Here is a 104,447-nt window from a genome sequence, read left to right on the forward strand (position 1 = left end):
AGACTCATTAAGTTTTTTCTTAGTACACTATTATTGAACCAGAACAATCTATGAAACAAATTACATTAAATTAGATTAATAAAAACGTAGGGAAAAACCTAATAATCCAATAAAAATGAGCAATTATTTCTTTAGATTGATTCACCCCATATACTTGTGGGCAAGTTTGGGTTTTTTGGCATTAATTTGTATCCAGTCAAGGTTCATATTTAGGTTGATCTTCAACCCAACCCAACCCATCTAATTTATACCCCTACTTAATTAGAGAGAGAGTCAAAAGGGATTGAGAAAAGTTTAAGAGGAGAATATAGATTTAATGGGGGAAGGGGAGAAGTTACAAAAGTTGACTAGTAAAGTTAGAAAAAGGGAGAGATTTAAGAATGGCCTTATTAGAGAGTAAAATGGATTTTATGAGAGGCTATGAAGACTCATGAGATTTGAATTTTGAGTTGTTATATTTTTAATTATTTAAAAATAAATAAGTACATGTTTGAGAAAGTAGAGGAGGATATATGTTTGAGCTTTGTGGTGACACCGATTCCTCTAATGAGATTTATTAAAAATATCTATCTTTTGAGATCTTTGATTTCTTAGAAACCAAAGAAATTGATTGTTTGACACCATTGCTATCACGTCAGTCAATTTCTTAGAAATCGATTATAAGTTTGCTTCGTAATGATTTTTGTGTTTATGGGAATTATCTCCCTTATCCATGTCAAATGCCACATCATCCCAAAATAACCACAATCACCTTGAAAAGATGAATCATTAAATTTGTTTATCTCTTTTTTTTTTCAACCCAATTTTAATAGTTATTTTGACCAATTTGCCAATTTCTTAAAAATCAGCCAACAAACACCAAAATAATCAATGATTTTTTAATTGCTAATGTGACCTAGTGTGGTGCCAATTTCTGAAAAATCAGCATCGGTCCCAAACACCACCTTAGTTTATCTCTACTAAAAATGACTTAAATTTGACTAACTCTACCTCTACCATTGGTGCACATGGAATGTAATAGCACGTAATTGTTATAATATTTCAAAAACCCAAATTTATCCATTCTTCTCTTTTACATTGCCTCTAATATCCACCAAAACCCATTTTTTCTATTAGTAAAGCTTGGAAATCCAACAATAAACTTTTTTTTTCTATTTTTTCTTCATTTTATGTATTGAGATTAAAGTCATGTGACATTGAACAAGGTGGATTCTCGGTTGGAAAGCATTTTTCCCTTCAGCGATCAATATGGATTTAGGACAAAAGTATAGAAAGTTAAGGATTTAAATCCTCAAAACAAGAAAAGTTGATAGAAGATCTATGACAGAAGTAAGTTGTTTCCAGAATAATCCCAGCATTGCTGAAGTATTTTTTTCAAGGAGTTAATGGTTTGAAGTGATTTTAAAAAGGAAAAAAAAAAAAAAAAGCAAAAGAAAAATGAATAACTCAAGTTCCACAATAGTTTCAAGTTTGAAGTATAGGTTAACGAACTAACCTCGATGAATAATAAAGCAAGAGAGAGTACTATTTAATCCACGCAGTAAATAAACAAATAGAGAAGCTTGAAAGAGCAAAGAAGAGGATTACAGTTTTGAGCAAAATGTGATTGAAAAAAAATTAAAGAAAATATAGGAGTTAAAAAATAAGATATTCACCGGCAATTCAGATTCTTTTTTTCCCTCATTGAACAAGGTGCTGAGAGATTAACGCTTATTGAAGGTTCAAAATTTTGATATGATATGCCCTATATCAAGCATATCACATTGTATTGAGAGCTGTCTGAAACCCCAAATAAAGGGTGTTTCAGACTTTAACAATGTTCAGTGGATAGGCATGCTTAAAATCGACCCCCTGATGTGATGTTGAAAAAAATAAATTACTAAGCAGTGAAACACCTGATAGACTGATACACGAGCTTGGATTCGGTGGACCCTTTGGTCCACAAGATGCGTGCACCCTCCAATAAGCTTGTACTTTTAACAGGAAAACTAATGGGATTCTTGTCTTAACGGTGAGTTGCATGGTTGAACCAGATATTCAAACAAACAAATTCATCTTCTCCTCTATCATCCGAAATCCTCATTGCTCTATCTCATCTAAACCCTAATCTTTAACCAGACCACTGGTAGTGGTAACCGGCAGCACCAACATCTAACTATAGAATTCAACCAGCAACTACATTTCCCTCTGGAATCATAGGGTTCGACTATGGTATGGAAAAGATTTGATATCCGAAAAACAATTGACCAATAAACTGGAATCATAAACATATTAGCAAATCAGGTGTTGTTCATCAAAATTCATGGGTAGATTTTGATTGGTCAAAACTCTTTCCCGTATTATAGATTTTCCCAAAATTCCAATATGGAGAGTATAAGATTGTCTTTGTGGAACCACTGAGAAGTGTTTTGTTGAACATGGTGACAATAGGCCACCCAAGAGGGACGTGCTATGGAACCTGGAATATGCACTGCAACATTGTTTTTTCATTGTTATAGATTGTAAATACTATTTTGAAAATTTAAAAAATAATGAAGGATAAAATAGACTTTTGGGGTAGTTTATGGGTGTGGTGTGATAGATAAACTCCTCCTCATGAATATGACATAGGTTTTTAACGCATGTTTATATTATATAGGAGGATTGAACAATAAAAACCCCAATAAATAATTTGTACCAATAGAACGGAGGTCACAATTAACATTCTCAACAACTTGCATTTCTATTATACTTCTCCCAAAATATATAATGTAACCTTTAGTTGTTAGAAAATCCAAAAGGAGATAAGTAATAATCTATATCTATATACTATTATAAAAAGTGGGAATTCTCAAGGCTTCTAGGCATTTTTTTTACTAAAATATCCCTCTTTTGAGTTTAGTCCCTTTGTGTTTTAAGGATAGAAAATGTAATTTGAATGTCTCCTTTCATTTCATTTTATCCTTTCTCATTAAGTCCTATATTTAAGGTATTAATTCTCATTTTCTCATTAATTTCTCTATTCAGGGTAGTTTTGTTTTACGTCATTGAATTACATTTATTAAGTCCACACATAATAATTTAAAAGTATATAAACCCATATTTATTTTTTAAAATAACTTTTTTTTCATTAAGTGATTGGTAAGCAATTCAACCATTTGTGTTGAATGGATTAAGCCATGATGCCATAATTAAAAATATATATATACAAAAATATTATAGAAAGGTAGTTTTGTTTATCGTTATTGAATTCTATTAACTAAATCCACATATGATAATTTCAATAGTACAAAAACACATATTTTTAAAACTAACATGAAAATAGAACCATTTTTTCCATTTAGGTGGTGGATAAGCAATTCAACATGGGCCAAATGACTCAACCCATGATGCCATAATTAAGTAATGAGGTTTTGCAATTAATAAAATATAAAAAATAGCAAAAATAAATAAAATTTGTAAAAAAATTTGGGGACATTTCTAATATTATATATTGTTCATGTTATATAAAATATGATAAATAAGAAGTATTTCTACTATGATAGAAATGGAATACAAAATTTAAAACCAACTTGAAAATAAAATTATTTTTCCATCACAATGGTGGGCTAGTAGTTCAAAGATCAAATAGATTAACCCATGATGGCATAGTTAAATAATAAAACTTAAAAAAAAATACATAAAATCACTATAATGCAAAAAGTTACGAAAATTTTGAGCACATCTCACAAACAATAATTTTTTTATTAATGAAGTAAATGACATACAAAATTTAAAATTGACCCAAAAATGAAATTGCTTTCCCATCTAGGTGGCAGGAACAGCCTGGCCTTCTGGATCAAATAGTTCAACTCATGATGTGATAATTAGATAATAAATATCTAAAAAGAAGGAAGACAAAAAAAAACAAAGTACAAAATTTTGTAAAAAAACGTTTGGATACATATCCAATATTATAATGTCATCATATTAACCAAAAATTAGTGTAAAAATAAGAATTGTTTTTGTTAATGATAGAAATGAAATACAAAAATTTAAAACAAACCCAAAATCAAAATATTTTTTTTATCTAGGTGGCATGGTGGATCAACAATTAAGCTATATAGGTCAAATAAGTAAACTTATGATGCCATAATTAAAATAATAATAAAAAAAGATAGAAATACAAAAGGCTATAAAAATTTTAAAATGTAGCAAAATTTGGGTACATCTCTAATATTATATATTCTTCATATTAAAAAACAAGTGTTATAAATAAGAATCATTTTTTATTCTTCATGAAATTGGGGAAAAGAAAACTAATGCTTGACATGTGAGTTGAAGGGGCTACAAGGGGTAGGGGCAAACAACATAACATATGTTTAAATTTATTTTATATATTATGTGTAAATTATATATATATATATATATATATATATATATGATTAGTTTTCTTATACATTGTGTGATATAATTTGCATATTAAATTTATTTTATACATTGTATATATGAATTATATGTCATATTATAATATTCATATATAAAATATACAACATAACACAAAATATTATATTTGCATGTTCACACATTATGTGTAAATTACATATATTAAATATGTGTAGGCTAGGGTGGGCTAAAAATGAGCACCCCTAACGCTAAGTTAGGGAGTGCTTAAAAAAAATGCTTATTCGAATAAGCACTTGTTTTGGGTTGGGATCACACCAATAAGCACTTATTTTCATTTGGGAAATAATCTTTAATAAGATCTTATTCTAGAAGCCCAAATTTGGGGTTATTTTTAAATGCTTATTTCCTTGTTGGCTTGTATTGGCCCACCAGTTAATTTTGAAAATACTTAAACTATTGTAAGCATCAGAGAACGACTCACTTGGGTTAGTATGGAGTTGCTACCCACTAGTCAAGTGAAAAGGAAGTAATGAGCCCTTTTAGAATTGTGCTTCAAATCGTATTGGTCTAATAGTGGCTCCAATCCCAAGGCATCGATCGATCTGGTTTAGGTAAGACTTAGACATCGATGAGAGAGGGAAGGGGTTAGGTAATAGGCACCCCTCTCTCATATTTAATAGATGGGGTCCACATTGGAGGGTTTAGAATGCCATAAGCATACATGAATCAATAGTGATTAAGGTTCAGTTTGGAAAGGGTACAAATAAATACAAAATACAAGTGTTTACACTCTTCATTTTTGTATTTGTACTCCTTCCAAACTGAGCCTAAAAAACATGAACATCATATTATTAGATAACAAAGATCACTTAGCAATAGATAAAGGGGAAAAGGGCAGAGAATAGTGTAAGAGCAAGAAATATTATTAGACTTAAACTAACATGAAAAAAAAAAGAAAATTAGGAGAAACATATAATTATTAGAATAGAAAGAAGATGAGACCAATGCCTATGAAACCAATTATCTAGAAGTACACAAAAAGAAACTTTCTATAGGAGAGAGAATAGGATAGTCGGATGGGTTATGTATCGTGTATGGGCACCAATGGAGATTACCAGAACAAATTGTAGTAGAATGGAATCATAAATGTTCAGCATCATGAAATAGAACAACCTAATAGCATAATGTATATTACTTAAGATTCTAGTGAGATAAGACCTTTAACCAAGGCTATAACAATATAATAAAACCTTTTATTATTCTAACAACAACTAATGAGGTAAAAAAATATTCTTAGAATCTGATTTTTTTTCCATAAAAAAGGATATTCTAGGATTTTTCCACACGACAACATTAGAATTTTGGGATTATTTTACAAATGAGATGTAATGGAAAACAAAGCCTTTTATTCGGATCAAATAAATTGAGTAGAGAGTGGGCTAATGGTGAAATCAATTAACCCATGCATTCAACCATTTTCTTGGCCTCTACCATTTCAAAATACAAACTAATAATAAAAAAAAAAGAATCTGATGGTCATAAATAGGCATTAATGAAAAAGAGAGAAAAGAAGCAATTCCATGGAAGATAGTTTGAACTTAGATCTAGGGGTGGATTCGAGCCGAGCCGAGCCGAGCCGAATAATACGAAGCTCGAGCTCGGTTCGGCTCAAACTCGATTTTGAGAAAAATATTTTATAAAAATAAAAAATTAATAATTAATATATATATATATATTCGAGCTGGCTCGCAAGCCTCATGAGCTGAACTCTAGTAGGCTCAAGCTCGACTCGTATAATAATCAAGCCAATGAATTGGCTCGAGTTTGGTTGAAACCGAGCCGAGCCGAGCTCGAGAAGCTCGGGACTCAACTCTTTGCCACCCCTACTTTGATCATAACAAGGCCAAAATAAGCTTACATTAGGAGAAGCATACTTATAACCTACAACTTGAAAACTGATGCGACTGTATTGATGAGGAACCAAAGATTAGATGGGGGTTGTAGAATGAAAATGGCAAGTCCAATTAGTGATAGCAAGTATAGAGAAATGAGGCAATGCAATTGAAGATAGTTCAAACTTAGATCATAACAAGGTCAAAATAAGCTTACATTAGGAGAAGCATACCTGTAACCTAAGACTTGAGGACTCAGGCGACTATGGTGATGAGGAACCAAAGATCGAATGGGGTCACATAATGAAAACGGTAAGTCCGATTAGTGATAACGAGTATAGAAGCTACCGACAGTGATGTATCAGCCCAAAACTCCAAGAAGCTTGAACCTCATTTTACTTTAGGGGTTCGACTATGATATGGAAAAGATATGATATCTGAAAAACTTATGACCAGTCAATTGGAATCATAAACATGGTAGCCAATTAGGTGTTATTTATCAAAATTCATGGGTGGGTTTTGATTGGTCAAAACTCTTCCCATATCATATCTTTTCTGCATCATAGGGGGCAATGCTTCCTTATAAATCATTGGGTCAAAATGAAGCCTTTGTAGCTGGTTTGTTGTAGCAGTGTGAGATTTTACAATTGACAGTTCGATGGCAGGGGGAAAGAAAACAGATGAAATAAGGAGGATAAGGAAAAAAATGAAGAAAAAATAATAGGAGAAGGAGAAGAGGATAAAAAACAGAGGGAGAACGAAATGGATCACACTAGATTCAAAGTTACGACAACAAGTGGCAGTGGGTGGTCTGGTGGCATAGAAGAAAAAATAGGGATGTAGAAAATGGAAAGTAAGAAAGGAAAGGAAAAAAGAAAGAAAGAAAGAATGGGGGAGGACAATAAAATAGAGGAAGAAAGGAAAAAAATCCAAGAACAAGGAAGGTTTTGCTTGCCGTTGTGATTCATTCACTGACAATGAGCATGGGATGGATAGTGGAGAAACTTCAAATAGTTCAAATGAAGAAATTTAGGGCCTTTAGGCCAAATTTATATTAAGGTATAGAGAGACCTTTTGGTAATTTTCTTGGGGTTTCATGGGTATTTCGGTTATTTTTGGGTAAGTAGTGATCAAATCGGAATTCTAATTAAAGGGCTAGGATTTTTAGAATGACGTGTGAAGGGTGAAGATGGGTCTGAGGGTGGAAGGAGGTCTTAGGTGTATGGACAAATGAGAATTAGACAAAATAGAATCTTGGTTGAGGGGAAATGAAGGTATTTTTTAACACAAATTCATAGGGTATGATTTTTTGGTATTTTGCATTGGTTATTGGGGTTTGATTGGCTTAACTGTGCCTATATCAAGGGGATCTAGAGGGTGAAGTGGATGTCTGATAAGAAACCTCAAAATAGAATCTTTGCCCAATGGTCCTAAAGGGGCTAGCAAGGTTTAATTGGTTTAGAGGTGTTAGGATTAAGGGAATCTAAAGCACAAGCGTTTAGGCTAATGAGAAGGCTCAAAATGAAATCTTTGTATGATGAATGGGGTAAATGAAAGAATTTTGAGTTGAAATTTGGTAGATAAGTGTTATACGATGTTTGGAGTTTATTGGCAATGCTTAATTGGTTCAGAGATGTTGGTATTAAGGGAATCTAGAGTACAGGTGTTTCAACCAGTAAGAATGATTAAAATAAAATCTTTGTGTGATATAGGGGTAAATGGGGGAATTTCAAGTTAAAAAATTGTTGGACAGGTGTTTTAAGATTTCTAAAGTTTGTTTGCAGTGCTTGATTGGTTAAAAGACTTTGGGATTAAGGGAATTTGAAGCACGAGTGTTTCATCTAATGAAAAGGCTTATAATAAAATCTTTGTGTGATAAAGGGCTAGAAAAAGGATTTTTGAGTTGAAATTTGGTGAGAAGGTATTTTAGGATATATGGAGTTTATTGGTAGTGTCTTATGAGTTCAAAGATGTTAGGATCAAGGGAATCCAAAGTACAGGTGTTTAGGCTAATGAAAAGACTTAGAATGGAATATTTGTATGATGAAGGGGTAAATAAGGAAATGTTGAGTTAAAATTTGGTGGAAAGGTGTTTTGGGATGTCTAGAGTTTGACATAAAAAGACAGGTTTTAATCGGATGGGTGGAATAGGAGATCTGATGGCTAGAAGCATCTTAGGTCACATTAAGTTGGCTAATCTAGAGTTTGAAAGTGGAATCTTGGTTTATTTATGGGTCAAATGGGGGAATTTTGTTGTGAAAATTAGTAGGTTGGCTAAGTATGGGGTTTGGGGATTAAAGACGATGTTCAATGTGATTGGGGGAATGTGGCTTGGGAGTTTTAAACTTTAAGGTTATCAACTAACGATGGACATTATGTGAATGGGGGTTCTATTAGGTTTATCGGATTGGGATAATATAGATCCAACAATGGACCTAGGGGCTTCTAGGCTAAGATTTGGCTTCTTTGGGTTTTAAGGGAGATTAGAATGGTCTGATTGGGTGGTAAATAAGTGCTTCTTCACCAAATGCTCATGGGTGCTCATTTGAATAAGCATTTAATTTTCAAATAAGTACTTCCAAACCCCGCCTAATATTGACCAAGTCAATGATTTTTGCAAGCATATTGTTTAGTGGTAAATGGATACAAAATTCTAGTTAAGTGAAAGGTCAATTGGTTTTATTGATTAATTTGACCATGGGATAAAAAAACTAATATTCAAAAATATCAATTGAAACCATATTTTCCTCCTAACTTGACAAGTAGATTTATGATTTCATAGATTAATAATAAAAAATAAAAATAAATGGAAATTTTATAAAATGTATAGAAAAATTGAGCATGTCTTTAATATTATATGTTTGTCATATTAAACAATAATATGTTTGAAAAATATATAAAAAAAAATGATGCCTTACCCATGCATCAATGGCTTGGTCAAATAGGGTAGTGATTTAATCAATAAGGTCATCTAGTTGTTCATTAAGTCAATGGTTTGGATTAAAACATATTCTTTAATGTGTTTGCCTATTCAACTAAAAATAGAAAGCATTGAAATAAACCACAAATAACAAAATAATTAAATAAGAAGACTTGAAGCTTAGGCCATGTTTGGTTAAACTCTCATTCTTTCAAATAATAAAATTCTAGAATGGGCAAAAAATGGCAGAATTTGAAAGAATGAGAAAGTGTTGTTATGAACCAAATACTTTTTCCAAAAAATGAATTATTTTTGTAGCAAGGATGAGAATCAATTTTAAACCCATTTGGTTACAGTTTCCAATTTTTTATTATTTTTTTATAATCCAAAATAATAATATCGGTAAGCATGCAATACTCATTGGCATATATACCAACAAAACATAAACAACCATGTGGACCACACATCAATAACACAAAATATGAAAAAAACAAGAAAATAAGAAATTATAAAAGCTTGCCTAGAGGAAATATAAAAGAAACAATTAACACTTGTTTAAAACTAATTGTTGAATTGAATAGGTAGTTGTGCAAATTGAGAAAAGAGCTTGGCCCTCCCTATTCTAAGTCAGGCTTGGACATGGATTTAGATCCACGTACTCAAGCTCGGGCCAACCTCAACCTGTTATCAAAAAATCCTAACCTGAGCTCGAGTCCAACTTGATAATATATTTATAGCAAAAATGTATTTTATATAATAAAAATGTATATTTAATATGTTCTTTTCTTTGTTTCTCTTATCGCTTTTCAATCCATAGTGAAATCTTTTATTAATTTTGGGTTTCAAGGTATTTTAATATAAATAAATTAGTTTTTATTGAGTAAAAATTTATTTTTTTTCAATTTTCTAGGTGGGCTTTAGGCTTTATATGAGGGTTGGGCTCGCTGGTTCGAGCTTAAGATCTAGGCCTAATGGTCGAGCTAGGCTCGGGCTTGGGCTTGAATGCATTCTGCTAATATAGAGGCAAAGCTCATCCCAACCTGTGAACAAGTCCAATATGTCGGCATAAGATTTTACAATAATCTTATGCTGACAATTTATGACTGTCAAGGCATCGACACAAAGCTTCTTTGAAGAATGAAAATGCGTAGCATGGTACATGATTATTTTTCATGTTGTAGGTTACCACAAATTTTCTACCATGGTCTGATTTTCATTTTGGAGAGAGAGACCCATGACAAGAAATTTGTAACCAAAAGCTCTAATGTTATCATTCTTCCCCATTCTTGCTTAGAATGAGTAAGTTAGAATTCAAAAAATGAGGCTTATATCAACAAACCAAACATGGCCTAAATCACTAGGTTGAAAGGCAACAAGTCTACCAATAAATCATGTTTTGATTATTTATCTTTATTAAATGGTTCTAATAAAAGCACTAAAATAATAATAATAATAATAGTAGTAGTAGTAATAATAATAATAATAATAATAATAATAATAATAATAATAATAATAATAACAATACACTACATTTATTGGTTTACCAAAAAAATACAAATCAAATATAATCTGACTTCATTAATTTGATGTTAACCTATTAATATCCTTGCGTCCATGCCGACTAATTTTTCAATGCTGATTCTTTGATCATTCACTTATTAACATATACCGATTTTCTTATCGGCACCAATTACTTTAATGAAGTGAATGACCCCATATTAAGTACGGGGAATCAGTAATGTTAAATTTACATTATGGAATCAATAATGTTAAACTTATATTTATTAATGTTTTAAATAATTATTAAAATTTCAATAAATATTTATTTTAAATAATAGATTTTCAATAATTATTAGAATATGGATAGTTTTCTTTTATTATGATACATAGATTAACTGAGATTGATAGAATGTAAGCAGAAGTGGTTGTGGATAACCACTTTTGCATTTTTTGCATTTTATTAAGAATTGATTGAAAATGGTGGCACTGGGTTGTGGGTTTTAGCAGCAATTTCTCGTAGATTGCCATGTGTCTAGCCTCCAGAATGGTAGGGTGCTGTTAGGGGTGAGCAAAAAAAACCATACTGACTGAAAAAATTGATCGAAACCGATCGAAAACTCGGTTAACTGAACCAGTCGGTTCGGTTTTGGTTTGATATTCTTAAAAAACCGACAATTCCGGTTCGATTTTGGTTAACCTTTAAAAAAAATTGCAGTTAACCGAACCTACCGTTATATGTATACTAATAGTCTATATTTTTTAAAATCGAATAGGCTTCTTGCAGATTTCTAATATATAATAAAATATATTATATTTTATTTTTAAGTGCAATCCTCTGTTGCTTAAATACAGTCATCTATTGTATAATATATTATATATTATATTTTCTCTTTTAACTTTTAAGTACAATCTTCTCTCTTCTGTCGTTTTCTCTTTTCAATGATTTAGCTTTTCAATTTTCATGATTTATATATTATATTTCCTATTGTAGACTTGCAGATCTAGAGCGACACGCATCCACCTACGACGCGCATCCCCGTGCAATCCGATAGTTCGACAACTTTTCATGATTTCCTCTCTTTGAATCAAATTAACTTAAAAGACTAAACGCCATTCCCTTTCTCTCTCACTCTTAGTTCTCAGTCTCTCATCTCTTTAGTCTTCTTCTTCCCCAAACTAACCGATGGCCTCCGAGTCTTCGATCGACAACCTCCGGGCTTCGATTGACAAGCGACGACCTTCAATTTCTCAATCTCTCATCTCTTAGTTCTCTCTCTCAGACTAAATGTCTTTCCCTTTCTCTCTCACTCTCAGTTCTAAGTCTCTCATCTCTCTAGTCTTCTTCTTTCCTAGATCGACCAACGGCCTCTGAGTCCTCAGTTTCTCATCTCTTAGTTCTCTCTCATCTCTGTCTTTGTCTCTTTTTAATATTTTGAGTGCATAAAAAATCGAAAAACCGAACTGTAGTTAACTGATCGATCGGTTAACCAGTCGACCAGTTAATCGATTGCATTGGTTTGATTTATGTTCAAATATTCAAAAAATCGATCAGGTTGGTTCGGTTAAAAAAATAATCCCACGGTTCGGTTAACTGAACCGTGAGCACCCCTAGATGTTGTAGCCTGTAGCCTGGTTATGGGTTGTGGATTTTAGCGGGAATTTCTCATAAATTGTCACGTGTCTAGCTTTATAGAAAATGAGAAGCCCACTTGTCTAAATGGGGGTAGTGGGCCGTGAGGTTTAACAATAACTTCTTAAAAAATGCATATATCTAAATTTCTAGAAAAATGAAAAGCCACATGTCTAAATGATGGAGGTATAGCTTGAAAACCTTCCTATAAAAATATATTAGATGACCCTCTTTTCTTCAAAAAAGAAAGTCAATCTGTACCACCTTGAGCGAACCAAGTTCAGCATGGTCGATTTATCTGGTTGGATGTTGGAGACCGGACCCCCTTATAACATTGGCTACAATATTCCCAAATAGAAAACGTGGTATTTCCAACAAGGCAAAATTCCCATTTGTTTCTCCCTACATGGGCTATGCTTGGATTTGCAATCCTTGGGTTTGGGGCTGGCCCAAGATTTCAGGTTTTTTCCTTTTAATTTTTGGGCTGGGCCTAGGTCCAGCCAAGTATCTTAAACCCGATTGGGGACTTGGAGCCTGAACTTATCTTATTCTAATTTTAGCTTAATTTGAATTTGACCCAATTATACACAGTTATATGTATAAATATATTTAAAATGGATTCATTAACTGATGGAGGAAGATTTGACCCAACCACTTGGCCATACGACATGTGGAAGCAACCGAAAGTGACCTGGCAGAAACGCCAGCTCGGCATGGCAGCGGGCCCCATAACCCAAGCTCCGAGCAAAAAGTCAGCTCCCCCAAAGGGGAACCTACAACCCGAGCTCCGAGCTGAAGAGTCCTAATCTCCCCAAGGAGGAACCCGAGCTCTCCCTTCAAGGTCCTAGGCCTTACAAAAAGCACAAAAGGCAAAGACCCGAACTGCCCACCCAAGGGCAGTTCGGGCCATACTTCTGTTCGAACTCAAGACTTTACCTCACACACCACTTCGGCCCCAAGTCGCCTGACTGAACCATACCTGACACCCAGGAAGCCCGTACACGAAGGCGGCGCACCTGACTGATTAGGGGTCCGACACATGACAGCCGCCCCCCAACGGCCACCTGCCACTGCCATCTCAGATGTGGCAGGGATGACCCTAACAAGAAATAGTGGAGGTTATGACACTCGAAATGACCCCCGATCTGGCAGAGGTAATGATACCCGAATTGACAGGGGTTCGGAAGTAAGTATACAAGGTGACTATAAAGGCCCCCATCTCATAGGGAAGAAGGTATGTGATATTTTGTGCATTCTAGTCTTGGAATCCATTGTTTCCTCTTGCCTTCTCAAGAGCACTAACTTGAGCTTCAGAGTGTTCCATCTGGGTTCCTCCCCGGAAGTCTCCAGTTCCTTCCTTGTTTCAGGCAACTTCAACTCTGTCGAAGGCGAGATAACTGGTGACTAGGACTTGACCAGATCGCGCATCATCATTTGGCGCCATCTGTGGGAAGACTTCTAAAAGCCTCCCCTAACCTTTAACTCTCTCTCTCTCTCTCTCTCTCTCTCTCTCTCTCTTTCAAAGAAACCTTAGCTTCCATGGCTTCTCCTAGCAGCAGCAGGCACAACGCCAACTTGAGTGCTGTAGGGGAACACCCCCAGCCTGCCATTGTGTGCATAGGACAATTCATCATCCCCCTATCAACGGATGGAATCCCTAGCCTCAACGCATCAAGCATGGTGGCACCTGTGAACATTCCCCTTCCCCTCCCTGTCGAGACAACCTTTGCCGAACCAGCTATTGTCCCTCTAGCGACTAGCCAAAACTAGTTTGATGACTTGATGCAGTGCATGCGGGCGATGCAAGGCCAAATGCAGCAGCTCCAGCAACATCAGCTCCATCAGCAGCAAGTACTGCACCACATTTCTCAGTATCACTATCAACACCAGTTCCCCCAACTGCCTCGGAACCAACCATAGCTCCCACCTCGGCACCCTGCTCTGAAGCTGGCCAAGCCCTCCCCTCAGGGCGGGCATCCTCACCGAGGAGGAGCCTTCCAACTCTAGGACCCCTCCAAGAGCCAGGCCTCATCCCCACGCAGGAGGGAAAGACTAATCACCCCCGCCTAGCAACTCGTCGGCGGATCGGGAACCTCCTTGCCAGTAAAGTCAGCACCTTGACATTCTAAGTTCGAGCTCCCTCTCACAGAGAACCAGTTCGGTGTCTTGGCAGCGGACTACCAGCAATCCGGGCCAATCAACCTCGGCAACACCGAGGCAAGTAGCACCAACACCAGGCCCTCTAAGCAGCAGTGAAGATGCCGGCGAAGTCATCGAACTACCACCTGCATCCTGCTTTAGCTCCGAGGTAAAGAAGAAAGAAGCTCAAACGAGGTGAAAGTTGCCCCTATTCTTTCAGTTTCTTCCCCCCTATCATCAGAACTCCTTGCGGTTCCCATGCCCAAAGATTTCAAACTCCCTCCCCTAGACAAGTATGATGGGTCCTTTGACCCCAATGACCACGTCGATGCTTTCTAGTCCCAAATGCACCTGGCGAGGCCCAACGAGTCCTGCACGTGTGTGGCCTTCACTACAACCTTCAGGGGAGTAGCCCGCACCTAGTACAGGAACTTGGCCCCCAGGTTGATAAGAAGCTGAACTCAGTTCGTGCAGGTCTTCACCGCACACTTTGTTACCAGCAATCCTCAGAATAGTCAAGAAGGAAGGAGAGTCCATCCGGGGCTATATCAAGCGGTTCAATGATTCATGCTTGCAGATACTACGCCTAGACCCCGCAGTACAGCTCACGGCAGCCAAGAGGGGCGTGATACACAAGGAGTTCAGGTGGCACATGATAGTCAACCAGCCCGCGACCGTAGCCGAGTTCCTCAAGCTCACGGACAAATTCATAAGAACACAGGAGAAGATCAACCAAAGGACTGAAGGCGGGATCGAAAAGAGGAAGAGGGAAGGCGAGCCCTCCAACTCAGATGACAGGAGAAAGAGAGACCCAGCTCGGGGGGCCAAAGCCATGCCAGTCGTTCCGGGCTCCCTTAGCAGGTCGGGCGGACTACACGCCCTTAAATGCGAAGCGGGCGGAGATCCTAATGACGATCAAAGATGCCCTGTATGTGAAGTGGCCACCTCGTTTGAAGGGAAACCCGAATGAGAGGAATAAAAACTTGTACTGCAGCTTCCATAGGGACCAAAGTCATAGCACCGAGCATTGTAATAATCTCCGCGATGAGATAGAGGAGCTTATCCGTCGCGGGTATCTACGAAATTTTGTACAACAACATAATAATAATAATAGTAATAAGACAGGTCGGAAGGGAGAGCACAACAAAAATGCTCCCGAGTCTAGCAGCCGACTGACTGAACCACAGAAGCAGCCCCCGAGGAAAGACCAATTCATGGAACAATCCACGTGATGGTTGGAGGATCAATCGTAGCAGGATGCACCTCGGCAGCACCTCAGGCATCAACCCAGGAGGCCGCAAGGGAAGAACAAAATCCCCCAAAGCGGCCTAGGACGGAAGACCCCATGTTCTTCACTGAAGATGATGCATGCGGGGTCCACTACCCCCACGATGACGCACTTGTCATAAAGATGAAGATCAGCGACTTCAAAGTCCGGCGGGTACTCATTGACTCCGGCAGTTCGGCAGACATCCTCTTTAAAGTAGCCTTCGACAAGCTCTAGTTTTGAGAGAGTGGCTTGAAGCCCGCGAACACTCCGCTGGTCGGCTTCAGCGAAGAAGAGGTCAGACCCCTGGGAAAGGTCACAATACCTGTGGAAGTCGGCACGTGGCCTAGCACGGTAAGACGTAGTCACGATTTCTTGGTGGTCGCGACCCTCTCCCCCTACAATGCCATAGTAGGTCAGCCGATCACCCACACTTTAAAAGCAGTGGTGTCCACTTACTATTTGGCCATGAAGTTCCCAACGGGATTCGGCATCGGGATAGTGTGGGGTGACTAGCTCGAGTCCCGCAAGTGCTACATTGCCGCCCTCAAGGGAAAGGCCAAAGTAACCAGCGACCTCGAACTGGAGTGACCTACGGAACAGAACGAGGAGCGAGCTGCACCAACAGAGGAAACTGTTCCCATCTCTGTCTCGGTAGAGGACCCCGCCAGATTACTTCAGGTCGGAGCATCCCTTGAAGAACCCCTGCAATCTGAACTGGTACGCTTCTTACTCAATAACTTAGATGTTTTCGCTTGGTCCACGGCAGAAATGCCTGGCATAGACCCTATGCTCATAACTCACAAGCTCAATACTGACCCTGTAGTCAGACCCATTAGATAAAAGAAACGCAACTTAGCCCCAGAACGCTAAAGGGTGGTCGATGAGGAGGTCGAGAAACTCCTCGCAGCAGACTTCATAAGGGAAGTTCATTACCCGAGTTGGGTAGCCAACCCAGTTCTGGTAAAAAAGGCAAACGGCAAGTGGTGCATGTGCGTCGACTACACCGACCTGAATCGAGCTTGCCCGAAAGATTGCTTCCCCCTCCCCAGGATCGACTGCCTAGTGGACGCGACCTCGGGACACGAGTTGCTAAGCTTCCTGGATGCCTACTCGGGCAACAACCAAATCAGGATGGACCCGTCCGACGAGGAAAAAACCACCTTCATAACCGAGTTTGACCTGTACTGCTACATTCGGACTGCAAAATGCTGGGGTGACCTTCCAAAGGCTCGTGAATAAGCTGTTTCAGCCCTTAATTGGCACGAAGATAGAATGTTATGTAGACGACATGGTCGTTAAGACACAGTTTTCGGATGAAATTTATACAAGACTTGCATTCCGTCTTTCAAATTCTGCGTCAATTTAGCATGAAACTAAACCCAAACAAGTGTGTCTTCGGTGTCACATCGAGTAAGTTCCTAGGGTACATCATCAACTGGCGCGGTATTGAGGCCAACCCGGACAAAATAAAAGCCATCTTAGATATGAGACCACCCCGAAAAGTAAAAAAAGGTTTAGAGGCCAAATAGCAGGATAGCCGCTCTGAGTCGTTTCATGTCTAAATCAACAGACCATTGCCTGCCCTTCTTCAAGGCAATAAAAGGCAAAGGGTTCGAGTGGAACCCAAACTGCCAGCTCGCATTTGACGAGCTCAAGAAATACCTCGCCAGCATCCTGGTGTTGGCCAGGCCCGAAGAGGGCGATGTTTTAGAACTGTACCTCTCGGCAAGCGACGAAGTGGTCAGTTCGGTACTGATAAAGGAAGCAGATCGGGTCCAATGACCCATCTACTATGTTAGTAAGATATTGCAGGGAGCAGAAACAAGGTATCCAGAGATAGAAAAGCTAGCCTATGCACTGGTCATTGCGGCCTGCAAACTCCGCCCATATTTCCAAGCTCATACCATCATCGTCCTCACTGACAAACCCGTGAGATCGCACCCAGTTTGGTATCTCTCCTGGTTAGGCCGAGCGTGAACTGGGATGAAGAGCCCTAGATCCTTCACGTAGATGGCTCCTCAAATCAGTAGGGCAGCGAAGCCAATGTAGTTCTTCGCGGACCAAGTGGCACGAAACTGGAGTACGCGCTACGCTTCGAGTTCGCGGCATCCAACAATGAGGTGGAATACGAGGTGTTAATAGCAGGGCTAGCTCTGGCGCAAGAGGTAAAGGCAAAACACATAGTTATTTGCAGCGATTCCCAGTTTGTGGTCAACCAAGTTACAGGGGAATACGAAGCCTGTGAGCCAGCTATGATCGCCTACTTGGCAAAGGTAAAATAGGCACTGCTTAGCTTCCAGTCACACTTCATCAAGCAAATCCTGAGGTCAGAGAACACTGAGGCCGACGCCCTGTCCCAGCTAGCCAGCACCAGTGACAACACCATGAGTGCTGTGTACATAGAGGAGTTACCTCGGCCTAGCATTCTCCGGGGGGCAGAGGAGGTTGCTCTTGTCGCCCAAGCAGAACTGAGCTGGATTGACCCACTCGTGAGCTTCCTGCTACATGGAACCCTCCCCGCAGAACGCAACGCCGCCAGGAGGGTAGAGCGTTAGATAGCCAAGTATGTCATGATAGACGGATGACTGTACCAAAGATCTTACACGCTCTTCTACTTGTGCCGTTTGCGACCTCCCAAATCCGAGCTCGTATTCCGCAACATTCATGAAGGCCTATGTGGCGGACACTTGGGGGGCAGGGCCGTCGCTCAGAAGGCACTACGGTAGGGGTACTATTGGCCAACAATGAAAGCAGACGCCGTCGGGCTAATTAGGAAGTGCGAGAAGTGCCAAAAGCACGCCAATATTCACCATCGGCCCACCGCCGACCTCAAGTACCTCACCAGCCCATGGCCCTTCGCACAATGGGGAATCGACCTACTCGGGCCATTCCCGCCAGCAACAGAAGGAAGGAAGTTCCTAGTAATGGCAGTAGACTACTTCACCAAGTGGGTTGAAGCTGGAACTCTCGTAACCATCACAACTCGAAACGTCCAGAACTTCTTCTGGAAGAACATAGTGTGCCACTTCGGGCTACCTCGGGTGCTGACCTCCGATAACGGCAAGCAGTTCGAAGACATCAAATTCCAAGAGTGGTGCCAAGGCATGGAGATCTGGCAAAACTTCACGTCGGTTGCGCACCCACAAGCAAACGGTCAGGCAAAGGTCACGAATAGAGCTATCCTCTGTGGACTAAAAGCTAGGCTAGACCGAACTAAAGGGTTATGGGCAGACGAGCTGCCCAGCGTCCTATGGGCATACCGAACTACAGAGAAGACCACCATTGGAGAAACTCCCTTCAACCTCACCTACGGCACGGAGGCAGTCATCCCAGCCGAAATCGAAATCCCCTCACTTCGGTTGGAAGCATACAACGACAATACTAATAACGACGAGCTACGTACCAACCTCAACCTACTTGACGAGGTGAGGGACTTCGGATACATTAGAACCGCAACATACTAGCAAAGGGTAGCTCGGTACTACAACGCTAGAGTTAAGAAACGAAACTTTCGCGTCAACGACCTGGTCCTCCGCAAAATCATGGTACCTGCGCCCAACGTTGGCAAACTCGGGCCGAACTGGGAAGGACCCTACCGAGTGAAGAGAGTACCCGGGGGAGCATACGAGCTCGAGACCCTATAAGGTAAACAGATACCCCGGGCATGGAACATCGTCAACTTGAGACGATTTTACCTAAACATTACCAAACTAAGCAGGCCATGAGCCACTACTAGAGCCTAAGGGCCAGAATGCCGAGCTAGCAAAGACCTCGGCACCCTAAGGCCCAGAATGCCGAGCTAACAAGGACCTCGACACCGAAAGGGGCAGAATACCAAGCTAAAGATGACCTCGACGATTAGGGGATGGAAGGGAAGGCGCAGCCCGACAACAAGCTGCTCCCAGAATATCACGATCTCATCCAGACCGTGCTCCCAAGGAAAGTCACCCGAGGGTACAAAGTAAGTATACTCCCCGGGCAGGTTGTACTGGACAATAAGGGACCAAAGCCTTTCTGACGTCATAGTGGAAGGTCCGAACTTATCTGGCACCCAACCTCGGCGGGAGGTGGATGCCAAACTACTCGAGGCGACTCGGCATACGGGCTCGAACTCGAGCTCTTCCTCGAGCTCTACCTCGGGCCCTGCCTCGGACTCACTAAGGCTGTCGGGGGCAGCAGCTCGGTTCGTAGAACCAGCATTGGACCCCTAGGAGACAACCTAAACTACCCGAGCTAGACATCAAAACAAAAAAGGCTGAGGACTCACCAAGAAAAGCTACCAGACTACGAACAAGTGACGCGAGCTCAAGGAACAAATGCTGAAGGATGACAGAGGAAAGTGACAAGGGCCCCCTCACTATTTATAGCCACTATACCCGTATGTCAACGACCAAGATTGAAACCATCCAACGGCTCCCTGCGAAATCAGCTGTTCACTCCTCGAGGAAGAGACACTTTGGCACACGTTGTTTACGTTCAAAAATTTGAAATCGTTTACGCGCGTGAGCTACACGCAGACCGGGACTGACCCCTAGTCAAACCAAGCCAACCCCGGTTGAGCTAGGAACACAAGCAGGTCAGACCAGAGAAGTCTCAGACCGAGGCCAAAGTATCCCGAGGCAAATCCACCTATCATCCCGTGAACTCCCCACGTCGTGTCAAGACCCCAAGCATGGAGAGTGGGTGGCAATTGATGGAGGAAGATTTGACCCGACCCCTTGGCCATACGACATGTGGAAGCAATCGAGAGTGACCTGGTAGAAACGCCACTCGGCACGACAGCGGGCCCCACAACCCGAGTTCCGAGCAAAAAGTTAGCTCCCCCAAAGGGGAACCTACAATCCGAGCTCCGAGCTGAAGAGTTCCGATCTCCCCAAGGAGGAACCCGAGCTCTCCCTTCAAGGTCCTGAGCCTTACAAAAAGCACAAAAGGCAAAGACCCGAACTGCCCACCCAAGGGCAGCTCGTGCCATACTTCTGTCCGAACTCAAGATTTCACCTCGCACACCACTTCGGCCCCAAGTTGCTTGACTGAATCGTACCTGACGCCCAGGAAGCCCGTACACGGAGGCGGCACACCTGACTGATTAGGGGCCCGACACATGATAGCCGCCCCCAACGGCCACCTGCCACCGCCATCTCAGACGTGGCAGTGACGGCCCTAACAAGGAACAGTGGAGGTTATGACACCCGAACTGGCAACTGGCAACTGGTAGTGGAGGTTATGACACCCGAAATGACCCTCGATCTGGCAGAGGAAGTGACTCGATCTGTTAGAGGAAGTGACCGATCTGGCAGAGGTAATGATACCCGAATTGACAGGGGTTCGGAAGTAAGTATACAAGGTGACTATAAAGGCTCCCATCTCATAGGGAAGAAGGTATGTGATATTTTGTGCATTCTAGTCTTGGAATCCATTGTCTCTTGCCTTCTCAAGAGCACTAACTTGAGATTCAGAATGTTCCATCCGGATTCCTCCCCAAAAGTCTCCAATTCCTTCCTTGTTTCAGGCAACTTCAACTTTGTCGGAGGCGAGATAACCGGCGACTAAGACTTGACCAAATCGCGCATCATCATTAACCAACCTAAACCCAAATCGAAATCTAACCCGAAATCTCAAATATATCACATCTCAAAATTTTAGAATGAATTCATTGACCAACCTAAACCCAAATCGAAACCTAACCCGAAATCTCGAATGTATCAAATCTCAGTACATACTAAATTTCGGTTACGAAGATGAATCTCAAGAACTCAAGCCTTTGGCCAAATCTTAAGAATGGGCCTGGTTGACCATAAACCTGCCCCGACCCGCCCGACTTGCGGCCCTAGATGATACAAGTATACACATCCATGCCTTCGGGGCAGGCTATTTAGGGACTTTTCAGTATACACAACCAGCTGCGTGTTCTCACACGCATAGAGAAAACAACCAGACTGTTCGTAGTGGACAAGAGTCACAAGACCGCAAGGTCCACGACTCAAATGAACACAAATACAACAGCGTTCTCGTGAAATTACCATAACAACCCTCCTGCAAATCGCACTCGGCCGTGTCAGCGGTTATTGTTCTTGAACCGTTTTCGTAGGTCATTCCCGAGGAATCGGAGAGGGAATACAGTCGTGGACTCGTGGTTGGTCTAGTGGGTCCCATTCACCTACCCTACCCTCCTTTCTCTCTCTCCATTGTTGTTGGGGTCGGGGAAACGAAAACCAGATTTTGAATCTTCGATTCTCTTGGTGGGTCCCGCCCATACCTAAGTAGTAAGTACGCAGGGGGCACCGAGTGCACGATTCCATGCTAACTAATATCCGTTTCACCAACTCCAAGGAAACGTCACTCACTCGCTCCTGTAACCTACTCCAAGAATCTTGCCACGTGGATTGCTGACATGGCAACAACTTTAGACCTTCCTTATCTTTCAATTTAAGAGAGAATCAGAGCAGAGGAAGACAAAAAGATACGGATGACTCTCTACTTGGTCAGTCAAGATATGCTACGTCACCCTGATAATGGGACCCACGGATACTATGGTGATTGGCTTGGGTCTAGTACTAGTATTAAGAGTAGAAGAGTATAGCTGTAGCTGTAGACAATTCAAACTAACTACAGAGACTCCTCCTAATGGGCTAGAACCAGGTTGACCCATTCGTTTGCAACCTGAACTTGCCACGTGGAAAATGATTCTATTGTTAGAAATTCAACAATTTTCCCACACTTTCAAATCGTTGGTTGGTGAAGGATTAGGACAATAGGACCGCGACCCGAAAGGCGAGGAGCCGTGGAATGGCGCTCTGTTCGCATATATATTCGTTTCGCGGATTCCGGAGCATTCGCGACCTGCTTCTCCATTACCGCATTTCATCGGTGTTGGTGCTGCTACTGCTTTTGGAGAGAGAAAGATGAAGGTGATAGAGAAGATCCGGACGGGGACGGAGGAAGGTCGGGCGGTGTTCTCGTTCGAGTTCTTCCCGCCCAAGACAGAGGATGGGGTCGACAACCTGTTCGAGCGGATGGATAGAATGGTCGCTCACAACCCTGCCTTCTGCGACATTACTTGGGGTGCCGGGGGGTCAACCGCCGACCTCACCCTCGAGATCGCCAACAAGATGCAGAACATGGTGTGCGTCGAGACCATGATGCATCTCACCTGCACTAACATGCCCGTCGAGAAGATCAACCACGCTCTCGACACTATCAAGGCTAACGGGATTCAGAACGTTCTTGCTCTCCGTGGCGATCCTCCGCATGGACAGTCGAGGTTTATTCAGATTGAGGGTGGTTTCGCTTGTGCATTTGACCTGGTAATTCATTCAATTGCCTGAGTTGTTAGCATTAATGCATCTTTGGAATGTGTTGGATGATAGATAGTTCGGAGTTCATTTAATTGTTCGTTATTGTGCAGGTTAATCACATTCGAGAAAATTACGGAAATTACTTTGGGATAACGGTTGCTGGTTACCCGGGTCTGTTGAGCTTTGAATTCATTGTCAAAATCTGATGCTTTTTTTTTTTCGGTCACAGAATATGAACTTGGCCTTTTGTTTTGTGAAAATTGTTCAGAGGGACATCCTGATGTCATATCAGAGAACGGTACGGTCGGTTTGGAAGCATACCTGAATGAACTTGCTTATTTGAAAAGCAAGGTAGGCTTAAATTTCTCTACCACCACCACCATCATGAATTTGACGTCCAAGGCTTTTTCTCAGATTTACTTTGATTTTTCTTCCATTATTACGAAAAGCATTTCGGTGGCTGCGTGGAGATTCTACTATAAGATCTAAACTAATTCAGTTCCTAAAGATTTCTAACGTAGTAAATTTTTAAGCATGGACCACGAACACAGAATTAAGGTGTGTAACCTTAGTTCTTTCCGATGTGCTCGAATTTAAGCTAATCATTCCATATATAGTTTGTTTCATGTTTACTTAACTACAGTATGGGAGTGCTGTCGGGTGTCTTCTTAGATCTTATATGGATAAGGAAAAACCTCCATTTAAAGGAGTACTCTTAAGTCTTATCCAATATAAAGAGGGAAATGCATAAAAACTGTGTTTTCCAAGACATTAGACACCTCCATAATCTGTATAAGCCAATATGTGTGTAGTTCTCATCTTGGATTCATATTCTGTGCAGAGCTGTTCCGCTTCATAGACCAACTACAACTTTACCCTGTTTCTTTTACTATACTTCCACATGATTTATTCGTCATAGGATTTATACCAAGTGGTTTATTCTCCAAAATTAATTCTTAAACTCTAACTTGCTTGTAGTGGAAATTCATGATTCCAGGAAAACATTCTGAGTAGTGTCTAAGATAATTCATTAGTTAAAATGGTGTTTCAAAGGTCAAAACCTTTTGTTTTGATTTGATAGACATTTCCTTTTGTTATCCACATGTGCAAAATAAGATACTCTTCTAAACTGCATGCAGCATAAAGGGCCATGTTTGTAGGCCAGCGAGGAATTGCATTTACTGCCTCCATAATTGTTTGTTGATTTCTTATTATATTTTGTGGTTATTACCTTCTACTATTTCATTTCCTATCGAGATCTCTAATCCAATAAATATGTTGCATTCTTATTTCTTAAATCAATATTTAAACAAAAATTAAGAAAGAGGGAGTCCACTTCAAGTGGGAAAGTTCTCCTAAGATTGCCTCTTCAAGGGGGCAAAATTCTCCTTTAGAGCAACTACCCATAAATCTAACTTTGTTCCACTTAAATCGTCCATTAGACGATAATATATAAAACCCAAAACATAACCAACTAAAACTGCTAACCTAAAACATACACATGTAAGAGACCCACTGACCCACTAAGGTATAACTACTCAACAACTAAAGAGAAGTTAAAGAAAGACACATATGAAATTCAAATTTCATTTCCCTTAAATTGTCCCTTACAAGATAGTATATAGAGTCCAAAATATAACCATCTAAAACTGCTATCCTAAAACATGCGCATATAAGAGACCCACTAACACACTAACTTATAACTACTCCACAACTAAAAAGAAGTCAGAGAAAGATACAAACCAAAATTTTTGACAGCTTGCAGTTTTTGCTTTCCACTGCACATTTTGTTTGCCTGTATACTAATGACAGTTCCTCTTTCATAGGTTGATGCTGGAGCAGATCTGATTATCACTCAACTATTCTATGATACTGATATTTTTCTGAAGTTTGTAAGTGATTGCCGCCAAACTGGAATAACTTGCCCCATTGTTCCAGGCATTATGCCAATCAATAACTACAAGGGCTTCTTGCGCATGACTGGATTTTGCAAAACAAAGGTATGCTATCTTCCTTGCATCAAATACTTGTAGGCAGGATCTAGGAAGAGGTTCAACATTGCAATAAGAAATAACCATGAAAGAGTATATGTGTCCTGCATTTGACTATTGTGCTTACATACACACATATCGTCATGATTATTAAACAAATTTTTGATACCCTATTTTATCATTTTAATAATTTTCTTCAGTCATTGATTTTTGAAACTTGAACTGTTTCTATTTCCATATAGTGACCAATATTCTGCTGATGCTTTATGGGAATATCTTATTTTTTAAGTTATTCTAAGGCTCTAAGCATGAAGAAAATTGCAAGTAGAAGATGTTAGGCCAAGTTGTGGATGATTCAACCAAGGAGAAATCTATTGGCATGGTGACATTTAAGTTTCCATATAATTTTCATTTCCAGTGGTGTGTGTGTCCCTATTCCAGGATGCAGTTTGGTCCCTAATAAATGGGAGTATGTGGAAACCTAAAGACCATTGTGCAAACTTTTAAAATATCTTTTATTCGTTTTTCTGAGAAGGAAGAAAATTGCAAGTAGAAGGTACTACACCAAGTTGTGGATGATACAACCAAGGAGAAATCTATTGGCATGATGACAATCAAGTTTCCATACTTTTCATTTCCAGTTGTGTGTGTCTCCCTTTTCCAGGGTGCAGTTTGGTCCCCAAGAAATGAGAGTATATGGAAACTTAAGGACCATTGGGCAGACTTTCCAAAACTTCACAAACTTGGGAACCATTTGGGGGCACCACAAGGAAAAGATTTGGCGATCAACGGAAAGGGAAAAGACATCAGAAATCATGATTTATCAAACAGTACATGCACATACATAGTGACATATCTTAGAGTTAGACTTACACTATACAAGTTGATAATGGTTGTAGTATTATCTGACATTATTTATATTATAGAGTACATTTTAAGGTTTATCAGACTCTGGCTGGTAGGATAACACATATAAATGGATATTTCAGGTTACATGATGCAGTTGGAGTCACATTTATGTTTCAAACTTGTCCTTAATGTTAAACGTAATTAATCTCCAATGTTCTAAATTCTAATAGGCGCATCACATCATGTGCCAGTAGTTCTACATCATGTAGCAGTTGTTCTATGATATGGTCCTAGATAAGGCACAATGGAGGCAAATGGATTTGCATATTGCAGTTCGGATTTGAGATAAACAGATGATGTTGATACCTCTTAAGCGCTTATGATATATAATTATATATAAGTTTCATAATTTGCTTAGGATGATTACCTCAAAATTTCTTAGGATGATTGTGGTGATACATTTTATATAATTTTCATGTGGTAAACCAAATTTACTACACTTCTGACCAACTTATATAAAGATATGTGGAAGTTTTAAATCATGGCTATGAGCCAGAGATATGTCATAACCTTACCAACTTGAGGGGTATATTTTTTGTATGTCTGTTGGGTCTGTTTGAAGTCATTGCAGAACTTCATATTTCTTTTTGGTGGGCCTTGTATTCACATCATCTTTTTTACACATCAGTACAATGCTTCACTGTTAACCAAAGAACAGTATATTTCGTGCAGTAGATGTTATTTTCAATTAGTGGTTCTTTCAGGTGATGTTTTCAAATTAAGATGCATTATTTATTTTTAATTTGACTTTGCAGATACCTTCCGAAATTACTGCTGCCTTGGAACCTATCAAGGACAATGATGAGGCTGTTAGGTCCTATGGAGTCCACCTTGGAACTGAAATGTGCAAGAAGATTATAGCTAATGGGATTAATACATTGCACCTTTACACACTGAACATGGAGAAATCAGCATTAGCCATATTAAGGGTTATCCCCTATATCTGATTATAGCCTGGGCACATGTTAAAGTTTTCATGTCATATTTATCTATGGACCTTACTATGAATTTTATTGGCAGAACCTAGGGTTGATTGATGATAACAGAATTTCAAGATCCTTGCCTTGGAGACGCCCTACAAATATATATCGTATTAAAGAAGATGTTCGCCCAATTTTCTGGTATTTGCAATACTCAAAAATCTGAAACCCCAGTGAAATATATACAACTGGTTTGAATCCAAAGTGTTTGAGTAATTAAACTATAAAGAATACCTGTTGTTCTTGCCTAAAAAAAGTGTACCTGATGTTCTCTTGGGGATGATGACAGGGCTAATCGTCCAAAAAGCTATATATCTAGGACTATTGGTTGGGAACAGTACCCAAGTGGGCGATGGGGTGATTCTCATAATGCATCATATGGAGCACTGACTGACTACCAGGTAGATGAGATTTGCCATATTTTCTCCTTTCTCTCTATTATCATGCTTCACTGAAGTTCCAGTTAATACATTTCCTATTCTTTAATTAGACATGGACCATTGGATGGAAATGCTAACCTGGTGATTTGTTTATCTTATCAGTATATAACTCAATTTTTTTTTAAAACTTCTGTGACAGTTTATGCGACCACGCTCACGTGATAAGAAACTTCAAGAGGAATGGGTTGTCCCATTGAAATCCATTGAAGATATTAATGAGGTGCAGTTCTCATCTTCCAACTTCTTGGTTTTTCTCTTTAAACTTCACTTATTTATATGCATAACTTCACCTAACATGAAGATTTTATTTGCATTGTGACATTAGAGGTTCATGAAATTCTGCCTGGGGAAACTAAGAAGCAGTCCATGGTCCGACCTAGATGGGACTCAGCCAGAGACAAAAGTCATAAATGAACAGTTGGGAAATATCAACTCGAAGGGATTCCTTACCATTAATAGCCAACCAGCAGTAAATGGCGAGAAGTCTGACTCTCCAGTTGTTGGTAAGTGAATATTATTTGTGAAAGATGTTCTTTTTCCTGAAATTATGTGTTCTTATGTGTGTTTTAAGACTTTACTCATATATTGCAGATTAATTTTTCATCTGTGTCATATTATTCTGGATTTGAGTCATACCTGTGGTCTAAGTTGGATGCTATTTATGTGAAGCACTCCACATATCAATTTAACAGTGCCTGCCAACTGGCGCAGTTGGTAAGGTCTCTGGTTGGTCGTAGCAGAGACCTGGGATCAAATCCTTCTGTCACTACATATATCTGTGGTCTTCTATTGACAAGGACATGAAGCTCAAATTCTAACATGGATAGATAAAGGGATAATAACTTAGAAACATGCATATGTTGATGCATACATGCCTAAGTACATGCATGACTATAAGATAGGCAGGGCATCTGGTTCACATTTCCAGGGACAGTACAGAAAAGAAGAATTGTAGCACTGGCACGGAAAGTAGAGGGAAATTGTTCTTTATACATAGCTACCAATGTATATTCATTTCTAAGTTAAATGGATTCAACAATGTAGTAGCAATCATCTCTATGCACACCCTAGAAACAAATCAATAGAAGTGCATTACTAAATGCAGTTTAGTAATACACAAGTTCTTCAAAATGCAATTTACTGTCTTGTATATGTTGTGAGAAAATGTTATAATGTTGTCTGTGTCACTTGTTAACTTGTCTTATTGAGAAATGTACTTGTTAACTTGTTTTATTGAGAAATGTTACCATATCTTTGAAAAGAAAACATTTTACAGTTTCCAGAAAAAAAAGCACTTCAATTGTTTTCTGTAGAAAGAAAACCAATAAGAAAGTTCTGTGAAACTAGAATTAATAAAATTTTGTAGTGGTCATTGAAAGAACTTTAGTATTCAAATTATTTTCTGAAAAATGATTACTGAATATCTGATTGGTTCTTTCTTTTGATGGATTATGTTCTGTTGTGCAAACTGCCAGGGAGTTTTTCCTGAGTTTCTTTTATGAGTTATGTTGACAGGATGGGGTGGACCTGGTGGATACGTTTACCAGAAGGCCTATGTAGAGTTCTTTTGTCCTCGGAACAAGTTAGAAGCAATAATTGAGAAATGCAAGAATTTCCCATCTATAACCTACATGGCTGTCAACAAAGAAGCACAATGGATGTCCAATATTGGCCAAGATTATGTGAATGCAGTAACATGGGGAGTTTTCCCAGCAAAGCAGATTGTCCAACCAACTGTTGTGGATCTGGAAAGCTTCATGGTCTGGAAGGATGAGGCCTTTGAGATCTGGAATAGGGGATGGGCATGCTTGTTCCCTGAGAATGACCCATCAAGGACATTGCTAGAAAACGTACTGTTTCTTTTAACTTCCAATTTATTTATTTTTTTCAATAGGTGCACCAATTATTCTTTATGCTTTACAAAGAGTCAGAATTGGTGGATATGGACTCACATGGCCTGGTCTCCTTTCAGGTGCAACGCAGTTACTTCTTGGTCAGCTTGGTGGATAATGATTATGTCCATGGAGACTTATTTGCTGTTTTCAAGGATTTTTAAGATCACCCATCTATTTCTATAATACCATTCTTCATTTCCACCTTCTTATATATTTTTTCCTTTTATTATTTATTAGTTTTTAGAATTTTGTAAGTGCACGCTATCATTTTTAATTCATACTTTATTTTGATCAATAGAGCAAGTTATCTCTTTGGTAAATGTTGGATTCCTCTTTTATTACCTTTGTTTTATTTTTTCATAATGAAAGAATGGTTGACTGCTTGTTTTAGTTGCTTCTCCATCACAAACATGGGGATATGTACTCGGGTCAAACTGAGTAGGTGCCTCAATTGGTATAAAGGATAAAAGCTTCAGAATTTTGGGAGAATGACGGTTCAGCCCAGGGTCAGAATTCATAGGTCCAAATTACAGTTGGGGTAGGTGCCAGTTCGGAATTGATGTCAATTCACGGGCAGGCATTGATGCATAGACTGTGGGTAATTGACCATTTGAAATGTTGATTTGCAGTGGAAATCAAAATTTTGCAATGAACCTGTCCGTACTTCTCCACAGAGTTTCTACTGGAAAAGGTGTTTCCTGTTCTCGTCCCATGATAACTGTACTATGTTATTTATATTATATAGGGACGGACAGGCTCAATGCAGATTTTTTATTTCCATTGCAGAAGTGCAGAGCTATAAACATTCAAAATATTAAAAACCCTCCACTCTATACATCGGCCTGTAAATTGGCAATTTAGCATCAATTCCGAGTTGACACCCACCCCAAGCATAAAAATTCTGACCCTGATTCTCCCTATTATATATTTCTTCTGTGTGTATTAATTATTTTTTTCATCTATAGCTGCATGCATTCATTAATTTTAAGAAGATAGTATAGTACGAAGAACAAAAGTACAAATTCAACAAGAGATAAAACCTCTTAACCCTCCGGTCCCTCCCTAAAGCAAAACCCCTCTCTTACAATTGTGCCCAGAAAAGAGTTTCTTGTCCCATCCTTGCTTGTCTAATCACTAATGTATCTGCAAAAGAATTAATGCTTACGCTTATACCAATTGAGGGTGATTCTCCTTCCACAATTAATTAACTAAAGGTTGTGTTTGGTTGCAATACAATTTTATTTGTACTAATACAAATGCATAGGAGTGCAAGTGTAAAAATTGCAAATTCTTATTTAATTTTATTTCAGATTTTACTTTATTCTTCTTCATGTCTTAATGTACTTCATTCTTACTCAATCAAACAAAATAAGTTAAAATTTGAAAAAAATGGTCAATGTATGCATTAATACATCATTTATATTTAAAGCAAGGTTTTTAAAATCGGATTGGACAATGAGCTTTTTTGAGTTTGGTTCTCAGGTTGAACGGACCGATCAATTGGTTTGAATGGATGACCCGCTTTAACAAAAAAACAAAAAAGTTTGAAAATTTTAAAAAACCAAAAGTAGCCAAAAACCATTCTTAGGTCAAATGGTTTGATGGTTCAACCGCTTAGGTCAGTGGTTTGTTGACCAAATCAATAGTTTTTGGCCAAATAGCAGTTTTGGGGTAAAACATAACCACTCAGGTGACTGGTTCCTGGTTTTTTCTGGTCCAACCATCCAGTCCGGTCCGGTTTTGAAAACATTTTTGAAGTACAATTTCTTTTCATTTCAATATGAATCCTGTTTTTTTTATTATATTATATTTTATGTTTTTAACTACTTTACCTAAATAAAAGTCTTTTTGCCCAATTAATATTATTCTGGTCTGTTTCTCAAAATAAATAGGGTATCAAAATTTTCAAATGAATATTTTCATCATACCCAAATTTATTGCAACTAAATGGCTCAAGAGTAGATGAAAAAAAATCATAAGAGATTGACAAATGTGCTCAATTTTTATTTTATTTTTTAATTTAAAACTAATCATCTTTTTAGTTTGTAAACTGGTGGGTCCCACTAATTATGTGTCACGGGTGCACGAAAGGTGATGCTATTCTTACATGTGGTACATTGAAACAGTAGTACATTAGAATTATCACCTTTAGTTAGAGGAAAGTGAAAAGATATTTTTTGGGTTTAAGAGATTTTTTAGTATAAATTATTTTATTTACTAGTAACAGATTAACTAATTATTCTTGAAGTTGGCACACACATCAATATGTTCTTAAGTTTTTCCATTTTTAACTTAAATGCGGTATTGTTTCCACACCCACGAATTTGACGGAGCCAAAGGGTTATATGGATTATACCATCATGGCATGAGTGATTGAGTTCACTGCTCACTAACTGGTTGCCCGCCTTGCCACTTGCCTCCTGACAAACTTCTGGTTAAGTTTGGATTAGAGGGAGTGAACAGGCCATTCTCATCAATTATACGCTTTAAAGCAAGAATCAGAATAATAACTTAAGTTCTCCCATCAGTCCACATAAATGAACAAATTCAAACTTCCATTTCAAGAAACCCCCCGACCTCCGTGGTGTTTTAAGAACCATTTGTGTTCAGTTCAGTTTAAGGTTTTAAAGACACACCCAAAAACGGAACCGCTTTGATCACTTGTTTTTTTAGTGGAATGATTTAGGTGGTTTGACTTTTAATAGAAAATTTAGTATATTAGTGCTCTATCTCCTTTTATAAGAAGAGAGAGCTAGAGCTGGGTTGCTATTGGCTTAGGTTATGTTTGGCTTGAAGGAAAAGGTTGGGAAAGGAAGGGAAAGACAGAGAAACCCATATAAGGTTTGTAAAGATTTTCCTACCTTTTCCTTCCTTTCCATACTTTTTCCTTCGAACTAAATGTAACCTTAGTGAAGAAGAAAGAGACTACGTTAACTTGTGATGGCAACTTCTTTCTTTAATCTGAGATTTGAGGTCTTGTTTCTCTCTTTCTCTGATCTCACATATCAGATTTGATCTCTCTCTCTCTCTCTCTCGATCACCTCATAACTGGGATTGTGTCTGTCCCTTCCCCATCTCTCAATCTATTTTTTCTTCTTTGTTAATAATTTTAACAAAAATTAAATACTTTTTTATCGAACCATTAACTGCAGTTCGACCATTGGGTTAGTGGTCCTTTGACCAATTCAACAGTTTTTTTTTTCCAAAACAATGGTCCAATCTAAAAAACAAAACTAGATACATGATCAGTTCCTAGGTCAAATGGTTTGACAGTCCAATCTGGTCCGATTTTTAAAATAGTGGTTCAATTAATTCATCTGAAGCCTGGGCGACCTTTGATGCTCACAAAAGTGTTGCAAGGTTCAACAATAAAGCAACAGGGATGGCAATTTTTCTCGTAAAATCGGGTTTTCCTTGATCTTCAATGGGATAAGGAAAATACTTTTGCCTTAAACCGAGGATGGGGCGGGGACGAGTTTTGCATATGATTCCCCAAACCCGGTGGTAAATTATTAAAATATGCCTAAGTTTAATATTAATTCCCAAAATATCTTTAAATTACCCCTAAATTCCTAAAACCTTTAGGATCCCATAACCTAATGTTTAAAATACCCCTAAATTCCTATAATCTAATTTCTAAAATACCCCAAATATGATGTATTTTTAGGAATTTACTCAAGGTAGGAAATATTCAGGGATTCCCTATCCCCGATAAGGTGTTCTGCTCCGAACCCGACCCAGACAATGAATCGATCAGGGGTAACCGAATGGTCGGCCTGTTTTAACAAAAAAATTAAAAAAAAATTAAAAAAAGGGTCAAAACCGTTGAACGGTTCAAACGCATGGGTTAGTGGTTTGCTGACCAAATCAACATTTTTTTTTGGAAAAAAATCCAGTTTTGGAAAAAAAAAACTGGTCACCTGACTGGTTCCCGATTTTTCCGATCCGACCGTCTGGTCTGATCTGGTTTTGAAAACAATGGTGAATAGTGCTTCAAAGGGGTAGAGAATCCTCCATCGAATGCTAAATCTATCCCTGATGAGATGAATGCTATGATATCTGTAATAAGTTTAGTCTTCCTGTTGTTTCGTATTCACTAGTGGGCTGTTGAGTCTAGATCTGCTGCTCCTCACAAGGCGCCCCTCACACTGACCTCACATGTAACGGCCACACATCGGAAACATCTCTACATCTCTTGTACTTTGTATGTTATTATTCATGGAGATGTTCCCATTACACGATGTGACGTGGATGAGGTTGGTGTGTGGAGCGCTCTGTGAGAGCCCAATTCAGGGATGTTGCCCTGAACGGTTGGATCACTTGGCTTAGAAAATAGAAATCTGTTCCACCACCGGTTCCATTTTTACCCTGACTAGTTATTTTGAAAAATTAAAACATTAAAAAAGTCAAAGAACTGCTGACCTGGGTGGTTAAATTATTGATGAATTCAAGCCTAACAGTTTAACTAGACTCCGGATCTCTTTGCTCATGAAAACTCTGCCCATTTCTACCCACAACGCACTACCCTTGTGAATTAGGAACATCTCCCCCTGCAAAATACTATGCAGAGGATGAAGTGTTCTCTACGTGGCTGCGATAAACCTGGGCAGATAAGACATTTAATTTGTTTTTTAAAAAACAAAAATAAAATTCTATATAGGATCATTTACTAAAACATCCCATGGATTCACTAAAACCTACCATTGGATAGTGAAAAATGGCAAATTTGACCTAACATCCCCTCAAACAAATTTAATCTACAGAAAACAAAAATAGAAACCATAGCTGCAACTCTATTTAATAAAATTTAAATTTGTTATATTTATGTTTGAAGACGACAAACCATTACTGACGAAAAACCTGGATACCATTGTTCTCTCTCCTTTTAGATAGATCTGAAAACCAACCTTATTTCTTTAGAAGCTTGAGAAGAAGTTTTAGGAATACTTAATAAAAAATCATGGGCTCAGAAAAAGTTCAAAATTTCAATACATATCAGGCCGTTTTGGGGGCTTCCTGGTACACCCCTCCAGGAGATGTTTCGGGATTTCAACCGATTCAGGGGGTGGACAGACCTTAAACTAGCCCCTCTGAACCGAAATTGCAAAAAAATAAATAAAAAATAACATACTGCCCGATACACCTCTACTAGCGTATTGGGCATATAGATATTTTGAACCTGCTGCGCCTCATCCCTAAACATTTTCCACTTCGTTTATATGATAAACATTAACACTTTTAACAAAAATACAAAGGATTCTTAACAGGTCCGTCAAGTAAATTGATTACAAACTATGAAAGGGTGATCCAATAAAACATACACTACGGGATAAGTTTTAGTAAATTCGTGAAACAAGGGGTTTAGTAAATGACCCTTTTATATAAAAGTAAAGGCAAAAGGTTCCATTTCCGGCCTTCCGGGGGCAATTTTTAAAACGTTTATTCAGGGAAGGCCACCAAAATGTCGGACGTAGGCAACAATTCTACATCAAGCCACAGGCCCAGATGTTTATAGCATTCATCAATGATCAATCTTCATAAATATCACGTTGAATGAATTGCTCGTCTGTTCTCTTATGAAATTTGAAAAATTACTTAAAATACACCTACATTTTTGTAACATTGGCCTCGTTCAGCTTCAAGAAGAAAGTCAATATAGTGCTTTCCTTCTAATATTGATTTGCAGGGCTCAAATGTCTTTATATTTTCATTTTGCATTCGCCCATGATTCTTAAAAGCCCAAAGAGTAAACTTTATGAGAACCCAGGTCCCCGGCAGATGGCTCCTGATCATGGTAAATAATGCACCTAGCCAAATGGAAATTATCATATGACCAAGAAAGTATATTTCTATGGATTGCTATTCAGATCGAAACTATTTGTGAGCAAGAAACTGGTACAGTAACTGGAGAAATAGAAAAAAACAAGATAAATATGAACACTTATTCCTCAATTAGTAGTCATCGCCTCTGGATATAACTTCCTTGCAGGTTGGCCGGAGAAGAATAGTGTGCTCAAATTGTGCCACATAGCTACCTTTAATGTCGCAAAGAGGAGGGTAAGGCTGCCAGGCATAAAAACGAAGCAAATTTCATGAGTTTGATTATATAATCACCAACAAGAAGCTGAACTGAGAAACAACAATCAATTTGGCTAGCTAATTTGGTTCAGCTAAAAGTCACTTACAGTAGATTAGAAGAAAAGACAAAAAAGGAACATTTATGGTTAATGGTGGACAAAAACATACTAGCATAGCATGACTTCATATGGTAATCAAAAAATTTGACAAGCAAAAAATCAGCACAACTCAATCAACAGATAATTATCCTAATGCCCGTTTATGATCATATGTTTTTTTAATATTTTGCGTAACTCTTCCCTAATATTATCAACCAAACTGCAAAACATTAGACTAATTATTTTGATAGTAAATGAAATTTTTATTAAGAGAAACAAAAAGGATAGAACTGATGACATGGTGTCACTAATACAATAAGGATCGAAGCCCACACTTACTCTCCTGTCTCCACACAGTAGGCCTGCCATGAAGTGCACAATTCTCGCACAACCAAAAACTTCAAGCGATTCCTGCCCTGATACCAACCCTCTCCAAGAATCTAAAGCCAAAACTGAGCACATCCCCCCTAATATATACTATTCCAAATACCTCTTTTAGATCCAGATGCTCCACTCACCAATAATCCCTATCCCTTCTATCTCTTTTCCTTCATTGTAAAATTTCTTTTGGTGCGTGTCCTTACCCCCCAAAAAGAACAATCCAAACTTCTCACTACCACTTACTTTGTTAACCACCACATTAATATCCACCTTTATTCTGGAATTGAATTGTTGCTGAAGACTTCTGACAAGCCACCTTCATTTAACCCTTGAGAGAGAGAGCACTCATAGAATGCTCACCACATTCAACCCTTTTTTCACCCACATTTCCCATTTGAGAGCAGCTAACCAATGGAAACTACATCTGTTGATAATTGATTATGCCTACAAGAGGGGAATAAAAGAATTAACCAGCTTACAGTTTGCTTGCTTGACACTTCATGAACTTTCACGTAGAGGGTTAAGGAATGCACTGTTCAAGTCATGTGTGGAGGGTTAAGGAATGCAATGTACAAAGATCTCACATGGTACAAGGCTTGGAAGACTATTTGGATGCCCTTTGCAAATGTGGAGGGGCTCCCATTTATAAGGCACTGCACGTCCTTTGATGTGCAATCATAGCCCTTCATTTATCACCTCCTTACTACAACCATTGGATAACACATCCTTATCTCCAAATATTTTCCACCTTCTCAGCTCACATGGACCACACATTTCGCCTTCCTTTGGTAGAAGCTTCTAAGAATCTTCTAGGAATAATTCAAGCCTAGAACAATACAAGATATTTACAAAGAGTTTCTAGGACACTCTAGACAACTCTAAACAAGAACTACTCTACATTACTAGAGTGTTCCAGGACCTTGTAGAGGACTCTATGAAAGCCTCAGAAGCATCTGTTCTTGGCTAGAATGCTGCTGAACTCGCCATTAAACCTCTAGCTAGATGCCCCTCAGTTCCACAGCTTAGGCAAGGCGTGACACTAAGAAGGCATAACTCTGACTTGATGTGCTCAAGAATCGTAGTTGGAGAAAACTACTTTGCAAGCATGGTTCTTTTACAGCCCAAAAAAGAGAAAAACGTGTCGAAATAAAGATTTTTTCTCATTCTCCAAGGGATCCCTTTAAGTTAAAAAGCCTCTTTGTGTCAAGACCCATGGAGAAGAATATCCAACTTGATCGACTCAAGTCCTATTGTGGAATTCATGAAGAAAAAAACTTTTTATTTGTATATATGGGATTCTATCCCATATTTTTTAATCACCATGAAATTTTGTTAATTAGGAAAAAGAACAATATCTGTACAAAAGAGGTAGAAGTAAACCATTAGTGTTAGGCGATCATCTACTACCTAATTCCATCTAAACACATTTTCCAGTAATCATTACAAAGCTCTGTGGAGATGCACTAGAGCTTAAGTATAATGAACTGTATAGGAAGAGGAATGAAATAGTCTTCGAAGGGAAAGCAAGCTTAAAGGAAGATACGATAGGTGTCTATTACAGTGAAAGTGAGGTATTGGGACAAAACCTTGGGGATTTTTGGCCATTTTTCAGTTGATGATATCACTAGAGGATGGCAGCTGGTGGCATCCTCGTCTTCTTTTAAAACAGAACTTCCATTGCCTTTGAAACCACCAAAACTCAATTGCATTAAACTAATTTTTGATGGATTCAGTTTGCGAAACCTTGGGTCATTAGGTGTTGGGGGAATACTCAGAAATGAAAATGGGAACATATTAGCTACATACTCTGGGCAATAGGTATGGGAAGCATGGGAAATTCAATCAGGGCAGAACTCTTGATAGCAATGCAAGGCCTAAAAATGGCTCATTGAACTATAACAACTTGGAGGTGGAAGGAGATACTAAGGTGGTAGTGGATTGGTTGAAAAACCAACAAGGATATTGGTGCTATGGGCAGATTATTAAGGAGATTAACTATTTTGGGGCCTATGTACGCAGAATGAATAAATTGAAAATGGGGTAGGGATTGCTATACATACTACAACTACATACTACTAAAATAAAGCTTTATTTAATTGCTATTAGGTTGTAACAATTCCAATGAAAGAGTAGATCTAACTGCAAATGATTCTATCACTTAATTCTCTCTCTCTCTCTCCCTCTTTGGAAAAAGGTACTTTTCGTTCAATAGAAAGGTATTCTATCACCTAATTCCTTCATTAATATCTACTCTTTCCTTGTATTGTCAAAATAAAAGATAGATTCTAATTTCTAACCTAACATGGAGCAGGAATAATAAACAATTTGTCAAGCAGAACATTCCTTTTTTCTATGCACACCAACTTTAAAAAGGGCCATTACACAATGGTGGTCCTCCTTATCATGTGTGTGTGTGGGTGTGGGTGTGGGGTGGGGGGGGACAGGGTATGGACCTTAAGTTTTACCATTTTTTGTAACATAGCAGGTGCTCTAAACTTGAACATGCATTCTCATGCTTGTCATCCTGAGATGTGCAATGGTATGCATGCCAGCTTTAATTATGAAAAATATAAACATGAGAATTCCTTGCTATTTAGTGAAACATACCTGAACAATGCCAGTATCACACAGGTTCTTTAGTGCCATTAGATATTTAGTCTCCCCAAGGCGGTCTAAATAACGCCTGCAAAAGGCTAATGTAGAGAAGTTATTGTTGATTGTTGCAAGCAGTTGTTTGGCTTTGGGCAACCTGAGTGGAATGTGTCCAACATCAAAATTTTTCATGTAATGGCTGCACTCCAAATCTTCTCGAACATATCCTTTCCCTACACATCAAAATGGAAAAAATAAACATAACATTAGCGAAGTCATGGTAGTGATTGCTGTCACTCCCTCCCAAACCAACTGGGTAGTATATTGAAATAAGATTAAGTAATGCCCACTAGTCCCAGTGTAACTATTATCATCTTAGCATTCTCAAGCAAAATACTTTTATAATTTTTTTTTTCAAATCAATTATATGGTATACTTGATCAAGAAAATGTTGTATCACTAAAATATCTTAAAAGTACTAACATCCATTTAAACCATTTTATCAGTTGAGCTAGCATCACTGGAATGTTGATCTTCTGCAAACAAATTGCTGTGTACACACTATAAGCAGGACGCTACAGCTGTACATTGGGAACATCACCCCTTGAATGACAAGTATGGGAGGTGTCCCTGATGTGAGGCTGTAGTAACCTGTTCATAGCATGCATACAACATTTGTGCATAGCAGATCCAGACTCGCATCATTGTCCCTTTCGTATTGTATTTTAAATTCTGATACCAGCTACATCATCATATTCTTACCTGTTGATCCAAAAGTTTCAATTGCAAAAAATTCACCCTCTTCCATCTTTGTCTGCTCTCCTCCTTTTACAATAGGGACGGATTTTCCTGCATGGATCTGATAGGGGCCAATGCTATGTCCATTCAAGTTCCGTATGCTTTTGACTAACAAGGAAAGTTGATGAGAATTACACATTAAACATGTTTGTAGAAAATGATAGAGATGGTAAAATAGTATACTCATGAAATGCATAAAAGGTAGAACCACCAAAAGAGTGATTCAAGCTGGAAAGATTCTAATTGAAGATTCTGGGCCAGTTTAATGAATCTGTGGCTGAGTAGTATCACTCCCAGGCCCCATCAAAGAGAACGATGGATAAAAAGTCAACTTTGATTGGTTGCAAAACTCTAAGTATTTGTAGGTGGCATGAACTACAAACCATGGAACAAACAAGCACATTGAAATGCACCATGTCCAATGGTGTAACTGGGATGCACCCAAGAAAAGCCTTGCAGGTCTCTTCAAAAGTTACCATCTCCGTTATCTATATTATCAAGAAGCACAGAACTAGCCACATGGTTATGAATTACAGTATCTCCTTCAAAAGGATGACAAAAGTGAGAATGGCATTTGAGACTATAGAATAATACAGCGTTTAAGACAAAATTAGGTTCAACTTAGTGGTACCATACCCTGAAAAATCTTTCCATTGATCTCAACCTCGTATGATTCCATGACCTCTTGGATTGCAGCACCAACATCACAAAGGCGTACATCAATTCCAGATTCCTAAGCAGGCAAGCAAACATTTTAATATCAGATGAATAGGCATGAATAGCAAGTCTTTATTCAACCCATTTTCTGCAAAAAATATCCATTAATCCTCTAGATCCCAACTCAAGAAATACTAAGGTGAAGCTTGGGATCCTTTTGGAGGCTTTGTAGGAAGCTGCATTATTCTCTAGTCAGTGGTTAGGGGTGATTTCCCTTGTGAGCAACTTTTGAATCACCTTGCTCCCTCTAAAATGACATTTCTTCTGGTCCTTGGAGTTTGAACCATTGCATAAGAAGGACAAGTTCGTTGCTGGCTAGGATGAACATTCATTTTTTCTAGACCATGAAATCCGCTAGTTCTGTGGCAGGCTTGCTTACTTGAGAGATGCCACCGCTAGACAATCACTATACTGAATTTAATCACTTCCAGGTAGCTCAAAGTTCAATTATTTTTAATTTCTTTTGGTTGGAGTTTGAGCCTTCTGCATTCGGGTTGGTATTTCCTTTATTAGTACCTATGCTGTTTTGGAGTGTACTTTTTTTGTAATCCCTTAGTTTTGATCATTAATAAAATCTTCATTATTGACTAAAAAAGAATATATCCACATTTTCTGAGCTATTTCACAGTCAATAAAAAAGTTGATTCATCAATTCCACTCCCCATGGAAACTTTTCTTTTGGGGGGACTAATGGCAGGGATAACACCTTGGGGTTCCTTCTAATTTGAAACTTAACACAGTAACAGTAGAAAACCTTATGTGCTGATTTCAGCCAAGCTTCTTGTGAAAGGAAGAGTAGAAAGTTGGGGATTTCAGCAAGAGAGGAAAGGGGAGAAAAGAGAAGAAGGTCGACTAGGATAGATTAACATAACCCTAGCCACCAGCCCCTCATTCTATTTATAATTAACTTAAGTATAAGATATTACAAGGATGCCCTTAGTAGGGCAGCAAACTCAAACTAAGTAATTACAGCTCTTTAAAAAATAAAAAACTAATGGGCCCAAGGCCCAATAACATCTTAATTTAAAAGAAAATAAACTAAACAAAAGTCGGCCCACTCAACACTCCCCCTCAAGTTGGGATAGATGTCATACATCCCCAACTTGCGTAGATCATGCTCCAGCTTATTCTTTGCAACGCCTTTTGTGAGGACATCAGCAAGCTGCAGATCAGAAGAAATGTATGGAAGACAAACTTCTCCAGAAGTTACCCTTTCTCTGATAAAATGTCTATCTACTTCAATGTGCTTAGTTCGGTCATGCTGGACTGGATTATGAGCAATATTAATTGCTGCCTGGTTATCGCAGTATAGCATCATAGGTTCTTCTGCCTGAACACCGATTTCTTCCAACAGAGAAAGGAACCAGAGAAGTTCTGAAACTCCATGTGCCGTGGCCCTATATTCGGCTTCTGCACTTGATCTTGCCACAACTGTTTGTTTTTTACTCTTCCATGAGACTAGGTTACCCCCAACTAGGGTGCACACTCCTGAAGTGGATATTCTGTCATCGAGGCATCCTACCCAGTCCGCATCTGTATAGGTCTCTAGCTTGAACTGTCCATGATCAGTAAACAATATGCCTCTGCCTGGATGTCCCTTCAGATAAGCAAGGATCCTGTCAACTGCCTTCCAGTGTTGGTCTCGTGGAGCATGCATGTATTGGCTCACTACACTTATTGCATAGGAGATGTCCGGTCTTGTCATGCACAAGTATAGTAGCCGACCCACAAGTCTTTGGTACCTCCCAAGGTCCTTTACTGGTTCACCTTCTGATGCATTGATTCTATGGTTCTGATCAATGGGGGTGCTAGCTGCCTTTGTTCCAAGTTTCCTTGTTTCTTGGAAAAGGTCAAAGACATACTTCCTTTGAGAGATAAAAATTCCATGTTTTGATCTTGCAACTTCAATGCCTAAGAAGTATCTCAGTTCTCCAAGGTCCTTAATCTCAAATTCCTTATGCAGGTTTCTCTTCAGACTATCAATCTCACTTAGATCATTCCCAGCGCTACACAAACAAGGTGTGATCAGATTGAGTTTGAGTGTAGCCAAAAACAATCAGGGCCTTTCTGAATCTGTCGAACCATGCTCTGGGGGATTGTTTCAAGCCATATAGTGACTTCTTCAGCTTGCATACCTTTCCCTCTTTAGCATTATCATAAAAACCAGTTGGAAGATCCATATACACCTCTTCTTGTAGATCCCCATTTAAGAAAGCATTCTTCACATCCAGTTGAAACAAGGGCCAAGAGTATGAGGCAGCAAGAGAAAGGAGTATCCGAACAGAGGTCATCTTTGTGACTGGTGCAAAGGTCTCTAGATAATCAATGCCATAGGTCTGTGTGTATCCTTTTGCAACAAGTCTTGCCTTGTACCTCTCTATGCTTCCATATGCCTTATACTTTACTGTGTAAACCCATCTGTATCCAACTCCTCCTTGCCTTCTGGTAGGTCCACAATCTCCCATGTCTGATTCTTAATCAAAGCTTTCATCTCTTCTTGCATAGTTGCCTTCCACTCAGGTTTGGAGGGAGCCTCACTAGCACCCTTGGGTATAGACACGGAATCAAGAGAAGAGAGAAAAGCACGGTAGGAAGGAGAAAGTCCACTGTGGGATAGGTATTGTGATATGCAATGAGCAGTGCACTTCATCTTCCCTTTTCTAAGAGCAATAGGGAGATCAAGGTTATCTGTAACAGTGTTAGTGGGACCAATGGGAACTGAAATAGTAGAGGGATCAAGAGGAATACCTGGATCTGTATCAGCCGAATCTGGAGTCTCCAAGGGATCGACAGGAAGTGGTGTGAGTTCAGCCGTAGTGGAATCAACCTCCTTATGAAGTCTCTGCCGTGAGTAATACTGTGAAACGAAACGCAAAGGGGGTGGCAAGGTAGGTGACATCGGATGGTTGTCAAGCACAGTAGTAGACACATGAACTGGAACTAGGAGAGGGATAGACTGCTGACTTACTTCCCCAAAACACTCCCCCTGAGAAGGATTCCTTGAGAAGAAGTATGTAGATTCAAAAAAGGTGATGTCCATAGTAACAAACCGGTTCCCAGATACTAGATCATAGCAGCGGTACCCTTTCTGATTCTCTGCATATCCAAGGAAGACACATTTCTTTGCCTTGGGATCAAGCTTCAAACGGTAAGGACCAAGAATATGCGCAAAGCAGACACACCCAAACACCCTTATGAAACATCTCCCCCTGAGGAAAAAGAAGGCTCAATGGAGTGCTGAATCCAAGTATACGAGAAGGCATCCTGTTAATCAGATATACTGCTGTGAGAACAGCATCACCCCAAAACCGAACCAGAACTGTCGTTGTGATCATCATGCTTCTTGCCGTCTCAACAATGTGTCTGTTCTTTCTCTCTACAACACCATTCTGCTGTGGATTGTAGGAGCAGCTACTCTGATGGACAACACCATACTCCAACAGATATGAGGCAAGATGTCTCTCAAAATATTCTCTAGCATTGTCAGATCTGAACATCTTGATTCTAGTTCCAAACTGTGTTAATACCATCTGATGGAATTGCCTCACCAAGGATGGTACCTCATCACGTGATTTCATCAAGTAAATCAAGGAATATCGAGAGAAATCATCCACAAACAGAAAAAAATAGCGATAAACGCCCATAGAGGGAACATGATAAGGGGCCCCACACATCATAATGAATAACATCAAAAGGAAAAGAACATCTTTTATTACTCGGTTTAAAAGAGTGTCTACAATGCTTTCCAAGTTCACAACCTTCACACTTTAACCTTGACAGACTCACAGACTCAAACATTTTTGGAAACAAAGAACTTAAAGAAGAAAAAGACAAATGACCCAGACGATTATGCCAAAGTATAATCCGATCCACAAGTTTTGACTCACTGTCCTTGCAAACATGATGACTTTGGTGAATTGAAAGAGTATCCAGGAGGTAGATTCCATTCACTTCACGACCACTCCCAATCGTCCTCTTTGAATCCAGATCCTGCAAAATACAATGTCCAGGAGAAAAAATTACGGAGTAGTTCAGATGCTTAGTCAAACTACTAATAGATAACAAATTGGTGCTCAATCTAGGAACGTGGAGGACAGAGGGTAAACAAATGGAATCATTAATCTTGACAGATCCCTTCCCAGTAATAGGAACATGGGATCCATCAGCTGTGGAGACCCTATCTTTGCCAGAACTGAGCTGGTAAGAGGAGAAAATGGTGGAGCAATGGGTCATGTGCTCTGAGGCTCTAGAGTTTATAATCTAAGGAGATCTCTCCTTACCTGAAGCAGAAACATAGTTTGCAGTGACATGCGGACTACTTGTGTGGGCAAGGGAGTAGAGTGAGTTCCACCTGTGCTACCTGTACCTTGTTGTCCGGTTGCGGCTGAATTGGAACTAGCTGTATCCCTCTGATTCAGAAGTAACCCAAACCTCTCAAGCTCGGCCCTTACTGCAGCAGCTGCAACAGACTCCAAGGCAGTTGTAGTAGGGGGGGCCGGAGTGTCACCAGTAACTGCCATATGTGCATTTCCTCTCTTATTCTTCAATCTGGTCGACACAAGATGTGGGTGAAGCTTCCAGCAAGTATCTCTTGTATGCTTTGGTTTCTTACAGTAGTCACAGACTAAGTCCCTTTTGTCTTCCTTCTTGTTCTCATTGCCATTTTGTTTAGGTTTCATAGCACCTACCATAGCAGATTGATCAGACATGAGATTCTTCATCATTACATCCCTCCTGCACTCCTCTCCTGAGACGAATGCATATGCTTGGGAGAGAGTGACACTGTCCTTGGAAAGAAGATGTTGTCGTGCAATGTCATACTCAGGGTTAAGGCCAGCAAGGAATTCGAACACCCTATACTTCTCTAAGTGTTTTTGATAGGTAGCTACATCCTTGGTGGTTTCCCAAGCAAAGGTCTCTAGATGGTCAATCTCCTGCCACAGGGTCTTAAGGACTGAAAAATAAGCTGCAACAGATCTATCTCCCTACCTAGTAGCAATAATCTGATTTCTCAGTTGATAAGCCCTAGCAACATTCTCCTTCTATGAATAGGTCTCTGCAACCCCATCCCATATCTCCTTAGCAGTGTTTGCCCATAATAAGTTTTTACTTATGTGCCAGTTTCGGGTTTTACCTCTTCACCAGTAATATACCCCAATTTTCCACGAGCCCCAATGGCCATCTTTGTAGATTGGGACCATTCTAAGTAATTTGTACCATCCAACCTAACTGTAGTAATGGTTCCGGCTCCGAAGGGGTCTCCAGCACCTCCTCCCACTGGTCCCGTTTCATTCCCGGGCTTATATTCAACTCTGTGTCCCTCCATGTGTCTCAAAGAGGTCTAGAAAACAGCTAAAAAATGCAACAAGAATAAACAGAATACCTTATGGAACCAACGACACTCCTTTGGTGTCCTGGACTTTCTTCCCACGAAAGATTCCTTTTCGGTGGGATGGGGAGAAGAGAGAGAAGCAATCGCGCTCTCTAGAGGCCTCCAAACCACATGGAACTTGAATCGCCCCTTACAAAAAACCCAGAGGAACCCTAGAAAAATAGGGCGCCACTACCTAGGTCAAAATTGAAGAGTCCAACAAAATCAGAACTCTTCCCCTTTCTCCAGTTTTTCCTGATTCTGATGAGAAACCCTAGACTAGCTACAGGGCATACAGATCCATCAAGAAAATTCAAAATCTGGACTTACCTGAAAGCTTCGATTAGCCTCTTAAAACTCCATGCAGTCGGTCGATCTAGGGCTGCAGGAATAAATCTCTTCAAGAACCTTCAACCTGCTTTGATACCAAGTAGAAAACCTTATGTGCTGATTTCAGCCAAGTTCTTGTGAAAGGAAGAGTAGAAAGTTGGGGATTTCAGCAAGAAAGGAAAGGGGAGAAAAGAGAAGGTCGACTAGGATAAATTAACATAACCCTAGCCGCCAGCCCCTCATTCTATTTATAATTAACTTAAGTATGAGATATTACAAGGATGCCCTTAGTAGGGCGGCAACTCAAACTAAGTAATTACAGCTCTTTAAAAAATAAAAAACTAATGGGCCCAAGGCCCAATAACATCTTAATTTAAAAGAAAATAAACTAAACACAAGTCGGCCCACTCAACAGTAACAATCATTTTCAGCACTGCCAAGAAAAGGAAAGCCTTCATCCTTTGCACAGTACATAATTCACAAATTGGCTTAGCCAAACAGGCAAAGAGTTATGACCCACCAAAACTTTGAAATGAAAACAAACACGGCTCCGATGAAGACTCAAGAGTGTAGTGCCATGTAGGGCAAAACATAATAAAAAGTTAATGCATTTCAATATTTCTAATGTGGTAGTGCCCTGTTCAAATGTGCTAAGAAAGGTTGTTGGTTCATATGAACTAAAGTCATATGATTTCTTTCTTTCATTGGAAAGCCTATGGAGCTCAGGAATAAGAAAAGAAAGGAAGTGACAAAATCTAATGCTATAACCAAAGGCAATATTTAAAAATAGTTCACAGATTATTTAGCAAAATACATTTCCAGCTAACCTCCAAAGCAGGGAAAGATGGTACATCTAAAATCACTACATCAATAACACTTTTTCTTGAGATTTCATGGCTTCAAATCAAAACAGAAGATGTTATGGAGAATGGCTACTGTAACTTTTAATATATTCATCTAGAGATAATACAACAAAGTAACTGTGAAGGCAAACAGGTTCCTGAGGAATGTAGGCTGAAGCATTCTTCTTTCCCTTGATTGCTTTCTAGGGGTGCTCACGGTTTTACTAAGGGTGTTCACGGTTCGGTTAACCGAACCACAAGAAGAATAGAGGGTTTTACTAGGGGTGCTCATGGTTCGGTTAACAGAACCGTGGGCCTTTTTTTTGTAACTGAATCGGTACTACCGGTTTTTGGAAAACCGGTAACCAAAACCGAACCGAAGCCAATCAGTTAACTGGTTGACTGGTTTGGTTAACTGTCGGTTCGGTTCGTCGGTTTTTAATTTTTACAATATAATATATATAAATATGTAATAAAATATTATAAATATATTTAAAATATTATATTTTACATAATAAATAATATATCATATATTATAAATATATTTATATATAATGCATATTTATTACTTTATAATATATAAAATATATAGAAATACATGTATACCGGTCGATTCGGTTCACCGCCGATTTTCTATATTGGTTAACCGAAACCAGACTGGTACCTTAGGTTTTTTAAAAACACCGAACCGATCAATTCGGTTTTTCGGTTTTTTTTTTCACCCCTAGGTTTTACTAGGCAAACTGTAGCTGCATGTGTGGATCCCAAGAAGAAGCTATCCTGCTCGAGATCTAGACATTATCTGATTAAACAAAAAGAGATCCTCAAAGTAGCCTTCTATCAACAGTAACAAGAAAGCAAAAGTTTTTGAGTCCAATCTCTTCTGCCATATGTTTAAGTTGCAGAGAGAAATAGGAGATTATTTGTAGACACAATTAGAGACAATAGAAGAATTGAATGGCTGCTGGTGTATCCAGAATTTAAGGACATTCCTAAGGAATTTGGGCTTACGGTCATCCCTTGAAGTGGATGCTGAAATTTCTTCAACAATGTTGTAAAACTAATGTCTTTTATAATGCACAACTCTTTTATGGGGTTTGTTCTCTTGGATGAGTTACATCTCAGCTGAATTGGATTGCAACCAGTTTTTTCTTTTAATAAAATTTCTTTTCTCTTTTCCATCAAAAAGAAAAAAAAAATGCAGTCTTGAGGGAACTTTTTTGCCCTCATGTATGTCAACAGCTTTGTACATATCTGTTCATCCCAGCCTTGAGTGGTTTCTCTTTGATCTATTGGTGGAAGAGAGGAGGGCTTTTGTTTTTAGATGATTGATGATTCCATTCTCTTGGCTTGGAGTCAATGGCTCCCATGTACTTCGTTTTTCTAATACATACATTGAAGTGGAGGTTTTGCTAGTCAGGTTGTTTGGTGGAGTCTAAACAACCAGGGAAACTTCCATTTGGCTAGTTAGCTTGAGATTAAAGCCCAGTCCCTGAATTCCTAAACACATTTTAGATTATGTAAAAAAAAAAAATTGGCTTAAAATACCTTGCCATATGTTCTAGATAAACTCTCTTATATATCTAATGAATGGTTTGAATGGCCCACAAGATTCCTCTTTGTAGCTAAGAAAGAGTTGGCCATTTAAGGAAACTCTGTACTTGGCCTGATTAGGGGCCAATGTGGAATGCAAAAAAGAGCAGGTTGCAAATCCAACTAATCAGCTAGGCAAGAAAAAAAAAAAAAAAAAAGCAGCTTGTATGGTAGAATGCACACTACCTTAATTCCAGTATTGGTTGCCTCCTTTGAAGCCTCAAGCAGAGGATCAAACATGGGGTTGAATGCTACTGTAAAAGCACAATCAACTATATGTCCTGTAAATCAAACCAATTCACAAAAATAGACATCAAAGACATGCCATCAGTCAGTATATTGGAGAATCAAACAATGGAGAAAACTGAAGAGAATTACCATCAATATGAGTTCCAAAATCCAACTTCATAACATCATCATACTGAAGCACAGTCTTATCCCCAGAATTGGGTGTCCAATGTGCAGCAACCCTGGTAAAAAGGACATTTAGTATAAAAAAGTACAATTAAAAAGTCAGGATAGAAATCAATTATGACTACAAGAATACCAATTTAGTGAGCATCCTGTAGGGAATGCAATGCCCGCTTGTAGACCATTTTCTGAAATTAACTTACGAACGGTATTCTCCAAGGTTTCACAGAGATCAGTCATCAACATCCCAGGTTTAAGAATACTTCTGATGTATTTTCGAACCTAGTGACAAGTAACCAAGCAATAACTTTATGTGCTTGCAAAATACTGGATGCAAAATTTTTCTGTAAGATTTGATTGATGCTTTTGTATCCTATGTTCTAGAGCATTAAAATTGTTTATCTAAAATTAAACTACAACCTGTCGATGAACTTCTGCTGCTTGGCGAACTGCATTATAGATGGGTTTTTCAAGGCGCTCCAAATCCCGCTTTTCTTCAGAAGTAGTCCTCCATAGGTTACTAATAGATAGCCATCAACTTTAAAACCAAGCTCCAAAGAGGGAAAAAAAAGATTTTAAATAAAAAAAAAAGAAATAGCAACATGAGAAATATGTAAATGTTGTTATAGTCCAAAAGCCAGTTAATTAATGGAGTTTCCCATGTCAGCAGTTTCTCTCTTCTGTCTTTTATGCTGCAAAACCCCTCAACTTTTTTCCACAGAATTAGACAAAATATGACTAAAGGCAACATCTATCATTATGTATAAGAGAAGCTATTGCAAAACAATTAATGCCTATGGTCATTTGTCAGTGCATATATCTCTTTAAAACCAGAGGATCCCACTCACACACAAAAATAAATATTACTACAGAATATGAGACAATTGACACCAATTCACGCAGGTCCTTTCTAGTATCAACAAAATGTTAAGTGAAGAGAAATGTATTGCCAGAAAGTTGCGCCCCTTATCAATCAAAAATAAGGAAATAGTGCTTTTTAATAAAACCCCTTGACATCCAAGAAAATAAGCAAAGAAAATTATCAGTACAGATGAGAAGCATTTCAATAATGGTAGTATGTTTGTAGGATGTCTTTGTCTGTAGAAGTCCATGTATATGCATATATGGATATACAAAAAACATAGAAAACTCAACTTTTGGCCAATTCCTTGGAGTTGGGACAAGGCATAGATGATATGATGAGAACTCAACCTTTATCCCAGCTATTTGGTGTTAACTACACAAATGACAAATGCCCTGTCGTTCTGCTCTATCAAGACCCAATAAATACATATATAGAGGGACAAAAGGTTAATGCACAATCCGTCAGGGAAATTATCCACCTATGCTTGTCCAATAGTATCCTGACCTCAGGATTTTTCTTGTCAACATGGGAGGCCCACAAATCCCTACATGGACTTCCTCAATCAACCAAGCTGCTTGGTCTTCATCTACAAATAACAATTGCACTCCATATGATCACTTGTACAATCGTCCCCCACACATCACAATCTAGTTTGCCAACCTGATTAGGGTCCTCTATTCATTCTTAGAGACTGCTTCCAAAAACTCGCCCTTTTCTATGAATTTCTGGACGTTGGTGTATCAAGGCTTCCATCTAGTAAATATCAACAACATTACGGTAGATCAGAGCATCCCTTTACTTTATGGTGATCGGCCTAACACTTACTCCCTCCAAATATTGCCACTGCAAATGCTAAGGGGTGTTGAGGAATGAGTAAATTGATTCTTCATCCTTGGTAAATAATGGTAATAGGCTGGTCCAGATAGAAGGTAGGGGCAAGGCTTAAAGTATTGATACACCTTATACATGCGAACAGGCATTTCAGGTGTTTTGATACTACAAATCATGTTTTTTATTTTTTTATCAAAATTGATCAAGGAGTCGATCTTAGACCTGCCCCCTAAAAGGTACCCAAAATCCCAAACCCTTTATATTTCAATTATCAGTGGCTTGCTGATACAATATGGTACACCTGATACAGGGCGTATAATATTGATACTTTAAACCTTGGGTAGAAGGACCTTGGACTTAGGCTCCAGTGTCCAAAGAGAACATCTTGTTTAGACTGATTTGGTGATTAGCTAATATTCTAACTACTAGTGTAACATGAGGTGCTGTCAGGATAGATGTGCTTGGGAAGCTACCTTCCCACGATAAAGTCAGTTCACATATTTCTTCTGTATAATCATGTAATTTAGTACACTCCAAAAAAGCTAAGTTGAGCTAAGAATGTTGAGATATGAATAGCAAGAATACAAAGGAAGCAATTAGAAATGAGCCATTAGAGTAAGAGTAGCGCCAATTGATGTTGATGGAAGTTGGTTGAAATGGTTAAGGTGCAAGGTGGGCCAGGTTACAACCATAACCCAACCCAGTTGTTGAAACCCCAACACTAGCCCTTATGGACGTTAGTGGATCAAGTTAAGTGGTAACCCACCTTGAATTGACCCTATCAAGTTGGTTTTGTGTTGAAGCTGGCCATACTAAGCCCAGCTTGGAAAAAAAATGTTAATATAGCCTTCACTAAGAACAGGGGTACTGTTGATTGGATGGGTTGCTGCAGGTTTGTAATCCTATTCCATATTGTTGAGTCAAACCCATACCGAACCCAACTTACTGACATCCCAACTAACTCTAACCCAACTTGATCACATCAAGTTGGATTCAGATTGCCCCAATGTAAATTTAATGATAATAGGAGTGCAAACCAGGGCACACTTAGGATTGGAATCTTCTAGATTTCAGATAATCAACTGTCAAAACACTATCCATGGCTACCAGCCACTCCAAAGCCTCAACTCTTGGTGGAACCGGGTTTCCCCAAATACCTTCAATCTGATTTAAGTCTGTGCTGGACCTGATAAGAATCATGTAACATGATTTAACCGAAAATCTTCCATTTTTACATTCTTTCCACCAAAGCTCATCCCTCTGCTGATCTGAAATTTTCATACATTCTAATTTTTCTAACAAAGATATACATTCTTCCACTTCTCCATCCAGCACAGGCCTCCTAAATTTTGGATTCCAAACCAATTGATCCCCCTTCTTTCATAGCAGTCACTGATAGCTACATCAACCTCGGTCGGTCTATACAGTCTTGGACATAACTCATTCAGCTTGCCCACCCCATGCCAATCATCCTCCCAAAATCTGATTTTTGATCCATCCCCCACTACAAAACTTGTTAGACTTCTAAATTCCCTGTTAAAACTCATAATCCCCATCCACACACTCACCCCAGATGATGCCCTCACCTCCTTAGATTCCTAGACAAACCTCACCACCCCATATTTTCCAACCACCACCCTACTCCATAATGAATTTTCCTCTCTCCCTAAACTAAATCTCCATAGCCACTTCCCCAATAAGGCCCTGTTAAAGGTTCTCGCTCTTAGCCCCAGTCCTCCCCTTTCTTTTGGTTTACAGACCTTATCCCAACTAAGCGAAATTTCTTTCCCCCTCCTCCCCATCCCATTGGAAATCCCTGTGAATCTTCTCTAGTATTTCAGCCACTCTAATTGGTATTTTCAGTAGAGATAGATGATAGGTTGGTAGACTAGACAATACACTTCTAATTAAAGTTATTCCCCTCCTAAGGATAAATACTTAGCTTTCCACCCATCCAACCTCCTTTCAATCCTCTCCAAAATGGTTTCCATATTATGTCTGAGTTTGAGGCTCCTATCAGCATTCCCAAATATATAAAAGGGAGCTCACCAATTCTGCATTCAAGTGCATCATCATACTCCAAGATAACCTCCCTCCCCACCTCTCCAATTCCTATTATTATGCTTTTGGAGAGATTAATCTTCAGCCCTGTTAACATTTCAAAATTTTCCAACACTTCTCTTAAATTCAGCATCTGTTCCACTGTTGCATCTAAAAAAACCAAAGTATCGCCCGTGCAGATGAGAGATGCAAGGCCCATCCCTTCCAACCTTAAAACCTTCAATCAAGCCTATTTGTCCACTTCTTTCTAAGAGCAGATTCAAAATCTCCAGAACCATGACAAACAGCATAGGAGATATTGGGTCTCCTTGTCTTAGACCCTTGGAGGCTTGATAGAAATCTGAGGATATGCCATTTATAAGGATGGAGAAGGAGACCGTAGACATACATGCATGCATCCAAGCCCTCCACTTTTCCCCAAACCCCACCAATCTCTGGATTTTTTCTAAGAATCCCCATTCCACGTGGTCATAGGCCTTCTCAATGTCAATCTTACACACGAAACCTGGTATGCCACTCCTCAGTCTACAGTCAATGCATTCACTTGCTACTAGGACTCCATCCAAGATTAGACTTCCACAAAGGCCACCTGAGATTCCTCAACCACCTCATGCAATACAGTCTTCAATCTTTTGGATAAAACTTTAGCCAATAACTTGTAAGGACTGCTGATTAAGCTTATTGGCCTAAATAATCCGCTGCTCCATCCTTCTTTGGGATTAGAGCAATGAAGGTAGCATTCTCCATCTTCTCTAAAATCTTCTCTCTATGGAACTCCTTCAACATTTGGACAAAGTGTCTTTCCAGCCAGTTCCAACCAGCCTTAATACAAGTGAAATTGAAATCATCCAAGCCAGGGGCTTTGTCCCCATTGATACCTCTTAAGGCTTCTTTTTTTTTATGAATACGAAATGATTTATTAATGATATATCAGAAATGTTACAAGAACCACAAGGAGAGGCACAAGGTGCAACCTACCTTGAGTTTGAGTGTAAAAACTACGCCGGCATTACAATGTTGCCCAGTACAGATGTTTCCTCAACACCCTCTGTTTAGCAAGATGATCAGCCAAAGCATTCGCTGACCTACTCACCCAAAGTGAGCTAACAGACATGTTATTTATTAACCAGATTACCAGATTGCCTTTTTTAGGTAATCCTTGTAGCACCAAATGACTGATTCTGGATCTGCTAACAAGCCCAGAACAATCTTAGAATCTCCCTCAATTAGAAGATGCTCAACTATCCTTGTAGAGCCACCAATAGTTGAACCAGATTGTTGTCCTTAACTTCAGTACTCCTTTGCATGAGGGGCTAGGGTTTCCTTGACAGCATCAAAGTTCAACTTTACCCAACTGTCAGCTGGTGGGGTCCAAAAGGCAATGATCTTCTCCTTCCTAGAGGAGCTATTTGCCAGTGAATTGCCCTGGTTAGGATACACTCCTTGATAAGTAAAAGACTTTGTTCCTTTTCTTGGAAAATCCTTGCATTCCTTTCTTCCTAAATTGTCCAAAGTGCCGCAGCTCTAATACATCTCCACATAATTCTCCCTTTTTTGTTGGGCGACACAAAAGTCTATGGATCAAAGAGTAGGTATATTTGCAAGTTGGTTCCACCTACACCCAAACAAGGCAAAAATCCAAACCCAAATAGTTACAATGGAAGTGCAGGAAATTAATAATAAGTGGAAGCAACCCTCACCATTTACCTTGCAAAGAATACACCAATTATTACCTTGCAAATAAGTGGAAGCCACTTCTTTGAAGGTGAGGATACACCAAGCATGGAGAGGTATCCCCACTACACCAAACCATGTCACGTAACTCGTTCTCCTACCACTCAGCTCCCCAACCAACTGATAGGAACCACCAATCTAGTCTCAGGTCGAAATTCTGGTCTTTGGTATGTTCCCCTTCCAAAACCTTCTCTGCAAGCTCCCTGCTATGAAACATGAGTAGCAGCAGTTATGCATTCAACTTCATTACCCCAAACACCTTTTCTTTTCCCCATTTCATTATCGCCCAAGCTTCAAACTCCTTTGTGTCCATCTCTTTCCCTGCTACAATTCCCACCAAGCTCGCGTGTTGAACCTTCATCCGCTCCGCCATTTTCCTCGTCTTCGTTGCATCAACCACAACTTTCTTCACGAAGCATTAGCGAAGAACAAGAACCCCCATATTCTTCATCTCCATTAAACAGATCTTCATCATATTCTTCATCTCCATTAAACAGAAATTTTATAATGTATGTGTATGTTGATAGATAACAGTTAAAGCCTTTCATTACTGAATAAAATGCTAGTACAGAGAGAAACATAGAAGTGGTTAGCCTCATCTAATCACCAAGTGCATTACAATTACAGCTCCTTTTACTAAATCAAACCTCAATACAATTTGCTCCTTGCCCACCCCTATCCTTGCCAGTCCATTAGCCAGCCTAGGCACCCATTTTACAATTTCTCCCAACACTTGTGTTAGCTGCCCATGTTTGTGTTAGCTCCCAACCCTTCTTCATTTCTGAATACAACGCCAATCCCAGAATGGCCCAGATTCCCAATGCTACAGCCATAAAAGTTTAGTTATATAAGCCAAATAGCCCATGAACAACAGTAACAGTTGAGTATTTTGCTACCTGCATCAAATTTCTTATGGTGTCATCCATGTGGCTTGACCCAATGAATCGTTTTAACAGTGATATTTTCTATTATCTCCGCAGCTGATCACTCCTTGTAACTAAACAATCTTGCATTTCTTTCTTCCAATAAGCACCAGAGAATGGCAACTCTTATGCAATAATAGATTCAAAATCACAAGAGATTAGTAAGTGGAATGGGTTCTCATCACTTTCTCTGGAGAGAATACGGAATACCTCCCTACAGAAAGCTCTAATTTTTGGTGGTACCTCTCCAAATGGCATTTGCAGGGCAAGAGCTGGAAGGCTGAGGACCTATTCCAATGTTAGAGAAAAAAGACACACAAGAAAAGGTTCCATAAATATAAGGGGTTCAAATTCTGGAATCAAAAGCATCGGGATCAACAAAAAACACCATTCAACAGACCAAAAAGAGCACAATGTTGGGGTTTCACAATCCCTGATTCCTTTATGATGCCCCAGACCCCAGTTCCAACCTTGGTCAGAAATTAAAGCATAATTAGATAACCAAGCAGTCACTATTAGAAAGAGGGAAAATGGTGGGAAATTGATCCTTAACAGGCATCTCCCCCCACATCACAAGTCCTACATCATCCTGCTATGGGGTAGAAACAATGGATATATAGAAACATTAGCTTTTGACAGGGATGAGAGAAATGCTCTCAAGTGAGATGTAATTCTTTTCCATTTTGAAAAGATTCTTAGCAAGTTGATCTAATACTCAGTTCCAGAAAGTGGATGACCTTGGATTCCCCTCTAGGAGTAATCCTAAGTATCTTATTGACTAGTATCTTACTTACCCCCACTAAGCAGCTCAGAGCATTTCACCAACTGAAGGTTTGTCACACTACCTCCCCCCCCCCCACCCCCAGCAAAAAATAACCACAACATTGGCAAAAAGTAGGTGGAATACAACTTGATCCCTGCCTATCCTCCAAAATCTCCACTAGATGTAGTCTATCAGCTCTCAAGATCAGCCTACTAAGAAGATCAGCTATTATAGTGAAACGAAATGGAGATAAACGGGTCTCATGAACCATGATAAATATAATTACCTTGGTGTCAGCCTACTAAGAAGATCAGCTATTATAGTGAAACGAAATGGAGATAAACGGGTCTCATGAACCATGATAAATATAATTACCTTGGTGTCAATATTTTCCATTCCTGATTGGCTCCTTCTTACAAGTTTTTTCAGCTAGAGAGAAACTGAATGTCTAGCTATACCCTAATTGTATGGAATTATTTATAGTATGTACTTACTCATCTTTGTACTGCTGAATTTCACCCTCAGGGAACTCCCCAGATGGGAAAAGTTGAATAACAGGAATAGATGGAGGTTCAGTTTGTTGAAGAGTTTCTTTCTTCTTCCTGTAATACAAAGGAGTGATTAGCAATTTACACCTAGAGAAAATAACTACAAGTTTACAATTAGAGGAAAGGAAACTCACTTGCTTTTGCTCTTCTTTTTTTTCTTCTTTGAAGTTTCTGTCAAAACAATTTCCCAAATGCAAGCAGAAGCACATCAGATGATCAGGAAAAAACATAAAAAAACTACACTTACAGGTCTTGGCAAAATAAGCTATTAATAGAAGTTCCACCAAAGAGAAAAACTACCAACAAAATTACCAATAAAATAGAAAAACCCATGAACATTGTATTTCACTATGCAACAGCATACTTATTTTAAAAATGTATAAATAAAATCGTGACTTTGAACATGATTATGAAAATAAATGAACAAATATAATTGCTTTAGTAACACATAAACACAATGTAGACATTGTCGCAAGTGAGGTTGCCAAGGAAATAGTTTGGATGAAGAAATATGTCCAAGAGTTAAGAATTGTAACTTGTACCATCAAGCACATCATCCATTTCACTGTTGTGTGACAACACTGGAGCCATTACTCAAGCCAAGGAGTCGCTAGTCCACTCAAAGTCAAAGCACATCGAGAAAAAATATCATATCTTACGTGAGATGTTGTTAAAGGGAAAATCTATATTCAAAATTTAGCATTAGCGGATAAAGTGGCAGACCCACTGACTAAGCCACTGACACAGAAAGTATTTAAGAACATGTGGTCAGCATGGAATTAAGGCTTATGCTTGATTAGATCTGAGTGCAAGTAGGATCTTTAGACAGTGTATACCCTTTGCTCCAATCAAATTGATGTACACAGACTTTCATATATGAATAATGTAAATACATTATTGTTTGGTGTGTTTCTATGAATTACTCCTCAAACTGTACACTTATGAAACTTGTGTTAGTTTAAAATGTTCTCTGCCATTGGATAAACATGTGGGGGTTTGTCCTAACAAGGCTGACACTGATGTGCTGTCGAATTGGTAGAGTAGCATGTCTCAGTTGCTAAGGTTAAACCCCAAGCACAATTAGTGGGTAGTTATGAGAAGCATTGAACCTGGATCAATTTCCAATTATGCCTTGGAACTTGGAGAGAAACAGGCAAAACTAGAAAGTGAATATCAAGTCTACGATTGAGCTACTTTTGATATGCCAATCAGTGAGATCCATCTAAGGTTAAATACTTAGTCATGTTGGAGCAATTTAGGATATTACCTGAGTGGGTTATCATAATGATAGGATCAGCCCCTTTGTTAGACAAAGTAAATATCAGGGTTTACACTCTTTGATGGAAACCTAAAACTGCCCATAGTGGATTTCAATTGTACTTGAAATCGGATTTGCAAGGTGTGTATGTGTGTGTGTACATATATATATATATATATATATATATATATATATATATATATATATATATATATTATTTTCTTAAAAAAGTTAGAAAAAGGTTTTAATACGGAGATCCATCTGAGTAGAAGGTATGACAACATTTCGCAGTCATGGAAAGGGTCCTTCCATATGAGCAGTGTTTTGATTATTTAGGGCTGAGAGGTTAAGGGCAAGAGACCATTAAAGGGTTAATAACCTGATGTGTTTTATCTCATATCAGCCCATTATCCTTGGGTTTCATAGGGTGGTTGAACCCAAGGATCATTTATACTTAAGTGTTTGGACCAAACTGAGCCCAACTTGATTAGCTCAGGGGTCTCACTAGCCTTATAAAGTGAATTTGGCATGTCTCTTTCCAAACATGGGTCGAACTCATATGGATTTGTATGAGACCTTTGAAGGTCCAAGCCCATTAAAGAACCCATTAGCTCAGGGACTTGTATGAGACCTTTGAAGGTCCAAGCCCATTAAAGAACCCATTAGCTCAGGGACTTATATGAGACCTGTCTCTTTCCAGACACGAGTCAAACCCATATGGACTTGTATGAGACCTAAGAAGCCATGCAACGCCTATATATGTGAACCATTAAAGAAAATGGGCCTAAGCCCATTACTAGTAAGACTAGTTAAAGAAGTCAAATGACAACTTAATGTGATATGGATCAAATATGGGTATGGAGCTCTATTCTAATGAGAGGATTAAGTCATAATCCAAATCTGATTTGGATTAAGACCTAGTTCAATTAGGAGAGTGCTCCATAAAAGGAGATTAGAGGGAAGGGGTGAACTATGCATTCTCCCCACTCATTTTTGCTCATTCTCTCCTCCATTGCTCCCAAAAACCCTACTAACCAGCTATAGAGAAGGTTGATTCCCACCATCTCTCTATTGTGTTTTTGAAGAAAAGCAAAAGAAAAGGAGGTTCACATAGTTGCATCAAATCCCAAGCAATTGGAGTTCCAATCGACCGAGTATTATTGAATCAACATTACACATACAGTTGTGCCATCTTCAGTTGGAGGTCGATCTAGGTTTGATATTGGGCATGAACTGCCACTCTAGGAGCTGCATTATGTGGTCTCCATATTAGGTATGCTCAGTTCTAATTATGGTTCCAAATCCGGTCCAGTTTAGTGCAAGGCTACAAGTTCGATCCTGAAAATTTAGATTTTCAAAATATGGAGAAATCGGTTCTTTGGTTGCATTGAATTTTTTTTTTAATTCAGCCAGAAGCTATAACAGGTTTGGCCAAGTTTATTCTGAATTTCAGCCCAACCAATAGCTAGATGGTATGTGAAAGGACACAAATACCCTTTGAGTTTTGAATAGGCAAAAGAAGCATAATTATGAAATGGCCAATGTAGCAACGTTTAAATCCCTTCTCATTGTGATTGGGCACCATTGTTCAATTTATGCCCTAACCTTTATGCCAAAGAACTAGTGCTTCCCACCAAAGAAGTTAAATGCAAAAACATCACCAAAGAAGACAACGTCGTTGCCAGAGGGGTTTAGATTGTCATTGTAATTTTTTTTTCAATTATTCAATCCATAACAAAGAGGGGTTTTAGACCATCATTGTTGTCAAAGACGAGTAATTTTTGTCGTCACCAAGGAAGACAAAGGTAAAATGGTCTAAAAATATTAAAAGGGTAGTTTTGGTATTTTAAAAAATTTAAGTCACATACCGTCATGTGATACAAATAATTGCTGGACTACTAACGGTGGGTTCTAAATTGGCAACTTTTGAGAGTTCAGGTACTGCAATGGCATGTTTAGCAATTTGGGTACTAAAGTGAAACTAGCCCCTAGGTACAGGGTACTAATCTACAATTTACCCATAAGATAAAAGAAGACAAATAATAGAGTAGAAAACAACAATAAAAAGGGCTTAAAAGAACATGGGACCACACTTCAATAATAGATCAAGACTAACCTATTGAATTTCTATACTGCCCCTCAAGTTAAGAATAAATATCGATAATTCCCAAGTTGCATGTTAAAGGCAGTGTATGATAGACACACTCCCGAAGTGGTAACTTTCTCCCTGATAAAATGTTGATCCACCTCAATATGTTTGTTCTATCATGTCACTTTGGGTTGTGAGCAATATTAATCGCAACCTAGTTCTCACAATACAACATCAAAGGCCTTTCATACTCAACACCTAACTCTTCAAGAAGGGATAACAGCCACAACACCTCAATCACTCCGTGAGCTATAGACATATACTCCACTTCAGCACTTGAACAAGCAGCAACATTCTGTTTCTTACTCCTAGACACAAGATTCCCTCCAACAAAAGCACAATACCTTGAAGTGGACCTCCCAACATCAACACATCTGGCCTAGTCAGCATCAGTGTACACTTCTATCTTCATATGACCATTGTCCTTAAAAAGTATACCTTGGTCAGATGAATCCTCTCTACTACAAGGTGGGTGGTTTTGGGAGAACGCATGTACTAATTGACAAGATTGATAGCATAGGAAATATTAGTGTTTGTTAGACAAAGATACAAAAGCTTTCCTACAAGGCATAGATGCATGGCCTTGTCTTCAAGAAGCCCACCACCCTTTGCACTAATCTTGTGATTTAACTAAATCGGTGTGTTTGCATGTTTGATTTCTAGTTTCCCAATTTCCCCTACGAGATCAAGGATATACTTCCTCTAGGAATTAAAAATTCCATGCTTGGACCGAGCCACCTCAATTCCCAGAAAATACCTTAATTCACCCAAATCTTTGACTTCAAATTCCTTCTTGAGAAGCTACTTAAAGGAATCAATCTCATCAATATTATTGCTTGTCACTACAATGACATCTACGTAAATGGCAAGGAGAGTCAAAGAAGACCCATTCTTTTTAATGAACGAAGTGTGATCTAACTGAGCGTATACTAGTGTTTTAAAAGTGCAAGGCACAAAAAAGCTCAAGGACCAATTTGTGCTTGAGGCGCAAGGCGCAAAAATAAAAAATTAAAAACCTAAACATAATATTAATAAAAAATAAACTTGAGTTTTAAAAATAAATATTTTATAAAACCTATTATCTAAAATTAAAATACATAAACATAACATGTAAAACCCACAATCTCTTTTTTCTTTAATTGCATTACTTCAAGTAGCTAAGGTGATGTAAAACATATTGCATTCCTAATTCTACGAGCCGCCTTTGTATCATGCCCCTTGAGGCAAAGTCCAAACAAGTCCATGTTAGGGTCTTAATTTCTTAATTCTCATATAAAAAACAATGATTTTATAACTTTAATTGCCTTTTAAGAAGATATTTTTATTAGAATGAAGAAATGAACAACATTAGCAAATATGGGATTCTCTGAGCTTCGGTGAGCGAGTGAAGCGAGCAAAATTTTCAAAAAAAATTCAGAAGGCGCTAGGTTCAAAAAAAAGCATGAAATTTTCAAAAGGTGCACGCCTAGGCCGAGGCACATAAAAGAAGATGTTCAAATTGGGTGAGAACCATTTGATGAAAAGCTTATGTTAAAGTGGGAACCACATCTTGAGAGCACATAAAAAAACCCAAGTGAAATGGGAATAATCATCAACAAACAATAAGTACTTATATCCTCACATAATAATGCTTCTTCTATTACTCAAAGAATAAGTTCACCTATTCTGTTTTGCAAGTTCACAACTTTCACACCTCAAATTAGACACTTGAATTGACTCAAGAAGGAAAAGACTCTTCAAAGACCCAAAAGATAAATGACCCAACCGATTATGCAATAATCCGACTCACAAACTAAGAAACAAAGACTTCCCAATTCCTTTATTACGTCTAAGCGGATGCTCAAGAAAATAGTTTCCATTCGATTCATGGCTAGTCCCAATCACCTTCCTTGTCATCAGATTGTAGAAAACACAAAAGTCAAAAAATAATGTTACTAAACAATTCTTATTTTTGTAACACTACTGTTTAAAAGTAAATTAGTACTAAGCTTGGGAACATGTAGTACTAAGGAAAGGATAATGTCGTCAAACATCTTGATGTCTCCCTTGCCAAAAATAGGGACAAGAGAGCCATCAGCAATAGACACTTTGTCTCTGCTAGAGGATTAAGAATAAGAAGCGAACAAAGAGGATGGCTAGTCATATGTTTAGATGCACCCAAATCTACTATCCAGAAATAATTGGTGTTACATAGAGTTGCAACATGATAGGCAGTAGCCTTTGTACTTGAATGTGCAAAAAGTTGAATTAGGAGTAGCCGAGTAGGTGCCCCAACAGTAGGCTGAGATGATCCAATAATACTAGCAATACTCTCCAATAGCTAATGCCTGTAACGAAGTGAATCTAGGGCTAGGGTAGAAGAAGCATTTGTAGTAGCCGCTTAATTCACATTTCCCTTCTTGTTGTTCTTAGGCCTTATGGGCACAAGGTTGGGATGGAGCTTCCAACAAGTGCCTCAGGTGTGTCTCGACTTATTGCAATAGTCACAGAACACCTCCCTTTTTTCTTCCTTCTTCACTTCTTTCTCCTTATCATCATCCTATTTCTGCTTTATAACTATCAGAGCTGATTCTACTTGTGAAATTTGCAACAAAACTTTTTTCCTACTCTCTTAACTATATACTAGAGAATAAGCTTGGAACAAAGTGATATTGTCCTTGGTATGTATTATAATTCAGCCTGCCTTTTGAGTTCTGTTAGTCTGATAACAGCCAAGAAGAGAGAAGAAGAAAGAAGTAAGAAAGAGAGAGAAAGGAGGAGAAAAGGAGAGAAGAAAAGTCAGGTTCAAATTTGGGAAAGATGGCTTCTCCCATTCGGCCAGGCATGTTTTATATTACTAATATAATGGAAAAGACACATGCGCCCTTATTTAAGCGAGGGACACTAGTTCTAATATAAAATTACAGATCAGCAATCTCAACATAAGTATAAAGACAGAAATACCCCTACACTAACACTCCCCATCAAGATGGTGAGTATATATCATATAATCCCAACTTGTTACATAAGTAGTCCGCTCTTCCTCGACTTTAACCCTTTTGTAAATAAGTCTGCCACTAGTTCCCTGTGTTAACATATACAGTGTCTATCGCTCCATTCAGCACCTTCTCTCACAAAGTGACAGTCAACCTCTATGTGCTTGGTTCTTTCATGAAACACCGGATTAGAAGAAATATGAACTCCAGCCTGATTGTCACAATAGAGCTTCAGTGGAGTGTTAATATTGTATCCTATCTCCTGTAGAAGGTTCCTTAGCCACACCAATTCACAAGCAGTATGTGCCATAGCTCTATATTTTGCCTTTGCACTACTTCTCGCTACAACTGTCTGTTTCTTACTTTTCCATGTCACCAAATTACCCCCAAGAAAAAAGCAATAGCCTGTGGTAGACCTCCTATCAGACATAGAATCGGCCCAGTCAACATCAGTATACCCTTTCTGGGTCTGGGAATAGCCAAGGAAGATGCATTTAATGGATTGTGCATCTAACTTGTCCTTCCCGAGGCCCAGATTATGAATGAAGCAAACACACCCAAAAACCCGAGGAGAAAGAGGAAGCGAAGACAAGGTGGGAAACAAGGTAGTGAATGGGGAATGACCATCAAGGATAGACGTGGACACCCGATTAATCAAGAAGCAAGAAGTAAGCACCGCATCAATCCAAAAAGGTTTGGGAACATTCATGTGATGCACGAGGGATCGTGTTGTTTTCAAAAGATGACGATTCTCTCTCAGCCACCCCATTTTGTTGTGGGGTGTAGGTACATGATGTATGTTATAATGCCCTGTTGGTCCAAGTATTCTTGAAATGATAAAGATAAATAATCACGGCCATTATCAGAACGAAAAATTTTAATGTGAACACCAAATTGATTTCTCAGCATAAAATTTTTGGAAGATGGTAAACAATTCACTTCTTTCTTTCATTAAATAGAGCCATGTCATCCTTGAAAAATCATCAACAAAAATGACAAAATATCTATATCCATTGTATGACATCACTTTATAAGGACCCCAAATATCTGAATGAACCAAAGAAAAAGGACTTGACACATGGTTATTAACCCTAGAACTAAAGGGAACACGATGATGTTTCCCCAACTGAAACGAGTCACAATCTAAAACAGAAAGTTGACTCAATGAAGGAACCAAAGATTACAAAACTTTCAGGGAAGGATGACCAAATCGATAGTGCCACTGGAGAGGAGAGAGAGATGACCGGAGAGCTGTTGATGTTCTTCCACCACCGTCAAGATAATACAATCCACCGGCTTCATGCCTTCCACCAATCTTCACCCCCGTCTTGAGATTCTGAAAAACACACATAGAAGGGTAAAAAGTAATAGAGCAATTGAGTGACTTTGTTAACTTACTAACAGACATAAGGTTAAACGGAAATTTAGGGACATACAAAACTGAGGATAAAGATAAGGGGGTCAAGTGAACATTGCCAACACCACAAATCGAGGATGTAGAACCATTAGCAAGGGTAACAAATTGTGATGTTGAGCAATGAGAGAGGGAAGAAAACACACCTGGAGTTCCAGTCATGTGATCGGAAGCTCCAGAGTCAATAATCCAGGGATTAGGTGTTGAAGCCAAACAAGCCATACTTGATTGTGCGAAAGTAGTCGTGTTCTACTGAGATGTGGATTGGACAAACCTCTCATACTCATCACGGGAAATACTCACCATCTCCTTCCCGAGAACCCCTGTGGATGTAGGAGGCATCTGATCAGCTAAACGATTCTCCTGTCTGAAACTGGTGTCATTAGTCAGGGCATGAATGGCCCAATTTGAGGGTGGACCATGCAAGTCATGGCAATAATTAATGGTATGTCCATCCATACCACAATGAGTACACCTCGGACCCGAGCCACGTCCTTTGCCATAGGCTCCCCCTGAATCTCTACCTCTAGTACGACCACCACCACGGTTATATGTAAGTCCACCACCACCACTCCGGCCATATATCGAGCCACTGCTACCACCATAGCCAGACTGAGCTCCTCAAGCTCCACCTCTAACACCACAACCCCTTTACACTACAAAGGCTGATCTATCTGAGACATTAGAGTTCTTAGTAGATCCAATGGAAGTCCTCCGAAGTTGAGCAAACACATCTTCTAAGGAAAGGAGAGTTGATCCTCCTAGTATCTGAGCCCGCACTGATTGATACTCAGATTTCAGCCCCATCAAAAATAAAGTCGCATCAAGTTGTTCTCTTTGTTGTTGCTGAATTTTGACATTAGAAGTGAGGGGATGATAAACATTCAACTCATTACGAATGTTTCTCATACTAGCATAGTACTCCTCAAGACTCTGATTGCCCTGTTGCAAATTAAAGTATTCCTGATACAGCTGATATACTCTGGTTGTATTGTCTTGACCAGAATACAACTTCTTAGCATGGTCCCACACATCTTTGGCAATGTCAAGAAACATGAAATTTACACTAATCTTGGGTTCCATACTGTTATATAACCACGTGATAATCAGTGCATCCTCTTGTTCCCAATCTTCATACTCATGAGAGTCAGTGGAGAGTTTATCCTCCCTTATGTGTTTCACCTTCTTCTTTCCCTTCAGAAAAACTTCTACAAATTTAGCCCTAGGTACATAATTCTCTCCATTCAGTTTAATGGAGGTCATTTGAACATTCATGTAGTCAGTAGGTATCATCACATTAAATTTTCTATCACTGTTATCTCCCATTGTTGAATTCTGTTATTATTGAAATCGGCACACTGCACGCTACTTGATCACACTGGTTTCAGCGCTTGTTATTGTTGAAGGTTGCACTCTTTACACCACAAACCCTACCCTACGACTACCTAAAATCTCACCACTATATGAGAACCACTCCCCCTTCGAATTACACAAGAAGCCGCATAAACCCTAGCACATTACAGTTTGAAATCCCACCATACGATCTGAAACATACTTCCTATTTGATTTATAACAAAAAATATGCATAGAAATCTCTTATCTCATCAACCGAAAAACAAACCACACAAGAAGAAAATCAGTCCACACAAGACACCCACTGCACCAAACAAATCAGCCCTCTTCTCTTCATCGATTAGGGGAGGGCTTCTTAGAGACCACAGCAACCGACCATGAACAGTACAACTGGAGGCATAGAAACCTCCAAGGGAAGAGGGCGACCACTCCTTTTTAGCCCTTTCCCTTATCTCCAATCGATGGCATAGAAATCAAGAGAAAACCCTAGATTGAGTGCACAGAAAACAGAAATCTGGGCAGATCCGAGTTGCTTAGTTGAGCTCTGATACCATATTATAATTCGTCCTGCCTTTGAGTTCTGTTAGTCTGATAACAGCCAAGAAGAGAGAAGAAGAAAGAAGAAAGAAAGAAAGAGAGAAAGGAGGAGAAAAGGAGAGAAGAAAAGTCAGATTCGAATTTGGGAAAGATGGCTTCTCTCATTCGGCCAGACATGTTTTATATTACTAATATAATGGAAAAGACACGTGCCCTTATTTAAGTGAGAGACACTAGTTCTAATATAATATTATAGATCAGCAACCTCAACATAAGTATAAAGACAGAAATACCCCTACACTAACACTCCCCCTCAAGCTGGTGAGTATATATCATATAATCCCAGCTTGTTACATATGTAGTCTACTATTCCCCAACTCAACCCTTTTGTAAATAAGTCTGCCCATCGGTTCCTTGTGTTAACATATGCAGTGTCTATCAGTATGGAATTTTTGTCCCACAATGTCATAATCAGAGTTTAGCCCAGCAAGGAACTCAAAAATTTTGTTTCTTTTTATCAACATCCTATAAGTTGCTGCATCCTTTTGGCTTTCCCACTCAATTGTCTCCAAATGGTCAATCTCATATCATAAAGACTTCAAGGTAGATAAATAGATCAAAACTGATTTCTCCCCATGTTTACAATTGTCCGTTGCACTCTTCAACTCATAGGCCCTAGCAAGAGCAAGTGGCTGAGCATAAGTTCCTTTCATATTATCCCAAATATCCTTAGTTGTCTTCAGCCAAAAGTAATCCTTGCTATTATGAGTTGCATGGAACTATACAACCAAGACATCACTAAGTAATTTTCTTGAATCCATTTGGCATGAGAGGGACCTTCTTTGCCCAGTTTCTTAGTGTTACCAGTCAAATACACTAATTTTGCACTTCCTCCAATGGCCATCATGGCTGGCAGCCCACTCAACAGCCCCTACAAGGCTATCATGGCCATCTGAAAAGGGTTACCATCTACCACAACAAGAGCCCCCTATAAGGCCTTTTCCATGAGATTTAGATTCATTCCCAATAGCTTCCATGCGTATGCAACAGCCAAACCTCAAAAAAGGTCCAATTCTCTTCTTCCTCAGTGGAACAATCCTCCCAGGAGCAGTACACCAACTAACAGAGATGTAACAATCCACAACTTTCTCTTTGAAACTCAAAGGAAAGGTCTGGCTGAGAAAGAACTAAGCTGACTAACAGGTACTAGTCAATTCTAGGAGAAAACCTTAAGAGCAACCCTGGAGAAGGCAGAGAAAAGTGAACCGCTTCCTCCAGAGGCTTCCAAACTATTTCTGCTTGTTGTTGATCTCTAAGAAAAGAAAAAATCTGCTCAAACAACCCTCAGTGCCACCTCAAATCCAAGGTTTAATCACCAAACTTCAATCTAATATGATTCTGATTCTTCCTGGCTGTTGATGTGAAAATTTTAATAAATTCTCATGCAACATAATTCACTCAATCAAGTGATTGAGCTTTTATTATTTTGGGTAAGGCCCATTCAGGGAATCATACAGATTGTTCCCCTTAATTACATCTCCACAAGAAATTAGAGAACACCTTTTGATTCTGACTTGGAGAAATGAATGCACAAAACAAAAGAGAAGAACAATAAAGTACTTTAAAAGAACTTTTCACTTACATTTCTTTTACATCAAGTGTACAAGAACGAGAAGAAAACAAAACTCTACAATAATAAATCTCTCTTTTCTTTTTTATACAAATAAGATTTCCTTATCACTCCTTCCTTCACAATAAGTTGTAATCAATCAAATGAAATTTATATTGTAGACAGCCTTAATCTTTTGGATTTTGCATACAAGAAAGGAACCGTAGTCAATCAAATTGCATATTTGATTATAGACGATTTTATTCCCCTGTTCTTCATTTTCATTTGAAAGAAACCATAATCAGTAGAGGCACCCGGTTGTAGATGGTTTAATCCCAAAATTTGTCTTGGAAGAGGGACCATAGTCAACCAAGTAGAAGCACCCAGTTGTAGATGGTTTACTTCCCTCTATTTCCTTTCTCAAAACTGAAAATAAAAGAGAGAGAAAGAATGATACATAGCAGAAGACATATATAGGAAGTATTCACGGAGAGGACTTTCCTTTTCCTACCTGTATTAGTGAGACTTCTTTTCCTTCCCTACCTTCCCTTGAGCACCTCTCTTTTTTACTCTCCTTATCTTTGCTTTTTCTTAAGAATCTCTTGTGACAATTTTCTTCGAAGAGTCTCTCCGTCTGTGCTTCTAGCTTCCCCTTAAGGAGATTAAATAGGGAGTGGGGTAGTTATGTAACTACCTCCTCCTCCTAGGCAAAGGATACCTGTCCCTCCCACTTAAAGAGAGGGAACTCTCCACTTAAAAAGAGGGAACTCCCATACAAGATACTTTTTTATAGTTTTAATGCTTTGGCTAGCAGACTAGCCAAACCACTTATTTGAGTTCTAATTTATTTAAATATTATTTGGATTGAAAAAAAATGCCTTCAACACTGGCCACTAGCAATCTCCAAAGCTGAACTTTGGGCAGCAGTTACAATCTCCAATAACATCCAAGAATCATGCCATAAAAAACTGGAAATTCCAGTCCCAAGAATGTCTCATGTAGATGTAGCCAGCTGGATCAAGCCTACATGAGAACACAGCTCAACCCTAAACCTTGCTCTGATACCAACTTGCTGAAATAGTTACTAGCAAACCAGGTTTAGACAAGAAAACAGCAAGAAAAATAAAAGAAAAGAGAAGAGGAGGCGGAGAAGAAGAATGAAAGAAAACAGAGAGAAATGAGAGAAAAGGGAAGAAGATTGTAATGGTTCGGCTGCCCCACTCATTACTATTTATACAAACAATCAAAAATAAGGTACAATGACTGTTATACCCTGCAGCCTATAAGACAGAAGAGAACAAATAATGGAATAGCAAAATAGCAAAAAAAAAGGGCTTAAAAGAACATGGGGCCACACTCAAATAATAGATCAAGACTGATCTATTGTATCTTTACACTCTCCTGCTTCTTCCTTTGAAACCCTTTCCATTGGAGGTGGTTATCTTAATCCTTTTGTTAGACAGTTTTGTATGCCCTTAGCTTCAATCAAAATGATGTATTTTATGAGTTTATTGTAAATGAATAAAAGTGCATATTTGATTCATGTTCCCTTGGTATGTTTCTGTGTAATACCCTTAAACTGGACACTTAATGAGACTCGTGTTAGTTTAGAATGTTCACAGACAGTGGGTCAGTCTGGGGAGACCCATCTTGACAAGGTTGACACTGTGGTGCTACCAAGTCGGTTGGGGTGACTTGTCTCAGCTACCGGGGTGAGACCCTAGGCACATACAGTGTAGGATTAATTGAATCTTTGAACTGGACCAGATTTCTAGTATTGCTCTGGACCTTGGAGATTGATGGGCAAAACTGAAAAGTTACACCCGACCCCTAGACTCGATTATGATACTACACTAGGTGTCGAATTGGGTTGTCTTTGATGTACCAATCAGTGAGATCCTTAACGAGGGTCAAAACCTAGGTATGTTGGGACAGTCTGAGAATTTATCTGAGTGGGTGATCATAGTGACAGGATCGGCCCCTTTGTCGGACAAAGGTAATGATCGGAGATGCACTCTCACTGATGGAAACCAAGACTGCCGGCAGTCGATTTCAATCGTTGAGATTTGTTTTACAAAATATATTTTATATGAGATATAAAAGTATATACATTATGGCTTGGAAATGATTTGCAAAAGGTTTTAATTCTCAGGATTCATATAAGAGAGAGTGCAACACTGTTCCTTACAGCCGAGGGAGAGGTCCTCTCTTGTCGGACAGTGTATGATCATTATGGGCTGAGAGGTTAAGTGTAAGACCATTGAGGATAATACCTGATGGGCTAATCTTGCATCTGCCCACAGTTCCTGGATGTTACAAGGTAGCTTGGCCCAAGGACCACTTAGGGTAAGTGTTGGGCCCATAGAGCCCATCTGATGGGTTTCAGGGGGTGCACTGTCCATAACAGTGTATTCGGCCAGGCCTTGTAACAAAGGCTGGGCTGAACCCATGTGGCTGATGTGTAGATCAATGTTTGGGTCCCATGCCATACAAGGAAATCCAACTGGGCAGCAGTTTGGAAGGCTAAATGAATACATAACCTTAAATGGGCCTTAAGCCCATTTCGAACTAGGCTAATTTGATTAGTCACTTAAGGGGCGAATTGTGAAATAGATCAGCTGATAGGATTGGGCCCACACCCTATCCACTTAGAGAGTCCAAGATTTAGATCTGGAAACTTCCTAATTTGATTAGGAGATGGCTGATCTAATCTGCAGATAAGATTAGGAGCTGGTCCCTTTAAGTCTATAAAAGGAAAAGAGGGTGGCAGCCTTTAGACATCAACATCACAAGCAAGCAATAGATAGTCTTGTCTTCAGAGCTGAAATCACAGAAGAGAGAATTTGCACCTTGCAAATACTCTCTTGCCGCCTCCTTCTTGCAGTTGCCGCTTATAGCAGTTCGATCTCCAGTTCTTGGGAGAAATCAAGATCGGATCTTGATTCCAATCTTTTGGAGAAAAGATTGGTGGGAGTTGTATTCACAAGCCGTCCAGGTGATTCTTGAGAAGGATCAAGTTCTTTTGGAAGAACACTGCTAATTCTGCTCCACCCTGCACTGCGCCATCTTTAGTGGGAGCAGATTTTGGATCCTTCCTTGGGCGTGAACACCTCCATTGGTAGATACTATTTCTCTGTATTAGGTATTATCTCTCCCTACTCCTTTTGGTTCAGATCTGGTTCAGTTTATGGTTCAAGAATGATCATTGAAAATATGATTTTTTAAATAGGGAATTCGATTCCCAGTTGAAGGGAGAGAAAAATTTTTGAAGCAGATTGTAATGGTTCGGCTGCCCCACTCATTACTATTTATACAAACGATCAAAAATAAGGTACAATGACTGTTATACCCTGCAACCCATAAGACAGAAGAGAACAAATAATGAAATAGCAAAATAGCAATAAAAAAGGGCTTAAAAGAACATGGGGCCACACTCAAATAATAGATCAAGACCGATCTATTGTATCTTTACACTCTCATGCTTCTTCCTTTGAAACCCTTTGCATTGGAGGTGGTTATCTTAATCCTTTTCCTTATAGGGCATTTCTTCTCAATGACCAGCTTTCATTAAAGAGTTTTGGAAGATCCTATGCTTCCTAAGATCAAAGCCATCCATAGGAAATGGAGATAATAGTTCATATCCCTTCACACTTGCATCCTCTGCTAGAAAGTGGGGAATATGCGTAAATTTTCCCATCCAATGTATGGTTGCAATTGAACTAGGCTGGCTTTGCATTTGGAACTTGCAAGTGAAACCTAAACTGCCAATTATATGATTTGTACTTCAGTCGAATTTTTCAATATCTCAGATCTTAACAAATAGCCAAGTTTTTGTTGTCAAAACAAAATTGCATGGATGTTGTCGTCATTTCATTACACAGAATCAAGGCAGGATCATGGTTCGAATTCAATTCTGCTCACATGAACCAAAAATAGCCAACGCATTACATTCCAATTCAGGGGATTTCTTTTACACTCTTTTGGATTAACTTACGCTTTTCCTGAAGACATGTATGATTTCCTTAAGGGTTGGAACATTTGCAGTTTTAGTACTTCAGTATAAGATTATGTGGAAATAAGCCTCGTATGCTATGGGGAAAGAAGAACTGCAATGATCTTTAGAAACTGAGGTCAGCCATAGGAAAAGGTGGCAAATCTGATATAATGTCTATACAGGTGATACAATTGATTATACCATCTTATGCTTGTGACTAGTGCAGAAGTGGTAAATTCTATAGTTTTAGGTACACGTATGGTAGATATGGATTAAAAATAGGGTAAAATTATTTTTCTAAGTATATTCAGATTTTTACCATATTTATGTAATTTTTTGGACAAGTTATAAAAAACAGATATAATCTTATGATTTAACATATGATTCATGATTCACTTCAATTCAACTTTCTATACAATTTACAATAAGATTACAATTTTCAGAATTTAGATAATAGTCCAGAATGGCAACCTGATACGTCATCTGGTGCTGCACTATCCTCATTTTTGCCATTTTCATCCTTATGCTTTGATGGTGAAACTGAGGTAACATTTCCATTGCCACCCACAGAATTTGAAATTCCAGTTTCGTCATTAGAAACTACTATACTTGATTTTTCCTTTGTATCAACCAAACCCTGTAGTACAATATATCATAGGAGAATCACATGTAATCTCAATAGCTCAATTCACTGATGTGAATAAATATTGATTAAATATTATAAAAGCATCCTTAAGTTCATTGCAAAGAAATATAAGCTAGATTCATAGCAAAGTTCAGGAAAAAAAAAAAGAATAGGGGAAATAAAATAAAGCATAAATAAGTGAAAAATATCCAGGTTATAGATTACAAAGAAATGTAACTAACTAAAGCTGAGACAATATGAGGGGCTAGATTGAAATTTTCAGATCTCCCACCAGAAGGCAAGCCTCTGGAACTGCTATCAGGACAAGATTCTAGCTTTGCTGCAGGGGTTGAGACTAATGTACTGATTAGATTTTTTTAAGAGAAATAAAGAGAAACAATTCATTAAATATGAAACAGATTACAGGAAAATACGGTGACAAGTTATCGCCAAACCATCACAAAAAAAAATACAAAAAGAAGTACGTACAAAACATCACATAATCGGTTTAGAACATATTACATCAAGTAAAACTCATAGTACTCAGAAAGAATCAAACCAAAATTTTAACTTTTCAAGCCTTCAAATTCAGGAAGAATCAGCACCCAATCCATAAGCTTTGCCCCAATGATTGCATATAACTTCTCCTTGCACTTCATTTTTCCTTCAAAAGTTCTTCTATTTCTTCCTTTCCAAACTTTCAACATACTACAAATGGAATACAACTCCATACGATCCTTGCTTTAATGTCGCCATTGAACAATGGCCAAAGATCAAAAATCTCCTTAGGCACACTAGGTGACCACCCTCCCATCTTGAATAGATTAAAGAAATATCCCCAGATACTTTTTGAAAAACTGCAGCTTGCCAACAAGTGTAAGATATTTTCTTCTGCTGAAAGACAGAAGACATATCTGTTTGTCATGCGATAACCTCTTTTCTTCAACTTATCCTGAGTGATAGATAGAATTCTCCCAAACACCTTTGACTGAAGTACTTTTCACCTGATTTTTTCCTGCTGCCCTTGCTTCAATTAGCAGTCCCAAATAAGTGGAGCAGAACTCACCAATTAGGCATCCCAACAAAACAATACAAGATGATTTGATGAAGGTGTTTTCTTGAATTTCACTGGATAGGGAGAATCACACCAGGAAGAAATGCTACCTTCCTGGCCCTAGTGCCAAAAAAGAAAGAGGTTAAAATTCTAAAAGACTACAGACCCATTAGTCTCATAGGAAGCCTTTTCAAGATTATTGCTAAAGTCCTGGCAGGAAGGTTGAAAATGGTTTTGCCCTCAGTGATCTCTCAAATTCAAGGAGCTTTTGTGGAAGGAAGACAAATTATAGGCCAAATCCTAGTGGAAATGAGTGTATGGCCGAAAAAAGAAAACATGGGGAGAGAGGCCTAATTTGCAAGCTAGACATGAAAAAAGTCTTGCTACCTCTCAACTTTGGACATGAAGAGAAAATTTCTACTGCTGAATTTGGATGAAAATCAGACACCAAACATAGCAGTAAACATTCTCTGCATGAAAGCAGCAATCTTGCAAAAAAAAAAAAAAAACAAATGACTGATTCTCCTCCCGCTCTTTGCATAAACAGCACCTGTTAGCTTCCTATCAAAAAACCAAAAAAACAGCACCTGTTAGCCATACTGAACCATCTTGATTTCAAGTGATCCACAGTCAAGATGCTGTCCAATGCCACAAGCCACACAAAAGCTTCAACCCTTGGGGGCACCAGATTTCCCCACACACCTTCTAATTGGTTTGAATCTGAACTGTTCCTGCTGAGAGCTAGATAACATGATTTAACAGAGAATTTTCCATTTGAGCACTCTTTCCACCATAGTTCAACCCTCGGATGAGATAAGATTTTCACACCCTGCAGCTTCCCCAACAAAGAAATATGCTCTTCCACCTCTCAGTCCAGCAAAGGCCTCCTGAATTCTGGGCTCCATATCAGTTGATCTCCCCTTCTGTCATAGCAATAGGTAATAGGAACTTCAGCTTAGCATATACATCTTGGGCATATTTCATTCAGCTCGCCTATACCACACCAATCATCCTCCCAGAATCTGACTCTTGAACATCCCCTACTGTTAGGCTTCTAAACTCCCTGTTAAATCTCATAATCCCTTTCCACACACACACACCATATGAAAATCTCACCTCTAAGTTCCCAACCAAACCTTACCACCCCATACTTCCCTACCACCACCCTCCACAATGAGTTTTCCTCTCCCCCCAACCCAAACCTTGTCCCAGCTCACCAAATGAAATTTCTTTCCCCCTCCCTCCCCACCCACAAGGCCACAACCTCCCATAAGAAACCCCTCTGAACCTTTTCAGCCACTTGAGTTGGGATCTTCAGCCAAGACATATATGAGGTTTGTAAGCTTGACAGGAAACTTTTAATTAAAGTTATCCCCCCCCCCTCCAAAGAGAGGTGTTTTGCTTTCCACCCATCCAGCCTTCAACCCTTTCTAAAATTGGTCTCCACAATGCACCTGAGTTTGAAGCACCCCCTACCAGTATTCCTAAATAAGTGAAAGGGAGCTCTCCAATTCTGCATTCAAAAGCATCAGCACAATCCAATAGAACTTCCCTTTCAATATCTCCAACTCCAATCAAAACACTCTTTGAGAGGTTAACCTTCAAACCTGTTAATAACTCAAAGTTTGCCAAAACTTCTCTCAAATTTAACACCTGGTCAACCGAGGCATCCAAAAAAATCAAAGTATCATCCTCATACTGCAGATGAGATTTTCCATGTTTTGAGAGGAAATTGAATGTTCTTAATAAAGACACTTGCTATTTTTTCAATTAATATGCATGCTGGTTGGTATACAAAACCACAGAACCAACAATATAATGTAACATTTTGTTTTATAAAGTCAGTATTGCCTAGGCAACTGCAACAAGGAGCTCCACTAAAACCTAGAATTGCCTGATGCTTTGACAACTATGATCCTCACACAGTCATTGGTGGGATGAGAGATGTTTAATTGGGCCACGGAAATTTAGTAGTCCCATTTGAGAAGGGAGATCCTCAGCATCCGAACTAAACCTCTCATTCTACTAAATTTTCTATTTTGACAGCCTAAGGGCTCTGTGTTTCCCTTTGTCTTCCCTGTAGATTAATACAATCTATATGGTTGACAATTATAAACAAATTAAGGGGTAAATAGAAAACAAATTTTGTGGCATGAAACACTTACTGCAACACTATTTGGGCCATCTTGGTGCTCAAGTTGCAACTTTTCCAATTTTGTAGGAAGCCCATCACCTGCTTCAGCATTAGCACCCACCATTCTTTCTTTGCTTCTTTAACAACTCTATAACAATCAATTTGCAATGGCAAAAGAATATAACGTTAGATAGAAACTAGATAAAGAAAGCAAAAGGTCAATTTGACAACTAACGACCTTTCACATAGTCAACAAAAAGAATTGATCAGTAACATATACACATATCCACAAAAAGGGAAAAAAAAACATGATTGCTTCCTAACATGTGAGAAGAAAACCTACAGGACTAATAGTTGACCGGAAAACACATTCAATGGAAATGCAATTTACTTGTCATTCCCAAAGTTAAAATGTACTTTCTATTCCAGAATTCATATACCTCTTCATATTAGATTTTAGTTATTTTTTTCTGTACATAGTTGAGAATTTAGCTTTTATATCAAGTACTATCGTATATGATGTTAACAGAATCAGAAACTTCAACATGCAAAGCAAATACTCTTTGTATTTATTTGCTTCAATAGATGGGACCATTAAATCTTTCCACAGTGTTTTTTTTTCCTTGTATGCCTTCCTTATTCAATCAAGGGCCATTTCCAAATATTGGACCCGGCCATTCAGGGTCTTAGAGGGCGCCGCGGGGGGTGGGGGTAGCCAATTTATTGCATGAAGTGGCCACTATAACCTGCCTTCTTCCAGCTCCAGATTTTACGACTGCACCAAGCAATAGCCCCCGTTTTTTCTTACTCAATATTATTGTTTTTTTCTTTTTTGACATATTTTTCAATATTATTATTTATTTTTGCTTCTTTCATTATTTCTTCAATTATCACTGCCTTCTTCCCATATTATCCAAGGATGCCCTGAGCTTCCATCGATTTCCACCTCATGTTTCCAATTAACAAAAATAAAGCCCAAAATTAGCAGTTAATTCTTAGCCGATAACAAAGTTGAAAAATGAATATGAAATAACAGGGTATATATAAAACAAATAAAAATTGAGATGAATACTCCCAAAACAACAATACAAGTAGGGAAAAACAAAAAAAGGGGCCAGCTTTTCTGAAAGGCTCAAAATAATGTTCATGGTTCCTTCAATTTCAATAAAATTTTGATAGAACAGGGCAGAGCAATAAGAAACACTTGATCTTCAGACAGGCAGAAAAATAAGACCTCATCAACGTTGAAAGAAGCGACAACCAATCAAAACTCCACAGGTGATGAAGCAAAGACATGAGTTATTGAAGTTGGATCAAGAAATTCAGAAAATACTTCCTGGAAACGAAAGCCATGAATACAGAGAGAGAGAGAGAGAGAGAGGGAGAGAGTTACTGGAGTTTGCTTGCTGGTAGCGTCCAGCGTCACGGCTCCAACACGAGAACCCTTGACTTTGGGCGGGGCGGCTTGGCACAAAACAATCAGACAGACGGCAATGGAAAAATTACAATATAAGGATGCAGTTTGAGGGGGACGCGGGCAGTCCACTACCCGGTTCTTGTAGCCCGATTTATGGTCGGGTTGTGTTGATAACTTATCGGATCAACTATCTAATTGGGGAGGATTTGGTCGGGTTGAAGGTCAAACTCATGCCCAACCCTAAGACTTGGACCAGGAGTCGGGCACTCGGACCGGGGTTGACCTCCAACCCAACCGGACCGGTCCAAATTACACGACAAATCCAAGTTATCAACAGAATCCATCAACTTACTTGAGTCAGGATCGCACCGTGCCTAGGCTTAAGTTATTACTAATATGGTTTTCGAACCGTCGTTGAACTAGATGATCGGACTATTTGGCCCGAGAACTGTTAGGCAATCAGTTCCGTTTTATTCCAAACCTGGTCCCCAGTCAAAACCGTTGAATCAGTCAACGACCTACTGACCTAGGCAGTCAAACCGTCGATACGTTCAATGGCTTTTGGCCTTTTTTATTTTATTTTTTGTTAGAGCAGATCATCCATTTGAACTGGACAATCGAACCATCAACCCAGAAACCGGTGGCCAGAATGGTTCTGTATCTATGTCATTTTTTAAAACCATGATTGCTAGTGTTCAAATTGGAGAACCCTTTCCTCTTTTTTTTTTCAAAATCTATTTTTGAAATATACTAAATTTTTGCCAGCTTTTGAAAGGCTAGCACTGCCCACATAAAAGGATTTGATCACATGCATAGACTGCATAGCTCACGGGCCGGGTCAGGCTAAGTGCGGGTGAGGTTTTGTCTTTATATTTACAAAATATGATCAGGCCCAAGACCCAATCCGGCCCAACCATCGGCCATCTGACCTAGGTCTTGAGTCCCGAGTTCAACCCTTATATAAAGTCTAAACCTCAGCCAGAAAATTGAAAAGAAAATATTTTTTTCTTTTTTATTCAATAAAAAAACTAATTTATTTATATTAAAAGATCTCAAATCCTAAAACTAATTAAAGATCTCATTATGACTTGAAAAACGAGAATATGAACAAAGAAAAAATCATATTATATAAAATACATTTTTATTATATAATATATTATCAAGTCGGGCTTGGGTTCAGGCCGGGCTTTTTAAATTAAGTTAATATTTTGGAACCGAGCCCAAGCCCATAGGCCTAAATTCATGTCCAAGCCTGATTTAGAATGGACTAGATCAGGCTGGCCAGCCAGGTTACGCGGCCCATGAACAGAACTAATAAGAAGTGAAATGCTACAAGTTGAAATGACTAGAAGGGTTAGGAAATGCTGCATTTGGCCTTCCATATTTTAAGGACTTGTTTCTTTTTTTGCAATTAAAATGTTTCTATCTACACTGAATTTTTAACTGTAAAAAGAAAATAAGTCTTTAAAATAAGAAATGTCAAATGCAGCTTAAAAAGGATATGGGTGGAAGTATTACAAAATGATTTGAGTGTTCATAATTCAAAAATGGATACGAAAGCAAATAAAAAGGAACGATAACAGGATTTATATAGCCAACCCTCATAATTGTAACAAGATTTAGATGATAATAATAGTGATAACGATGATGACTGTTGAACGTAGCATACATCATTCACCATAACCTACGCTCGGAATGTCCATGGTACTGATGATATTTCTCACAAAAAGACATTGCTAGAAGAATAATCAGCATTAACATTTGAGTGGGAAGGCAAGCTGGTTTGAGCAGTGAACCCCAAAGGCAGTATATGGTTTGATAGAAAATAAGAAAGAAACAGAAAATTGAGACAAGGTAAATTACAAATTTCATAAAATTCCTTATAAACTTCCCCTCACTAACCTTTTCTGTTGTGATCTTATTTTCCATCAAACCAAACATAGCCCAAGGAAAAAAAATCAGCTAAATCATCATGCCACTTTATCAAAAGGAGCAGAAGAATCTAACAACAAAAGGAAAAGCAACAATACTTCCTAAGAAAAAGTGAACACGTAGGCACTTCACATTGATACAAAGATCAATATATTATGTGGAAGTGTTGTAGGTGTGAGCTGGTTAATATAGAAGGGGCATAGTACAAATCAAATCTGTCAAATATATATGAGGAAGCATAAACAATCCTTCATGCTCTTTGCCTGAGTGAGCATGCCAGTAGACCTGTTCATGGGCCAGGTAGCCCGATGGCCTAGCCCGCACCCCGATCGGGCTTGGTTATGTAGTTAGGCCCACGGGCCTGACCTCGGGCCTAACACAGTAAGTCCGATTGTGTTTCAGGCCGGGTTTGGGATTTGTTAAAAAAGTCCAGCCCAACTCAGCATTATATATTTTATAAAATATATAATCTGTATTTTATATAAAATATATAAATAATATAGTATTTATTAAAAATATATATTTATTTATAATTTAATATATACATTTTTTTTTCTCTCTCTCTCTCTATTTAGCTGCTTCAGTAGTAGTAACAGTATGGGCTAAATTTCGGGCTTGGGCCCAGGCTCAGGCTTTAGGCCCAAGTTGTAGGACGATGGTCGGGTTGGGCTCGGGCTCGAGCTCGGGCCTTAGAAAAATCTGTTAATACAGAGTGAAAGCGCGGCTCGAGCCTGACCCATGAATAGGTTTACATGCCAAATGTGTGTGGTATAATTAGCAGTAATCTGAATGTTAAAATGGACATGATTCCCACTTTTGTTTCATTTGCATCTTGCTAGTCAGTCTAGATAAAGAGATTCTTTAAATAGGGTGGATTTGAGCCAAGTCGAGTCGAATAGTACCAGGCTTTAGCTCGAGCTCAACTCATTTTATATTTTATAAAAATATTTAGAAAAAATATTTTATAAAAATAAAATTTATATATAATTTTTTTATTTTATACTTAAAAATTAAGAATTATAATAATTAATAACTATAAAATTTTTATTTTATATATATATATATATATATATTTTGAGCCAGCTCGCGAGCCTCACATGCTGAGCTCTAGTAGGTTGAACTTGGCTCGTTTAATAATCAAGCCACTGAATTGGGCTTGAGCTTGAGCTCGAGTTCGGCTGAAACCGAGCCGAGCCTAGCTTTTCACGAGCCAAGCTCGAGTAGCCTGTGGAAAGCTCGGCTCGTTGCCACCCCTAGCTTTAATTCATAAGGCCACGTTTGTTTGAGGTGGAAAATCGAACTAGGGTAAATTTTACACTCCGGTTTGATTTTACACGTGTTTTGTAGAGGTGTTAATATTGCCTCGTGAATTGATGTAAAAGTCCATTCTCACCAATATTTACATTGAAAATCAATGAAAAATTTACATCAATAAAATTGATGTAAACTTTTCCTTCTCCGTCGAATGGTCTCCTCTATACGAAGAATCGAAGAGAGGGTAAGGATACCACTTCTCCTCTAATCGTGAGAAACCTCCTCCATCCAAAATATCTCCATCCAAAGAAGAGCTTATCGGCCATTAACATCCTATCACCGGCCGTTAACATACTCAAAGCGCGGGCTTATGGAGATGAAATCATTGTCATCGACAGAGAGCGGGCTCAAAGTCGACTCCATGGAGTTTCAGAGCAGATCTCCTTCCAAACTAAGCCTAAGGCAAAGGGTTTGGGTTTCCTGCACTGAGGTCGGCTCTAGCCTTTAGGTTTAATTATTTAACAGACTAAACTACCTCACCTACAAACCTTCATCTCTAATCGTTGGAAAATATTTTTCCAACTCTACCAGCTCCTCCTCAATCCCTCTCTGCCACTCATTGCATTCTGCTACTCGTTGTCGAAAATATTGAATCCTCTTGAAGCCTCCTGAAACTACCTGCTATCTCTACCATCCTTCCTTGCATTTGAGTATCCTATGATTCTTTCAACTTATTTGTTAAGAATGATACCCATCTAAGGATCTGAGGAGATTTTGTGAGAGAAGCTTGTTATGTTCTTGCAACGCAGCAGCGTTCCCTTCGTCGTCTCCTCTTCTACAGTTGTAATCTTTTTTCTGGCAGCGCAAGCTTGGACCTTGGCCAATAACATATTGTTCTGTGCTTTATCATCATTGAGGAACTTCTCTGTGCCTTTCAATTCGTGAACCTTTCGAGCAAGTTCCCCTTCTATTATCTCCTTCTCCTTCCCCAAGCCTGAGAACATCTGTTCCAGGCTCTTCTATGCTGCCATGCTTGCACTGAGTTTCGGAGTTTTAGAACAGAGTTTTACTTTTACATCGAAACAACCAAACAACATAAGAGAAGAATTCCAAAACACACCGGTTCAATTTTTCATCGATCACTAAACCATGATCAAATTTTCCATCCGTGTAAATTTGAATTTACACCTCTACCAAACAGAGCCTAAGCAAATAATCATGGGAAAATCGCCATAGAGTAGAAGGTGGTGTTTGGTACTGTGGTAATTTTTTCGGAAATCATTTGTACTTTTATTTCACATCATTCATATAAGCATTTCAACCTTACCTGACTATTTTTTTGTTTGGCTGGATTGTTTTAAACAATTCAGTTGTACGTCTCATTGTCCATTCATTTTCGGGATTTTGAAGGGAAGAAAATCAGTCAATCGGATTATGATTCTTATCGACCAATTTACCAATATTTTTATTTCAGAAACACGTGAAACCAACATCAAAATTGATTTTCCCAAATACCGGTTCTCATACTTAAGTTGAGTTTCCCAAATAAAGGCTGAATAAAAAAATTTAAATAGACAAGAAATGCCCCCACAAGATACATTTATCTGGATAAATTAAACCAAAAAATAAAAAATAAAACATTGGTAAATAGGTTCTTGAAAAAACAAATAGGGCCCAAGTGGAAGCATTTTTTTTTTTCTTTTATGTGTGTTTCTTGCTCTAAGAAAGGGTTTTCACTTTTTAGCTCATATACTATATGATGCCAAATGTCACATAACTGAATTAAGTAACAATAAACGAATGGGGTTTATGTCTTATGTGCACAATCCAACAACTCTCCCAATTTCCAATATATCAGTCCAAGTACAAACGATTATTCTATGATATTGCTGAAGGAGATGAAAATGGAAACTTCGTTACTACAGAACTACAGAAGTATGGACAATGGAAAGTTGGTTCACCCATAAAGGGTTGAATCTTTTGTAGAAACTTTTGAACATGGAGAAAGCCATAATAGAAGCAAACCACATTTGCTACGTCAGTATCTTAGCACTGCACTGTAACAAAGAAATCAAAAATTTTGATGGATTACCATGAGTTGGGATCTGCTTCTCACACAAGAATGACCTCACAGGCACATCCCATGGTGTATTAGAAACATTTTCCCTAAATAATAACACATAAATATGAGAGATATTTCCAATGCACAGTAGAATGTGCCTGTGAGATCGATGTGAGGTGCCATGTATAAGGAGCAGATCCAGTCTCGATTACCATAACCCCACCTTGAATCAGATGAAATAAACATCAGGTCTTGGTCGGTCTTGGTGGGGCCACTGTACTACATCGAACGCCATGATATTTGGTTTTAGCCCTGTGCCATGACACTGTCTAGCAAAAGTGAACTCAAAAATATAGCCATGCCAAGTGCCAACAGCTGATGTGGGCATTGATAGGGTTGTTCACATGTTGGGTTAGGTTGGTTTGAGTCATCTTCTTCAACCGACCCGACATTGTCGGTTTACTTATTGACTAAACTAAAACCAACCGACTCTGAAGCAAAACTGTACCAAACATGAAGGGTCAATTTGGGTCGGCTATTGGTTTAGTCAATTTTTATATATATTTTAAACTAAAATATCTATCTATATTTAAATTTATTTCTCTTTAGTTTTTATGCAAAATCAAAATACATATTTAAATCTTAGTTTTTTATGCAAAATTGATTTTTTTGTCAATATATATTTAAATTTATATAAAACTGAACTAAATATTGTACCATTGTATTATATTTATACTGGTTTTACATTTTTTATTTTTATCATAAATAACCATTTTTTTCAAAATTCAAACAAAACACAAATAAAATATATCAACATTTAACATATAGAATAAGGGCTAATTAATAATTACTTAAACACAAAGGATAGGTTTGTTTCGGTTTGGCTTTAGTACATGAAAACCAAAACTGAACTAAATTGTCAGTTTATTCTCATTCAAAACAAAACGACCAGTGGTTTTGAAAAACTGACCAACTCGGGTTCGGTTGGTCCGGTTTGATCGGTTTGACATTTAATGTGAACACCACTAGGCATTGAGGCAGCTAGATATAGCAATTGCTTGATGGAAAGTTTAGATCATCATAAAAAATGTTTTGAAACTATGAAAGGGTTGCTCCATCAGATTTTTTTTTTGTAGGTTGTGATAAAAACAAAGCTTCTCAGTGCTCACATAACTGTTAAACATGGTTTAAGGAATGTTGGTTTCTGTCTGTTTAAACCTCCAGCATGGCTTGAAACATTCTTAGGGAGGATCTTTCCTTTCCTCTTGGCAGTTTGGTCTTTAGACTTTATGTAACATTTTTTTTTAATTTCCTGTTATTAGCAAGGAGTTGGGTCTTGACAAGATCAAATTTGCATTCGATGTGTAAAGGTTATGCACTAATCTTAGTAGTCATCAATCAAGTCCAAAACAAAATCAAATATACAATAGTCCACAATAGTGACATTGGCAAAACTGGGCAAACAAACTAGAATAAGAGATCCCATCCCATCCACAAAATTGACAGACAATTGATATGGATTCTATGATGTTCAATAAATAGTGTGAATTAAATCTCATGCTCAATAACTCCTTCCCCAGTAAGTCCACTTCTTTGCAGGCTTCCCCGAGGCAAAGCAAAAGGTCCCTGCAAAAATGTAGTCGATCCAACTTCAGAATTTTTTACCGGAACAATGACCATAAAGATCAAAAGGAAAAATTAGATCAATCTTTTAAAAAGGTTTTATACAAGTTTATGAATCTTAAGAGAGGGCAGCCCCCATTAATCAGATGCCGCCATAGGATGATGCAATCAGTACCTTCAGGGAGTTCTGGCTGATCAAATGGGGAGCAGAGGGTCTTGGCTGCTCCCATCTCACCTTTTGTCCGTGCTTTCACATCTTTTTCTACTTCCTATAAGAAACAAAAACATAACAAATATTACAGATATCAAACATGAATAGCTCAAATAAACAAATATTTTTTGGCATTCGTGGCTAAGCTTTTCACAGATAAACTAACCCCAGCTACCTCACTTTAACTGCTGTAAAAGTTTGTGAAAGGCATTCAGTTAGTTACTTGGTTCATATCTTAAATCCATTCTAGAAACTAATTAGAGGGAAAATCCTTCCCCTCTTTTGAAACCACCAAGACTTTGAAAGATGATTGGAAAACAACCATAACACACATATTCAATTAACATTAAAGAACATTACCAAAACAGCAGAAGACATGCCAAAGGGAAAAATCCTTCCCCCTTTTGAACCAATTAAGGCTTTAGAAAGATCAGAAAACAAGCATAATCACACATAGTCACATATTCAATTAACATTAAAGAGCATCATCAAAACAGCAAAAACATGCCAAAGGGTCTGAATCCAGCCTACCCCCCCCCAAGGCACTAGATAGCTGGGGCTAATATTGGGTAATGGCCTTTTCTAGATTGTGACAGAATTTCTCAGCATTATGCATATATTCTCTTTTATTAACTTGTAGTAATCAGTCCTGAGTGTAGAATGAATAGATCTAAAACTGGAAACTAGATTTTTCTGGGAGCTCTGAACCCAAAACAAACTGTATCATCTCAAAGGAGAAAGCCCCATGCTGTATCTGAAAGGGCATCTAGTTATACAAGCTCGAAACATGCCTCATTCAGCATATTTTTATATGCTAATAAAATTCTTGTCAGAATTTTAGATTTGAAAATTTAGCAAGTGACTAACAAGAAAAGAAATCCATTCCACAAGCAAGACAGCCTTTCTACTTCATAGTATCGTTAGTAACTCATGTCCAAGATTCAAAGACCATCGATAGTATAAAACATCTCATATTAAAGGAGAGATTTGTTTGGTGCACACTGATAAAGGGGATAAATGATACTGTACCTCCTCATCACACCAAGGAGCTAAGATCATTTTCTTTTGGTTAAGTGCTTCCATGAACTCATCCCACGTTTTTACAATCTTAACACAAGCGTCACGTTTTTTCTTTGCTGCATCAAGTAGGCTTTGATGAATATCATCCAACATGTCCTTCACTTTCTCAACCAGATTGGCCATTGGTATGTCCACTTTTGCTGAATTATCACGGCGAACAGCACGCACCTGAATATAAAGTCAAGATATTTGTAATTCTTTCTATGAATTGACAACAGTGTTGCAGTGAAGATCAATAAACACCAAAAGTCAAACACTGGCTATTCAGAAAAAGTCTAAGTATTCTAACATGGCACCATAAAAGCAAATTTTCAGTTTTTATATTGAAATCATTGTTTTTGCCATAGCTCCCTCAGCTCCGAGTTCATTAACAAAAGTTGTGTTTTTTCCTACCACGGAAGAGATAAACACAGTGAAATAAGAATGGCAAATCCTTTGGTTTTACCTGATTATTAGCCAAATCCTTTGGTCCAATTTCAATTCTCAGAGGAACACCTTTCATTTCCCAATGCGAGTACTTCCAACCAGGTGAGTAATTGTCCCTAAAATCTGCCTCAGCTCGGAAACCAGCTTCACTCAAGGTATTCACAGTTGCAGAGCAGGCATCAAATATAGCTTGTGTATTAGCATCTTTGTAAGGAACAGGAACCACAATAACTTGTAAGGATGCTACTTTAGGTGGCAGTACCAGTCCTTTGTCATCACCATGAACCATCACCATGACCCCAATCTATAATATAAAAAAAACAAGAAAATATATACATTAGTTAGATAATTGACCTAGTACTATATATCATACGGTTCTGATATCAAAGATGTATACAAAATAACGATCCTCACTATTTACTCAATCCAAGCACGACAGATAAAAAAAGGAAAAAAAGGAATTGGAATTCCAGCAGATACCTCAAAATTCTGTAGTGCAAATAAAAGCAAGAAACTTAAAGAACAAAACTTAAAACAAATTAAAGGTTCACAGAAATACATAAGGCAACAGGTAAACCAACCCTTACTCTACATGACATGCGTATCGGGTGTTTCGATACTATAAAACACTATTTTTTTTTTGGCTCTGAAATTTTCACAGGGGGTCGGTTTTAAGGGTAATTGACACTTTAAAAAAAGACTAAGTTTCTGAAAAATCCTTAAAGGTGTTTCGTTCAGCCACCAATACGGGGTGTAGCATATACAATACTTTGAAACTTGGATACTAGATGCCTATCTAGGGATATATGTGGTGCTTGGCACATTATCTTTGCATATATTCCCTTTTTTTTACAATAATTAGCAACGAAGTAGACAGTTGCCAACCAAAAAAATCATTGATGATGACATTTCATGGAACCAATAACAATGCCAGTATCATCAAGAGGTAAACTCATAATGATGATTGATCTAACACAGAAGAAACACATGAGGTGGAGCACAAGACCAGCCATATAATTATATGACTAAATGATGAAGAAAGAATTAATGCATCCAAAAATGACACTACAGCCAAGAGGTTATTGAGGCAAGGCAAAAGTAGACTGCATGATACAGTTAACCTAAGCGTAGATACATTAGATACTATACACCCACAAACAAATGCTATCATGGTATTGCAAGATAGAGGAAAAACACAAAAGCACAGACAAAGGAAAAGGAAAGTCGTATTTAAGCAATGTATTGCAGCTATAAGTTAATAAAATAAAATACTAATTCTCAGCATGCACAATCCCTCAGCATTAAACAGAACAGAATGGCGAAACAAGATTCATGCAGTCAACTCCAATATAGTTGGGATAAGGTTTAGATTATGATGCTTATGGTGATGCAAGCCCTAGACTTTGCATGGTAATCTACCACTCCAGTTGCTCCCCTAGAATGAAGGGATCAAATGTCAATAATGAAGTAGCAAAGCAGGACAATCCCCAAGCCCTTGAACTCAGAAAATTACCTGACCAAACAACCCTGGTGGCATCGCAATAAGCACAAGGGAAAGACTTTTTTTTATCAATAACAGTAAAACTTTATTAATGATGTGAAAATTTGTGAAGATTTATATACAACAGGGGAGGTAAAAAGACTTAAGTCCCCCACAACAGAATACAAAGACAGATGTTCAAAAATTAGCCCAGAATATAGCCAAGCACAAGGGAAAGATCCTCAACTCAGCAATGTCGCTTGTAGTGAGAGTGGTTAATTTAGCAAAGGATGCCATAGTTATCAAGACATTGCCTATGTGGGCAAGGCACCCATGGAGGGTTGCCTTGCCTAGGCACCTAGGTAACAAGGTACCCCCTGTAGCATAGCCTTTCCTTGGTGCCTTGAAAACTATTAACATGACTGCTTTGCTAAGATATGGCCTTGGCACTAAAAACACTCAATTACTTGTGGAGCAAATTTCACAAAAATTTTCCTGTCATTCCAATTGAGAACAAAAATTAACTGAATTGTAAATATTATTGTTTTGGCTGTAAAGTATTGGGAACAAGGCTTTTAGAAACAGCCCAACATCATTTCCTGTCCTATTTCTAAGTAATGTCATTTCCTGTTTTTTTTTTTCTGATAATTAATGTCATTTCCTGTTATTGAACAATAACCCATATTAACAAACATGGAAATTCCGTTTCTATTTTCAAAACTACTGAAAATGGAAACAATCTGCATCCCAAGCATATATTGTGGGTTGTACCTATGATATTTAAACAGTTTAGTCTACGCCGGACATGAATATACAAGTTACAACCTTCTGTATTAGTATAACAATGCTCTAACCGATTGAACAAATTGAGCTAACAGATTTTCTGAAATATTTTATTTCCTTCAGAATTTAGACTTGCATATTCTTGTATATTAATTTTTTTTATTTTTTTAATTGTGGGCATCTCACTTCATCTTGGTGTATGCCTCACCTTGCACCTCAGGTTCCCATTGCACTTGTTACATGTCTCAACTTTTTTTTTTTGAAAAAAGGTAGCGTATGTACATTGTATTAAATGAAAAATCAAAAGTATACATGTATGCTCCCATGTACAAATAATTTCTCTACATTTTACACAATTAAGAAGCCCCTGCCATATTCAAAAAGGGGATAAGAACTGCAAGATGCCAACCAGCTGGTTGGTAAGGTCTCCTGCACCGCGGAGACTTGGGATCGAATCCCGCCTGCACCTGGGTTGGAGAGTTTGTGGCTTACGGGTTGGGGGATGGGCTACACCCCCCCTCTTGTGTAGCCCTTCAAAATATATAAAAAAAATGGGATGAGAAGTCATGTCCACTAAAACATGTTAAGAGTAGATAGCATGCTTTGCCTCAAACAGACATCCCTTGAATTTGCCAACCAGCTAACAAAGCCTTCACCGATGCAGGAAAACATTCATAGACAGCGATAGCTTTACAGAAGTGCTGCCAAACTTTACAAGAGAATTTGGCAAACAGGAACAGATGATTTGATGATTCAAATCTCCCCATTACAAAGTAAGCACTCACGATCTGGAAAATTTGCTCCCTTTCTATCGAGAATCTCCTTGGTTAAATACCCTTCTGACACTATCACCCATGTAAAAAATTTAACCTTTGATCAAAGTTAAATATCCAGACCCAATGCAACTCCATCATGCATTTATGGTAGGCTGGCACTCCACTTGAAGGTTTTATAAGTTATAATCAAAGAACATCCTTTGATTAAACTCTATCTTTATCTCTTTTTTTATCAATAACCGAAATTTCCATTAAAACAGGTACATTAAGGCATGTACAATAGCTAAGCTGTGAGAGATAACCCCTCTTATCTCTCCCCTCTTACAATTACTTCAGAAAACTTTAATTACAGTTGAGTCCAAAAGTGTTGAGATATACCTGGCCCTTGTCAAGCAAGAGTGTCAGCAAATGAATTTGCACTTCTCTTTACCCACTGTACTCTCACTTTCATATCTTGTATTAACCCTTCAATCTTTTTCTTTCCATTATTATACACCCAGTGACTCTGTTCTTTATCTTGCAGCCAGTTCACTACCAGTTTTGAATATCCCTCTATTATCAACTTCTTATAATTGATAGAAACTGCTCTTTGTATTCCTTCCACCACTGACAATATTTCAGCCCGTAGAGAATCTCCTTCGCCAATTGGTCCTGAGTATAGAGCTACCACTTTCCCAATTTCATCCCAGAAAACACATATTCCAGAAACACCTGGGTTACCCAAATAGCTCCCATCAAAATTAAATTTGATAAAACCTCTCTGTAGGGGTCCAGCTAGCTGTAGTGAGTGCTTTAGCAGGAGTTGAATCAGCCACCACTTTCCAAATGAGCATGATGTCATCTACTGAGAATGAGGAGAAGAGATCCATGGTCTTCAACCAATGAGCCACTTTGATCATGATGTTATCAATAAATATCAGTTTTGCTTCTTTCTCTCTGAAAATACTCTAAGATTCCTTTCCTTTCGATAGTACCCTGCACATGGAAGCTCTTATGCATCTCCAAAACATCCTACCACTCTTCTTTGGCAAACTGAAAACGGTAGGAACAAAAAGCCCTTGCACATTAGCTGGGGGGGCATGGCAGCTCTTATGCATCTCCACAACATCCTACCACGCTTCTTTGGCAAGCTGAAAACGGTAGGAACAAAAAGTTCTTGCACATTAGCCAGGGGAGTCCACCTGCACCCAAACAAGTGCAAATTCGTGCTAACTTCAACCTTTTTCTTCCACCAAACTCGTGCCCAGTTATTTATTTGCAAAAGTAACTTGATAAAAAGGGCTGCCCATGCCCTCTTCAACCTCTTCTCCATTTATTGTTGCCTCACTCTCCTCTCTTGCACAACATACCAACTTATATCATCTTTAGAATACTCAAAGGATGGTTGAGTTCAAAGCTTTCAAGGTGCCAAGGAGGGGGGGGGGGGGTGCCTTGTTGCCTAGGTGACGGATTTATTAAAGTAAAAAACATATACCCTATGGTGGTTCCCAGGGTATCATAACCATATTTCCTTAATAATTATTCATAATTTCCATAAGAAAAGTATAAACTTCAAGTTTAAGTATAGAAAATCAGCATTTTTAAGTTTTTCCTTACTTATTGGTTCAGGTTTTGAAGTCTTTGAGGTTTCAATACAGCACTTATAAATGTTTGTGTTGATTAAACCCTAACAAATAAGAAAAAAAATTAGCATATAAACACACAAAACGCATATTCTAGTTTAATAATGTCTATTTTATAAATATAATCTCAAAAAGTCAAGAATATAAAAATATTTCATAATACAATACAAAACTGCATGGCAATTAGGCGAGGTGAGCTTCCAAGGGCGCTTTGTCACCTAGGTGTTGCCTTGGCAACTATGGTTGAGTTCTATATTTTATAATTTGTTTGTAACCTTCTATCTAAGCTCTCTTACCAATGTCCTCAGAGCAATGTTGTCAAAATCTTACGATTTACGATACATTCATGATTTGAATAATGAATCCCAAGGGTTTCGATTCAAATCTTATGTCTGAATCCTTTTCTGCAAAAATCTTACTATTTTTGTTTGAATCCTACGATTTGATTCATAAATCTTACGATTTTTACAATTCACTACAATTCAAATAAATTAAATTAAGAATTTGTTCTCTACTTTGTTTTTTGTGTATGTTTAGTTTTGTCAGGGGAGACTTTTTAAAGCCCTTACTAGAAAATGATTTATTTACATTATTCAATACTAGAAATTGAGTTTATTGTGTATCAAACGTAAGTTAAAGGGCCACTCTATACAGATTTATTTGATTTTCAAGTCAAACTTGATTATATCATCATAGGCTTCTATTGTATAAGTAGCAAATTCTATTGTTTTAAGTACATATATGGTAGATATAGATTAAAAATAGGGTAAAGTCACTTTTCTATATATATTTAGCCTTTTAATATATATCTATTTTTTTTTTGAGTTTATAAAAAAATAGAAATAATCTTACGATTGACAATATGATTCACAATTCAACTTTCTCTACGATTACGATTTTGAAAACATTGCCTCATAGACCATGACAATTTCTGTTAAGATAAATCAAGATGATCATATACCAATTGCAGCTACCAGCTCCAAATCCAAATATCAGAACTTGCTTCTTTCATATTCTCCACAACCACATAAATATGTGCAGCTCTATCATCCATTTAATAATCCCAGTAACAACTTATCTTGCAATTCAAGCAGCCACTCCTAAGAATAATCATAAATACTAAAATGATGAATGTCCTTGAGCATTCTTCTCTTATAAAAACATTAAAAAAACTCCATGACAAACTGAAATCTTCCATTCTCAGATCCACCATAGATGTAAACATTTATCTTCTGCTACTGAATTATTTCTTTAAACCAGTACTTGATGTACGTAACGAACTATTGATTACAAAAAACCCATGACTTACATTAGACTTGGACCAAACAAATCTTCCAAGTACACCCCCCCATTCTCCTTGATCCAAGGATGAGATCCCTTTTCTATCATCTTTATCTAGGCATTAGCTTCAATAGCTATCATCTTCCTCTCAATCTACAATTTTAAACATAAATTTTACAATCAAGGCATACATATTTTCATACTCCACTTTTGTGACTTGTCTGTGTTGCAGTTGCTGCAGAGGGCTGAGGTATTAGCAGCTCTGGAAGGGGTACAAAGGTCTAAAGATCTAAATGCCAATAGACTGAATATAAAAGGAGACTCTGAGACTGTAGTGAGGTGGTTAAAAGAAGACAACTCTAGGCTGGAACTACAGCAATGAATAGAGGAAATTTAAATGGCTGACTAAAGATATTGAAGTTCTATGCACATGGGTACAGAGAAATTGAAATTCATTTGCAGATGGATTAGCTAGGCAAAGGGTGAATAGAAATTCTGTTTTTTGGGCTCAGATGTAATTGTTCTTTTTCATTTTGGGTGTATGTCAGCATATTTGGGGAGTTAAGATATTTTAGCTCCCCTCCTCTGTAAGCTTATTCTACTTTAATAAAATCAACTGTAATTGATAAAAAAAAAAAACAAGGGAGAGAGTAACTTGGTTGTGTGTGTCATGCATTAAACTTAATAAAGTTCCAATACTTACAATAAATATAAATTTAGTATCAGAACACCCTGCTACACACATGCAGCCACACCAACCAATAAAAAAAATGCATATAATAGCCACAAAACAGAAGATAGATATTAATTATCTAAAAAAACATAGGATAAATAAATAAATGAAACACAGATTACCGTTCTTGTACTGTATGCCCAGGAGTTCTGCCAGACCATTTGCCTTTCTCCCTTCTCATTTTCAAAGTTTATTTCAAACATTTTTGCAAAATTTTGACCCAAACAATGAGAGGTAGCACCTTGGATACCACGACCAGTATTTGGAATAAATGCCTGAAAAAAATAAAAAATAGAGTACAAAAATAAAGAAATGATTACAGTACTTTATAATTAGATCATTAGTTCTTCTGGACATCATGTACAGACTAAAGACAATAAACTATACATAAACATATTAAATACCTCAACACTTGTTGTGTAGAGCCCACCAGCAAACTTCTCAAGCTCACTCTTTTTGCCCTTTATAACAGGAATTGCCAGAAATTCTTCATATATCCTTCTGTACAACTCCAAAATCTCAAGAACCTGAAAAACACACAACACATAAGAAGAAAGCACACAAGGGAGAAAATAAAATAGAACATATTCTAATACATGAACATGTACTAAAAAATCCTTGAAAAAGGAAAAAGGAACAAACAGGATAATATTATTTGGACAGAAAACTATAAATTACAGCTTAGATGAAGTAGCTGTTAATTCATGCATAAAACCAAAATTTCAAAGATGTATTTCACACTTTATCATTTCTGTCCAGAAAAAAGACGGGCTTGCCAAAACAGAAAGAAATGGGAAAGGTCCAAACCAAGGTTTAATGTATCGATGCACCTGATATGCACAAATAAGCGTATTGGGTGTTTGATACTACAGAACATCATTTTTTTGTTTATTTTCTCAAAATTGGTCAGGGGGGCAGTCTTATGCCTGCCAACCCCATGAAAATAGCCAAAATCCCAAGCGCTTTCTATTCAAGTTTTGATGGCTTGCCAATAGGATATGATATGCCTGATATGCGGTGTATCATGCCAATAGGATATGATACCTTGGTTCAAACTGATCCCATCACTCAGTTTAAACTTTAAACCATCAAAAAGAATCCAACTGCAAGAGTTTTAGTACCAGTAGAAAACTTACTCAATTAGCTAGCCAATAAAGCTAACCATGTGCAACTTAGACCTGATCTCATATATCCAAGGTAATTAATAAAAGAATACACATCAATGGCTGAACTACTGATCAAGTGGGGCAAGGGGGGAGCAACTTAACTCCACCTGCACCCTTTCGGACCTTCCTTTACACTTTAAACTTGCACTGATAACTCCTCCCTGCTGCATTTATTTTTTCTTAGGTAAACAAGACAAATTGTACAATTGGGTCCTTTCCTCAGTTTTAATAAAGCTAAGATCGTTTTTTGGATAGTTAATGCATGTAATTATATTCATAATCAAATGTCTATGTTATCCAAAAAGAGATAGCAAGAACAAGTACAAAGCAGCTTACAGTTATCTACTAGCATAATTACTATTACAAAAGGATTACAATTCATTCCAGTATTGGCATTCCCAGAATCATGTTTTGCCTCATACCTCCAGTTTTTACAAATGGTCAGCAAGTTCATTAGCAGTCCTTAGAATCCACCTGAACAAGCAGTTCAGTTTATTCCCAAAAGCTTGGGCTCCTCCGAACATGAACCTGAAAGTCCAGGGAACTCTTCATCCAAAACATAACCAAGAGATAACTATTTGACAGTCCCCTTCCAAAATTAAGTTCCTCCAATCCTTCAATTTCACCAGGTTGAGACCTTGAATACATCATTGTTAGACAGTACATGCCCTTAGCTCCAATCAGATTGATGTACATAAACCATTATCAATAAATGAATAAAGTATATTATTATTTCATGTTCTTATGGTATGTTTTCTGTGAATTACTCCTTAAACTGGACACTTATAAGTCTCGTGTTAGTTTAGAATGTTCTCAGTCATTGGACAGACTTGGGGAATTTATCTTGACAAGGTTGACACTAGTATGCTACCAAACTGGTGGAGCAACTTGTCTCAAATGCTAGGGTTAGTCCCCAAACACAACCAGTGGGTGTTTACAAGAAACACTAAACTTAGACCAATTTCCAGTTATGCCCTAGAGCCTAGAACTTAGAGATATATGAGCAAAACTGAAAAGTTGCACTTTAACTCCAAACTTCATTATGACATTGCACTGGGTAATGGACTGAACAGTCTTTGATGTGCAAATCAATGAGATCCATCAAAGGTCAAATACCTGAGCATGTTGGGGGAGTTTGGGAAATTACCCAAGTGGGTGATCATAGTGATAAGATCAACCCTTTAATCAAACAAAATGAATATTAGGCTTTACACTCTCTATGATGGAAACCTAAACTATTGGTAGTGGATTTCAACTGTATTTGAAATTTGATTTGCAAAATATATTTATATGTTATATTACTATTTTATGAAAAAAGTTTGCAAAAAGTTTTTATTCCGGGATCCATCCGAGATTACACGGTTGATTACCTGATGGGATTTATATTACATAAGTCCATTATCCTTGTGTCTTCATAGAGTGGTTGAATCCAATGATCATTTAAGTGTAAATGTTGGGCACAAATTGAGCCCAAGCTGATTGGGTTAGAGGGTCACTACCCTGAGTAATGAATTCGACCTAACCTCTTCTAGAGGTAGAGCCAAACCCTTATCGACTTGTGTGAGACCTATGGGTCCCACACCAGACAATATTCAGGCCCAAAGTGGCCATGCAACACCTTGAGATGTGAACCATTAGAGAAAATGGGCTTAAGGGCCCATTACCAATATGATTAGTTAAGTGATCACATGGCAACTTTGTCATGTGACTTGGGTTGAAAATGGGCATGAATCTGGGTATGGAGCACCTATCCTCTTAAGAAGATGATGCTTATCAATTAAAGATAAACTCCTTATACAATATAATTTGGATCAACTTCTAATTAGATTAGGAGAATGCCCCATATAAAGGAGAAAGAGGAGAGAGTCCAATTGAACCCAGTGATTTAAAAGGCGCGTCTAGGCACATTTTAGGGTAGGCACCTCGCCCAGGTCCAAGGCACAGCCCACTCTTGAAAATTTGCCGCCTTTTCCTTTTTTTTGAGTCTGGCGGCTGAGCCGGGGGCGGCCAGCCCAAACAAGTCCATGTTCAAGAATCCCCTATTTAGTAATGTTGTCCATTCATTCATCCTAATAAAATATCTTCTTAAAAGCAATTAAAACTATAAAATTATTATCTTTTGTGTGAAAACTTAGAATTTAAGAGCTTAACATGGACTTGTTTGGGTTTGCCTCGAGGGGTGTGGCACAAAGGTGGCTCGTAGAATTAGGAATGTAACGTCACATTAGCTACTTGATGCAATTGAGAAAAAAAGGAGAGAGATTGTGGGTTTTATATGCTTGAAAATGTTTTATATGTTTGATTTCATTTTTAAATTCTAATTTGAATATGCCTTACATATTTTATTTATGTATTTTAATTTTAGATAATTGGTTTTTTAAAACATTTATTTTAAAACTGAAGTTTATATTTTTACTAATATTATGTTTTGAATTTTTTTATTTATTTTTGAATTTTTATCTTCTTTTTTTTTTAATTGTGTGCCTCGCCTTGCGCTTTTAAAACACTGATTGAACCAATTCTCTCCACTCTCTTGCTCTCTTCTCTTCTCCCTTGTCTCCAAGAAACCCTAATTCAACCTAGCCTTGATAAGGGCTGATTTTTATCAGTCCTCCATTGGATCTTGCAAGAAATACATCAGGGTACATCAGGTTCACATACCCTTTTTGATCCAAGCAAGTTGGAGACCGGTTTTTGTCAAAACAGTGTTCTTGAATCGGTTTCACATAGACACTACATCATCATCAGTGGGAGGCTGATTTTGGGATTGATAATGGATGTGAACTACCACTCTGGGAGCTACACATTGTGGTCTCCGTATCAGATACGATTAGTTTTAATTTGGGTTTTAAATATGGTCTAATTCTGTGCAAGATAAATCCCGAAATTTTAGATTTCAAAATCACTGGGAAATCGGTCCTCAGGTTGGGTTAGAAAATTTCTGAAAATTCGGCCAGCAACTAAACCTGGTTCGGCCATGTCAAATCTGATTTCTACCCTTCCAACAATCCTTCAATTTGCTCATAGTGAATTACCATATCCTGCTACTCCCCCATTAATAAAGTTATGAATTAACATTGCTCTTAAAAAAGACAACCATTCCAACCAAATTTGTTTCATATCATCACAAAACACAAATACCACAAGGTCCCCATCATTCCATGAATGCTTTAATTTCGAATCTTTTTTTATTTAATTTTTTTATGAAATGATTGTTTTGGTGTGTTGATGATTTTTTTTGGTATTTAAAACAACATATTAATAACTCACAAAGGCATGTGGTAATAGCGAGACTCGAATCTGCATATCAGTCGGGACTACCCAGCTAATGTACCAACTGGCTACCACTCAGATACTCATCCATTTCAATATCCTCGTCTGAGCTATATTCATTCTACAACCATGTCTTTCCTTGTGGCTGGACACAGCATGTCCTATAGACAATTTCACTTTCAATTTGATTGCTTGCATCAGACACAATGCACTTGAAGCACATCTTTGTTTCATCAACCCACTCTAGATCAATCAGCCACATGCACTGCCATCTCTTGATTACTAAGTAAATAATCTTAAAGAGCAGTCGTGCATCTTACAGCTGAAAATGTGTTCCCATGGAAGAGAATAAAACTAGAGTTTTATTTACGATTTAGATCTAGAAGTTGGGGGATTACAAAAATTTGATAGTTGGATGAAATTGAGGATACCAGGGACAGGCTGATACGCAGAGTTTTAGGAAGGACCGTTGATTGGTTGTTAAGTAAAAATCAAGGATAACAGGTTAACCCATCAAGTGAGAGAGAGGAGGGGATGAAAAGAAAGGAAATGGCAAAATTCAGGATCCTCATAACAAATACAATACAAGTTCTGAACTTGGAGCAAACACAAGTTAACATAAAAGAGTTGACCTCAATTCTAAACAAACACATGTATTAAAGAGATGCAAGAAATAAACTATCGAACAAATTCATACCTCTGCATCAGCCTCATCCTTGGTCGCAAAAGCTGTATGTCCTTCTTGCCAAAGAAATTCGCGACTCCTACAATGGTGAAGCATGGCATGTATATCTTAGATAATGCAAGGGCAAAATGGTCCAACCAAGTCTTTGTCATTTCTAGTAAAAAAATGAGTGTTCTTTCATTTAAAAGTCGGAAGTCCATCACGTAATGCAAAATATAAATATAATGCCAAAGGTAGACACCATGCAGATCTAACTAGATTGAGAAAGCTAATCTTCCTTTCTAGTTACTGAAGATGGTTTGATAATGAAAATTCCTCAGAAGGTAAGCAACCAAACTAACCTTTAAACAGACAAGAGATGCATCCAAAACATATATTTAAGGTTCAAGTTCAGAATCTAACATGCATACAGTTCCACTCTCAATTCTTAGTGGTTGCTGATCCAAAAAAAATACAGTTCCACCCTCAACGAATCCACCCAAAAATGATATACAAAGCATCTGGAGATTAGATTAGTATGCTTACTTTTCAATATTTACTTACACAATATACTTTTGTTGCACCTTGCATGTAGATGGTGTAACAATAAATAAAAGAACAAGTTAATGCTTAATCATAAATTAATGCTAACAACACAAAATGGGCAGCCCAATGCATAAGACTCCAGCCAATGCAGTCTGGGGAGGGACAGATGTATGCAGCTTTACTCCTGCTGATTCACAGAGAGGCTTTTACCAAGATTTGAACCCTGGCCACCCAGGTTGCAATGGAGCAACTCAACCATTGCACCAAGGCCCACCCTCTAACAAACTAATCAAGTACTATAAATTTACAATTCATTCCCCAAGACTTAGCCACTCGAATCAATATTCCATTCTCAAGTTTTAGCCAAAAATGTAACATTCTATAATCATCTATCACAAACTGGGCATGGAGACAAGTCCCAAGGCATGCTGTGTCATAATTCATGTCCACGTATATGGATTCCCAAACAATTTGGGCCTTGAGATTGTCCAAGTAATAGCATAAGAAAGGGAAAACCAGACACAAAACACCAGTCCTGGACCTCATGGTGAAGTTAAAGAACAAAATAGCCAGACTATATAGTCCAATCAAAGGCAAGTATTGATCCGAACATCTTAAAACTTATAAAGGGACCATCACAACACCACCACGCACCTAGCTATAGTTGAAGATATTTTAAACCAGCTCATCAAGGGTTCAAGTAGTGGTATTAGCTTACAAAGAACTTATTAAGGGGCATCTGCATCTCATCAACAGCATTAGTGGAAAAGAAGAGCAACAAAAATTAAGAGATCCAGAAAGAAATACCTTATGAATGGGGTAGGATGGCTGAACTCCCATCTAACAACATTGCACCACTGATTAAGCTTTAGAGGCAAGTCACGGTGTCCTCTAATCCACTTGGAATAATATGGATACATAACAGTCTCACTTGTTGGACGAATTGCTATATGGACATCCAGATCAGTACTTCCAGACTTGGTAACCCAAGCAACCTGAAAGAAAGAATGGTTAGAAAGGTTGGGGCAGCCATACATGAAGGCAGTGTTTTAAAAACGCAAGGCGCAGGGTTCAATTTGCACCCAAGGAGCAAGGCACAAGGCGAGGTGTGCACCTTTTTGAAGCAAGGCACAAAAATAAAAAACAATGCCAAAAAATTCAAAAAAAAAGCAAAAAATATAAAACATAATATTAATAAAAAATAAAAACTTACCTTTTAAAATAAAAGTTTTAAAAAACCTATTATCTAACTTTTTTTGATAAATAACCTATTATCTAAAATTAAAATACATAAACATAACATGTAAAACATAATTAAATGATAATTTAAAAATAAAATCAAACATATAAAACATTTTCAACCATGTAAAACCCTCAACCTCTTTTTTTCTTCAATTGCATTACTTCAAATAGCTATTGTGATGTAAAACATATTATATTCTTGATTCTACGAGCAGTCTTTGTGCCACACCCCTTGAGGCAAGCCCAAACAAGTCCATGTTAGGGCTGGCTTCGAGGGGCGTGGCATGGGGGTCCAAAGGCTCCACCCCCAGCCTAACCGAAAGCAAAAAAATCGTCAAATTTTCAAAAGGCACACACTTGGTTTGAGGCTCAAGGCGCGCCAGGCACATGCCTAGCAGCACTAGGCGTGCACCTTTTAACTTTTAAATCGTTGGATGAAGGCTTAGATGTTGTTAGTGATTTAAAAGGCACACTTTGCACCTCAGCCCAAGTGTGCGCCTTTTGAAAATATGACTTTTTTTTTGAAAATATGCCTAGCCTATGCTTCAACACCCCCCTTTCAACTAATGTTGTGCATCTTTATTCTTCTTAATAAAAAAGACTTTTATTAAAAATAAAGAAAAAATGAGACCCCCCCTTCCTCTTCATCCTCCTCCCCTTCCTCCTCCTAACCCACCTCCTCTTAAGGAGGCTTTCTATCACAAGGTGACAATGGGTTGCTGGGCTAGAGGTTTTCTAGACGTTTTTTTAGGCTTCTAGCCAATTCTGCATGTTTCTAGGGTGTTCTGGAGCATTTTGGGTGTTCTGGAGTGTTCTCCATGTGTCTAGAAGGGTTCAGATGTTGGTGGAACTTTCTAGAACCTTATAGAACAATCCGGGTTTGTGTGGAACAACCTAGAGGGGTTGGGAGCAATCTAGACTTCCTCTAGAGTGTTCTTGTATCTTATGGATAAGGCATCCCCTAGAAGAGTGAAGAAGGTAGAATGTTCTAGAGGTGCTTCTAGATGATGCCAAGTGTTCATAGTTCTAGAGAAATCCTTTAAGGAGGTGGAAGTGCCTATAAAAGGGACCCCCTCCCTCATTTGCATTCAACCAAGCAATCAAGTGTTGTATCCCTCTCTTGAAAAATACAAAGAGTTATTCTGAGTTCTCCATCTCTCATTCCTTGTGTGCTTTGTACCTTTCTTGCCTAAGTGTGTGCCTTAGTGTGAAGGACGAGTTGGTAAGCTATTTGGTCTCAAGAGCCAGGAGAGTGCTCTAAGTAGGGAAGGCTGACTTGTGGAGCGACAGACTACTACCCAAGTGCCGCACGAGACACTAGAGGAGTCTAGGTCCGTGAAATTACGCCTCCTTGTGTTTGGGAGACTTATGCCTCTTGCGTTCCAAACTATGCCTCACACCTCTAGGTAGTGGAACGCCTCGCGTCACACCTCCGCATTTTAAAACATTGTTCACACCACAAACCTACCTCAACATAGCAACTCACCAACTACTCGATTCACACTAAAACACCCATACAATCCACCTATTAGATCACCAAAGAAACCACCTGCACTCGATTGTCCACTACACCACCCAAAACAACCCTCTTTGTACCATTGATTAGAGGGTGCCCTACAAACCACCACAAACACCCACTAAACCTCCAACGAGAAAGGGCGATCACTCCTTTTCAGCCCTTTTCCTTATCTTCAATTGATGATGCAAAAATCTGGAAAACCCTAGGCTGAATGGCGGTAAAGAGAATTCCGGGCAGATCTGAATTTGTCACAGTTGCTCTGATACCATGGATAAAGTTCAGACCTGCACTAGAATTCAATAAGAAATAACAGTAGCAGAAAACTAGAAAGGATAGAGAGAAGAAGAGAAGAGAGGAGAAGGAAAAACTGGTTCGATTTAGAGAGAGAGTTGTACTCTCCCTAGTCAGCAAACTGTATTTATACTTTTCTAATGAAAAACAAAAGGTCTGTTGTGCCCCTACTTAAGTATGGGACACATCACTTAACTTAAACATGACACCTCACACCAAACATAAACAAATTGACAAAATTACCCCTATATAGTTGACACTAACAATATGTTTGATTTTATTTTTAAATACTCATTTGAATATGCTTTACATATTATTTTTATGTATTTTAATTTTAGATAATGGGTTTTTAAAACATTTATCTTAAATTTTAAGTTTATATTTTTTATTAATATTATGTTTAATTTTTTTGCATATTTTCTGAATTTTTTGGATATTTTCATTTTTCTGACTTTTTTTTTTATTTCTGTGCCTTGCTTCAAAAAGGTGTGTGCCTTGCGCCTCATGCACAAATTGACCCCTGCACCTTTTTTGCGCCTTGCGCTTTTAAAACACTGGATGTTGCCAACCAAAAAAAAAAAAGGATGTAAGCTTAGATGAGTCAATGCAGAATCAATGTCTTAAAAAAAGGGCAGGATCAAATTGTAGTATCAAGTTGAACCAAAACCAGAGATGGTAACATAATAATTGTCATAGATGTTTGGTTCATGAATTTAACCAAGATGATGTAAAAGCATGCAAAACAATTAAACCAGAGAGTTCCAGCCAAAACAAAAGGAAAGACCAAATCGTCTGTTTCAAAGATGTTTCAACAATAAAATGGTTTCTTTATTTTTAATTCATTGGAGCCACGAATGATTGAGTTTTTTCCTAGGGTCAGAGAGCAGTTGAATCAGATTGGAATGAGCCAAGCTAACTTTATGTATGATTCTATTCTTCTTAAGGAAAAGGGTTTGAGAACCAACCAATCTATTGCTTATCAAGGAAAATATCTTTAAAAGAAGATGTGAAGTTTTTTATTGGTATGTATTGCATAAGCTTTTCTATTTTTAACCAAGAAACACAAGTATTTTGTGTAACTATAGGTGTCAGTAAAGCAGAGAATTTTTCCTGCAGCTAAGGAACATTTTCATCATTGCCAGTTACAGAGTGGCTTCAGAAAATACTCATCTTTAGGTTTCTTAACTCATGCCAACGAACTCAAAGTTCTCACCTCTGGAGCGAAACCTTCTATGTGATCCTTTTCACGTTGCAGAACACCAGGAGATACAAAAAGAGGGAAATAGCAATTTTTTATTTTCATCTTCTTTATTTCTGCATCAAAGAAGGTCTGCACAATGGCAGCATTAGAAGATCAACAATACATCTAAAACAAAATAAAAGGAGATAAAATAAAAACAAAATAAAACAAATGAGATTTAGCTCCATGCGGACAATACATCTAAAACATTATAAGCCTAGAGTAACCACCCAAAAAGGACATAAGGTACTACTTTGACCTGAAGCACTAACTATTCCAATAACCATCCACTCGAACAAAATTGGACATACAAATGACAATATAAAGGACTTTATCTATAATCTATTCACACCTAAAGTTAACAAATGCTTAAGATAACAGGTCAAAGACAGTAAAAAAAGCACGAAATCTAGTGTCACATGTCAACCACAAAGCACACAAGGGTCTAAAAGCTGTCTCAACTCACTTGCATAGTTTCCCAAATTGACATAGCCCATGGCCTTAGAATGTAACAGCCAGAAATGTCATAGTATTCAATCATTTCACTGCTAACAACAACCTGAAAAAGAAGCCAAATGAGAATGAAGAACATTAAATCAAAGTATGCAACTTTTTTCACCATTGGAACACCTTGTACAAGTGACAAACCAAAATATGATTAAATGCATATAGATAATGTATGCATTTATTAAGAAAAGCATAACTTCATTGTATAAATAAAGAATTTGTTATTTGGTGCGCCTTTCTATATTTGGAAAAAAACAGGGGAAAAAGAAAAATGTGTCAAACATGTATGGATACCTCAGAATACCACTCTCCAAAATTGTCATCCTTCTTATTAGAGAGACCAAGACCTGTTTCTTTTTTAACTTCTTTCTTTTTCCCCCCTGGGTAGAGAGAGACAGAGATCAGCACTGCAATAACCACAAAAACAAAGGACAAAGAACATACAAAGACATCGTAGAGCAATAACTTACCACCCTTTGCATTGCTGTTAGATTTCTTTGCCTCATCAGCCATATTCTTCAGTGACTTTAATCCGAGGTAATATATATCCTAAAAGTAGAAATACCATATAGTTTGTAGTTTGTAATTATAACTCTAAAAGGTGAAAGAAGCAGATGTATACTATGGTCAAACCAATTCATGAGAGACCACTGACAACATGCAAACACCAGATTTGTTTAAAAACATACCAAATACCAAATCAATGTATCTAATCATTCAATCAATTATTTCAAAAACGCGATAAAACAGAAAACAGAAAAACGTTCACCACACGAACAATCTAATCAAGAAAACATACTAATATACTAGAATTTAAGTTACGGGCCTTACCGCTATCAGATTGTGACAGGTAACAAGCAATTAAAATACAACAAAATACTCGCCAATCCAGTATTAACTATTTAATTAAGCAAACCCAAATCCATATCGAAGATAACTCCCCAATTCGCATATAACGAAGCAAAACCAAATTATAATATCAGAAAGAAAGTCAAAATGACTTTCCAAAATAAAATAAAAACTTGGATGTACGAAAATACAAAAATCAAGGAATTCAATATTCGAAAGTATAATCCTTCTCTTCTACTGACCAAATCTGCGTTTATTATCACATAAAGGGGAGTAAAACTTTTCACACGGAAACAACTCAGCTCTGTTTTTGCTCCTTTAGCTGAAGATCTTTCAAGGTGAAAACTCCGGCTTTACATCAAAACAAGCATAGCATAAGGAAAAAATGGAAGAAGTTAAGAACAAAGCTCAAGAAGAATTTAGAGAACAATAAGAACTAAAAATGTGAATAATCTAGAGATTCGTACTACTGGGGTGCTCGAGCTTGACCCAACAAAACGTGAGTCGTCACTCATTTTGGGAAGCCCAACCTGTACAGCAAGGAACGACGGGAACTACCAAAGCCCGGGAGGAATACAGAAAATCACCAGAGTCTACGGAAAAGCCACAGAGAGACAGCGGATCCCTAACCACAACCGACCAGAAACAGAGAGACAGAGAGCTCACCTACTCAGTTTTGACTATACTACTGCTCCTCTCCGCTGCCAATCCTGCCGCAGAAGAAATGGAGAGATCGTGAGCGTCTTCCGTCAAAGTGATAATAGGCTCCCGTCTGAACTAAAAACCTAAACAAAAACCCTTATTTTTTACCCGAATGTTGAAAAACAACGTTAGGCAAAGAAGTGATTCGGGCACCTTTTCTTATTCGGGCACCCCCAGCCCCATGTGAAATGCTTGCTGAACGGTTGACTTATGTAAGAGCAATTAAAGCCACTCCATCGCACGTTCATGCGTTGAAAATTTAAGGATTATCTAAAACTTCCCTTGAGTTTGTCTATTTCTCTTAAATATACCCCAACTTCTCAATTTTTCTAAAGCCGTCTGCTTTATGAAATAAACTAATTTTGCAAAATGACAATTTTAACCTGGGTGCTCTCTCTCTATATGTCACAAGTGGTATCTATTTTCTCAGAAAAATAGACAAACTCAATTTTTCTAAAGTCACAAGTGGTATCTATTTTCTCAGAAAAAAAAAGCATTTCAAAA

The 104,447-nt window shown here is 38.3% G+C and overlaps 3 protein-coding genes across 8 annotated transcripts; 1 reads left to right on the plus strand and 2 right to left on the minus strand.

The window, feature by feature from the left end:
• Window positions 1–22,444: 22,444 nt before the first annotated feature.
• Window positions 22,445–29,546, plus strand: LOC148873544 (putative methylenetetrahydrofolate reductase (NADH)). The gene is made up of 11 exons (XM_088966282.1): window positions 22,445–23,020; window positions 23,122–23,182; window positions 23,280–23,362; window positions 24,838–25,011; window positions 26,667–26,840; window positions 26,932–27,032; window positions 27,181–27,292; window positions 27,471–27,551; window positions 27,657–27,834; window positions 28,847–29,181; window positions 29,304–29,546. Exons 1-11 carry the CDS (start codon window positions 22,619–22,621, stop codon window positions 29,385–29,387), a joined length of 1,785 nt encoding a protein of 594 aa, XP_088822408.1. The 5' UTR covers window positions 22,445–22,618; the 3' UTR covers window positions 29,388–29,546.
• Window positions 29,547–34,734: 5,188 nt separating this feature from the next.
• MAP2B (methionine aminopeptidase 2B) lies at window positions 34,735–76,845 on the minus strand. 3 transcript variants are annotated; one of them, XM_088963760.1, is made up of 13 exons: window positions 76,658–76,845; window positions 75,296–75,412; window positions 71,923–72,088; window positions 56,297–56,333; window positions 56,109–56,216; window positions 48,858–48,957; window positions 48,574–48,719; window positions 48,405–48,496; window positions 48,213–48,307; window positions 39,810–39,906; window positions 39,138–39,281; window positions 38,391–38,608; window positions 34,735–35,289 (listed from the first exon to the last, which is right to left on the minus strand). In XM_088963760.1, exons 2-13 carry the CDS (start codon window positions 75,386–75,388, stop codon window positions 35,179–35,181), a joined length of 1,407 nt encoding a protein of 468 aa, XP_088819886.1. In that variant the 5' UTR covers window positions 75,389–75,412; window positions 76,658–76,845; the 3' UTR covers window positions 34,735–35,178. The 3 variants fall into 3 exon arrangements, with proteins under 3 accessions (XP_088819886.1, XP_088819887.1, XP_088819888.1); XM_088963761.1 differs by having other exon boundaries at window positions 76,499–76,701; XM_088963762.1 differs by lacking the exon at window positions 76,658–76,845 and having other exon boundaries at window positions 75,296–75,426.
• Window positions 76,846–83,265: 6,420 nt separating this feature from the next.
• Window positions 83,266–104,148, minus strand: LOC148873546 (proline--tRNA ligase, cytoplasmic-like). Of its 4 annotated transcripts, none has more exons than XM_088964343.1 (14): window positions 103,709–104,032; window positions 103,484–103,592; window positions 102,863–102,941; window positions 102,687–102,772; window positions 102,352–102,444; window positions 101,859–101,975; window positions 98,401–98,588; window positions 97,081–97,147; window positions 92,349–92,471; window positions 92,067–92,219; window positions 85,289–85,573; window positions 84,793–85,011; window positions 83,728–83,821; window positions 83,266–83,555 (listed from the first exon to the last, which is right to left on the minus strand). In XM_088964343.1, exons 3-14 carry the CDS (start codon window positions 102,903–102,905, stop codon window positions 83,491–83,493), a joined length of 1,533 nt encoding a protein of 510 aa, XP_088820469.1. In that variant the 5' UTR covers window positions 102,906–102,941; window positions 103,484–103,592; window positions 103,709–104,032; the 3' UTR covers window positions 83,266–83,490. The 4 variants fall into 4 exon arrangements, with proteins under 4 accessions (XP_088820469.1, XP_088820470.1, XP_088820468.1 ...); XM_088964344.1 differs by having other exon boundaries at window positions 103,908–104,027; XM_088964342.1 differs by lacking the exon at window positions 103,484–103,592 and having other exon boundaries at window positions 103,908–104,148.
• Between the last annotated feature and the right edge of the window lie 299 nt (window positions 104,149–104,447).

The sequence above is a fragment of the Nelumbo lutea genome, chromosome 1, assembly GCF_056320005.1.
Source record: "Nelumbo lutea isolate HS-2025 chromosome 1, American lotus-T2T, whole genome shotgun sequence".
NCBI lineage: Eukaryota > Viridiplantae > Streptophyta > Magnoliopsida > Proteales > Nelumbonaceae > Nelumbo > Nelumbo lutea.

What these genes read in the sequence shown, in the direction of transcription:
- MAP2B (XM_088963760.1), bottom strand. Translation starts at nt 75,388, where the DNA reads ATGGTGGGTGCTAATGCTGAAGCAGGTGATGGGCTTCCTACAAAATTG. An exon ending in TGAAACTTTTGGATCAACAG is followed by an intron (nt 38,609 to 39,137) that starts GTAAGAATATGA and finishes TTTGATGTGTAG; the next exon opens with GGAAAGGATATGTTCGAGAA. An exon ending in GTGATACTGGCATTGTTCAG is followed by an intron (nt 35,290 to 38,390) that starts GTATGTTTCACT and finishes TATGCCTGGCAG; the next exon opens with CCTTACCCTCCTCTTTGCGA.
- LOC148873546 (XM_088964341.1), bottom strand. Translation starts at nt 103,756, where the DNA reads ATGAGTGACGACTCACGTTTTGTTGGGTCAAGCTCGAGCACCCCAGTA. An exon ending in CAATTTGGGAAACTATGCAA is followed by an intron (nt 101,976 to 102,351) that starts GTGAGTTGAGAC and finishes GCCATTGTGCAG; the next exon opens with ACCTTCTTTGATGCAGAAAT. An exon ending in AGGATGAGGCTGATGCAGAG is followed by an intron (nt 92,472 to 97,080) that starts GTATGAATTTGT and finishes TGTGTTTTTCAG; the next exon opens with GTTCTTGAGATTTTGGAGTT.
- LOC148873544 (XM_088966282.1), top strand. Translation starts at nt 22,619, where the DNA reads ATGAAGGTGATAGAGAAGATCCGGACGGGGACGGAGGAAGGTCGGGCG. An exon ending in CTGGATTTTGCAAAACAAAG is followed by an intron (nt 25,012 to 26,666) that starts GTATGCTATCTT and finishes TTGACTTTGCAG; the next exon opens with ATACCTTCCGAAATTACTGC. An exon ending in CAAGGACATTGCTAGAAAAC is followed by an intron (nt 29,182 to 29,303) that starts GTACTGTTTCTT and finishes GTCTCCTTTCAG; the next exon opens with GTGCAACGCAGTTACTTCTT.